Below are 112,400 nucleotides of genomic sequence, written 5' to 3'. Positions count from 1 at the left end.
TTTAGCTCTCTCCTGTCTGCACATTAGTTCTTTTCCAATCAGACTTTGTAAAAATACAATTTATTTTGTGTAACTGCTTCAGACTGATGATTCACTAAAGGAGGCCCCCTCATACAGTGTCTGCAGCCAGCCTCTCCAACTGCACCACTGTAACGTGTGTGCCAACGTTATGGGCTTACTGGGATAGCAGTGCACGTAGAACCCGAGTGCCATGCCCTCTGGATCTAAATACTACACCACGTCCTTATGCCATGGCACATAAAGTGGAATTTTTTTGCTAATCAAGTGTGAAAATTACAGGAATCGGGCATACTGCTGCGTTTCCCACAACTTAAGAAAATCTTCTCCATGATAAATGAGTTGAGAATCTCCCATATAAAGTATTTAAACAGATGGATAATCACCACAGCAACCAAAACCACGACAGAGTCACTCAGGAGCATTCCGTATCTGCAGACTCCAGTCTCAGGTTTCGTGCTGCAAGGACGCAATATTTTATGTAACAGAAGACTAGCCAATACTTCTAGGTAAATCGCAGTGGTTTCCAAGGTAGGTAAAAAGTCAGAGGACCAAACATTAGCTACAGGAACAGAATTTTTTTACACCTCATATCGCACTTAAAAGTGACCTGACAAACTCGTCGCAGATTCTCTACTGCATCTTATGTCTCTACTCCTTTGCATCTGTATTTCTGACTTCATCCACATTTTTTCCTCCCATCTTTTCCCTGTTCTACCAGCATCACAACAAGGACTGCAACCTCAATCTGCCTCTGACCCTGGAATTAATTAACTATTCGGGCAAAATAAAGTAGCCCAAGAAGGAGAAAGCAAAAGAAACAATAACCTAATGATAAAGGAGAGAACTTCCCACAGATCTGAGATAATTCTAGTTACTGCCACACATGGCAGTAGTCTCCATCTCCCACATCGCAGATGAGCAGTCTACCCACAGCACATGGCATGTGGGCACACTCGTATACATCCTCTCAATAATTTTTTCATCCACCTAAAGTACTGAGCCTTGCTGGCAAGACAGTGAGAAGAGCAGTAGGACTGTGCCAAGCCAGGCTTTGTGCCCGCCCCAAACCAAAAAGCTTGGCACCGGTGAGTTTACCAAGCAGCTGTGTAATATTTTTGCGTATGTCAGTGCTGGTTAAATAGTGATGGCACATATGTACCTTTAATAATGCCTGGGATGGGGCATAATCTCTCCCAAGGGCACATTATTGCACAACTGTCAGTGATGCGGGGTTTGTGCTCTCTGAAGCATCAGGCACTAGCAGCAAGGACAGAAGAACACGGACTCCTACTCGTATGCATACAACAGTTCTCACATTTAATTGGAGTTAATGCAGTGCTTTTAAACTAAAAAAATAACCTAGAGACGAGCTGCAGCGATAGATGGGTGGAAGAGGAAGGAGACCAGCATGACTTCTGATTTTCAACAGGCGGCCACTGGATGCAAACATTATTAAATGTGTGATAGAAAAAATGAAGTTGAATCCTGGACAACTTATAAAGGGAGACCTAAAACCTGCTTTTAGAGATTCTGAACTTTCTTTGTAATTGAGCTGGATGAACTGGAAAATCTCAGCTTGGCTAATTAATGTGCTTCTAAGTCTAGCCATTTTAAATTATGTTTTTTCTAATTTGATCATTCTGTTTATAATTAATTTGAATATCCCTGAAGTATGTTTATGTCTGCTGCTTCTCCAAAATCAGAAACACCCTACCTTTGATTAATACTCAGTAAAAACATAATAATTTTCTGAATGTATCCTGAAGGCTGATAAGTCTGTTTAAAAAACAAGAATTCCGGTTTGTTTTTAAACATAAATGTTAAACTCTGTGAGCTGATTGACACTTGTCAAGAAACAAAGCAAATAATTTACCAGCTTTCACTCCATACATTTCCAGAAATTCTGCCAAGAGTATAATTTCTATATATAATAACTGTAGTATTATGTAATTTGTGGCTGTAAGACTGAAACTGTTGATGAACTGCTAGCAACTATGAGGCCCGCAGAAGGAAGCATTTGGAAGAAGATGAGCGCTAACGCACGCATCTTGACTAAGTTACAAAATGAAGGGTTTTTTTAAAATTATTATTTAATGTCTTCCATGATTTTAAATAGACAAAATATGTTACTTCCCGTCCTGGATTGTTGTATGATGTTATTGTGAAATACTAATGGCTGCTGTGTTTATTCCACCATGGAAGTGCGTTCATTTCACCGGCGGGTAAAGTCTGGTAATGGGAAAAAGATTTTGCAATCCTGCTGACCGGGTGGCTTAATATAAATCTTAATTATTTACCTGACTTGCAACAAAAATGTTTTGCTGCATTAATAATCTTGAAAGTTCGTTCTGAGATCGAGTGATCTTAGGTGGTGATTATGCTGCTGCATTTTTTTTTATTATTATACAGGGCTTAAAAACCCAAGTCAGAAAAAAAAAAGAATGATAGGGGATACTGCATAAAATGAGTTAAAGTCCACAAATGGTTTAATTTAATAAAAACACATTAAGTAAGTAAGAGCGTGGAACAAAGGTTAGGAGCAAGAAGCAGCTGAGGGGCCGCAGGCGCCGCTGCCGCCGTGCTGCCGCCCCGTTACCGGCTTCGCTCCGCGCTCGCAGGGCGCCGCCCGCTGCTCCTCCCGCCGCAGGCCTGGCCGCCACCGGCAGCACCGCTCCGCGCCGCAGCTGCGGAGCCACGGCTGCGGCGGGCCCGCGGCCGCCTCGGGCACCGGGAAACCCCGCGGCCCCAAGGCCAGCGGCACCGCGCGGGGCCGGCGCCCTTCCGGGAAGGGCTCAGGGGCCCCGGGACGAGGTAACTCGTTCTGGGGAAAAACCCACCTCCCCGTACGGGAGGAGAGCCGGGGCGGCTGCGAAGGCCCCCGCTCCCCGCCACTGGGCCCCCCCTGCTTGGCGGCCCTCACCCCCGCCCCACGGCGCCGGGATTGCCCGGGAGGGCGGGCGGGCGGCCCGGCCCCCTGCCGCCAGCCGCCAGCCGCGGAAGGCCCCGTGCCGCCCCGCCGCAGGCAGCGGGAGGCAGCCGCGGGCCGGGCCCCGTAGGCCGCGGGAGGCGCCGGCGCCGGCCCCGCTCCGCGCCGCGCCGCGCCGGGCCGGGCCGACATGGCGGCGCGGCGGGTGGGGCCTGTGGGGCGCGGGGGCGGGTCCCCGTGACGCCTGGCGATGGCCGGCGGCGGGCGGGGGGAGGCCGCCGCCATCCCGGCAGCCACAGCGACGGCGCTGCCGGCGGTGACGGGCGCAGGCGGGGGGGGGCGGACAAAGGGGGCGCCGACAAAGGGGGCGCCGCGCGAGCCCGCACCCAGCGGCCCCGGAGGGTGAGTTCGGGGCGGGGGGCGCCGCGCGACGCCCCCGGGACGGCGCGCGGGGAGGGGCGAGACACCCCCCTCACCCCCCCGGTGCCGGGCAGCGGGGGGCCCCGACGGGCCGGGGCCGGGCCTCCCCCCCGCCCCGCTCCGTTCCGCTCCGCTCCGCTCCTCTGCGGCGCCGGCAGCCCTCGCCGTGCCGGCTCAGGCGGCAGCGCCGGCGCAGCCCGGCGCCCGCGGCCCTTTCCCTCGCGGGGCCGGGGCCGGGAGCGGGAGCGGGGCGGCGGCCGCGCTCCGAGGCCCCGGCGGCGCCGCCTGCCCGGCCCGGCCCCTCTCCTCTCGCCCGCGGGGCTCCTGGGCGGGGAGCGGGGCCGGGGCCGGGGCCGGGGGGTGAGTGAGCGAGCGCGGCCCGGCCGTCGGCGGGGACGGGGCTCGCTTGGGGCGGCTCCGGGCCGTGCCGGGGAGGGAGTGCGGGACGGTGGCGGGGCGAGGGCGCGGGCAGGGCGGGCGCGGGCTGCGGAGGGGCCGTGAGGGCGCGGGTGCCCCGGGCTCTGCCTCCGCTGCCCGCGGTTGGAGAACAAAGGGGATCCATTCCGCTCTGCGCTTCCCGCTGTGCCGCTGCCTGCCGCCGGTGCGCTCTGCGGGGCCGCCTGGAATGCCCGTCCTCCCGTAGCTCCCTGAGGAAAGAGCGTTCTCCTCAGCTCGTCTGTGGCATCTTGGCATTTGGGCTGAGTATCTGAACCCGGCCTGAGACAGGGAGAAGGGCCATGTAGCGCTCATGAGCACAATACGCGTTTAAAACCCAGCCAGTTTAGTGCATTAAACGCGACCTGAAAGTGAGAAAATAGAGACTAAACCAGATGTGCTCTTGAAAGTCTTCTATAGCATTTTTCTGAGCCATATAGTAGAACGCATCAGAAGCAATGCACAGCTGTTACCTCGTTTTGCCCTGCTTTTGCATGCCTCTTAGTTGCGTTTGAATAATTTTTTTTGTTACTGCCACCTTTTCAGCATTTGAAAAAATAAAGGAAAAAAATAATGTGGTCCTAATACATTTTGCTGTCAGTATCAGCATGATTTATGCATGTTGTAGTCATCCATGCTAATAGGTAATGCTCTGAGACTGCTTCATTTTACAGCATCCTGGAGACAGTTACTAATTACATTTCTCATCACCCTGTAAAGAGGTAAACAGTAGCATGTTTCGGCTCAGGCTTTGCAAAGTGTCAGAGTAGTTCTGCCAGTTTAAATGTGACTGTCCGCCTACTTAAATACTTTGCAGAATATGTGCCTTCATAGATTAGCAAATTGAGGTGAGGTTAACCAACTTGCTCAAGGTCATGGAGTGTCGGTGACAGAGTTAGCAATAATGGAATCCAGCCATCCTGGCTGCTGGCTCTGTGCTCTAATCATTGGATGACTCTCCCAAATAATTGCAGGTAATTTAAACATTGTTTTGCGTAAGTGCATGTTAAGGCCCTCAAAAACTTTTGGAGAAAATGGATCTGCTTCAGTCAGATCTTATGCTGTATTTGCATGTAGCGTAAAGTAATTACACTGTTTGACGTAGGGGGGAATTTTGAAGAAGACTTTGTGGCTTATTTTGTAAATGTGCACTCAAAAGGCATCAGTTTTATTGAGTATATAGTGTAGAAAGGCTTATTGTGTAGATTTAGAGGGTAGATCATGAGATATAACAAAAAAAATCACGCTGTAATTAGACAATTTTTAAAAGGAGAATGTGGAGACTATGACTGTAAAGAAGTTACCTTCTGAATGAAGTGTTTAGCAGATGACATTCTGTAGAGTTATTTGCAGTTGTTAGGAAAATGAACCACCAAAAAATGCACTCGGAAGCCATGGTGATGAGGCTGTTGGAAGTTAAAATGGGAACAAAAAACTTCCTCACTTGATTTGTTTTTTTCAGCAGATACTTGTTAAGTAAAAACAAATCACAATCGGTGGTGTTTCTGACCCTAGAGAGAAGTTACATTTCACTTTGTGCTTTTCTCTGTTGAGTTCAATTCATGAAGAAAGGGATTTCAAAGGAAATGCTGGCACATCTGTGCTATTGTGGTACCAGCAGTATATATTTAGTAATTTCGGGGGGGAAAAGATCCTTATCGTGCTAAAAAAAAAAAAGCAGTGACAATTGTTTGTCTGGACTTCAAAGAGCGTTGGAAAGCAAGCTGGCATTGTTCAGGTGTTAGACCTTGGCCCGTGTCCTGTAACGAGCATTGCATTTGACAGATTCCCGCACCCGCGGGGCGTTTCACTGGCAGCGCTAGGAGAAGCCCATCTGCGCAGGGTAGGTCACAGACTTGAGACCACAGGTCTCGGTTTTGTACGGAGTTGTTTGTGCTTACTTCTATGTTCTGCAGGTAATCGTGGTGACTATTGACTGTATAAAATGTAGCGATGGTGGTGAGAATCTGGTGCGCTGCAGTGCGCAGCGTAGAAGAGCGGCAGCCAGCTTCTTTTGAATGAACTGGCTGGGGTGCTGAAGGCAGCCGGCTGCGTAGCCTTATTCTGAGCATTTACAGGAGTGTTGCTTTGGGGTTAATCTGTGCAGAGAAGTTCTGATGATATGGACTTTGTAGAAGGCTCTACAGTTAGTTGTTGATGAGTGCTGTATGAAAGGTATGCTGTTATTAACGCTAAACCATCAAGTCTCCCCAGTGTATGTATAGTTTATAATGCAGTCTTTGGGAAAAGTATTTTTACTGATATTACTTGGTGAGCTATCTCAGCAAGATGACATCTAAGCCAGAATGTCTCAAAAAATGGTTCCTTGCTTAGAAACCCAGAAATTTATATCCTGAATGACACCGCTGTGTCAGCAAACGTGTCTACTGTAGGCCTAGGTCTGCCAGATTTACTTTTGCCAGTTTGAGCCATAGCTTCTTATCCAGCCAAGTTAAATAAGAAAAGGAAGCAATAATAGGGTATACTTTTTTAAGATTCGTGGCTTTCCACCTGCAAGTTTTGGAAACCTGGGAGGTTTGCATACTCTGTTTTCAACGGATGTGTAAGAAAAAGAAGTCTGTTAACAGTCTTAGTGATCCATTCCTCAACTGATGTTGTGATTTGTGGGGGTTTTGGGCACCTAAACACTTGCCACTGGCCGATCTGAAGAAACTGGAATTGTGGTATGATGCCAGGAATCAGAATTAAATCTGTGCAGTGCTTAACTAAAAAACCAAAGCATCAAAATACTAATTATTATAAACAATATTGTTTATAAATTTCATTAACTGTAGTCACTTAAAAATATCTAGCAGTAGTTTGCTGTTGTTTGCATGGTAGTTTAAATATTTATTAGGGGAAAAAAACCCTTTTGTTAATTTCAAAGATTGCCTATATTTGTTACGCGTAATGTATGCAGTATAGATATGTATGAGAACCAAAGTTTCTCACATATGCTTACTGCATACTTCATTGAGCTAACTTTTGCAAAAAAATTAAAAAATAAAAAAAAATTCTTAAACTTCTGCCTATGAGAAGTTTCAAAAGAAGTTATTTTGTGTTCCTGCAAGCTGGTAGTTCTTCCACATTAGCTCTTCATATAGTCTTAATGTATGGAACAATGAGCCTCACTTTGCAATAGTACATAAAGTTGTTCAAGAAATAAAGCTTACACTTGCTGCACAAAGTGATTCTAGAGTTTGTTAATTCTTCTGAAACAAAAGGGATTCACCAAAATTCTAAGAAGCACTTGGAACCCAAATTGCCACTTACACAGCTATTTCTTTTTCTAGACTCTTCTTAATAAGGTAGCAGAACATCAGCTTGGAACACTGTCATTGGGGATTTGTTTTCAGAATATTATTAGTAGCATTTCAGTGAAGTGGAAGCAAACCAGTGCTCTGAAAAGAAACTGGATCTTGGGGAAAGATATTCCAGTAAGAGCCATGAATTTAAACTTTATGGGGATGATTTGCTATTTTAAAAAAATAAATAAATTTAAAAGCCTAGTTTGTCAATAAGAATGAGAACCTGTAAATCTGAAGATATGACAGATATACTCTAGTAAACACCTAAACTTGTGTCATGTTTCAAGTATGAAACATGTATCTGGTGCTTGGAAATGTGAACGTCATGATGTTTAGAATGCAGAAATAAGCATTTGATTTTGCTTGTTCATAATGCAGAAATAAGCATTTGATTTAGATTGTTCATAACGCTAGGGCTATTTACTGCTAGAAAGTTCAGAAACTAAATTTCTTAAGGTGCAGCCAAATCAGTTTGTTAGACTGGAGAACAGCTGAAATGGATGTTGTTTTATAAAGCTTAATTGGAAGTGGAAATTACAGCTAATGAGTCCATAGGAACTTTTTTGTTTAATATTTTCTACTATAGAATAAAGTTAAGCCTCAAAGGACACCTTCAGTTTGATAATTAACCTACAGGAGCTACAGTAGAATATGATGTTCTTGGGGGAAAAATACATGTAGCTGTTTCACTTTGTTCTGTCTGTAGTGTGTAAAGTCAATGGTATGTGTGCTGAGGAGTCTGGCCTTAATTTTATTTTATGAAATACGTTTGGGATTGTTGCTTGATTGGGTCATGGGTTCTGGTTTTAGTTCTGGAATGTCACTCAAAATAAAACAAAACTGAGGGGGTGGCAGAGGGAGAATTCCAATGGTTATACTTTGGTTAGAGGCAGTAGTGGTAGAAGACCTGTCTTGTTTTTTAATCAAATAGTAAATCCAAAATCTGTTTGGTATTATTCATCCCAGTTATTTTTCAATTTGTTGCCTGTAACTACCACGTGATTTTAACAAGAGTTGAGTTTAAACAAGGCATGAAGGTGTTCCCCATTCTTTTGTTCTGAATCTCTGGGATTTGGCATACCTCAGTGCCTATGTGAGTGGATACCTAAGTTATTATACCTCATCCGAGAAGGTCACCACCGCAGAGAGATTCCTGCCTAAGTGGTGACTACTGCTGCCTGACGTCTTTGTGTTTCCTCATTTCTGCTGCTTTTTCTCAAGTGTTAGTGTTCTGAGGCAAGGATGGGATATCTTTTTGTTGTGGTGGTTTGGTTTGTGTTGCAAAGACCCAGCATAAGCAGCCCTTGTCATGGACTGGGACACCAAAATGCTGCCGTGATACACTGAAGGAGTGCTTATCCATTTATTTTATAGCAGTTTGTTAAATAGATGGAAACCCAGTGCGAATATTTTTTTCTATTTCTCTATTTTTGAAGGAACTAAAGTAAAGGTAGATTCATAAGCAAGCATCAAGTTCTATATTTTTACACCGTTGTTGACTGCCTCAGTTTAGTATAGACTTATGGAAATAATCTTCTTGCCTTTTCTCTTTTTTTCCCCTTTTTTCCTTTAGAATTGCCAAAATGCTTTGGAATTCTTAAACGATTCAAAAACTGAAGTCTCTGAGGATACAAAATCATAAGAACACAAGAAGCAGCAAGGAGGATTCAGTGCCAATGCAGCAACAAAAAAGACAGCCAGAGTTAGTGGAAGGAAATCTTCCTGTTTTTGTTTTTCCTACAGAACTTATATTTTATGCAGATGACCAGTCAACACACAAGCAGGTGTTGACTCTATATAACCCCTATGAGTTTGCCTTAAAATTCAAAGGTGGGTTTCTTAGGTTAAGTTTTATTTAAGGGTTAGTTGGTGATCTTGAACAGTCCAATTATAATTCATGTAACAAATCATATTTGTGACAAAACCAAACTCATGTCTTTACATATATCTGTTGATGAAGTTCATGAGGTATTAATTCATGATTTGTTACCACTACTGTCCTTTTCATTGCAGTTCTTTGTACAACTCCAAATAAATATGCGGTGGTTGATGCTACTGGTGCAGTGAAGCCTCAGTGCTGTGTTGATATGTAAGTAAAAGTTGGTTGTGGGGTTTTTTTTCCCTAATGTATGACACTTGGTTTACCTTAATTTCTTTTATTGTTTAAGATGTAGTAAATGACATCATGCATAGTATAAACTAAGTTGGATAAAGATACAATATTTTCCTGATCTCTTAAATTTCTGTGGCTATCTGGTCTTTGCTATTTTTTCACTCTAGGGCAGAGATATTACAATGTTGGGGATATTTTCTTCTTTAATTTTGTCTTTAGGCATAAATAAAATGCTAGTAAATGCATCCTGTAGTATAGTTTGTAAACCAGCAGTGAGAGTAACATGAGCCTCCTCTTGAGTACTTTTTTGTTATTTCTGACAAGAAAAGTAAGACCCCCAGGGTTGGGATTTCTTTGTGAGAAACATTTGTTTGCGGATGGGCAAAATTAAAATGCATGCAGTTCTACTGAGCACGCTTTCCTGGGGCATGTTTAATAAAGGTACTTTTGCCTACCTTTCACTCCAACCGCCTCTCTCGTTCTCAGATCTCTCTGTCTCCCCTTTACTTCTTTCTCCTGTCAGGTCCCAACCCAGTAACAGAGAAAAGATGAAGGGCAGTTAAGTGACCACAATAACGTATAGGGTCTGTAGGCTGCTATAATTCGAAGTAGAGTAGGTGTATAAGCTAAAATAGCCCAATCTTTTTCATCTTCCTTTTGCCGCCTTAGTTCTGTGCTGATGTACAGATGCAGCTAAAGAAAGTATGAAGTACCTAATAGAGCAGACTGAGCGTTCTGACTAGAAATTTGCAAACTGTAAAACACCTGGAATCTCTGGCTAACAAGTGGCCATATACAAAAACCCTGCTATTCAATGATCCTTCTTTTGTCAGATAAAGAATACTGTGCTTGGGGAATGGCTCTTTCCTGTAGACTGTTTTCCTTAGGTGTAATCTGGAAAATTTGGAAGTTTAAAACATAGAACTAAAATTTTCAGTGGGCAGGGGCAACAACCCTAAAATGGAACAAAACAGGTCAGAATATACCGCTGTATCAGTGAGCTATTCCAGTCTTTAGCAGACATTTACACAAGCTTGATTACATTTGGTTCATCTTAAACAAATGTCTTTTATTAAATAAAGGAAAATAAGACCATATGCATGTTTCCAAGGGAATTTTTTGTGCAGCAAAACCCCCATCCCATTCCAATGGTTGCTGTCTAAGGGCAGTGTTTATTGCTAGGATATGAGCAGTACTATGCAAGTATGGCCATTTGCCAGATAAACAGATATTCTACAGAGCTTCCAATTATGCAATGGTCTCTAAAAAGAAACAGGAGAATGTATCTGTTTATAAGGGTCTGCAGAAAACTGCTTGGCAGCAGACACATGTTCTTATAGCACAGTGTTATGTAAAGATTCTGTTTAGGTTGGTAGTACGTACCATGGTAGTAACAGTAGAAACAAAAATTTAAAAGGAAGTGTTAAAGGAAGAAATAAGAGTTGAATCTGCTGTTCTGATATGCTGAGAGTTGTATGACTTAGACTGTCGGGGGGGAGAAAGCCTTTTGTTTTAGTGAAGGCAGTTGCCCAGCCAACACTCAGCTTGCTGAAAGCCTGTCATAAGCACACTCTTTTGCCTCTAAAATGATGTAAAACTACATACATTCCTGCAGCATTCTCACTTGGGGGATGACTTAGTTTCTGTTTCCTTGTTGAATAGTCTGTTCAAACTAGATACCAGTTACAAGCACTGGCTATGTGTTAATGATTGTAGATACCTTGATGTGATATGGTTCCTTTAAATGAAGACTGAAACACAAAAATCTGTTTCTTGCAGCAGTTTATGGTATATATTATCACAAAGATAGGCTTCTTGAAGCAATTGTAAGACTTCTATCCTATATTCCTAAGGGTAGAATAATTTTTTTCCCCTCAGGAGATGGCAACTTTCTTGAAGCCAAATCACTTATATGTAGGTATTTTTTTCAGATTAGATATTGTTATCTTAGAGATTTAGAATAGCTTTTCACAAAAAAAAGTTTTCTGCTTTGGAAAAATAATTAAAATCCATATTAACCCTAAGAGCTGATATGGCTTCAAAACCTAAATGTTAGAGCTTTTTACTAGATACGTACTTTCATAATGAATCATAAATGCAGAGAGGAGGCAGCTGAGCAGAGCACTGCTGAGGTGTGTATTGCCTTTGATCAGTGTTATTTTAAAACTGTGTCTTTTCTAAGTCCCTCATACAAACTTTCCCATGAAATGCCATAAAACTAGAAGGAATGCAACAACTATCGCCCTGTCTTACTGTTGAAGCCATCTTGGTCAACGTATTCAAAACAGTAGAGCAACAGAGTGGTTGCTGGACAGTGAGAAGGCTTACCAAGAAAATAACTGACTCTCTAGCTGTAATTCAGAGAGTGTGTCTACATGGCAGTCCTGAGTTGCGACTGCAACTTGTGTAGCTACGCCCAGCCTAGCTCTTGGTAGCTAGTGAAGTATCTGCAGCATCCTGCATTTCAATGCAGGCTACGAAACATGCTCAACGTAGCCAGATTGATGAGCAAAGCTCTGACAGCACAGAGCTCTACTATTGATACCCAGATTTAGTCACTGAGAGACAGGTGAGAAGTGTTTACGTAGATACGTAGTTGTCATTTTTACTGCACTGCTACATGTTCTTAATGGTGGGCTTCTGATTTTGAAAATCCCTTTATATCTAGCCAACTCTTGAATGTAGAGGGAATGAGTTTTACTTCTGAGAAAGTATAATTGTAAAGCTCTGAGCCTGGTTTCCTCAAAAAGCTAGACTTTTGCCATCACCTGTCCAAGTGTTCAGCAGTCTTACTTCTCTTCTTTCCTTCCCTGTCCACTCCAGTCCCCCCATACCTTTTAAAATCATTGGCCAGCATTAAACAGCTTTGATAAAGGATCTTTCAGCTAATTGATGTTTCATGCAAATTGGCAGCCGGACCTCAGATTGAGGCAAAGGTGTGCTTGAGATAAATGATTAACTGTTCTTTTTGGCCAGCCAGTTGGAGCAGATATATTTGAGAACCAGAGCAAACATAGGGAGAGGAGAGAGAAGGCAAGATCAAATCTTCAAGAACATTGAGTGACGGAGGAGGGAATGGGGATCTGTACTATTGCAGTGTATCTGTGTACGGGGGAAAAGAGGGGAAACATCGGGATATAGGGCGTAATTCCACAGGAGACATGCTTCCTATTAGTTCCTTTGTTTGAAAATGTTGTTTTCCTCTGCAGTGTGATTCGTCACAGAGATGTTCGGGCTTCTTACTATGGTGTGATAGATAAGTTCCGTCTACAAGTGTCTGAGCAGAGCCAGAGAAAAGCATTAGGGAAAAAGGAGATTATTGCTACTCTACTTCCATCTGCAAAGGAACAACAACAACAAAAGGACGAGGAGGAAAACCGAATAAAAGAACACCTGGCTGAAAGTGTCTTTTTTGAGCAGACTTTGTGTCAACCAGGTAGCTGAAACCTTTTACCCTTCGTGTCTTCTGAATCAGTTATGAATAGCTCAAGTGACTAGAAAGCCTAGACTAAAATAAATTTTAAAATAATTCTTTTTACTTACCTGTAGGACTGCTGTCCTTATCACTGGGGAATGGTAGTGCCCGAGAACCCAAACTATGGCTATTCTGCTTATGCTGTCTTGATTAATCAAGACCCTTTGCTGCCCCAGGTTTGCATGTCATACCTTGGAGAGTATATCCTCTATTCCTCTGGTGCAGAAGTTCTGTTACAGCCAATGGGAATTTATCTACAAAAGGATGGTAGTTATTTTTTCCCTTGGGCTCTTTCAGAACATATGCCCCTTCTGAGTTTGTTCCAAACCCTTAATCCTCCATTTCCTGATGAGCAGTAAATATTGCCAAAACATCTTCTAAAGTGCTCCTTGTTCTGTGCCATCTCATTTATCTGTCTCACAAGAAGAGAAAAGCACAGTTGCTAGCTGAAAATCTTTGCACGTTTCACACGTGAGGAAGTGAATCAACAGTCTTGGGCAAAACGTGGACCAAACAGTTAAATTTAAGTGGTAGGGGGAGAGATAAAAAGTATCAAGTCTTACCGGAACTGAATCTAAACTGATTCTTGACTTGACAGTCTACCTCCTTGTTACTTTTACTGATTTATACTGTAATAATCTTGTGACTATTTTATTTTTCAAGACAAGAACAAAAATCAATTCCAGCAAATAGATTAACTTACTTGAGAGTGTTCCTCTTGTTAAAACCAAACTGTTTCACTATTTATACATAGTTTATTGGCTGGTGAAACACCTTTTACTAAAAAAAAAACCCTCAAGATAGGTTAAAGCAAACCTACAAGATCTCTGGGCTCACAGAACAAAATGTTGCTATGGTAGTTGTTCCAGTACAGAGGGTTTAACCATCCTGAACAATCCGATAATGGTCTTTATCCAAATGCTATTTCTCTGCTTAAAAACCTTGTTAACTACATTACTGTTTTTCTGTAAGCAAGCAATATAAACAAAGCAACTACGGTCTTTGCATATAACCTGCAACCTAGAAATTACGGATTTATGGAATTAAAGTAGGACACATTGCTAGTAGCTGAGTATAGAAAAACTTGATAAACACATTGGCTAAGTTCCAATGGGTCTTAAGAATTTGGTTAGAGGTGTTCAACTAACATGCTAACAGCTCTTTTCAGAGATTACGCAGTGTACCTTTGAGTAAGTTCCAGCTGTTAAACTACAGCGCAATAAAGAGTATGAAGGACAGTTCATCTGTAGTTTGCATTTCCTTATTCTGGTGATACTGGACTGTCAGAATGGTTCACTCTCACAGTTTTTAAAGTAAGATTCAAGTATTACTACTTTGTGGCACATGAACTGGTTCTGGCAGGTACAGCCCTTGAATTCTCTAAAGAAGGAAGGAGAATGCATCTGGCCCAAGAACCTGAGCTCTTGTGGTAGCCAAGATTTGTTCTGGAGGTGTAAGCAGAGTTATCTGCCTGTGCAGCCCCTTTAGGTGCTCTTTCCTAATTGATTACTAATCACTGAAGGAACAGAGTCAGGATGCATGATGAAACCTCAAGCATTGCTGAAACATTCAGCTGTCATGAGTGTGTATATATAGCTGCTGGGCCTGGCAGGCTCTGTTCCTCCAGAAGGGAGGGGTTTGGGAAGTCATGTGAAAACAAGTTCCAGCATCACAACAGGGAGCAGCCTTCTCCACTGCAAAATGCAGAGGTCTAGGAGGGTGCGTTGTTTTCCACCCCCTCCAAACTCCAAAGGGAAAAGAAAATCTCAGGATAGAGCAGCTTCAAGGTACCACAAACATTTTTGCAGAGTACTTAACATTTCTATTGGGTAGATAGATATTCCTTACAATTGGTACCATCTTGTTTTTCAGAGAACAGAACTGCCTCGTCGGGACCTAGTTTACTAACAGTCTTCCTAGGAATAGTGTGTATTGCAGCACTAATGCTACCTACATTGGGGGAAACGGAATCCCTGGTGCCTCTCTACCTCCACTTAAGTGTGAATCAAAAGTTAGTAGCTGCTTATGTTTTAGGTAAGTATTTTCAATTTTGTAAATGTTTTCTTGCAACTTATGTGATTTGGAAGACTTCTCCTGTGTGTGCCAGTGGCTTCAGGAAGCTTGATGGAGATAAAGCACCACATTACATTTTGGTTTGCATCTCCACTTATATTTTAACTTGCAGTCATAGTGATATCAGCGTAAATCAGTTACTGTCAGTATTTTAGATCAGATTTTAGTGGCTATTTATTATATACAGGCCCCACATGTTAATTTCACCTTCATTTGATGACTGGCCAACTGTAGTCATCTGCCAACAAAACTGAATGGAATGTGCTGTTTCTTATTCTTACACTGAAATAGAGTTACTCTATTGCAGGACCTAGGTCTCTTCTGTTATTTTATTTCTCCAACCCAGATGAGCTGGTCAGAAAGGCTCCATTCACTGCCTTGTTGATAAGCAGTTGACTGTGTAGAAGTAAGTTGTTGTAGACCCTTCCTGAGAGACCACTATCATCCACAATTATTCCCCATTTGTAACTTGCTCCTAAATTAGCAAGCATAGATAAGTTGCACATTTCATTTGTTATGACTATTTTTCTATAACTATTTCAGATTTTGAAGAACAGTCACTCTAAACTCAATTCTCCTGTCCCACTACCTGGCAGAAATGAGGATTTAAAGGAAACGAGCTAGGCAGCTTCAAACTGATAGCTAGAGGTGAGGTAGTGATGGGAACAGATGCAAGTTCTTGATGGTTAATGCGCACGCTCAGTTGACTGACTCATGCGAGTCAGTCTGCTGAAATGGTTTGAAAACTCCCTTGTTGCTAACCAGAAGCCTACATCTTTGCCTGAGCCAATGGTGATGTATTTTCAGATCAGCACCTGCAGTAATCCTTGCTTTATTTTTATCTCTGGTTTTGAAAATCACTCCAGCGTCTGCTGGTACCAGCTATAGTATTAAACCATTTGACTTCATACCATACACTTGCAACAACTTACCTGTTTCTAGATTTGCTATGGAGTTCTTACAGGCTTTGATTCCTTTGGTAGCAGCGTTTTTAGTGTTCAGGAAAAGATTCTTCTTCCATATGCAACTTTTGCTCATCTAGAGAGTTGATTGCCCTTGAGAAGATGAAACCACTTTCTTCCACAATGAAGAAATTTGGATTGTGTAGCATTTGGTTGAAAAGGGAGGTTAATACCACACCTACTGGGCTGTACGACATTTGAGAAGTGTCTGCTTTACAGCAAATACAGCAGTTAAACTCTTTATTGCCTGGAAGTCCCTATACAAGTGGTATAGGCTGTCCTGTAGCACCTTCCTGAAGCCTCTGTTACTACTCTGCGATGATTTAGATAATCCAAGCTAAGGCCTACAGCAGTTCTGGTAGTGCTGATTGTCTAAGCTAATACAGACCCTAAGAAATAGCTGAATTCCTCTTCAATAGATAAACTCCAGCATTACAACTGTGTTGTGTCATGCTTCTTTCTTCAAAATTTTTATGAAGTAAATAAGTGAAATCAGTATGTAGTGGCAGGATAGTAAAATAGTCTCAGAAATGTCTCTATCCGTGGTGAGAGCTGTAGGCTTTAGCTAAGCTCTCTGCAGTGAAAGGCTATTGTATTAACATTATCTGAGCCTGCAAGAAAGTAAGATTGCCTAAGAACTGATAAATTACTATTTTGATGTTACATAAGGTTGGAATTCAAGGAGCCCTAATGTTTTTCCATATGCCTCTTTGCCTTGTGCAATATAACTCATGGCTAAGAACTTGCCCATTTGTACCTTTTCCGGTATCTCCACATAATTAAAGTGAACTTTTCAGTGTGTCATGGGTAGGTTTATTAGCCCCACATTGCCTACTTTCATCTGGTTTTAATTGTTTTTAACCTCTATCAGAGCAGGGTTTTTTTTCCCCTCGGTCTTTAAAGGTACAACAAAGAGTCTGTGGAAAGCTCCCGATGCAGACTGACAAGGAAGCTTAACATCTTTGTCTAAAACTGGTCTTTGATCAGTTATTCTGCACAGAGCAGAAACAAAAATGGCTTAGAGCCCTCAGCTAATCCACCTTACTGATGAGTCAGCATTTGAATTACGCCGCCTGCAACTAGCCCCCATGAAAACTGGTGGCCCGTGTGCTAGTGTTGCACTTACCCAAGTGAAAATCTCAATGTTAAGATTTTCCAGTAGCAAGGAGATTGATCATTGTTTGGAGTATCTATAGCTTCCTTGAAGTTTAGTTACTAGATATACTGCACTTCAGTGTCATTTTTACACAGACTTTGACTACACTGAAACTCAGAGCAATACTTCCAATATTTAAGTGAAGTGTATATATAAATTAATTCTGCATGTATTTATGCGCTTTTACCTTATTTTCTGGCCTATGAGAGGGTAAACTGTCTTTCCCTTATTTTAAATGTTCTGTTCGGTGAAATTAAAGCGTTGAATTCTTAATTCTTGTCTTTCAGGTCTCATCACCATGGTTATTTTGAGAACATGAGCAATGAGTTAATAGGATGTCAAACACCTTACTGTATATTCACATCATGAATGTGGACTGCCTTTTACTCCCATTTGGCTCATTAAGATGCTAGCAAAACTGTTCAGTGATTCAAAGATACCTTCAGAAGTGTAATATATTTTAACTATGTATAATAAATGAAAGACTCAAAGCACTTTTCGGTGCTTCTGTAACAGACAGCTATGAAATGTTCAGTGATACCTGTGAAAATAATTTGAAAAACTTTTATATTTACGCCTACTGTAAAAAATCCTTATTAAAGCAACATTTGTTATTTTTAGTCTATGTTCACATCAGTGCGTGATCACTATAAAAGCGAACTGTCTTATGTAAAACGTTCATTTGGTTTGTGGTTGTACATGCTGAGGCTGGTGCATAACACTTCTGTATACATACCAGAAGGATGAGAATCATGACTAATCATTGAAGAAAATGAAAAAGTCCATCAGTGAAACTATGAAATAAACCGTGAATTTTAGGTGAAAAAGTAATTCTCAAATTCCTTACTTTGTTGCAAATACAGCGTTGAGTGCTCGTTTTCTTACCTGGGGAAGTAATTTCTGCAACAGCCATTTTGTATCACAATTGTAGACAATAAAAATGAGTTCTGTAATCAGATCTTTTCATTTCTTAGGGATGCATGCAATATGTGAACTAAGTGGCATTAACAGAAATTGAACTTGCACTGCACACTAATATAAAATTCTGTGTTTTTTCTATTTTAGAGACCAAACTAAGTATAGCAGCACAGGCATTCCTCTATACCTTTCCCCCCCACCCCAGCTAAGAGGGGATTTCTTTTGTATCAGAAAGTCCTGCTCAAATTCCAGTTTTATATTCTAGCTGAACATTTATCTTGTTTCATGTAGCAACTATTTCCCTTCATTTGACATTTTATTGTCGAGGTGTTAAGTTTAGAAATATTTCTACTGAAGGGCTGCTATTACTGCATTTGATTCATACACACAAATCTTTATAAGAGGTCTGTATAATATGCTCTGATCCATATAAGAAACATTTTGGAAATTAAACTTTCTTTCCCCCTGCATGTTACGGGTCACTTTTCTGTTTATGCAAGGAAGTACAAAGAAACCCATGCAGAAATGAGCGGTGTTGAAAAAAAAATAAAAGGAGGAAGGTTGAATTTAAGTTGTTAACCACTGTACGTTTTTTCTTATATATAATCCAACTAAGTAATTCTCTACAGGGCAATAAAATGTTACTTTAGTTTGATTCTCAGAAGAACTGAGATTGTGTCATCTGTCAGCGTCAGATGATAAACAGTCAAACATTACCATTTGTTAAAAAAAAAGTTACTAACTGGTTTGAGAATGCAATGTTCCAGAGCCTGTGCTGCAGACGCTGTGCTTGCCTCCAGTTACAAGCAGCGAGGTTTTGCTGGGTCGCAGTGTTTTCCTGCCACGGCACAGCTGCATTCTTGTACTTTTGCTGTTACTCTTGTACCTACACTGCTAATCCTGATTTTCATGAGGTGGTTTAACTTGCCTCTGCTTGAGGAAGGGCAAGGGAATTGAACACAGGTTAGGGAGATAAAACTGCCATGTGGAACATGAGCCTGGCCATTACCTACATTTTTATGTGGGCAAGAGTAGCAGGACTTAACGCAAAGACATCATCTTAAATGCCCAAGCTGATATTGATTAAAAAAACCAAAAAAACCAAACCAAAAACCACAAAACCAAAAAAACCCCCAAACCTCCCCCCCCCCCCAGCCATATCCTGGAGTTCCAGTCGCAGGCCAGGATCATGTTTTGCCAGGCGCTTGCAGCAGTACAGAAGAGAGAATCCCACATCCAGGAGCTGAGTCACTGTAACCAAGTCTCGACACCTTGGTCCTGCAGGATGGCGCACACAAGAGCCTTGGGAAGGGAGATCCCAGGACAACAGAGGCCCACGTTGCCAGCCTTCATTTTCAAGGAATTTGAAGAGAAACGATTGGTTTAGAAAAAAACACCTTGACCAAAGAAATCAGTAACAAAATGTTATCAGCAACTAAAAAGACTATAACATTGGGCCATTTCTTTTTCAAGGGCAAGCGAGGAGCAATGCACAGATAAAAAAAAAGATTAAATGCACAGTGTAACTCAGCAGATGCAGATAAAACTGGTGCTTGGGCAAAATAAGCATGACAAATGTGAATTTTGACTTCTTTCTACTTCAGGGAGGTTACAGCACACTGTATAGTCACAGATTTATGCCAGTGTTGGGAAAACAAGACCTGAGGACAGTTTCAGTTCAGCACTGTGAGGGGGAATGTATCAGCTCATGTTACAGCATGGTCACAGGGAGACACTAGTAAAATTTTGCCAGGCAGATACAGAAGGTTTATAAGGTTTTCTGATATATATATATACACACATATATATATGCATGCACACACCTCTAGTACTTACTTAATAGGGTTATGGAAAACACTGAATGCCTTTGGAAATAAGACCTGAGACAGTGAATATGCCTCCTCTTAAAAACACCAGGAAAACCAGTTAAGTGTTCACGTCATTTCCCATTCCTGACTCTTAACACAAACAAACCAGTCATTTCCTTGAAATGGAAAAGTATTTTGAGCAGACAGTTAGGAGGGCTTTAAGATCATCCAGCAGAAACAATCATCTTGTTTACCCAGCACTTGCTGTGGCACAGCTATCTCAAGCCATGCTGGCAGGCAGGAAACGAGAGCGCTGCTGAGGTCACTTTCGTTAGCGTCACTCCTAGGAGCTATAGGCTTGGTACGTGATCTCCTCCAGGTGTTTGCACTTGTCTGGATCAGAAAACACTGAGACATCCCTATTTTCTCTAAGGGAGCAAATGACAGAATGCTTAAAACTACAATAGACCCACTATAACTGTACTGTTCAGAGCTGCAGGGACAGACGGGGCTTTCGGATCATCACTCCGTTTCACCAGGGACCGTGGCCGATGGAGGCCCCCGAGACCGGAGAGTGGGGCGAGCAGCCTTGTACGGAAAGCACCTGGAAACAGATCCAGTCCTGCAAAGGGAAATGCTGAGCTACTGCTGACATTTCTCAAACCACGCCCCGGGAAGATAACCAAGGGTGCTGTCAGATGGTCACAGTCACTGCTCTTATTTAAACAGCTTAATGGTGGCATTTGCAGCAGCTCCAAGAGAAGCCTGTGCACAGAACGGTGCCTTCAACAACGAAGCAGAGAAATCCTTCCTGGAATCAACTAGCTAAGAATTGTCAAAGCCAATCGTACGTTATTTCATTTGATGTTCGCATGTAGCAAGTATCTGATAACCAACAAGCCTAAACTGGAAAGAGGCTGCCAGATAGGTTTGGCAATAAATCACCATGTTTTAGTCCCCATTTGTCAATGTATATTTAAGATACCTGGCTTTCCTTGTAACAGCTTGCCTTCTAAATGCCAAGTTCCATCACCCCTTTCCTTTGTCAGGAGTATGAATCTCCTACTTAAGACTTACACGGATTGGCAATGCATCCCACTGGTAGGGCAAGACTACAGAAGGGAACTTGCCTGAGCCTGTAAACCAGGTCCAGGAATACTTTGTTTACAGGAAAGAAAATTCTCAGAGGCTGAGTGATCTATGTTTCATAGGGCCTATCATGATCCAGGGCAACCTCAAAATTCAGGGACCAAGCTGTATTCGAGGGCTTTAAAAAAAAAAAAAAAAAATCATCCTCTCTGCCAGGAGGGGGTTGGAGTTCTCGGTCAGAGCAGCTCAGGTGCTTTGCCATCTGCCTTGTGTAAGACCCTCCTGGCTGAAAAAAGAAGTAAGGGAACAGACTGCAGCACAAAGCACGCAGAGCTGAGTAATCCCGGGTTTTTGATCCTCCTGCCCAGCTGCGTGCAGAGATAGGGGCTGAATGGCTGCAGAGAAACAGGTTCTCTGCTACGTCCCTGTGAAACAGGGCACTGACCTCCTCACAGGAGTGCTAGCAAAGGCACAGTCTCTCATTAGAGCCTGAGAAGAGACATCCAAAGTCAATGGTGCTGGTGACGGAGCCCATCTTCCTTGTTCACACAGCTTGCTGCTTGAGGAAATTAAATTAAGACTGAAACCATTGAAGGAGAGTGAAGTATGCTGTTGCCAGCAGCATATCACTTGCTTAGTACTGCTCCACCTAAGCTGGTGAGTGAGGACTGGGAAACCATTGTTACACAGTCTCGCAAGAGCCATTTAAAGATAATGAACGTATAAATGAAAGGAGTCTAGAGAACCTGTGTATCCTCAAAAAAGAAATACTGGAGGTATGAACACAGGCAGGCGACACTCCAGCGTAACAACTAAAGCCGAGTCAGGGGATACACTCACTTTTTGGTCTATTTTTGTATTCTGTAGAACGCAACCTTGCAGCAGCTCTCTGCTGTAAGCTAACTAGCTGTTTACTTTAGATAATGAAGTGTAGCTAATGCGTATCAGCTCTTGAAAATTTGCAAAGCTCTATAACCACACTGACAATATAAGGTGGAATTACATGCAGGCAAAGTAACGCACGCTGGTCTTTGAAACAGCAGAGACCCTGCAAAGGAATAATTTAAGCAAGAGCACAGCCACGATTACAGCAGCACAACGAAAGCAGTGGATGATCTCCTCGCTACGAGGACAAAGGCTAGTAAGGATGCCCCCCGGAGTAACAGGCGCCCTGTAATACCTCTGTGCTGGAATATAAATTCAGCCACACGTTAACTGCGGTCATCCTGATCCTAGCAGAACAAGAGATACCAAGAAGGAACAAAGATGACTGATAAAATGCATGTCAAAGACAGGGAATAAAAGAACCAAGAGTCTGTAATGGAACTTAAATCCATGTTTACAGTTAAAAAAAAAGAGAGGAATGAACAATTAAATTTACAGTAACAAAATACAATTTACAATAACAACATGAGAGCACTCTTCTCTAGGAAACTGCAGATACTCTACGTGGCTTGAGATACAAACATCAAGGCATTAGGCCAGCATATGCTTTGACAAACAAGAAACCACCATCAAGAGACTAATAAAACTCTGCAGTAAGCCTCTGGAATCCCGTGTTCCATCAACGTCACCAAACCCATTAGCGCCTTTCCCTCAGGAATCTGCCAAAATCAAAACAGACAACTAAAGTGAACGTACTTAAAATGAAAGGAGCTTGATCTATTTTTAGCAGGAAATTTCTTGCAGCAATTTCAGTGCCACACAGCCTGACTTAAGCTGGCTTGAAAGACACCACAGTACACTATTTCTGTGCCACAAAACCCAATACATGATATGAACATCATGGCTTTGATTTTTTTCCTTCATTCAAGGAGAAAAAGTAATCATGAGAACCATGCTTCCAAAGATTAATACCTGCAGCAAAATCTGGTCCCATTTGAGCAGCTCTTCCTACTTAAGTTGACATCCAGCACAATTCTAAACATTTACATGCCGTTATTAATCATGGAAGGAAGTCCCAAATAACAAGCATTTTCCAAGGCTCTTACGAAGCAAGTAAAAGAAGAAGAAACTAAACTATCAGAAGAATTTTAAATTTGATAAATGCAGGATTTGTCTGAGGAATCTTCACAGGATCGGGGAAGCCTCACCAGTCCCTTGACAGACACAGGGGAACCAGCATGAAGAGGCCATGTTTGGTTTTGGTTTAAATGCGCTCAACTCCTCCCCCTCTGAAATGTCTGTTCCCGAGCCAGCTACTTGGAGTCAAACAAGGTTATTCTCCTTCAGCTGTTTATTTTTTTTCCCTCTCCTCCCTCACGCTTCTACCACAAAACCCCAACAGGGGAAGCAATCTCTCCCTTCCAGCATGTACGCAGGGCCTGGGTCTTTCAGGGGCAGGGCAGCTGCCTGCTTGGAGACCACTGTGACAGAGGAAAGGCGTCTCCTGTCCAAGCCCTAGGCTGGCTGTCAACTGGGCTCAAGTTTATCAAACAAGGACACTCATACCAAATATACAGAATGGGAAGACTCTACCGTTACAGGTAAAATGAACTAACAGTCATCCAAGACATACCCTTAGGAAACAGACGCCGAATAAAAAACGTGAGGCGACAATTTTTGCATCCAGTTATTGAAAAGGACTCTTGCAAACCAAGCGCTCCTCTTTGAACCAGTAAGGTTTTTAATTATTGTACCGTAGCTGTAAACATTCAGTTACATTTACAAATATTCTAACTTGGTGCTTCCGGGAGAAGAGGGATCAACTTAAATTCCATCTGCCAGTTGGTGATGAGAAAGGTTGCTTAAAACAGGATACGAAGAGCTCACACGTTTTAATTACGACTCCCAAAGCTCTCTATTTTAAGTAAATGAGTTACAACTCCAACATATGCAAGAATACAACAGCATAAAGTGAACATTTCTGAAATGACTACTGCTAAGAAATGCACAAGCTGTTCTCAAGCTGGAAGCTGGCTGATGGAGCTCCAGAGGTCACTCCTGCCTTTAGTCACTTCACTAGCAAGTAATCGCACAATAGCGGGGCTGGACTCACAAATACAGCACTAATATTAGAACCAAAATACAAATTTATAAATCAGAATATCTCAGTCTCACCAATGCAAGACTTTGGAAACCTGTTTTGTTTGTAGAGGTTTACACTCAAGTTTTCTGAAGAAAGGTGAAAAGAACAAATTTAGGATTAAGTTCTTAGACAAATCTCAGGAGGACCGCGGGCATCTGTTCAGTTGAGTATTCCAATCAGCTGCCTTGCTGAAAACACACAGGAGACCCTAGCAAGTTAATCTGGCTGATGCACAGGCTCATTTTTCCTGGCATTTGTACCTCTCTTCTAGCATGAAGTATCTATTCCTCTGCTAAATGCAGTAACCACTGAAGCGCTCATTCCAAAAATACAGTCCCCCTGAGCACTGGCACGGTTATCGATGTTCCCTCAGCAACTATGTCATTCTGGAGAAGGCGGAAGGAAGAAAAACACCTATCAGTTGTCAAGGAAGACACACTGGCCCGAGATCCGATCTAACTGCCAACAAATCCTACAGGATAGTTTTCAACCAGACCAATCAGGTGCTGATCACAAGCATGACTCTGGAAGGGTGCCATTCCAGGAGTGGCAGAATCCTGGAGAGAAACAGCTGTATGCCCCGAAAGAGTGGCAAAATAAAAAAAGTTTATATAAAATAATGTATACTTATATATCATACTTTTTTATATATATGATCTTCTTGCAATATAGCCTGAGACAAGAAAGCTGTCCATTTCTTCTCAGAGGAAGACAAAGACACAGACACTTGTAATGTAAACTCGATCAGTCAAGGAACGTCATATGCAACACTCCTGTAACCATGACACTTCATCAAGCAAAGCTTCAACATTCATTGTTCATGAGTAAATGGGCAATTAGTAGAATAGAGGTAATACTAACAGCATGAGTTACTATGTGAGTACAGGGTTGATTATGCGTATTGTGTAACACCCTAATTCCCTGAATCCAGATACATATTTTGCAGGATAATTTGGTTCCAAAATTTAATCTTTCATTTCAGTGGAAAAAACCCTATAGGTGCCCGACTCCAGGGCGCAAAACTGCAGCTTCTTGATGAGATGGGAACACAAGAAATTGAGATGCCTTTTCCCACAAGTTCAAAGTCATTTCTGTGTTGCAAAAGCAGGGAAAGGAACGACTGTAGATACAACGCTATTTCTCCCTCCTCCAGCAGCACTGAGTGCCCTACTAAGGCAAACCACAGACTCCCCACTTCTTCCCAAGAGGTAAGAGCCTCAGTACTGTCCACCAGCCAGCTGTAGCTTTTATCTTCCAAACTATTTCACCACAACTTCCTCTAGGTATAAACTAGGGACATGTTTAGCTATGAAAGCCTTTTGAAAATGTTTCGTTTTATTCTTCGGTTTTCCTAGGGCTGTCACAGAACTTTAAGACAGCATTGCATTAGGAAAACAGAAAAGCCTGCTGCAGTTTTTAAGGCCAGCTTAAATGTAAACTAGACCAGGTGGAAGTGGGTTACAATAGATATTCTGATTTAAAAACATTTAATCATAGATGAAAACAAGAATATTGTTACCTCACCAACAAAGTACAGAAACAGCAAAACACATTTATTTTTCCATTTATTGGCACTTATTTGAAAAATAGCATAAATATTCCACAGAAAAGAGACAAGTTGACCCACACGCAACTATTAAACCCCTATACTGGTGCATCTTTTAAAAAAGACTGGAAGAGACACCAGAAGGTTCATTCTTAAGAAATAAGCAAGATTTTTTTTTTTTTTAAAAAAAAAAGTCTTGCCCTCACCACAAAAGAGTGAACGCACAGCAACTCTTTGGCACATACCTGAAACTGTGAAACAAAACTATGCCATATTAGACAGAGAGCAAACAGACATGAAACACAAGCTTGTCCATCTGCCGCACGGATGAAGGGCAGTCTGAATTTAAAAAAGAACTGCAATCAGGAAGTTGACTATTACAATAATTTAAGAGGAATGAAATCAGAAGGAAACCATGTCATATCTTACTTGAACCGAGTAAAACTATTAAATACATTCTATTTTCTTTCTACAGTAATGACATACGGAAACTGGTCATTGGTCCTCAGGTCACCAGGTCTTTGCACTCCATGTCATCCATTTCTAATTTTGATGGCTGCTGTCAATCAAATCTTCATCCATGCAAATCTTTCACAGCAGAGTTCAGAGCGGGCTTTTCTCCTACTTGAGGAAGTTTCCATACTTTGCTCACTTTGTTACACATTACAAAGATCTAGTGTTTAAAAATAAAACATTCTGCTTCATTGTTAACCTCTCTGGAGAGAAGGCTTGAAACCACATAGTACAGATACATACACATGTGCAAATGGGGACCCAGCTGGGGAAGTTCAGTTGCGTAACAGGAGTCAACAACCAAAATGAGGTTGCCACTGGAAAATCTGAAACAGCCGTCTATGGTGGGGTTTGCAGATTTTTCCTCCTGTTCAAGGAATTTCAGAGTTGAGATCAGGATGCCTCAACCCACTGACTTTTCAAATATAGTACAAGAATCCTGAAACATCTCAGATTACCAAATTCTAGGCTTCCAATCAGCATCTGAAGTTTTCAACAGCAGAAATAACTTGATGCCATTGTCTGAGGAAGTGACATCAGGAGATTAAACACAGATTAAACATGTTTGATCGCCTCAGCCTGTAAAAAGGCATTCAAGATTCCTCACTGTATTTGTTCAACAAAAGTCACATATGAGGACAAATACTGTCTGTTAAAATAATGCACTTCTGAAGTACTAAATACTAAAAACCTCAGGATTTAATGTTTTGTTCCAAACATTATTACTATTTTTCCCTATTAAAAGACCTTTAACAGAGCATCTACTGCTCTAATACATCATTTAAATGGGAAAGAAAAAGAAAACAATACAAAAACCCAGAAGAATGTTCCACGCCTAATTTGGATTTAGTCACAACAGCAGTCATGATCATGAAAAAAATCCAACATATAAATTTAAGTTGACAATTCACCAACTTGTTCTTTTGACAGAACACAGAACTGATTAACAGCCAATCATAACAGAACACAAGAATCAATTCCCCCACCTATTATTCCCCCTTTCATAGGAAGAACAAAAGATATAAATACCTAACGCTCTGGGAATAAAAACAAATTAGTAAACCGCTTCATTGGTTTCAGACTGAGGACAAACGTGAAAGTTATCTGTTACTACATAAGCACCACTTTATATTAGTGAGGACGCTGCCCGTTGGCTGTTGGAAAGCCGAGTCTTCCACAAGCAGAACATACATACGGTATTTGCAACTTACGCCAACAAGACGATATCCATTGTAAAATCAACAGCTTGCTTACTGATGTTAGCATCAAATATGTTTGCAATTCAAATGCTTACTGTATTTCAGTAAATGTCACACAAATCACTAGAAACATGAATTCCTCCTCAAGGAACTAATCTGGAAGTGTTCTAGAAATAATGACATTTCTGGAAGTTCCTATGAGGAACAGAATCAGTTACACACAACAGAAAGTCTTATTGATATCCAGGCTGTTTCTCGGTGTCCATCAGCAGACTTCTGCTTCTCAATTAATAGGTAACTTAGCCGTAAGATCTACTGGTAAAAACGGAGATCTGGAGTCAGAAAGTGAGACTGGAGAGTCTGTGTTGGTGCCGACTTCAGCTGGTGAATCACAGGAAGAGCCTGCACTGCTTCTGTTGTCATCAAGAGCATGTGACGACAGACTGAAAACAGAGTAACATCAGGATAGGAGAAGTGAGGTACTCTTTCTACTAAGTCTCAAATACTAGCTTCCACTCATTTTACAAAGCCATTTTAAAAACAAATGTACATCTTTGAAGGAACAGGAAGCCCTATGATTTGAAATAAATCTGCAACTATACACCTTGCAGTCACTTCCCAACAGACAGATAACATTCTGCCAGTTTCCTCCTTCAGCTCACCCAAAACTGGCATACAGATTAGAAGCATCGGGCTGAGCAATTCCTTGCAAGCTTTGCCCCATCTCCTACAAGGTCCTGGGTTAGCATAAATCCAGAGGCCTCTTTTGACAGCAAAGCAGATGATAAACTGTACATACTTCAGTTGTACTATTCACTACATATTTCACAGGACACAAAATTATAACTTTAGATGATCTATCGTCAGCGATAGCATCGAAGTATTTTTAAAAATTACTATCTCCTAAACCAAGATGCAGCAACTGAACCTGCACTGCTATGCCTACTATGAATAGGGCGCGCAAAAAAGGTGCGGTTCTAAGTACCTTTCAAACATCTATTTTATTAGTGCCACTGCAATGGGCTCAAAGCTTGTGCACAGCTATGTACATTAGCCGAGAGGCAAAAAGGACAAATGTACTGTGAATAACCCCGTCTTGATAGTTGTGTGGGCACACCCTATGTATTATTAACCTCTTGACTAAAATAGTAAATCAAAATCCCTTACTATTTCAAGTCGTTATGATTTTTTACATAGTACTTTTAATCTCCTCCTAGCAGGGAGGGTCAGGCAGACTACTTTTCCTATATGACTAAGAGCAAGGAAAAAAAAAAGAAGAAAAAAACCCCAATCCACCCACAAGCATTAGCATTGATATTTGACTGCAGCTTGAAACTAGACTCCAAAAATTGCCAGCCATGAGGTGTCTTTTCCTAAACATGCTCAACTCCCATATACGTGAAGCATGTTAACAGTCAGTCGTAGAAACTGTAAAATTGTAGTGAATATTACTGCCTGTTTACTGTCATAATTTCAGTTCTTCAAAATTATGGGATGTCTGTATTAATAAAAAAACCAACCAACCAAAAAAAACCCCCAACTTCAAGCGTGATCACTGCTAGATGAAAAAAGAGTTGTAGTGCTTCTGATGAAAATTGGCACAATAAATAGCACAGCATTTACCATCCCCCAAGGTCCGCCTGATGTGAAACTTCAGAGGAAAGCATGTTGGTGGATCCTTGGAATAATCTTTTTGGATGATCTTCTATCTCCATTACACCTTTGGTAAGAGAAAAGGAGTGATAAAAAATTACTACTCATTTAAACTAAAATCTACTTTCAGTATACTTCTACAGAGCAAAGAGAATAGAGGTTTAAACTTATAAAATAACACTCAACAGACTGTAATATGTAAAACATAGTTTAACGCTGAATTTTTAAAGACTGTTTATTTCTTGGAAACATTCTAGTCCAAACTTCAGGAACGTGTAGTGAGTTATGAACTGAGGTTTAGTATCAGATATTTATTCTTCAGTAGCGGAGAATAATTTTTTGTTCTAGTTTATTCAGCTATCAGTTCACCAACTAGCTCTGTCAAAGCAGAAAAGCTGAGAATAAGGAAAGCTTCTTTTCCTCTTGCAATCAATATAATCAAGGTCCAGGATTATCACTAAACTTATATACTGATTTTGATTTCCAAATACACTAGAAGGAAGGATAGATATATGCTTAAATAGGCTACAACAGAACTCAGATAAAAGTATTTTAAAAGCTGTCTCAGAGCCAAATGTCTTCTGTTACAAAGGTGAAGCATAAAGATTATTTAAAAACAGATGCAATAAAATAACCAGAAGTTAAAATTGAAGACAAATGTAGGAAGATAGACAAACATTTCCCAATAAAGCAGTAAGGTGTTTACCAGGTCTCTGGATCACTTTCTGGTTTTTACCGTAGTCATTTTTACTGCAGTACCTGTACGCTTCAGTTAGCCAGAACTTTCAAAATTTTCTATTTGTGAAGTTAAATATGCCAACAGTTGTACTTCTTGTTTTGTTAATCAGGATACATTAATTTCTTATCAGATCTATATGACTACAGCAATGGAGAGGCATTAGAACAGAACAGCTGTTAGTTTTACAGAATAGTAAACGCTAATTTATCAGTTGGTCTGTTTTATCCCTATGAACAGTTCCATTTATTTGGTCATCTGTAATACCCTCTATTTCTAGTCACTCTTTGAAATAATCAGTCAATTGAACAGAGTTACAAAGAAAGCTATATGGATTATTACAAAATTAACAAGTTGACTTCTTATATTAGCCAAAACCAAATACTGTACCTTTCCTTTTTATTGACCCAAGAACACTTGGTCGAATGCAGTTAATTGGACTCTGGCTTCTCCTGCTAAAAGAAGGCATATGCTATATTGACATCACCATTAATAAACTACTAAGTGGAAAACACTAAGAAAACAGGCATTAAAACAGCTTATCCAAAACAAGTCCTTATTTTTTTTTCCCCCTGAAGAAAGACCAGGAAGCACAGACCTTAACAGAAGAAGTTTAATCACATTATTTCACAGCTGGGGCAGTCTGAAAGCTCACATCTAGGCACTGACTAGATCTCAGCTGACAGGCAGTACTTTGCTGAACTGTTAGGGCCTAATAAAATTTAATTGTATGTCCACATCACTCAAAACAAGATCCAATGCAACTAAACCCAGAAATCAGTAACAAACTCTAAATCTGTTTGGTTTTTTTTCCTCCTTAGAATTCAATTCCATTACTTAGGATCCAATTAAGAGCAATACAGAGACTACACTGAGAAGACAGATGCCAAAATGCAGCCCACTTTTCATGTCATAACATTGGGAGATTTTAACAAGTATTTTAGAGCATTGTAAAATCCAAAGTTTACATGAATATATAAAGTTGTAATTGTGATCAGAAATCAATTATGTGTATAACAAATTCTAGTATTTCAAGAGACCACTGTGAACAAGCTATGCCGATTTTCTATAATTGATATGATCTGGTACTTACCTTGAAAATCGCCTGGTTGGACTTGGGCTAGGACTTGGCGGTAATCCACTGCTACTCACCAAACTTTGCAAAGATGGTGAGAAACATTGCTGAGAGTAAAACAGTTTGTGTTACTTATGTATAAACACTGTATCAGACTCATATGGTAACAACTGATCCTTATCACAGGTAAATAAGAAACCCACTATCAATTTAAGCAACCAGTCAAGATGGCTGGGTATACTGAGATACCGCTTTTTGTTACTGAGAAAAAAAATTAAGAAAAGATTGGATAGATTACATTTTCATGCAGAATACATGCAAGTTGACAAGGATTTATTTCACCATAGTCTGGTTAAACAGACTATGGTTCAAAAAATAAGAATGTATGCCCCTTCCTCTTATTCCAGAAGGAAGGCAGATAATCTGTAGTTAATAAACCTTATTCTTTAACAGTTGAACAATCCACAGAAATTCACATCCACAAGATGTGCAACTGCTAGCTTGTATTTTCTGGTTTGAGGTTTTAGGGTTTTTTTGTTTACTCTCCAGTTTCTTGTTTGCAGCTGAGGTAGAAAGGAGATTGTGGCTTAATCTTTTGCTGCTAATTTGGCTGCATTTATTTAGCACTACTCAAGATAAAATCGTTATTACCACATTTTGCTCACCTTCCCTATTCCTCTGGTAGGTGAAGGAGCTGGAGAAACTGGGACAAAGTCTACTTGCTTTGGTGATGATGATTTGTCAAAATCATTGTCGCTCTGTAAATAGTACATGTAATTAATATTATGAGGAAGTATCTTAACATGAAAAGGCCTGATTGGTGTGGAATTGAGTAAGATTCCAAAGTTATCCTCCATCACATTCATAGTTTTTAGGTAGCCATTTATGAGCTAAGCTTAACAAAAAAAAAACCCCCAACAAAACAACCAAACAACAAATAAACCAAAACAAAAAAAGCTTTAAACATTACATGGTGAGTATCAGAACATGGAAGGAAATTTAAACAGGCAGACATCCATGAAATTTTCTTTTGCCATACCAGCCTGAGGAACCCACAGGTATCCTTGGACAACTGATAATTCTATGCCTTGTTGGTGTGAAAAATTGCTGATCAAAAGCAGTGATATACTAACACCTTAATTGTAGGTCAAACTATAAAAGAACATGTTGACATGAGAGAGTCTCATAGTGTCCTGATACTGATAACAGAAACACAAATTAAAGCATGAATGCATTACCAGGCTCAAGCTCTCCTCCCATGAGTGGCTCATCTGCATTGCTACTTGCACTTCTCTATAAAGAAGAAAAGAAACGTATTGTCCCAGGCCCATAGAAGACTGCATTAAGTATTCTAGTTTGCCTTAATGCTTACCTTTCACGTACTGTTTCTCTGTTCATCAAATTCATTCCTTCTTCCTAAAAGATTTGGAGATGAAAGATGAAGACCAAAAAAAAAAAAAAAATGGGGGCAAAAAGCTTTGCTACAGCAAATCAGAAAAGCTCGTTTCATTTCACTTTGGTATGTGAAAAATTTAATTCAACTCGGTTAAGCAAAATAACTTTAAGCTCTCACTACATGAAAAGGAGTGAGGGGGAAAGGACAGGAAAGAGATGTAGCAAAGGAGACCATCGCATAAGAAGTGCTTATGGGAATTGGTTGTTTCTCAAGCAGCTTTTTTATTTTCATTACTATCCAAGAGGTAGTTACAAAACTGAACAATGATAATATGAACCAAAAATTCTGCGCATGCCAGAGTATCTTTATGCAGTCCTGCATATTATTATTTCAAAAAGCAGAAACTAGTATAGATAATCATCAAAAGCATGGCTGGATTCTTACCTTATTCTATGGATTAGTAACTAACTAGACACTTGTCAGCATTTCATTTGCAATACAGTGCATTTTACACAATTAATTTGGGATTTAGTGGTTTTTTTCCTAAAACATCCATAAAATACTATTAAAATGGATCAAAAATGTAAAATTAAACTAAACATTAAGACCAAGTTAAAGTACAAACCTGACTCAATCTCCTCTTAGACAGACACCATTCCTTAAAACTAACTGAATACTATCCAGTCTGTTGAGGGAATGAGTAGATTCCCTAATTCAGTCCAGTTAAAGAATAGAAGTTCAACTAAACATCTTCACCATCTTCATCACATGTAGGAAGAGTCTTACTAACATAGTGCAACTGTGTGATTATTTGCTAAGATTTGAAAGAGATCAGAAGTAAATCACACATGTTCCCATCTGTGCCAGTAAGTGTACAGGACATGGAATTTCAACTTGTGAATTTAACGATCAAGCACAAATTAGGAAATGTCATTGTTCGCTTTAATAAATGTACGGAACAAGTATGAATACAGAAGCATTTTCAAAAAAAATTGAATTCTCAAACTTTACTTCATGTAATATAGCAGGAGCCACAGTAGTTCATTCCCTTGCTCTCATCACATTTACATATTAATCGTAAGCTTTTTAATGTTGATAAAAACAGCTCTACAACTGACTTGAGTGCTTCAGAGCCTCTTTAAGCCAGTACATTATTTACATAATGAAAGCAAGCAGTTATTTTCTTCAGGATTACTATGCATGCACTTTAAATATCTGAGGTGGGAAGCAGAAATGCCTTCCATCACTTCAGACGCCATACCCTGAAAACGCTGTCCAAAGCATTAAATTGTTTTCTTAACTTTTCACACTGTAAAAATCAAGCCTATCAATTGAAAACTAGCAAGCTAAAAAAAAATTATTTAAGAAAAAAAAAATCAAGCCTCTTCAATTTTATAAACATTTTACTGTCAAAAAGTCGACATAAAATGGAGGAGGCACAAGAGTTTGAGCCTGTCGATTTTAAAACTTGAGTCTTCAGACTGCGGTCTGTTGTCTGGTAGCAGTGCTATTTAAGCCTACTCAGCTATTTGCCACAACCCCCTCCCCTTCCTAAGTGTTTGCTCTTGTGCCCTTCCCCCTCTGCTCATGCTGTGACAGCACAAGTACAGCGAGCTGGATAAGAAAATTATACAGATGAAAAATAGCCCAGCCAGAACAGTCCAAACTATTTTTTGGCCAGAGTGCTTCCTTATCCAGTTCATCTTCTGGCTACACAAAAGTCTTGTGCCAACACAAGTTAAGGAACACTTTGTTATTGGCCCTGAATATTTGCACTGGCACTACTGCCAAAAACTTGGTGAAACTTTACCTTAAGGGTTTACATTAAAGGTTTCCTTTCTAAAATGTCCATTTTAAGATTTCTCTTTCTGCTCAAATCTTCTTCCCTCTGTAAGATGCATTCTACTTCATGAAATTTGGAACTCTGCAGACAAGATAACAGCTTTTACTTTTGGAAACACTTTAAAGTGATAGACTGCTGCAGACTCTGTACTACAGTTCCAAAGTAAAATCTATAGCCATTTGAAGGACACTACACATTAACTGCAAAAAACCCAACCATCTATAAAAAATTTAAAATAAAAAAAAATTTAGAATCTGTGCTTACCTGTTTGATTTGATGAAGACGGCTGCTAGGAATACGGATGGGAGATGATGGCACAAACTGCAAAACAAAGCCACATACAACTGAAACACACTTACCAGCTACAGGAGAAGAGAGAGAAAAGTGCAGGAATGTTAGTAACCACTCTACAGTGGTACCCCAAACTAAAAAATATGTGTTGTTTGGGTTTTTTTTTTAAAAAAACAGCATTCATAACATTCTCAGTATACACAAACTACATGAATTACTTGCCAGCACATGATAATATGTATTTCCATATTATACTGCTTTGTATGCTCACAGATGCTAATTGGCATCAGCCTGCCTTTCACTTCATTTCCAGGCAACTATAATTCACAGCCTTCTCTACAGAACGAAGCTGCTTTTAACTAGCACACTGCCACCCTTAATATTTACGGCTGCACAAATATTTTCATTTAAGTGATCCAGAAGGTTCATTTAAAAATACAACGCCAAAACCACACACTGTGCAAAAAGGTTTCTGGATTATTGTCTGCTTATAAATGAGTACTTTGACCGGTAAAAAATAATCAGCTATCAGAAGGCTAACAAAGAGCTAAATACCTTCCTTATGGTTCCTCAAGAGCTTCACCAATTCAGGTGAAATAGGAGATGATGTCACTCAAAAAGGTCTTCTGACAATTTTGTCAGTTTTGCATCAAGACCTCACTGGAATACTATGATCTAAAACTGCATACTCAAACCCAAGTAATTAAAAGTGATAATTTTCTCAAAATACAATTTCCTTTCATGTATTTCCCATCCCTCAAATGTTTGACCCTGAGTTGACTTTGTCATAACCCATTCAGAGATCAAAAATTCAAAGCTAAAGCTTTGAACAGAGGTTTAACTTCATCTCTGTAAGCTGACAACCCCCTCCAAAAACTAAGGTGTCTTTTCAAAATGGATGTGTGTTCAGCAAGTAAGGTTTGTATACTTTATGCAATAGGAGGCTTCATCCACTCCACAAAACATCACTAGATTTCTTCATTATGCTGAAGTTGGAGAACTAACAAACATTCAGTTAACCATTTACTGCACCATCTTCTAATCAGTGCCATGGAGAAAACGAAGATTTTACTGTCTTACAGAAAAGGTTATGGTAAGTTATCGCAGACTATTAATCCTTCATAGATCCAGAATCCTCCCTCTAAAAAAACCCATCAAAACATCATGCCCTTTTTCTCACAAAAGATATTAGCCTATCAGACTCACACAGAGGATGTCTAATGTTTGTGCCAGAATTTAGTTATCATAATTTATACTGCTAAAGTCTAATGGCTATAATGTTTTGATTTGTTACTTCTTAAGTCCAGTTTAGGTCAGCTTTACTATTATACTGGGCTCCCAAAAATCCTGGGCACCTAATAAAAATTCCTCCAAGCTGTACCAGCCATTGTGGACCTTGAGCTGACCTTGATTCTCATGCAGAGAAAAGGATCTGGACAATAGTACATTCCTGCCTATTGACTCTGTCACTCCACAGTAGAAATGCATTTGTTCCACTCATTATATTCTAATTTTATGACTGTAATCCACATACTTTAAGGTTTGACATTAATAGAATATATACGAAACCAGTGGCTCGCAGTGTAAAATAAAAATTATAAAAAGACAGTCAAGTGTTCCTCTGCAGGATCTAATGCACTAACTAAATCCATTAACTCCAAGGATCCTATATCATCTCCAACAAACACGATCCTTGCTTTGTCAATGCTTAAAACTCACTTTTTCCCTGTTCATAGTCCTTTGATTTAAGTCTTGTGAAAAGAAACTATCTGAAGCCTCAGTCGCTTTTAAAGGATACTTGCTAAAGTAGACCAAACACATTTGTTAAAATTATGCTACTCAAATCCGCAATGTTTTAAGAAAGCACAAAGTTTAATAAAAAACATTACAAACAATTACACTATCACATGGAAGAGAAACACCTTCCCCTCCTCCCTTCTCCAGCACGTTAGATAATCTTTTTCACTGAAGGTAAAGTTTCAGAAGAGCCAGTTTGGCAGGCAGCACAGCCAAAGCAAGCAGTCACCTGCCCCCAGCGCCTCTGCCCTTCCATTGCCGTCCCTGCAGTGCCCCCTGCCTTCTGCCAACACAAGCATTGGGGGGGCCACACAGTGAACCCTGACAGGGAACCTACCTAGCTTAAAAAAAAAAAAAAAAAAAATTGAAAATCAGCTTTTGCTGAAATAGTACCTAAACATTTAACCACAGACAAAAGTGCTTTGCTTAAACAACAAAACCAAAACCCCAATCACACAAACAAAACAAAAAACACCAAAAAATTTACTCACTAGATGCCACTGGTATCTTCTGTAAGAAAGTAAACAGCAGATACTGAGCCTAGTTGACCCTTCCTTGACAATTACATGTAGTGTCAGAAAATTGCAGATTAAGCCCCAGCCAAAATGGCATAGCTGCCCCGGTAGTCATCATTATAAAACAGTTGGAGTCTGAGACTTGAAGAAGCTACTCAAAAAAGGAAAGATTTTAGAATTCAGCTGAGCAACTGGGTCAACCACAACAGCCCTGAAGATGGAGCTAGAGTATGACCTTCAGCTATCAGAGCATTTTAGCAACTCCCATTGTTCCCATGACAGTGAACACAACACAGATTAGACAAATACGGATCAATTTTTTTCCACAAAGTTTAACAAAACATGCAATTTTACCTGCACTTACAATACTAAATGAACAAAGTTTCAGTCACTTACTGAATCTTTTCACCCTCTTTATTAGAGCTTACATTGCAATAAAACTTGGATTAGTTTTCCTAAATACAAAAAAGTGGGGTTTGAAGTACACTTTATCACCAACTTACTGTAAAATTTAATTTACCAAAGTAGGTGCCATCTAGCTCCTTAGAATATCTCCAACATCATAAAACCACACTTCCTGCTTCCCTATAGCAAAAATACCAGGTGAGGTTGCTTAGGGTCCTTAAGGCTGAAAGTTTAATTATTTTCACAACATCATTTATCTATGGATGATCCTGGTTTAAGACCACAGAAGGATGAGGTCATGTCTAAGTTCCTTTCCAATTCCATCCTCCCTGCCATCTTCAACAGAACCAAAAACCAGACCATAATTCAAAGAAATATTTCAAACTGGACAAGGCACTGATCTAGCAGTCAGAAGACTGCAACATCTATTAGGGGCAGCCAGAAGAGCTCACTCATCAGTGAACTAGCTCCTGCTTCCCAGCAAGTTCCAGGCAATGTGCCCTAAATTAGCATCTTTTTTGCCCAACAATTGAGGATCTTCAAGAAGTAAACACAATAAACTGAGCTTCTGCCTTTGTTTTGTTTCTCCTTTTGTCTGACCACAGGCATAAACAAATTTACCCTAAGCTGCCACCCTAAAAATACCTATGAAGAGAGAGACTGTTGTTTAAAGAAATCTTTACCATAATACATTCTACTGGGTTTTATATCCTAGCAGAAGGGCTTTTCCACCAATCTTTCTAGACTTTAGGTAAGTATCCCAGTTCTGTTACAGATGCCAACCTTTGCTAAGTAGTTGTCTGTCCCGATTTTAAAACAGAGTTTTAGCTAAGGGACATCAGTTAACAAAACAGGAGAGTAGTATTTTTCAACCTCTAACACGGGGCTAACAAATTATTTCTAAAGCATCTTCAAAAGGTAACCAAGAAAAACAGGATAATTGCTGTTAGCATTACAGGGGCTCTGTTTCCCATAGTTAAAAGAAAATTGATACTACTCCCCTCCCACCCCAACATAGCTTAATTTTTCCAAAACAGTAATAATCAACTGAATGCATGTTATCCTGTGTCTACCTGTTTATTAAAGCTTTCTTAGGGGAAAAGTTACATTTCTGGTTATACATGAAAGTCTGACCAAAAATTCCTTTTGGTTAGAGGAAATAACTACCCCATGCACCCTAACACTTTAAGGGTTAGCAAATCATGCTGTCTATGTGATCCTGCGCAGGTGTTCTAAATCAGTCAAAATCACATTCTTCTACCACAATTTGTGCAACACTAAAACACAAAATATGCAATATTTTCTCTGGGTTTAGATTAATATTTTAAAAATTCAGATTTGGGGAGTTGCAATAACAGAAGCCTAACAAAAGTTGAAATCACAAACGAACGTCTCTAACAGATAAGGAATGATTCATCCTGGAAGCCTCAAGGTTCATGTTCTATCAGCCAGTTAAACCTTGTTATATCAGTTGTTGATTACAGGTCTATTCTGTCATTACTATATAAAATACTATTTAAGATCAGAACATCTGCGCTTTTTTTTATAAAATCAGAAATGATTAGCACACTAGTTACTGAACAATACATCTATGTAATTAGTTTTCCTTGTGAACTACCTTTCTTACTCTATCTTTGAACATCTGCTTGCATTTTATAAACAAAGTTATGATCACAATGAAATATAAGTACTCTCCAAGGCCAAATGGTCTATAAATAACATTTCACTATAGCTACAGTGTATTAATGTCACAGCCTAGAGCCTTGTTTCTGAAAACATGTGGTATTAGTTTCACAGACTACCATCTAATTTTCTTCTTTAATCCTGTTTGCACACTTCTGCTTTGCACCTAATGCGGTTGGTCTAATAGTTTTCTTACCAGACTATGACGATTCATAACCGTGGTACTGTTCCTGCGGGTTCGCAATACGTTAGCCTGGAACACCTGTGAATTATCACTGTGAAAAGAAACACTTGTCAAATGCAAAAGCCATTTCCTTCCTATCAAAAAGTACCTCTTAATATAAGCTCAGTTTCAAATGCTATGACAGCTATCATTTCAAGACAAAGCACTCGAGAGACAGGTATGTAAGAACTCTTTTAGCCTGTTGGCAGGGAGTGGAAACCAAATTGCTCTTCCCCCAAGTCCCAGCTACTTCAATTACTGACTTTAATCATATTGAGTCTTCAGAATAACTGAAAAAATTGTTAAGACCGAGCATTTCTCTGGGAATTTATTATGTTTGGAATGGCTGCAGCTTGCATATTGCTTCGAATGTCATTCAACAGAACAAATTTATAAATGGCATATAAACAGTAACTGAAACCAGCCTCAATGCAATAGACAGAATAAAAAATATACAGTATCTTGATAAATCTTATCACTACAAACATTTAATAAGTCCTGAACTTTTTTCCAGGAGAGGCTAAATCAAACATACAGTAAAACCCAGTTTTTAAAGCCTTAACACTTCTGACCGCAGTCACATTTCCAACCAGGAAGCAGTGCATCCATTTAAATAATGCAGCATTAGTTATTTGATATAAAATGAGCTCCTTTCTCAAGGCAACTTTAGTTCTATTGATTCCTAAAGCAAGTTTCACTGATCATCACTGGTGTTATCAACAGCCATTGATCAGCACTTAATCAATGAGGCTGCAGAAATTAAGTAAGTTTTATGGTCATTAGAATAAAAATTTTGAGCCACAATCCTACAGTCCCCATGCCTAAAAATTACAGAGGAACTGCACAGGCAAACAGATCCAAATGTAAGACTGTAATTAGATCCAAATTACAAGAAGTCATGGGTTGTATCTCTTTGTCTCAGCTGCTAACCTGGGATGAACAAATGCACTACACAAATACAATTTCTTAAAACTAATCTGATGAATAGTATTACCTTGTTCTAAAGACTGATAATCACAATGCACTTTAAAAACACATCACTAACAGAATCTTCCACTTTAAAACACACCAGTCAGACATGTAAGTTTTGGATAGCTTTTATCTAGCTGTAAATAAAAAATAAACAAATCTTATACTGTGAGATAAAAGCCAACAGGAATCGGCATAAGCACTGTGCTTTTCGCCAAGAAGAATACCTTGACTCTCTTTCTCTAAAACGTCAAGTACAAATGATCAGACATCATTTACAATTTTCAAGGAAGTTTCACTCAGTTTACACCCACAAGAGATCAAGCAGTTGCCATTTGATAGGCAGTGGAACAGGAGAAAGTTAAGGGATCCATGATGTGATGTTTAGGGATAAGATTTACTGGCTGAGGCCAACAGCTACAACTCCTTTTTAGTGTAAGTGTACTGGTTGGTATGTAAACACAATACAAACAGTACATACCAAAATCCAGGGTTTGAATGGAGAAAACAGGTTGGAATGATTCTGTAACACATTACCATAGGCTGAGTCCAATATTCAGTGCTAACTAGACTAGAAGAGAGGGAGAGGGAAAAAAACCTACAATATCCTTACCTTTAATCTCCCTTGCAAAAGCACCAGGGCTGGTCAGATCTCAGACTTATCTTTCACAGAAGATTCTTACAGTTCCCATTAAAAAATCAATTTAATTTGGCATGAAAACAAGAATCAAAAGTTCTGTGAAAGGTAACTTCTGTGATGTTCTCTGGCTCTACGGTAACTCATTCTCTGAGCTCCTGTCATGGTTTAACCTCAGCTGGAGTTAAGCCACAACACTCCTTACTAAATCTGCTAATGAAGAAGTCAAAACAGGAGGCAGAGTAGAAAGAGCAAGCTGTTCAAGAGCAAGAGCTTTTGTTTCAGTTTACCCAACAAAGCCATTCTGGGAAAAACTGAGGTTTCTTGCCAAGAGCTGCAATCTTGCAAAAACAGTTTTCTGATGGAAAATTCCTAACTAACAGACAAACCACTGCAACCACCTCAAATTAGTTCAATGGCATTTCAGTTTAATTTGTATAAACACCTAATGTATAGCATACACACAGGTTCAAGGCAAGAGCTCAGGCTTACCCTTCTACCTGCCCAGACCCTGAAATAAATAACTTGTTTACAGTGTGACTATAGGATGCTTTTTTTTTTTTTTTAAACAGTCAAGGGTCTCATAGTTTGTAAGAAACAACTTACAAAAGGCTAAGATTATAAAAACACGTTGTCTCAGTTATGTAATTAGTTTACCTGCTCAGAAATCTCCCTGAGGAACAACTGCCATTCACGGTACTTCTATGCTGCATAGAAATGTAAACTGATAGTTGTTTCATTACGGTTATGTAAAAGAATCACAATTATGTTTACTTAACATTAAATTGCGACTGAATAGGCAAGAATTAGTATTTCCTCTGCACTGTACTGTTAACCATTTTGGTACAAAATATTTACGAGACTTTCTTTGTTACTTCATAGCTAGTTTTTTACAGAAACATGAAGTTTAAGGAAAAGAACAGTAAGTACTTATCACATACTATACTCGTCTTTTACAAAGTTTATTGTCAATATGCTCTCCCAAACTGGAGACTTACTACAAGTAGCAGCACATGGACCACCCTGAAGTTAGATGGTAGCCACACCACGTAGCAGACGAGGGCATCTCCCAACTTCACGACAGCCCAGAGGAGGCAAGCGTTAGCACTCCGAGTTACAAACTTACCCAAACACGAAACCACACAAGAGACCACGCATATCCGAGAGCTTTCCTCCCAGCCCTTGCCTGGGACTGCCGCCGTCTCTGCCCTGTCAGCTGAAGGGCCAGACCCAGAACGCATGGCAAATACCCACCCCGCCTTGCAAATGCCACCTGCCACAGGCTGGTGGCAATATCCACACTAACAACATTAGCATCGGCCAGCAAAACTCCAGGACAACCGATACATTGTTTTACACTAAATGTAAAACTTCTGTATCTTTCAAGGTCCCATGAAATGCTCTTCACCGAATTCGCCTGGCTGTTCTGAAAGCATTTGCTGTTGTAATCACGCACAGTGCAGTGATTTTTTTTGTTTTTCTTATTGGTCAAACTTGAACCATTACAGCAATCAGAAATGGCTGCTTTATCTGTGATAACGGCCACAACCTTGACGCTGCGTGCTGTTTCTCAGCCACACAACACACAGCAGACCGAGATGGAAACAAACCAAGCGTTTTAATAAAGCTGTAGCACGTCTAGCCAGGCTTTCTGGCACCCCGCACGCTTGCAGGGATACCCCGCCTAACTCCCCCCCCCGCCCGGGACACCGCTCAGGAGCCCACGTTTCCCCACACGCCCAAGGCGCCCCAGAGCAGCACCGGGGCCCTGCGCCGCGGGACGGGCGGGGAGGAGCGCGCCTGCCAGGCCGGCCCGGGTAACCACGGAGCGACCCCCGGGGCCGCGGCCAGGGCGGCCACGGGCCCCGCTCCCGACACGGCGGCGGCCAAACCCCCGCGTCGCGGCCGCCTGACGCGGGGCCGGCCCCGCTGCCGCCGGGCTTCGGGCCCCGGGCCCCGCCGCGCTCACCTGAGCCCGTGGATGAGGGGGGCGCTGTTCGATCTCCTCAGGCCGCCCCCGTCGCCCGGGGCCGCGGCGCTCCCCGGCGGCAGCTCCAGGTCCAGCTCCATTTTCTCCTGAGCCATCGCGGCGGCGGCTCCGGCTCCTCCCGCTCCGCCGCGACGCCCATTCACTGCCGGCGGCCGCAGCGGCTCCTCATGCCGCCGCTCCCCCGGCACGGCACGGCGCGGCGCGGCGCGACACGGCCGCCCCTACAGGCCCCGCGGGCGGCGCCGCAGGCAGAGTCCGGGGGCGCGCCGGGCCCGGCGAGGGGGGCGGCCCCAGCAGCGCCCCATGCCGGGGGCGGCCCGGGGGGCGGCCCGTTCCCCCACCCGCTCTCGCCGACAGACGGCCTCCCCGCGCGCGCTCCCGCTGCCCGCGCCCCTGCCCCTGCCCCTGCCCCTGCCCCTGCCCCTGCCCCTGCCCCTGCCCCTGCCGCCGCCGCCGCCGCCGCCGGAGGGGAGCGAGCGCCTCGGGCCGGACACCCCCCGCGCCCGCCGCCGCACAGCGCGCATGCGCCGCGGGGAGCCCCGCACGGCGGGCCCGAGCCGGTGGGCCCGCGGCGGGAGGGCGCATGCGCGCAGCGTCCCCGGGGCCGGCGGCGGGGCCCGGGCCAGCGGCGGGGCCGCCCGGCTCCCCGGGGCTCTTTGCCGCGGGGCTCGGGGCCAGCCCGGCGTGTGGAGCGGGGCGGTCTCGGTGCTGCTGCTCCCGCCGAGCCCTCAGGCCGGGACAGCCACAAACCGCTGGGAGACGCGAGGCGGGAGGGAAAGGCGCAGCCCCCGCCGCCGAGGTGAGGTGACGGCGGGGCCGGCGGGACTGCCCTCCGGGGCCGGGGTCCCTTGTGCCCGCAGGCGTGCAGCCGCAAGCGGTGGGGAAGCTTCGGAAGGCACCTGCCCCCTCCCCGGGGTTGCCGGGCCCGCCTGCTGCTGCGGGACCCCCCCGCTAAGGTTACGCGCGTGGAGCTCGGCTCTGAGGCGCAGGCACTGGGTGCTGTAGAAGACCCCTGTGCCCTTATTTTTCTGTGCCGTAGCAGTTTCTGTCAAGCCCAGTCTAAACGTTTGTGTAGAGAGCAATGCTGCCCTCGTGCACTTAACTGCCTTCTGTGTCAATGCCAATACTTACCTGTCACCAGTGCCCATCCATCTAACTAGTTAAATCATTTTATCTAACTGTAGCTAGATATTTACAACTCAGATGTAAATATTTCAGGTGTCTAAGGTATGTTCATTAGTACTCTCTTGCTAAGTGCCACAACGCTGACCTTTAAATATGGAAAACTAAGCATCTGAGTTAATACCTAACCATTGTCACTTCTCAGAAATATGGTTGATGCCCAGACGTCTCTTCATCAGCTTATATTGCAGGTGAGATTTTCAGGCAGTCTTTAAGAACGAAAATAACCAGAGAAGAAAGGTAGATTATAGATAGCTAAACCATTTTTTTTTCACGGGTCATGTGCTTAGTAATTTATTTAAGGCTGGCGGTATTTTGTAACTTTGAGTCTGGGCTTATTTGACCCACGGGGGTATTTCCCTGATGCTGTCAGGTATCTCCCACACTGTTGCCCACGCCACACCTTCATGCCCACCAGTCCCTCAGTATCACTGTACCCACCTATCTCATTCTCACAGTCTCCATTTCCCCATTTTGAACTCCATCCTTCACCTGTATCCTCCCAAGGCTCTGTTTAACATATTCTCTCCTCTCTTAATCGCTGTTGCCAGGGTCGTTTGCACTGTTTCTCTAACTCAGCTCTTTGTCATTTCCTCATTTCCATCTCTCACCTCATTCTGTTCTGTAACACAACTCTCCCACAGCCACATCCCCTTTTCTCTGCCTCATTACCCTCCTCCTCAGGCCTTTGGGGGTCACCTCGATAGTCCTCACTTTCCCTTGTAGGGAAACCCATTAAGGTTTTCTTGGTTAGAGTAAACCCCTGGTCAGGCAGCAGGTTGATGTGTTGGTGCCTGGCACTGGAAAATTTGAGTACATGAAGCAGATGTTTTTGAGCTCTCAGCCACCTTTTGGCTAGTGTTGACTTTTTCCTTAACGGTATCCTGGTACACAGCATTTGTAGCTTTTTCCTGTCCATGGTGGCAAGGACATAATATAGTAACTCCACAATAAAAATAAAGAGCAAAATCCACATAGTTTGGTGATGTAGTCAGATTTTGCAGGTGGCTTTTGTATTAGCAGAGCCAACATACGTGTGAGTAGATTTCCGTTCAGGGCTAGGAGTTTTGCTAGATGCTGTCACTTGAATTGCCTTTTGGGCACTCTCCAGCTGTTGGGTGAAATGCTTGTGCTGAAGCGCTGGACAAGGAGAATGGTGCAGGTTCTGCGTGAAAGCGCAGAAGTGTGGTGTTGCTTTTAGCGAACGGTGGCAGTGAGAGGCGATTAGCAGCCTTTGCCTTTTGCAGCAACAGACCTTAATTTTCCAGTAACTGATCATAATGATTGGAAATCAAGCAAAAGATGGTTTTAGGTCACTTGTTTATCTTTGGAGGAGTTGGCAACTCTGTATCATCTCACAGAAGGGTGTCATTACTGGCTACAATATGTCATAGTGTAAGCACTGGCATGGGACTGTGAATGGTTTTCCTTCTGTGGTAATACAAGACAAGGAATTTTGTCTCCAGGTTTTTCAATACAAATACATACTGAAAAATCCTGAAAATATTTAAAGTGTAATCTTGTGGGGCTGTTAGCTCCTCTCAGGTACCTAATAGGCACAAAGTTCTTCGATAATAGCATCAGTATAATGCAAGAAATGTGAGCATCAACAAAACCAGTTGATGAGACGTATACACCATCTCTGAAGGTAGAAAAACTGAATACACTCGAATCAGCCTTGATTAACAAAAAATGCAAGGAGGTACCTTAAAAACCAGCAAGCTATATAAGCAATAGTTCTACTCAGTTATCTAGGAACATTTACCTTCGATCGTTTTGAAGTAAGGGAACAATTCATACAGCCATGTTCCCACTTAAGAAAGTGGAAATGATGAAAAATCCTAACTTTTGTATGTTAACTGTTTCTGTACCTAGTGCTCTGGAAAAAGAATTGCTGTTTCCCAGGAGAAAATGAAAACCTTTTTAAATTTGGTGCTGGTAAAGACCCTGAAGACCCCCTGCATGTAAGAGACAAATGTGTGTGTTGCAATTGTTATTACAGAAAAATATTAGAAAATAAAAATCAGGAAACACAAACTTAGACACTTTCATCACTTGGAATGGAATTGTAAAGGTCAGTCCCAAACCTAAATACAGCCAAGCACTAGAATCACGTGTCTCGTAAGGAACTTTACGCCAGATTTCTGAAAACGGTGCAGAGGCTCGCGCTCGCGGTCACGTCATGTCACGTCACGTCACGTCACTTTACGTCACGAACGCGCCGAGGCCTCCGGCCGCCGCCGGACTCGAACCTGCGTCCACCCGCCAGGCCCCGCCCCCGCCCGCCGCGCCGGGCGCCCATTGCACCGTTTCAAACGCATGCCCCGCCCCGCCAGCCAATCAGCGCGCGCCCCCCCTCCGGAGGCTCTCGGGAGTCCGTGCGCGGCCGGGGCCAGGACGCGGGGCCGCCGCCGGCCTGGCGGGCATGCGCAGTGGCGGGACGCGGGGGCGGGGCGCATGCGTTGTGGGCGGCGGGCGGTTCTGCCTCCGCCCCGCTTCCCGCGCATGCGCGCTGTGCGGCGGCGGGCGCGGGGGGTGTCCGGCCCGAGGCGCTCGCTCCCCTCCGGCGGCGGCGGCAGGGGCAGGGGCAGGGGCAGGGGCAGGGGCAGGGGCGCGGGCGCGGGCAGCGGGAGCGCGCGCGGGGAGGCCGTCCGTCGGCGAGAGCGGGTGGGGGAACGGGCCGCCCCCCGGGCCGCCCCCGGCATGGGGCGCTGCTGGGGCCGCCCCCCTCGCCGGGCCCGGCGCGCCCCCGGACTCTGCCTGCGGCGCCGCCCGCGGGGCCTGTAGGGGCGGCCGTGTCGCGCCGCGCCGTGCTGCGGGAGCGGCGGCATGAGGAGCCGCTGCGGCCGCCGGCAGTGAATGGGCGTCGCGGCGGAGCGGGAGGAGCCGCCGCCGCCGCTGCCGCGATGGCTCAGGAGAAAATGGAGCTGGACCTGGAGCTGCCGCCGGGGAGCGCCGCGGCCCCGGGCGACGGGGGCGGCCTGAGGAGATCGAACAGCGCCCCCCTCATCCACGGGCTCAGGTGAGCGCGGCGCGGCCCGCGGCGGGGCCCGGGGCCCGAAGCCCGGCGGCAGCGGGGCCGGAACCGGGAGCGCCCCGCCCGGCGGGGCCCGTGGCTGCTGGAGCGGCATCGGCCGCCGGCGCGGCCCGGCCGGGCCCCTTGCGCTCTCGGAGCGCGCCGAGCCCCGCTGCCGGCCGTGCCTGGTGCAGGCCCCCGGCTCTCCCTGCGCCGTGGCTGGCGCGGGTGGGGGCCCGTGGGACGTGTCCCGCTTCTCGGGACGCGGGCGTCGAGGCGGCGGGTGCTGGCGCTGCCCGCAGAGCCGCGGTGCGCGCATCTCCGCAGGCTGGCCGGAGAAAAAGTGCTTGCGGGGCTCCGTCAGCGGAAGCACCTTCAGTGCCTCTGTTGAAATAAAATGGATGTTTTCAGCGCGCTGCAGACCGCAGCGTGCATCGTCGCGCTGTGTAGCTTTAAAGCGCACCTTAGAAAGTTGTTCACAAAACTTTTTTTTTTTTTCTCTCCAGTGACAACTCACAGGTTTTTCAGCCGTACGTGTTGCGAACTCGCAGGAACAGTACAACAGTTATGAGCCGTCACAGTATGGTAAGGAATCCAAAGCACGTTTTATTTGCACCTAACAAGAAATAATTGGGCTGGAGAAATGAAGTTCAACTTGATTTGTATTTGCACTAAGCATCCTAGCCAGCTTCCAGGCTGCAGAATATGCATTTTTTTTCACCAGTAACTGCAACCTACAATGAAATAATACTGTTGTATTAACCGTATGTCCCCAAGAAGAGAACAATAGCTGAAGCTATGTGTCATTCCTAGTATTAAGTACAATCTTGTAGTTAATTTGGACCTGGCCATGGATTGGAAAACTGCTGTCACAATAAAAAGTGTTGAAAGGGTGTTTTAATTTTTTTTTAAAATGGAAGAGAGAATGACAAGTCTTCATTGACGTGTTTGTTTGACAGGGCTGCTCTTTTTTTGCAAAGGCTGAGCCCTAGACATCAGAAAATCGTCTGAAGAAGAGTAATTTATTTGCTGGGTGATATTCTGCTCTCTATTATATAAGTCTGGTAGTGTACAGTACTGCAGTTTTCAAAGATGTTGCATTTCTTTTTTTCACCCTTCCCTTGTCAACTTGCAGATCTATGTGCTCTTTTCCACTAAAATTTTTCTTTTTCATCTGAGGGTAGTGAAGATTAAGTATTGCTTTTCTCAGAATCCATAGAACTTAAAGTCCTGAAACATGTTTCTTCTCTGTCTTCTGTTCAGAAAAAGTGAGATGGTGTTACAGTAGGCAGTAGGTGTTACGGTAGACACATGGACATACTGAGTGGGAGCTGTTGGCCCATTTGTATGTGAGGGTGGCCAAAGGACCGGAGGAATTAGATGCATAACATTGTATGCAATTGAAAAATTGCAGAAGTAAAGTTTTAGGGAGTGTTGCTCAAGACTGAGCTGAAACATTGAGATTTCTCCTTTATAATAGCCAACTGGTTGAGTAAGTTAGTACAGGAGTTTGTTGTCTTATTTTAGGCAGTAGGGAATTGTATAATGTTCATAGTTTCATTTATAATACCTCACTTATGTCTAAATGGCATATATAGCTGTTTGTGTCTTTGAGATGCTAAGCAGTATCTGCTTGCAAGTCTGAGATCTGTGCCACTTGCTGAGTGACAGAATGAAAGTGGTAAAACAAGCCTTTTCTCTTGAAGGTCAGTGTTTTCTTTTTGCAACAGTATTTGAGTCATCCACATGTAGTTGTACAGCTCATTTTTAATTCACTAAGAATGTAGGTGATGGTAAATAGGATGTATGCAAGGTGTTGATGTGTGATTTAATTCATTGTGGCTGTTGCTTTTTTCCAGTTGTTGTCATCATCTCCTATTCGTATTCCTAGTAGCCGACTTCATCAGATCAGAAGGGTAAGTGTAGTTTTTCTCTGTATATCTGGTGACAGAATAAAAAGTATTATATAGTGTTGAAGTACTTACATAATGGGAGTTTCTTTCCTATTGAGTTTTTCAAGTACTAGAGGAAACGCAGTCTTTTTTAAGACTTAATTTCAACAAGGAGTCGTCCTTGCGAGGCTTATTGTTGTCATGTTTAAACTACCTTGCATTTCTGAAGTGTTGTTTCATTCAAGAGAAGCGGTGAGCTGGGCTGATAGCAGTCTCTTCTTTCTGGAGTGCTCCTGCTGTTCATATTTCAATTCTAATGGCAAATTATTGAATCATGAGTGTTATTCCAAGTACCTGCGATGAATCAAATGTTATGGGAAAACTTATGACATTTATCTCCTGCAGGAGGAAGGAGTGGATTTAATGAACAGAGAAACAGCACATGAAAGGTGAGTGTTATTGAAACAAGATGATAAAATAGCCAGAATTATCCTCTTTGTAGCTACTGATGGGATTTTTTGTATTCTAGGGAAGTGCAAACAGCAATGCAGATAAGCCAGTCATGGGAGGAAAGCTTAAGCCTGGTAATCTCTTTATAGATGTTTCCTATTTAATTCTACTTTTACACTCAACTGATGAATTTAAGGGAAAGAGAGGAATTAACTGTGAAAAACATTTAAGAAGAACTTAAGTTCATCTGCTTTAGCTATTTTGTGCATTTGGCCGAGTGACTTTCCGTTAGAAGGTTGTGCCTTGGATTCTAAGGTGATGTCCTGTGCCAATGTTAAGTTTGAAACCTTGTGTTTACAGAGTGACAATGACTTGGACAAGTCTGAGAAATCTTCCTCCCCAAAGAGAATAGACTTCATTCCAGTTTCGCCTGCACCTTCACCTACAAGAGGAATAGGAAAGGTAGGATATGTGAAATACCAAACTGAGAGAACGTTTTAGAATTTTAGACCAAGGTGAACTGTGAAGACATGTAACTTCACAAATTGTTTGACAGGGTTTTTTTTTAAAAAAAAAAACCAAAACAAAACAACCAACAGCAACAACCCCCCCCCAACCCAAACCCACATTTTATTGGTTTCTAAGAATCAGATGCTTACCATCTTTGAGCCTGCAGAGTTTAAGCAGTGGCCAGTTCTGTCACACTGAATGTTTTCAGTTGCTGCTATTTGTGTAATGCTTGGATGGGTTAGGGTTCTGGTTCTAGGGAAGCTGGAAGAGGTTGTCAGAGCAATCAGACTAGGACATGATCTTCAGCTGCATAAGTGGGGGGGTGCTGGGGAAGAAGCACTAAAATTGGAATGTATCGTTATGTGTAGAGTAAGAGTGTAGACAAAGACCAGAAGCTGCAAATCTGTGTGGTGAGGAGGATGAAGATATGTCCATCAGTTATGGAAAGGAAGGCATAAACTCACTGTGAAGAAGGGCTTGGGCTGCTGAATTTGTACTGAAGGCTGATGGCACACGCTGGAAAAAGGGAAGAGGTGGATCTTAGATAAACTGCTTTTTCCAGTGAGGACTGGAAAACTGAAATGTAGCAGCGAGAAACTGGCAACTGTGTTTAAAGATTGGCTGCTTGACCTTGTTTTCACCCTCTTTTGTGGTTCTGCTTTTGTACTGTTACTATATTATTGCGCCTCTGCCAGTCTTGATGCATGGAGCAGCCATGTGCTAGTGCTGGGTAAACGTGTTCCTGCTGTAACTGATGCTGGCAGCTGGTCCTGTACCTTTGGAATCACAACTGTAAAGCAATAGTTGACTTGACAGAAATATTTTTGTGCTTAGCTATGGGCTTTCATGGGCTAAGCTCCGATTAACTGCAGAACCACAGAGCTAAATAGTCTGTTCTACTCTGGAATATTGTGTTAAATTTTCAGGTCAGATATATTTTGAGTAAACTCAACTCGTTTGTTTAACAAGCCCCTTGAAAGAAGTAAGTCCTGAGTACTGTACTGCTGTTCCTAAATGTAACAAGAAGAACAGAAACAACTGACTTATTTAGAAAACTGTCTATTTCAATTTCAGATTTTTTGTGGGTTTGAATTTTAGATTAATCTAAGCATTACCCCGTATATTTTTGCAAGTTAAGATTGTGTTTGATCATCTCTGCCTTATTCTGTTACTAGGTTTTCTTTAATTTGGGATGTTTTGATTGGAGGGTGGGGGGGAAACACCTGAGTATTTAAAAGGAAATTCTGAAGCATCTTAATGTGACTTTTTCTGCAGCAATGTTTTTCACCATCATTGCAAATGTTTGTGAGCAGTAATGGATTACCTCCAAGTCCTATTCCCAGTCCAACAAGGCGATTCTCCAAGTAAGTAACATCTGCAAGTAACAGGTATACGTTGGCTTAAATTCCAAGGCTAGCACAAAGATTAGTTAAAGCTGATGTTAAAGCTGAAGTATGGCCACATAAAAATGCTCTGGAAATTCAGCTTTTACCAATGGTAGCTTTATGTGGGTTGCTCTTATAGGAGCCTGTATCAACTTTAAACTAGAGTTGGTAACTTGTGGGGAAATTCCTAGATACTTCAAATGAACTTTATTAACTTTGTCAGCATATCAATTTTATATAAATATTACGCACAATTTAGAAATGGATTGAAGTAAGAATGTGATGCTCTAAGGGAAGAAGACCCTAGGAAATTCACTACAACTTTGTGTGGCAGCTAATCTGCTCTAATAGGCAGCGCTTCTTTTTTATCTCTGTATTCGGACTCCCAAAGCATTTCAGTTGTGCAGGAGTAGTTTGAAAGAACATTTCCTATGATACAGTTGTGTTGATTTGATGCTAGCTATGGTGGTGTTCAAACTTGGAACCTTTACAGACCTGACTATCAGTATTCTCTCTCTAGCAGGAGGAGTCAAAGTCCAATCAACTGCATCAGGCCCAGTGTTCTTGGCCCCATTAAAAGAAAAGGTATGTGTATTTATATTATCAGATGTTTTAATATGGATGTAGCTTTGCAGCTGGATACGTTTCTCTCCCATATCTTTTCTGTTGTTTCATTAGTATAATGCACTGTTATCCACAGTGAAGTGGAGTTTGCCAGTCGTAACTTACACAATGTAAAGTATCTAGTCTAAAACACAAGAATGAAAAACTTTAAAAGCAGCTACTGCTTGAAAGAGGAAAACTTTATTCCACATCAAATTAAATGTTATGAATATTGGAGAGCCCTGACATTCCGAAGGGTACCACTGTACAGTACACACCCTTCAGATCATCTTAGGAATGTTGCTTATCATGGGTATCTTCTAAACTTAGTACTGAATGTTTGTTTTTACTCTGAAAGTTCAGAAGGTGAGTATTTAGAGAAATTAACTAGATCAGTGCTCTTTCCTCCTGAAGGGGGAAAACTGCATTCTTTCCTGGAAGTATTCTGTGTTAAGGATGTTCAAATTACATCCCAGAACAAGTGTCCATAGCAGAACTGTAAGACTGAGATATTTACTAGTGTGCCTCTAGCCATGCTTATCCTTTCTGCATTTTTTTTAACTTGGGCATTCTTAACTGCACCAAAAGCATGTCCTTTTATTTTACAAGAATTGTATTTAGCCTTTGAGAAAAGTTACTGTTTATTGGGTTTTTTTGGACTGCTTTTCATATCAGATAAAGAATGTTGTCTAATTTATATTGAATTGACCGGGGAGAAAGAATTGGCATCTGTGAGAAAACTTGTCTATCTTGGCTGTTAGTTTCTATGAATTTTAGAGGCATTAAAAACTGAAGAAAAGTTTATCAAGCTCAATGATCAATAGGAAATAGATATTCATACTGTGTTGTTTTACTTTAAATAGACTAGACAGATTGTATTAAAAACAGTGCAGGTGAAGGGCAAGCTTTCCTCACCCTATCCATGTGCTCTTGTGGAGCATCTTTTACAAGGTGGAGATACGAGTTTGCCTTTTTTACTCAAAATGTCAAGGAATTTTCAAAATGTTACTTAATTTTAAAACATCTAATCCATTTAAACGAACCTATTTTCTTTTCCTAAATATATAATCCTGTTTTCTGAACTTTAGCAGTAGTTTTATGGTTCATATTGTACAGACGTGACATGGTATCAGATTACACCATGATATGTGGAGGGAAAAAGCAATGTACTGAAGAACATTTCACTGCTATAGGGCATTAATACTGGTAGACCGTGCAATGTGTTGTAGCAGTGCAGACTTGTCTTAGTGAAATTTCAAGTGGCAAAAGAGTTACCTAAGTTGGTGGTTTGGGTTTTCTTCATTTTTGTATAAGACCAAGTATTTTATAAATGGTTTTTGCCCATTCTGCTTGATAGAAGCTGTTGTTCCTTCCCTTCAAAGAAGGGAATGTATCCCCATGGGCTAAAGGAAATAGGAAATTTGGGGGTGTTACGAGTCTTTTACAAAGTAAGTGGTAGTATAATTCTCTTGCAAAACATTAATATATACTGGTTTGCTATAATGCTTAACCTCTGTCGGCTTTTCAAACTGACACCACAGCTGCTGTGAAGTGTAGGTAAAAAGTCAGAAAATTTATTTCAATTTCATCTGTTTTTGTTGCCAAACTAAAATATACTGTAGCCGAGAGGGGTTTTTTTTTTTTCTTTAAGCTTGTTATTGGCAAGTTCATGATATTTCCAATGTGTCTATTGTACAGACGCTCTTAATGAGCTAGTGCATTCTCAGGGCAGATTATACTAAACAGATTATATGAATTCTCCCCATCACGTTTAATCTTTTAATGTCAGTAGATGATTACAGGTACAAAGATAGTCTGATCCATGATGAGTAAGTGGAAATGCATGCGCACGTCAATTTTTTTTTTCTATTCAGCTCTTCTGTAAAAGAGTACATATGCATCAGAATCTGTTGTATGCAGGAGGGTGAAACTGTGAACCAAGCTGGCGTTCCTATTTTCATAATCACTAAACAATTTTAACATCCGTATTTTGGAGTATGTCAGTTGCCTCATCTCAACTGCTTAATTTTAAGTCGCAGTAATTAGTTGCTTTAGATTATTTTGTCTGATTGTAGTCTAAGTAGCAAATGCCTGGGTTTGTGTCTTTGAGATCATTGTAGCCCCTCAGATACTGCTGAAGTGTTAGTTAAATTAAGGATGGACTGGATGGTTAAACAGCAGCTAGCATCAAATTGATGTCTTACCCAAGTGCTTGGGTGGCTGAATTAGAGGATTTACCATGTTACAGATGCAACCTTGCTCTATTGTGTGACAAACTTATCTTTTATAATATTAAAAGGTCAAATATATAATATTTTATATAATATATATAATATTTTATAGAATATAAATGGACGAATATTAAATGGATGTTCCGGAGACTCAAGTGAGTTTGATTATTTGCACTATTTTCCTTAGGTGAAATGGAAACTGAAAGTCAGCCAAAGAGACTTTTTCAAGGAACGACCAACATGCTTTCTCCAGATGTTACACATCTGACAGATCTCAGTTCATGGTAAAATATTTCATGTGCCCTGAAATGCCAAAACAGGGGATGTGCATTTATCACAAGCTGTCTTGTTTTGTTTTGTTTTGGGTTTTTTTTCCAGAAAAAAATACGTTGTGTGTAGCTTGCATATGCATATTACTGGCAACTCTTCCTGTGGTAGTGTAGTGTGACAGTGTTCCTGCTCCTTTGATCAATTCTTCCTGAGCAGGCTGTAGCCTGGGTTTTGTGTATCAATACTTTTATATTGAATATAATTGTTACAAATCCCTGGTGGTTCATTAGCAAAGTTACTCTGCCTCAAAGATGTTTCATTGTTTCAGTCTGTTGTAGGCAGTGGTTATATAGTATCTGTGGTACTTACCTGAATGCTTAGAAAATGTGTGTGTGAATAGTTGCTGCAGCTACATAGTTCATGTTAATACATTAATGATTTTTGGTATTATAGCCTGTCTTCTTTCTGTATTATGGTGATAAAAAGCTGAGTTCTTTTTTGTGTCGAGTCAGATACTAAGTATTCTGAAATACCAACTCTGTATTACTATAATTTCAGTTTACCTACAGACTTGAAACTGCCTAGAAATATTTTTTTCATGTTGCTTCTAGCTAAATTGCAAAAGCATCAATTCATGTGCCCTCTGGAATCTCGTATCAAGACTTGGAAATGCAAACACAGGAATTCCTTACTTACAAGGGAAAAATAGGTTTCAAAATCTTGCTTTGAGTTGTGCAACATTAAAGAACATACTGGCTATTAATGACATCTTTGCTGCATTGTGGATTAGATTCTTGTTATTTCTTTCCTGTAACCTTTTAAGGTTTTACTCTTGTTAGTTGTCACCTCCTTTCTATAACTGATTAAAATCAGAGTCATAATTTATTCTGCATGTTAAAAAAAAAAAGACATTCTGCTCCTCATTCCCATAAGGAGCATGAATATATATGTAACATGCTACAGAAAACAAGGAGTCTTCAGGGCTGCCAGTCTTGCAGTAAAGACTGAGTGGTAGTATAGGTCTCCTACATCTTTTCTACAAAGGCGAAAGTACGTTATCTTTGTACACAAAGTTGTCATGCCCGTGTTATTAAATAACACTTTTGTTTTTCCCCAGCCTGTCTTCAGATATCCTTGATGGGAGTAGCAGCAGTGTTGGCTCTTCCTCTGACTCACTGACTAAAGGCAGCATAACCACAGAGTCTCCAGTAACATGCTCAAACTCATGCTCTTCGTTCATTTTGATGGATGATCTCTCACCTAAGTGACTTAAGTTCTGAGTCAGTGTCTGGCTGTGCTGTTCCCTTACTGTACACTTGTACAGAGAAACGAACTCTGATCCTTGAACCATTAACCCGTGGATTATTAAAAGGAAAGAAAATACTGTAACTGTAATCCTTGGCGACTTTCCAGTGATTTTGATTTATCCATTTAATGGACATTGTAGACCATATTAATGTCTGGTTTTGCGAATTTATTTTTTAAACGAGATGTCTGCTCAGATTATACTAACTTTTTGCTTTCAGGAACTTGCATACACTTTTTGATTCCAAGAATAGGTATCTACCTATTAGTGTTGCAATTTTTAGGAAAATACTCCTATCGTTATCGTGGTCACTATGTCTAGGGAAATAATTTGGTTCAGAAGGATTTGAAAATACTGATTTATTCTCTGGCACTTCTACCATTGAGTAAAACTATTCTCCTTGCTTTTTTTCAGTCACTAGCCTCAAATTCCCTTACAGAAGGGAAGAAAAAAAATCTTTTCTTAGTGCTGCTAGTCGTTTTTTAGTACAGAAGACCACAGTGGGTCTGGAAATCTCACTCTACTACATTAAAAAAAAAACACCCCAAAACAAAACCCCACAACAAAGTAACTAACGACTGGCACTTTTGCCATCAGTGAAGAAATAACAATACTCTACAAACATGATTAAAATAGGTGCATAGTTCTCTCCCCAGGTCCTTTATCCTACAGATTGTATGAAATAAGGTCAATATTCAACAAGATTTGGCCAAGGAAAATTAATCCATGCCTCGATCTACAACATACAGTGCGGATAACTAAGTTATTTAAACTACTGTGTAGGAGAACCATGTATGGCACCATCGATGTCTCCTGTGGCATTGAGGTCATAGGTATTTTTGTGCCTTAGGGGACATTGTTACAAAATTATGGAATGTAAACCAGAGGGGTGGGTGGGAAAAGTCCTTTGTGTACAGCTTGTTTATAGAGTGCTTACCAGAATCTGTCGTCGATGCCGCTTTCCTTAGCGTTCCTTTCCGAGGTGCGTGCCCCATTGCAAGGTGCTGTGGGCAGTCCCGACTCTGCTGTGAGATGGCAGCCAAAGTAATACCCTTTGCGGCTGCCGTGGGCGGCAGTGATTCCTTTGTTGGTCATGAGCAGGGCAAGCAGCTAAGTGAACACTCGATTTCTAAGGAAAGACTTAAAAGTTTGGATTGAATACGAGCTCTGCAAATTGTTTGGCTACGGAGTTATATTTGAGCTATGAGGAGTCTTGATACAGTACCTTGGTCAGTCTGAGGTAAGACAATAGATATTTTACTTTTTAAAGACTTTAACAGGGCAAAATAAATCCGTTTGTAATCTACTGTGTTATGCTATTTATTATTTATAACTATGTAAAAAGTCTGTGGTGATGAATTATAGTATTTTTTTATGATTGAATAAGTTTTTTATGTTCAGTAATTGCTGGCTGGTTTGTATTTAATACGCAACATTGTCTGCCAGAATCATAAGCTTCCATTTTCGAATGTTTGTAACATAAATGCTTTTGTTATCTAAAAGTACAACTTCTGATCTTTTTGAAAGAAAATAGCACTGAATTTAAAGTAAGATTATGTGCTTTAAAGGTGAGCACAATCTCTGGCAATACTGTCTGGCTTAAAAAGGGGAGAGGGAGAACCATAGTTTTTTCTGTTTCCAGTTTCCAGAAGACGTGTACATACCAGATTATTTTTAAAAGTGTTTCCATTAAATTGTAAGAAGTACCATAATGGGCCAACAGTGGCACTATTATTTGTATTATCATTTTCACCTGTGGAGCATTAGTTCCCCACCTCAAATAAATGTGCATATTGTAAAATATTGTCCATTGGTGCCATTTTTAAATGAGCTCTACAGTATTGAATGTTAATTTTATTTGTATATGCACAGTGCTATTTCTTGAATTTTTGATGTCTTAAATCGCTTAATTATTTTTTTATTCATGCTTGTATCTTCTCTACCTTCTTGATGCTCAAAGAAGCTGCTTTTACATTTGCAAAATACTGATAAACAGTCTGTGATAAAATTCAACCTGTTACCTGTGCCCCAGTTTCATTATACCGTGCTTTTATTGGTACTGTGATTTAGAAATCTGAACAAGGGGTGGCAGAAAAGGGAAACCTGTTGCATGCTTTCCTAAAACTGAGAAGAGCATAGCTATTGCTTATTTTTGGCTGACTTACCTGTACAATTGATGTATTCCAGATTTGTTTGTTAGTGGAGAGTCTTATATAAGTGCTGGCCTTTGTAAACATTAGAATGTAAGCTTCATAAAGCAAACGCACAAATATTCACCTTTGTTACAGCATTTTTTTTTTTTAGTGTTCTGGCTGTTCTCCACTGCAGAAGACATTGCTCTTTTATAAAATATGTCATACACACACACACATGCTGTGTCTCTTGTTTCAGAATGGGTGTCATTGTGTAACGTGTTAGGTCCCATCTAGGACTGTATTCTGTTTCACCCACAGAGCTGTAAGACCACTTGTTTGGTTTAAAACTCAGTTGTCTAATACTCTGATAGCTGATATTTGAACATAACTGCGTGTGAGTTGCTGCCGCTTACAGAATCAGTCTTTATGGCAGTGTAAAGGCTGGTACAGCGTACTCTGACTAAACGGACTAAAAGTTGCATTTCTGGATTTAACAACTGTCTTGTCTGTAATGAATTAGATACCAGTTTGGGGAAGACCACCAGCTGGTGCTGGTAGTCAGCTTTAATATATAACTATTGACACTTGTACTTAACAATTGCGTTTTATGACTTCACCAGACTTATTTGTGCTGAATTGCCATGATGAGTGTCTGAGAATTCCTGTCTTTCTTCCCCCTTCCTTTTTTTTAATAAGGAACCATTAATGTGTATCTATTGCTGAGAATCACCAGTGATGACTTGCCTTTAATGTTGTAACTGTTGAAGAAAGTTAAAGTACCAGCAAATACTAGCGTAATTCCAGCAGCGTTTTAGACGGACTATTTTTAATATGCTAATTAGCACAGCATTACGATGTTGGTCTTTGTACAGCTCAGTGACTAGCACTGCCTTTAGATCATACCCAAAGCACACTGAATCCTCGTTTCATGGGCTTAAAATGCTGGAAGGATTTTACCAATGGTTTAGGAAAAAATGTGTGTGTCAGCTGTGGAACTCTGTATGTTTTGATAATATCAAGTGTTCTGAATCAGGAAATGGATCACAGTATGCATGTTTCATTCTCCTTCATTGAATTTCAAATCGGGGATCATGGGCCCAAAAGCCTGTATTTAAGGGGCTGTTTTTCTGACTGTATGTGATTAAATACTTTCTCCTACAATGGAAGTAATTAAACTGTCAGTGGGTGAGGATGTAAATCTGAGTCCTGCAGATTTTATTGGAAAACTCATTCTTGAAATGCACAAGGAAAGCTATACTGTATAAAACCAGTAAAGTGGGATTATTTTTTAAAGTCATGATAAAAATAGAGTACTCATTTTAACAACTCAAAATGCTAAAAACATTTGAAATGTAAGGCTTTAACTTGGCTCACTTCTCTCGACAGAGCCACGCTGGGGGCTGGATGCAGAGGTTAACTTGAGCAGGCTTAGGCGGATTTGGAACTCTCGTATTCTGGTTCACGAACAAAATAGACTAATCTTGGGAAATTATTTTTTGCAAATATTCACATTCTTATCTGTAGACCCTGCTAATATATTGTGTGACAACAAAGATGAGAAATTGTTTTTCCTGGAGGAATTTCATCTGCATATAATCTTCCCGGTAACTTCATAATAAAAAGCTTTGCATTAATATGAGTTCAAATATTTCATGAAGTCATAGGACTGTTTCATTTGCTTTTTGTGAGTAAAGGCCAAGAAATATTTCTGGAGCTATACAAACTGCTTCTTGTATTCCAAGGCTATTACATAAATGGCAGCTGTCCACAGTAAGTGAAAAGGGACTTTGCCTACCATTCAGTATTTCAGTCTCTCTTGAGATCTGTTAAATAATCCTTAGCAAATTGGGTGATCGATGTAAGATGGGTCACTGGAGGTACCGGAGGACCCAGTGAGAAGGATGTAATAACTAGCTCCTTTGGCTGTAAATTAGAGTTTTAGCCCTGAATGTAGACTTAGCTTGTCCAACTAATTTTCAAATGAAAAATGCGTTTTTCAAGCGACTGAGACTTTCGTGAGGGTCTGCGCTGTTTAAACTTGGAGAAAAAGACTCCTTGTTGGCAAGTCTAGGACTGTTTTGCTCAATCCACCCCCATAAGAGTGAGCTGTGCTTGCCAGTCAAAATTAGAGTAGCAGCTGTCTCAGTTTTAGCCGTCTTTGGAGAGGGCAAAGAGTTGGTGGTTGGGTTTCCTTAGGGGCTGGTTATCTAATTCATGGCTAGGACCTTTGTCATCAGGCTCAGATCAAAAGTAGATGTCGTTTTAGGGCAGGTCTGGTTTCTGAGGGAGTAAATAGGCTGCAGAGCTGGTTGAAGCATGATAGCCGGGGTTTGCTTCCTGCTGCGGATGAAGAGCCTTCATGTAAGGGGGTTACAGTGACCGGGCTGCTGGCTCAGTGCTGCCATTCCCATAAATGCAAATGCGCACAACTTCTACTTTTAACTTGTACGTGTACCTCAAGGCTATCCATTTTATTAGTGTACTGGGCATTTAACGGAAGTCTCTTGTTTCAATCCAAACCGTTTTGCATTAAAGCTGCTTTTTATTACTTGCTTTTAGATCTTAAAGCCTTTTGATATGGGGCCTATTGGGCCTTGGGTTTGAGTCTTGCCTCTGATTAGCATGCCAGGGCCAACATTTTCTTTTTAAACCTGGAGCAATTTGTTTTGTTCTTCTTGCATTAGAAGTTTGGAAATGCAGAGTAGGGAGGTTCTTGCTATTAACAAAGAATGCATGTTAGCTTTGGTGATCACAAAAGATTGTGGGGTTTTAAAAGAAATAAGACCTGAAAACACAGAACAAAGAAATACCTATTTTTAGTGAACCAATTAGGCTGGTTTGATACCAGGCTCTTTTTTTAAATGCAGGCAATAGTCCTTTGAACGTATCATTAGTAACACAGCAACAAAGTCCAATCTGCTTTCACCCCCAAACGCTTCTCCTTACTGTAAAGTAAGACCTTATTACTGAAAGACCACAAGTTTTGTTCATCTCTAACAAACAGAGGGCATGGCCCATCTCAGTCTTCGCACACCAGTTTGCGGTGACGATCCCGTGACTCAACAGGCCCGTCAGTGATACCAGGCTGTCTAGCAGTTCCTTTCTGTCCAAAAACATCATCTTACACTGTATCATAATTCTAACACCTTTAGTCTCCTTTAGCTTATTTCTGAGGGCTGTGAAATTTTTACCTTTTATACAAACGCAATTATTATTAGCTGTTAATTACTGTAGGTTGACTGTCTTACTAAATAGCTATGGTAAAATTCCTGGTTGACTTTGTGGGCTTTTGCATGGCTCTCATTTTGGGGTATAACAGACTGGGATTTTTGATTATTTTTCAGATAATGCAATCTTCTGGAAGAATTATCCATTGTGTTTTAATTCTGCAAGGCATTTGGATATAGTTTATGCAGAAGTAACTCCTATTTAACAACATGAGTCAAATGAATCTTGGAGACAATAACATGTGCTTGTTTTTGCAGAAGTTGGCTGCTTTAACCCTTGCATCACCTAAAGAAACCGCCTGCATTCTGCCGCAGTCCCCACCACTTTTGAACTTTGCCCAAAGTTAAGTAAATTGGCAGAAGCGCCAGGCTATTATTTGTATCGGGGTAGTTTATAATGCAGATTATGAAAACCCTGTTGTGCTAGAACAAAAAGATTTTCCTTGCCCCAAATAATTTGCAATTTAAATTTGTCATGAGAACTGTAATGGTTTATCAATGCAGCGCATGGCCAACGTTTTCAGTATGAAAAAGTTAGGATCTGTAGTAACACAGGTAGGAAGCAGGTGGTATCAAAAACTATGGGCCAAATTAAAATAAAGAATGTAACTAAAGCTAACTAGTCCAGAATCTCAATCTAAATGTTGGATCTGGCCTCTGGCAAAGCAAACCTTTTGCTCTACAAGCCCCTGAAATTTTGGAAAAATTCAGCTACTGCCATGAACTTATCAGCTCACTCTCAACCCTAGTTAAGTGTCAACACTTCTGTACTTATGATCAGAACCTCCAAGAATTTGGAAGAAAAATAAATATGTGAAAGGGGGAGCTAGAATAAAAATGCTTCTGTGCCTATGATGTATGAGTATTGGTTTGAAAAATGATACAGGGAACAAAGTGCAGTGAGTGGGGACAAATGTGCTTTAAATAAGAGTTGAGGATGTGCTACGTATAGTACGTGTAACATCTTGTTCGTGTGCAAGAACAGACTGTGAAAGAAACAGCTTTGTGTGGGAGAAGCGACATCAAAGAGCCTAAAAGAACTAGCACTGTAATAGGAAACATTTGCCTTTTGAGGACTGTTATTGCTGCTGGTCACTTTTTTTTTTCTTTTTTTCCTGATTTCTTTTCCCTCCAGTATTAAAACCTAGCAGTGCAAGCAATGCGAGGCAGCATGGGTAGGGTGAGCCAGATGGGCAACAAGGAGGGGTACAGAGGGCTAGCTGGATTTGTGTGTACTTTCACAGCTTCCCTACGCTGAGTTTGCATCAGCCTTGAAGGTTGTGGTTGTATTTGGCCAACCAAAGCAAGGCTGGATGCTCAACTTCTTGTCTAACAGCATAGTTACTGAAGGGGATTGCCAGCTTCTGTCAAACATCAGGGTATGTCCTAGACATCAGTAGGCAAAACTTCACAGGGGGAGAGGGGAGATGAGAGGGGCCTTGAAGGTGTAGGAGTGAGACAGAGATGCCCAAAGAGCTGTGGGCCCGGTAGGAGACACATGGGGGGCCTGGGGGGACAAGCGGCTGTAGAGAGCGCACCACGGCGGGGCGGGAGGAGGGATGTCACCCAGCAGGAAGGAGATGGCATGGCCGGTGGGAGGCTGGTGCACCTGCGTGGTATGGAGAAAGCGATGGCTTTCCTGTGACGTGTCATGGTTATCCTTGTCGCCAGCAGAAGGCTGATGCTGAGGAAGAGGGGTTGCGCTATAGCTGCATGCAGACAGCAAGTCAGCCGCGCCACGGCTGCACCTTACAGTTTGCACTTGCAGGGGTTTATCAGGGGTTTTTTGGAGAGTATCTGAAGTTTTTCACCCTCACTCTCCATTAGCAAGAAGGAACATAGTGCATGTAGTACTTACGATAAGCATAAGTGCCGGCCCACAGAACACATCTGCTTTGGGTGCTCTGGACCAGATGCGAGAAGTTACTGGTGGCCGGATGACCACAGGATGGCGTGCGGTGGCTTGCAAAGCACGGGACGGTGTTCAACGAGTGGTGCTAACCGAAGTGTGTCTGAACTGCCTTCATCCTGCGACAGCTGTTGCTAGAAATTTCTAATGTTTCCTTTCTTTTCACTCGTGATGTGACCTCTTCCTTTCAGAGTAAAAGCTAACTTTCCAGAGTGAGGTTTGGACTTCATTGTATTAATAACATTAAAACTGATTTTAAAAAGGCAGATGCTCTTTGGTTCTAAGAATAATGCAATCCCATGCTAGAGGAAACTTTGATCAAATTTACTGACAACCTGAAGTGAATGAAAAGGCCCTCCTCACAGCCAGAGAGCTTTTCTAGGAGTATATTGCATATTGGCTGTTTTCCCAGCCCCGTGAAGTCTTCTAGAAGCATGCTGTGGCATAGTTCAGTTGGTTTTAGTGAATTGCAGTGCACAAGCTGGGTTATTTTCCCGAAGTGCTGATGCTGCAGTGTTCGCATCGGACGGCACGCAAGAAGCATCTTTCTGTTATTGCTCTGTGTGGGCACACACAGACCCGGATCTTGGAGAATTTACAGCGGCTTCAGCTCTGTAACCTGCAGCACAAGGGGAACGTCTGCCTGTGCGGAGTGAGCGTCCGACCGCGTAGCTGTGATCCGGTGTCCAGAAGGTGAGTGCTTGGTAAGGCTGGCTAGAATGTGTCATGGTGTCTGCTGCTGCTTTTGACGTAGATTGCATTATTTGCTGCAAACCAAGATGCAAAAATAAGCAAGCGCCAACCTTGGGCTGTGTGCTGGAGAGCTGCCTGCAGGGTTACAGCATGGGTCTGGGAAGGTCCGACCGCTGCCCTTCCAGCTCTGCGGTCTAACCCAGCGTACCGAGGAGGTGGGGGAAGATGGATGAGCCTGATCTTCTTCACAAAGTGCTTTGAGATCTCTCCATGGCAAGTGCTGTGCAAGGGCTGAGTACTGTCAGCACTGCTGTTGCTGGGAATTCTGGTTTGGCCCGTGGATCAGCAACTGGTCCTGTTGTGCCCATGCCGCACGTAGTTTTGACTTGAGTTGGGAGCGGTTTCTCTGCTCTTTCATAGTTTGCCTTCTCCTTCGCACGTCTCCAACAGGAAGTGCAGATTCAGCAGGCATTGTATGCTTCAGCAGCCTGCCAGCTGCCTTGCTGAAGCTAATTCACAATTCAAGTCACTCCTGATAAGTTTGCAAACAATGTGCAGTGATTTCTGAGCTAGATAGCAGCTGAGCTGAACTTCTTGGTTTCCAGCCTGTCAGTTGAATGAAGCTGTGTATTTACATTGTAAAGCTCATGGGTCAAACCTGGTCTTCACGATTTGTGCTGCTGTGGTGTCTCCTAAATTTCATATTTGTTTAGGAAAAACTTCTGAGTGCCATCATTGTTATTAAAACTCTCAAGCGAGTGCCCCCCAAAAGAGGGCATATGGTTAGTGTTGGTTTAATATGAGCTAGGAATTGAACCCAGGACTTCTGACTTGCAGTTTAGTTCTTTGATCACTGGATAATTCTGTTACCCCCTCTATAACACTCTGAAATAGCCTGGGAATAACTCCAGTGAAAACAAGAGCAACATTTTTTCTTAGGCTAACTTCACATGGCAGCCACTGAAAGCATGCGCTGCGGAACTGGCCCAGAGGAAGCGACTCTGCACTCGTGGCTCATCAGCCCCAGCAGGAAACAGCAGGTCAAAGTTAGAAGGAACTTACTTAAAAGCTAATGAGTGAGTGGTGCTGCAAACATCAAGAGAAAGCATGGTTCAACAGCCAGCAGAGGAGCTTGGGGTTCTCTATCTTGGTCCTTATTCCACTTGCTCTCTGTTGGTTCACATCTGTTTAACCAGAGAGATGCCAAGGAGATGACCTATCAGATGAGGATTTGTAGGTGAGACGGTACCCTCTCCTGATCCATGCACAGCTCTCCTTGGAAAATGGGGTCAGTGCAGAACACACACTACTTAATATTACTCAGTGTGTTTTTATGAAATGAAATCCTCATTACTTGATATCTCATCTTGGCAGACACTAGTTTTTTCAGATGTGTGTAAGTTCAGTAGGCACAAGTGTAGCAGCCTAGAACTGCAGGATGGGTTTGACCATTCTGTGCAAAAATTGTTATGATACAGTGGCAGAAGTAGGAATATATATTGCTCCTGCCAGGCGACAGCAGGGTTTTGCTTATGGGGAAGCTTGAGGAAGCTCACCTTGGTGCACTTTCTGAAGGGCATGAGGTCACAGCATAGGCAGACTTATGTTTTGAAATGTATTTGTCACGGTACCATATGTCGGGTTTCTTTTTTTTTTTCACTCCTCCTTTAGTATTGGAATTGGAAATTCAAGTTGGAGAAATGTGAAAGCAATTGGGCCTAATCCATTCCTGTTGTTACTCCTTTTGTTTTCACTGGAGTTACTCCAAGGCTGAATTCAGCATATGATGAACAACTTGTTCTCCAAAGTTGGAACTTAGGGGAGAAGGTTTTAAGGATGATCACGCAACTCTAAGGCTCCTTCTCAAACAACTGAAGCTCCTACAAGAAGGACAGTATATGGTGAGTTCGTGTTATTGAATATAGTACAACAAATTTAGGAGCAGCTGAGGGAACTGGGGTTGTTTAGCCTGGAGAAAAGGAGGCTGAGGGGAGACCTTATCGCTCTCTACAGCTACCTGAAAGGAGGTTGTAGCAAGGTGGGTGTTGGTCTCTTCTCCCAAGCAACAAGCAATAGGATGAGAGGAAATGGCCTCAGGTTGCACCAGGGGAGGTTTAGAATGGATATTAGGAAAATTTTTTTCACCAAAAAGGTTGTCAAGTATGGGAACAGGCTGCCCAGGGAAGTGGTTGAGTCACCTGAAGCCCTGAAGGTATTTAAAAGACATGTAGATGCAGCGCTTAGGGACATAACTAGGCAGCGCTAGGTTAATGGTTGGACTCAATGACCTTAAAGGTCTTTTCCAACCTAAACGATTGTATGATTCTAGTAATAAGCCCTCTAGTCATAATAACACATTATTATCCATTAGAACAATTACTTGAATGAAAGCCAACTGCTAGCTCACTTAGATTGGATGGAAAATCCTAGCTGTTGATCTCAGTTGCCAGTTAGCTAAACAGATACTAACCAGGAGGAAACAACAAATGGTTCTGAGCCTGGTAATCCTCTTCCCACTTCCCTTTCCTCCTACCTTCTCTGGAACCAGCTCCTCCAGGGCTGCCACTCATGAAATGTTGCCTGCTTTTCATGAATTGACCATCTCAGCTTCAGCCCAGGACAGTCTCCAAAGAGGTTACAAGCCCTAGGTCTGTTTTGGTTAGATGGAAAAAGGGGAGTGCTATAAGCTGTGAGGCTGCACGTTACCAACTGAGGACTAGGTGGTGTTTGTTTGGGTTTGGGTTTTTGCAGGAGGGGGGATATTTCTGTTAAGAACTAAGATGAAACTCTTCACAGATCTGCAAGAATGAACCAGTCCTCACTGCTGGTTAATTCCTCCTGTGTGCCTGTGAGCTGTTGGAGGGCTCATAGCAGACACAAGATCTCCATGGTAAAATTAAGCTTTTCTTTCTTGCAGAAATAACCATTACTGTCTCTCTGGCTCACTCAATTTCATTTACTTTCTAAACAACTTAGATCACAAAGGGCTCTAGGAGGGGTGCAGTGTCTTGCAAAGAAAAGGCCTGGATGATTTTCTTCATTTAAGAGAGTCTTGTGAAAGTTGTGCTTCCTGTTCTTGCCCAGAGAAAACAATTTATAACAGATTCTCCTGCAGTGTCCACTGTGTGTGATTTGGAGGCTGGAGGATTCACCAAGCTTGCCGTGCTTGGGAGGCCAGAGTAGCTTTCTGCTGAACAACATGAGTCCTGTTCAACTAATGGAAAATCTCTCTGCCCCAGAGCCCAGCTGATGCTGGAACAGGAGATCCCCTTCTTGTATCAGCTCTGCCATGCTGGGGCATGTCTCCTCGGCAGCTCTGCTCAGGCAGTTTTCAGTGCCACAACCATGGTACTTCCTTGGTCTTGCTGAGGTTGAGCACTTCTGTTACCCTTTGGATGTCATCCTCCTTCTTCCCCTCTGCTTTGCTTCTGACCCAGGGTGTGGATGCTGGCTGCTCTGCCTACTGCTTCTCCTTCCAGACCCTCTCTATTTGCAAGGATCCAAGCTGCAGTTAGTACCACCACAGCTGACTGCCCTGACTACCAAGGATGGCACAGAACATGCTAAGAGTAGAAACAGCATTACAGGAAGGGACATCTAAAGTGTTTATTATAGCTAACTGGAAATGGAGGAAACTCTTCCCTAACACCTTAGCTGATGCACAGGGTAAAATATTTTCCTCAGCAGTTATATACTTAGTAAGTGGGGAGGAAGAACCCTTCGCTTTTAAAACCAAAATAAAGCAGCTTCCGATCTTATGTGTCTTGACTTATTCCTCTCCACAACAGAAAATGCACCACTAATAAGCTGGCCAGTGAAATGGTCAATGAGATGCTGCTTTGCTTAGATCTGAGGAGGTTTTAAGGAGAAGGCAGAAAATTTGATGTATTCCATACAGTTACTGACCTCAGGGCTCAGTGGAGCAAACACCAGATAGCCAAGGAAAACAGTAGGAATAGTTAAAATCTTACAAACCACAGCACGGAGGGATTATCACATCAAACTTTGGTTAAAGTTCACATAGCAAAGAGGATCTCTGTCTTTCTAGGAACTGCAGCTCCTACTGTTTCTCAGACATGCTGGTCCAAGACATAATCACTTCCCCAACTTTACTTGGTCATCAAGAGCATTGTAATTTGGACAAAGACTTTTGGAAGACTTCAACGCTAAACCAAGCATGTTGCTGCCTAGCTTAAGCACAGGGAAGGAGCAGGTATATTTTCCCTTCTGTGTCTGTATTTATGCAAGGTGCCCAAATATGATATAAATGTCTGAATTTATACAACATGGGTTTGACAGAGTTCAAAGGTGGGAACCACTCAGCCTCCTGGTCTGCAAACCTTGCCTTCTCTGAGAGCCCAGCACCAGGTAAGACTGTAGGCTTGTGCCTCCAGCCCTGCTGCCCTCTTATTTTGTCTCCTATTGGGGTTTTTGCTTCATTTCCCTTCAAGCATTTGGCTCTAGTTGGGGCATCTCATCTTTCAATTTGAAACTCTCTGTTCCTTCTAGCTATTGAGCCACCTAGGAATTGCAGATCCTAAGAGTTTGGAAACTAGAAGATTTAAAAAAAAAAACAAACCAAACCAAAGCCGTCAAAAACTGTATTGTCTTAATTCCTGGAGGAGGCAGATTGCAACTCATGTTCATGAATGCTGTGGTTAGGTGTTCAGCCCATTTCTCCTGTAAGCTAATTTTTTTTTTAATTTGTTTTGCCCTATGAAGTATTTGCCTAAGGACTTTCTTCTATTCACAGGTTAGTAGTAGCGCCTGTGGAGAAAGACTAACTCCTGCTTAAAAAACTGAATCAAACCTGGGTGGAGGACACAGATAAGCAGCCTGGCATGGGGAGTTGGTGGGGGTGTTTTGGATGACTTATTCCTCCTCAAGTGACACAAACCCACACTGTACTCATTCGATTCAGACATGAACTTTCCCAAAACAGGGAAGTTTGGGTTCCAGGTTCAACTGTGAGAGCTGAATATCACTTCCCAGATGGGCGTCTGTGCCCCTCCTTTAACAAAACCACAGTTCAGTCTTGGCCACGGAGGCACCAGATTTCTTCCTTGAGCCCCATGGACACTACCTGTCCCTGAGGGGCTGTGACCAGCCGGTTTGGGAGCCGTATGTCAGACCTGTCTGCGGAGGCCGCTGGAAGAGAAAGCGTCAAGAGGTGCACCGCTGGGCCAGCCCCTCCCCTGGCAAGTGTTGTGGATGCTTTGGTATTTTTTCCCCTTGAACTTTGCTGAAATGCACAGCCATACTCCAGGACCTTCAAGGGCTGCTTCTCTAATCTCCCCAGAAGGATTACTGCTGCTGGAAATCATGAGGGCTTGGACTAGCTATCAACTTTATCAGGAAAGCTTCTTTCCGGCCAAGCTAGTAAGAACTTTGCTAAGCGGGAATCTTGGGTTGAAGCTGCTCTTCTCATATTTCACAGATGGCCTCAATGAATGATTTACTAGGAGAGTAAAAGATTAGCCAGATTCCTCCAACTGCATCTTGAGTCATATAAAGCACTGGATTTTATTGGGGCCTAGGCAATTTCTAATTCTTTAGCCTCGTTAGACTGTTTTACAGTGACTAATTGCCCTGCGCTCCCTTCCCCGGGAATCACGTGGCTCCTGGTGAGGAACCCATGGTCCTCACATGAGCCTCACCTGAGGCTTTGAAACAGCCATGCCAGTGAAGGCTTCTCCATACGGTCAGGTACCCAAAGACGACAGGACGTTATGTCTCCAGTTGTATTTTATTGGAGAGGTTAAAATGCTTCTGGGAGGGAGATGGTAAAGGGAATACTTAAAATATGCAATGAGGTGTTTCCATAAAATTATCAAAAGCTTTGCAGAATCTTCCTATGGAGAAGAACCATCTCTGGAGAGTTCACAGGAATAGTGGTTTGGGTAGGGCGAAACCTCTTGCTTTAATGTTTTAGCTAGTCTCCAGGGCTTGGATGAGCTCTTCTGGGGGAAGGGAGATTACCCCATGTTTGCCTGTTATGGAGTTTCTCACATTTTTCTCTTTTACACTTGGCAGCCAGAACTGTGTGTCTGACTCTCTATGGCAATTCCTACAGAGTTTGGCTGTTTTAAAGGACTGCGGTACTGACTTAGACGTCCAAATTGGAAAAGCAGGGTTTAAAGTGGACCTACTTTTTCCTTAGAGTGAGACTTGTTAAAGACCTTTGTTAAATTATTTACCAGTGGTCTCACAAGATCAACAGATCTTTGCATTTAATCATTTGCATGACTTCCATCGTGCTTTTCTCCCCTGTCCTCTAAATAAAAAAAACCATCATAAGATCACTAAAGGGATTGCAGGGGTGGGTTGCCCATCGCTGTCGATATATGAAGTGCACAAACCGTAAAGTGTAAAGCAATATTGGCATGTGCTGATCTCATGTAAACAGTCTTTGGTTTATAGCAGTCAGAGATGAGAGCTCTGAGACTCACTGGGGGAATCAACCCCTAGCAGAAATGTTTAAAATATTTGGGTTTTAGCCAAGAGGCTAAGAAAAGAGGTTTTGCATCTTCTTTTCTCTCTGCTGTGATCTCCTCACCTACAACACTAAAACCTACATAAGAAATAGGGATGAGGAGAAACAGCCCTGACAGACTTGTCCCCAAGGCATCGAAAGAGGTCAAAGATGTCTGCCCCAGAAGTACAGGGATAGTAAAATTTGCTACTTTTCTGATTTTTGCTTCACCATTTATCTGTATAAATTGGGGTTGAACCTATGGCATAAAGGAGACAAAAGCAGCCCCTGGAGTCCCCTTGGTAAAAGCTCTCCCACCACAGTTCTTCAAGGCTAAAGTTTTGCCACTAGCTATAGCTAGGGTGAGGGAAGAGTTATTAAAAGTACAGGAATGCAAAATTCTGTCCTCTTCTCAGTGAAGGTAGAAATAAAACATGTATGCATGCTTCCAGGATAGAACATAATCTACCATCACTTGTGTTTAATATGCACGAACTGTGCATTGGCATCTGTTGTATGTACAGTTTTTCAAGCGTATCAGTTAGCAGAACAGATCCTGCATCATTTTGAAATGACTGTGTCCTCCCCACAATGCAACTGACCTGTAGGAATGGAATATTATGACTAAACATCACTTTAAAAACAAATGTGATCCTTTGATGTTTAAAAAAAAAAAAAAAAAGTATTTGTCAAGCCTGTGTTTATGAGAGCAACACCAAAACTCAGAGGATTACTCACCATGGCAATTTTTGAGGATATTAAGGCACTCGCTCAGATTTTACCCATAGACAGCCAGAACAGGGGGATTTCTGGGGTTGCCTGAGTGAGATATCCCATCAGTGACCATCTAAGGTCTTGGAGCCCTGCAAGACTTCATCAAAGACTGTGCCTCCACTTCTCATTGCCAAGCAGATGTGACCATTGATAAGGGTTTGAAAAGGCACAGTCAAAAGATGGAGCAATTAACAGGAAGAATTCAGAGTCATGAGAAGAGATATAAAGTGAATTTCCTTGATTTTTGAATATCATTCTCATTATTTTTAGATACGTGATCTTTTTGCCAGATGCACCAAATGGACGCCTGGGATCCTGACATCTTACTCTGAAAAGGCATCGGCCCGTGACTCCAGCCTTTCACTGTGCATCCCACCATGGCTGCGTGTTTGGAAGCCTGTGTTGGCAATGGTGGGACAGCTGCGCAGTATGCTGCTATAAAACATTCTTCTTGCAATGTTGTCTTGCTTTGTTCTATTCTTCTGGAAACTCTTCTCGCCAATGCAATGGCAGATCTGCTCCTACAGAAAGGGCATTTCTCTGCGTGTCTGCCCTCATCCATGCACAGAGACTGAAGATACGCCTTTCCAAAACCAAACAGTAATGAGCTAAAAAGGAAATTAAATTGCTAATTAATTTATGAGATTTCTTAAATGCTTATTTCTCACCAGTTTTTATTGCACATTGTCAAGATCCCACCTGAGTGTGGCTGGGACCGCAGCAGCCCCGGCTCGCTCGCCGGTGTGAGGGTGATTGCTCAGCGGCAGAGACAGGCAAGGGTAAGAAAGGAAACAGCTGTGATTCCTTTTTGGAGCGTTTGCTCCTATTCATCCCCTTCGATGTATCCCAATGTAAATAACCTTTCATATCACTTTACAAAGTGATTGCTAAGTGGGACGGAGGAGAAGGTATTCTGTAATGGAATAATTTCTGTCTTTTCTCTTTATTTTCCTGCTTGGTCATAGAAAGGAAATCTGGCTGGTTGTTAATTTGAAAGCATTTGTAGTGGTGATGGCATAATAGATATGAAAGTTCACCGGACTCTAGCAACTACTAATGTATTGAGACTTTCAGATGAAAAAATGAAAGCTGCCTGTAAAGGATTCTCATCTGTCATGAAAACCTCATAATACCATGGGACAGCTGTTTGCCTGGGATCTGTATCTCAGATGTAAGGAACCAGAACAGACATGTGCTCTGTTGTACAAAGACCATAACCCCAGAGACAGGTAAATCATTCTTTATAAGGAAAAAACATCATACAGAATTAACGTTTTCTATAAAAGATACTTTTCAGGTTTTGCTCACTATTCAGCATAACCAAAACCATGGCTTAAAATGCATAAATTATGGTCTTTTATATTCTAGTGCTCTAGTAACTTCCTCTGGAGATGGATTTGGCACTGCTGCAAGCGTGGCTGGAGGGCCGGCGTGTCTATTCTGGCAAGGAGCTCTCCTGTTGTCGTATAAGAGCACGAAAGTGCAGCAGGTGGCAAAAGTTTCCTGGGAGACGTTGGGTCCAGAGTCTTTCTTTACTCCCCTCAAGCCACTCTCTGTTTTGCCTTGTTGCCTATATAAAATAATTTAGTGAGTTTTCATTTGAAAATCAGAATGGGAAAAAAAAAAAAAAAAAGTCCAGGGCTGAAGCTTCACCAAGGAGCTGGAAATTAGGAAAAGCCAGGCTGTGATGCCAAGGTAACATAAGCTTCACATGGGTGAGCTCCTGGAAAATCTCCTGTTGGTTGTCTTGATGTGCTTTTATTTTTCATGTGGTATCTTTGCCATGGCTTCAGACACAGCATTGGGCTTAAGTGTGACCAGGTTACTTGGGAGGCCATCACGTGAAGGTCTTTTAACAAAACATGAAGTTCAGAGAGGAGAAATAATCCCCTCCGAGCTCCCTGTGAGCCTCTCTGTTGGTATATTTTTAGCAATGATTCTTTTTAGTTCATTCCGTGTCAGGAAATTCTGCACTGAGCTTCCTGCTGTGCCACACTGTGCGGTACGTTACAAGGGAGAAGAGCAGGCTGTGGGGAGACCTTAGTGTGGCCTTTCAGCACTTCAAGGGGGCCTATAGGAAGGATGGGGACAATCTTTTTGGCAAGGCCTGTTGTGACAGGACAAGGAGTAATGGATTTAAACTAAAGAAGATGAGATTTAGACTGGTTATAAGGAAGGAATTTTTTACAATGAGGGTGGTGAAGCACTGGAATGGGTTGCTCGGAGAGGTAGTGGAGGCCCCATCCCTGGAAACATTCAAGGTCAGGTAGGATGGGGCTCTGAGCAACCTGATCCAATTAAAGATGTCCCTGCTCACTGCAAAAGGATTGGGCTAGATGATGCCTAAAGGTTCCTTCCAACCCAAAGCATTCTATGATTCTATGAAGGGCAAAGCACATCTGTGTGGAAGAGTTTACCTAGTATGAATTTCCCTAACTTTGGCAGATCCAAAGATTTCCTCCCATCCTTCCTTCATCTCTCCACTTTTTGGTTATTGCTTCAAATGAATAAGACAGCAAATCTTGTAAATAAGGGATGACAAAAATATGCAAATAAAATGGCAAGACTAACCCAACTGTGGGCTCAGTGTGTGCAGGCAATGGAAGGTGAAAGAATACTGAACAAAGCTTTTCAAAAGTTTGTTTCTTTGCCAGAGCTCAATCTCCAGACACTAATTTAGCTGTACTAGTAATGTATTTAAGTGTGTTCCTCTGTTAAGCAGTATATTCCCTACAGAGCTGCTCTGGAGCGGCTGTTAGCTACAGGCTTTCTCCAGGCTGAGGTCTCCGGGTCAGGAATGCTCTATCTTCCACCAGCACATCTCCCTCAACTGCTCCTCACGTTGGTGATCTGTCTTCAGGCAAGGTGAGTTCCAGGTTTCAAAGTGCCGTAGCTCAGTTTGCAACACAGAGGCTGAGGTCAACTCAACCGCTTGCTGCTCCTGCCAGAGAGAGCCATCGTGTCTGGAGACTCAGCGCTGTCCCTTGTCACATCTCGGCTGAAAATAATGCCAGCTTTGCTGCAAGGAGCTATGCTTGGCTGCTGCATGCTCACTCCAAGTTGCATAAGCCACTGCTCCCATGCATTAAACACAGACACCTTATTTTCTTTAAAGTGGTGCAAAGTCTTCCTTTTCCAACATCTTCAGGCATGAATTCATGTAAGTGCAGCCCATGGCTTGCAGAGCACCTATGGCAGGCTGAGACACCAGGGATGAAGGAGGAAAATCTTGACTTTGTTGCTGCTAAAGACAGAGATTATTTTTAACATAAAAGTTATTGTCTCGGGCAGCCTTCATCTCACCAGTGCACAATTTCAGAATGCTTTAAATTAAGTCTGGAGGCTAAAAGTGTGTTAGTCATTGCCCATACATCTTGGGCGAAGCAGGGCTCTCTAAAGTTATTGTTAGCATCAGGCATCTGGTTTATGTTTGGAATGATTTATTCAATGAGGGAAGACAGGTAAGGAACCATCATGGAAGACAAACTAGAAAAGATTGGGGTTTTCAAAGGTCTGAAGCCATTGTTAAATCAAAGTTGTCTGACTTCAAAAGGAATATATAACTTGATTAGGTTCTTTAAACAACGTACAATGCTCACAAAGTTGGCATGTATTATTAGAGGCAGAGTTGGTAGCACAGCCTGCTCTGGAGGTTGGTTGTCCCTTCTAAGTGCAAGATCCTGTTCTTATGTCATGACTCTGTCTTTTTCCTTTTTTTTTTTTGAGAAAATTTCAGCCAAGTACTTCAACTGCCTGCGAGAGCCAGGGCAGAGAAGAATACGTTGTTTTTTCAGTGTTAGAATAATTCAGGAAATCCTTTCTTTGGAAAGATCTAATGCTTCCATACTTTGAAACAGGGACTTGAAATCCAATGGGGGAAGACAGGCTTTGTGCTAAAGATGGGCGCGTTGCCATTGCTATAAGGATCTGACCACGGTTGTTTCAGTTTTATGAGCTTCTGAAAAAGTCTAGTTTGTGTATGTGCAGTAGGGCTTTGCAAGAGCTTAGCTAAGATTAGAGAAGAGTCTCTGCTCGTGTCTCCTGGTGCCTGGCCCTCACCGGCCTGTGCAAGTGGTGAAATCGGTCTTTCCTGGTAAGGAGTAGCTCTGTCTAAGAGCGGGACTTTGGGAGGAAGAAGAGAAAGCCCATCCGCTGCGGCTCCCAGCATGCTGGAGTGGAGATGGGGACTGTGCCTGGAAGCAGGAGCTGGTGGGATGGGGCAGGTTGGGAAGGGTAGGCTGAGGGGGGATGGATCCATGTGCGCTCGATCCCCTCTCCCCAGCCTGACGGGGTATTGCCTTCCTCTCCTGGCAGAAAACATCGGTGACACTCACAAGCAATTATCCTTGTTTCCTCCAGGCGTGGATGCCAGCAGAAGGTAACACCCCACTGCTGCAGCCACCCCAGATTTTGGTGTACCCCAAGGGGGAGGAGGGCAGCCCCAGACACTCAGTGGGACGTAGGCAAAAGCTGTATCTGGAGATCCTCAACTCCTCCTCCAGCCAAACATATGTTTGTTCATCTCAGCCACTTTTTTGGATAAAAGACGCTGTCTTGGGTTGCAACTGATGCACTCAGCAGGTTCAATTCTCCACAGTGCTGATCCCAAGCTATTGGGCAGGGGCTTCTCAATTTTTTCTTCTGTAGCACAGAGGAGATAAATCACTGTTTTTGCTCTGTCCTCTGCCTTGTTTCAGAGCAACCTGCCTTCCCGCTGCAGAGACACGGTGAAGGGCTGCATGGGGCTGGACAGCCAGAAGTGCCAGCTGCCAGAGCGGGCTGGAGATTTCCAGTGCCCGCACTTTTCCTGCAGGATGAACAAAGGGTCTACACAACTGTAACCACACACAGCCATATATTTACTTCTTTGGGTTTTTTTCCTTTTTCCAAAGCACGCCTTGACCCAAGGGATGACCCAGCTGGGGTTTACCAGCCTGCTAAGGAAGGAGTTAAATGAAACGTTCTGGATTTGGGGGTAAAACACTGCTTGTGGAGAACTTTCCAGGGCTCTGCTATAAACTCAGCATGCCTGTACTGCCAGGTTCAGCCAGCCCTGGGTAGTGTCACCTCCTGCCATGCTGCTGAGGAGGCAGCAGCAATGTGCCCTCCCCATGGGGACAGGTTGTTGGGGGTGACCAACATCTGTCAGACCTGCAGCCACCCCAAAATGGAAATAAATAACCCACATTTTGCATGGGTGCCGTTCACCTGGGGTGAACCCGACATGCACCGACCGGTGCTCTTTGCTCTGGCCAAAGCACTATCTGACAAACGTCACCGGCTTGGGGAAGAGCACGGGGCCAGGCATGGCACAGCCCGAGCGGCTCCGAGTGATGTGCACGTGGTGTCACACGTACGGTGAGGGAACCAAACTGACACTCAGCGTGGGAAGTTTGTGGAGCTGCTGGAAAGAAGCCACAGCCCGCGTCTGCTCGAGTTAGAAAAACGTCCCAGTGCCGGATCCACCCAACTCAGCTAGAGCAGGGCTGCTTGGCCAGACGACAGGCCTGGCTCTCTCTGCAAAGTGGACGAGCGCCAAAGGGGATTTTTAATTTCCAGATGCTTTTAAAATAAAAATAAAGACTCTGCTGTAAACTGGCTTTGAATGGGCGCCTCTCCTTCAGCCAAATAGTTGACTGATATGGGCTACATGACTGGGCAATAAAACCTTTCACTGCAATCTGGTGCATCGTGAGTGCTGGCGAGCCCCGCGCCAAGGCAGGCAGCCCGGCCGTGGCTCCCTGCGCAGCCTGCCCTCCCTGCCGCGAGGCGGGCGGCCGCGCTCCAAGGGCCCTCTCTCTCCAGATAAAAATCTTCATGCACTTTTTGATTTCTTTTTTGTTCTTTTGGAAGGAGGGGGAAATGCTTTGGAGGAAGACGGTGATAGTGGATTGGGAATTAAAAGGTTTGGGGGGAATATCGCCCTGCACATGCCGCAAAGTGCTGCTGGGAGCCGGGCAGCGCTGGTGACAGGGTGACATTGCAGGACCCCTCACTGTGCACTTGCTTTGGGGCTGGCCACAGACACATTTCTAAGCTGGCCCTGGGTGAATCCCTCTGCAAGCAACTTAAACCTGGCAGCTGCCAATCAGCATAATGAGACCAGTGAATTAATTTCCAGTGTCTGTAGGGGTGTAGCTCCTGGGGCAGCCACCCAGCTCTGCTCCGGGGCCGTGGGAGCTGGGGCGATTCCTCTGCAGCCCCCCCGTAACCCACATTTTACCTGCATGGCAGGCACTGGGGCATCCCCAGCCTGCAGAGATGGCTGTTTGACATAATCTCATCCCTACAGGGCAGCTGGAGGGTGCTTTGCAAATGCAGCCTGAGACATAGGCTATGGCTACAGGAACATAAGGGATACAGCTCTCATCCCCGTGCTGATGCCGGTCAGGAAGGGCCGTGGCGGGGAGGGGGATGCCCACGGCTGGCTCTGCAGGCAGAGGACCCAGCAGCCCCCTGCCCGCTCGCTCCCCTCCCGCTGCCAGTCATTGCCTCCCCAAAGCGAAGCTCGCCGCCTCCCCGGCGGCACTGCCACTTGCTTTATCAGCACAGATCTTGATTAATTCCTTACTGCTGCAGGCGTGATTGCCTTCTCTGGTTGGCTGGGTTTCTCTGCGCCATGTTTTATCCCGTTCCCGGCACCGAGCCGGCACATGCAGGAGCCAAGTGAGACTGGGGCAGTGGAGCCAGAGATGCCAGTATGGAGGGAGCACGGGGTGATGCATGGTGACGCAGGGTGACATGGGGACAACCGGAGGCATGCAAGCCCAGGAGCTGCTCCCCAGCAGGTGCTCTTGGGAAAAAAAAAAAGCTGGTTTTGGCTGTTTCCACATTCTGTGTCTGGCAGCAGCGGGCGGAGAGCGAGGATGGGCCCATTGCAGGTAACACCAGGGCTGTTTCGGCAGTGCTGGGGCTGGCTGGGCTTGCTGGTGGCCATAAGAAAACAGAGCAAGCATGACCCTGCTCCACTGTCCCGGGGCTCACCGTCACCAGCAGAAGTGCCTGCGATGGACATGTGATGGACAGCTTCACTTGCCCGTCTCACTGACCCAGAGGAGGAAACACGGCTATTGCTGATAGCCTTCAGGGGACAGAGCCAGCCCGGTGACCCAGCAAGACCACCAAGGACCAGTCCCTCCTTCTGTCCCTCTTGTAGCTGTTTTTTTTCTTGTTCGACTATTTGCATAGAGGCAGTTTTTGCAACTCGTTCTCTTTTAGTCTGCATTTTCTATGGTGATTTCGATCCAGAGCCAAGGCAAGCTGCCCTGCTTGGTGCCTGTGCACACAAGGAAGGGGTCCGTCTGCACCTGGATGGGGCCACGGCAGAGGAGCACACCATCCTGCCTCTCACCACCACAATCCACGGGGCAGCCTGGGGTGACACTGCAGCCCCGGGCAGGGACCAACCACATTTTTCCTCCTGGAGAGCAGGGAGACATAAGGAGTCATTGCAGATACTTCTTCAGCACCAGCATTTTTGGCATGTCTGGTATCTCTGTTCGGCATTACCTTTCTGTGGGCCAAGGTGTTTGCATGGTCCTGGTGTGACCCAGGACACGTGCTCACAGCTGTGCAGCCCCACGTGGAGCAGGCACCAAGCCAGGAGCCATCCCTGAACATCCTCTCACCGGGAAAAAGGGGCTTTTGCCTCTCTTCCATGGACTGGGGCTACTGACCAAGCAAATCTGTGTAGCTTTGCCAGGAAGCCTCATGTTTCAGAGACATCTTTTCACTTGTGGGGGAAGGCAGGGGTTTAAGGCAGCACACCTGGGGTGCAACACGCCCTGCGCTCCCCTCTCGCAGAGAAGATGGTGCTGGGGTGTGCATCGCCTCTGCCTCGCAGCATCCTCCGCAGCTCCTCCGCCCGGACATTGTGCGGCTGACACGGGGGGTTTCTAATCCTCGCTCCTGTTTCGAATGTCATTCAATTCCTCGTGGCATCTCACAAAAGACTGAATGGGCAGCAAGCATAAAGGCAAAATAATCCTTATGCCGGGAATGCCTTTGAACAGCCTTGACCTGACTCTGCAGGCATCTGCTGGTGCGGGGGATGCCATGCAGCTCTCGTGTGTCTGAAGTTTTTGAAGATGGGAGACAGGATCTTGCCTAAAATATTTGCATCCAGATTAGACTCCCAAATGCCAGAACATGCATCTGTGTTCATCCATGTTACTCATCTCTTCTTGACTTGACATGCTTGGTCACTGGGTAAAAACCACAACAAATTTGCTTTTTTTTCCCCTCTTGTTTAGCTTATTAATTACATCTCCTGTTACACTACACTCTGGCCTCAACAGATTCATTTGGAATTCTCCTGAGATATGCATACTGTAGCAGCAGATAGTAGCATATAATCATTTAACATATGAACGCTGTCAAACAGTTTAATCAAATCTGAAATTGCCCTCCTTTGTGCCCTGCGCTAACTCGTTGTGACTGCAGAAAGTGAGTCCGGCTCCCCTAGACAAAGAGCAATTGCAGCCCGGCTCTTTGTCTACTCTCTGTGCATAATTTCCTGAACCCTGCCCTGTTCCACCTGCTCACTAACGTTAAGCTTATTTATGGATAATTTATATGCAGCCCACTCCGCAAATGCACCCTGGCAAGGATTTTTTTGGAGGAGCTATGGGAACAAGCCTCTCGCCATGCACGTTCCCCTCCAGTTTGTAAGACCCAAAGTCCGAATGCTTCGTCAGCACTTCCTGAGCCTTCCCTGAAACACCAACGTGCAAAAGCACAAGTGCTCTGGTCCTCGCACTGGCACCCCCACAGGCTGCTGGAAATTAAAATGCTCTTCTGGGGGGATGGGGGATAAGTCACAAATCTTTTTTGTTGTTGTTTTTTTAATGAAGATGCCTGCAGGACAGCTCGGTGGGATGCTCACTGTTCCAGCTCGCCGGCTACGTCAAGTGCAGGGTTTTTCTGCAGCGCTCGTAACCCCGACCTTGGGGCTCTCGGAGGAAGCGCGCGGTTCCTGGAAAGCATTGTTCCCGCGTTTGTTTGTTCTGCGTCCTCCCAGCAGCCGCTGAGAAGAAGGAGAATAAAGGGCAGCGTACGGGAGCCAGCTCCTACGGAGGAGACCCAGGCGGGCAAACAGGACTGCACACCCTGACTGAGCCCCCGCGAACCGTCCTGGGCACAGCCCGCATGAGCACCCGTGCCCACGCGGCAGAGCCAGCCCATCTTAATGCTGGTCCACATACAAGCCGATCCCGGCAGGCCAAATCACCCACTGGAGAGGCCTGTCCCAGTCCTTCAAATGGTCCAAACCATCGCCACGGCACAGGGCTGGTAACAGCGGCGCCAGGGCTGCGAAGCTGCGGTGCTCGCAGCCAGTGGCACAGTGGCTGCCAGGAGGGTGGGCAGGACATGTCCCTGCTCGGTACCTTTGCCAGGGAAGGACACAACCAGGGTTTCAGCTATCAGCCAGGCAAGTGGTGTCCAACAGCCCGGAGGAGCAGACGCCTGGGTGTATGGCGGTGTCCGCTGGCCCCAAAGGCTCGCGGGCAGGGAGGATGGGCAGAGCTTCACTGCCGGAGCATCTCAGTATGAACCCAGTGCAGCTGCAAAGCTGAAGCAATGCTGCTGCATTCGGAGGAGCACTAACATTTCTCTCCCAAACTGCCTCTCCAGGTGTGCCTGGTTTGGTCCATCAGGCTTTGAAACACAAATGCAACCTTAGGGCCAGCCGGGCTGATGCTGGTTGTGTTGCAGGAAAGCCTCTGCCCCTGCTCTCCCTTTGTGCTAATTCCTCGAGGTGCCCATCGCCCTCCTGGGATGCCGCAGAGGCAGCTCCCAGCGCTGCGTATTTGGCCTGTGCCCGGGCGCTGCGGGGGCAGCCGCTGCCCTTTCGCCTGGAGCAGAGCGAGCCCTCGCAGCCACCCTGCGGGGAGCAGCTATTTCAGGCCAGCAGTAATCAGAAGCAGGACTGCCGAGCTGGAGGAGAAGGGGTGTCTGCCAGCTCCCTGCCCCGCTCAAGGATGGCTAGAAATAACTTGTGCGGCTTCTGCCAGGGCCCGAGCCGCCTGCGCCGGGGCTGCCGGTGAGCCCCGGGTCACCCGGCCACGCTCCAGCCCGTGGGAGCTCCCAGAAGGAGCTGGCCACCCTCAGAGGAGCCCTGCCAGCGCTGGTCAGCCCCGAGGTGGCGGCTGCAGCCAGAGGTGCTCGTTAGCCACTGTGTCTGCAATTAGCTCACCGGTTCGGTCAGCATCGCTGGGAGCAAGCCTTGCCCTGGGATGGCCGCAGCGGAGGCGGAGGGCGGCCCAGAGCGGCATGCTCAGCCAGCAGCCGCCGTGGGACACTGCCTGCCAGGGCTGACGCTGGGGTGCTGCAAAGCTCTTTTCCACATCAAAATCTCCGACCTTGACTCAAACAAACAGCTACACCAGGTGTGGACGGTGCTGCCAGGTGGAGCATTTCGGATGCAGCAGGGTTTCCTACAGGGCAGAGCCCGACAGACCCCCCTCCACCCACTGAGCAGTATTTCCCACCAGTTCCCTGTGTTTGCTACTGAAGAACTTTTGGTGTTTTTCAGTGGTCTCTTCTGCCACCCCATCAAAAGCTGGCTTGGTAACATGCCCCGTACCTTGAATGCCAATTACTTTTGCTCACAAGGCTTTACAGCCCAGCGAGGAGCCCTGCAAGCAGCAGCACTGGTACCTGCCAGGGGCTGGGCACCCCCCTGTGCCCCCCAGCCCTCCAGGCACCCCTCTTTGCCCGGGGGCTGCAGGGCGAGAGCGAGCAGTGGGGGCATGACCCCAGCATGGCTGTGCTGGTGCCTGCCCCAGCCGGGGAGTATCAGCACATCTTGGCACGCGGGGCGACGCATTGTACCAAAAATAGGGCTCCCCCATTGTATTGTTACGCAAACATGTTCTGCGAGTAAATCAAACTCCCTGGGATTTTCCAAGCCGACTGCCTGGGATTTCTTGGGGTCATTTCACCCGAGCTGCCGGGCACACCGAGACCTCAAAGCACAAAGCAGCTCTGGGAAAGGGAGGCCCAGAGGGGATCTCCCTGCTTGCTTCCTGCCCCGGCGGCCAGAGGTGATGCCATGGGTCCCACCGACCCTCCACCAAGGAAATTCAAGTTTCTCTTTCTGCCACCAGCATAAGCAGCGCTGCCAGCTGCCCCCAGCAGGCGTATCTCCTCCCGGTCCCCAGGGCATCCCCGCGACCACCCCCAGGGTTTCAACACAGTCCCACGCAGGCTCTGCCAATGCTGCACCTCCTGGGATGCTTGCTTCAGGCAGGCAGAGCCAAAAGAAAAAAAACCAGCCTGTCTGCTGAGCAAAAGGTCCAGGAGGAGGAAAAATAAACACAGGAAAAGCCACAACATTCAAGAACATTGCTGGATACTTAAACGATGCCAATGTCCTTAAAAGCTGCTTGTGCTTGCAGAAATGCTTCAGAAATGGCATAAATTTTTCATGAAATAAAATATTACCAAGCAAGATAGTGTCACAGATAGTATGTGCCTCTGGCACTCATAACAGCACTGCTGATGTGGTGACCTCCAGCCACAAAGCTCCCAGGTTCTCAAACAGCACAGTCGTACCCACTGAGAGATGGGGAAACCGAGGCACAAGCGTGTGCCGCAGCTTTTCCCACCAAGGCAGCAGGAGGGAACTGCCCCTGGCTGCTGGCCTGGCACTCCGTCCTGCCCCCTCCTACCCCATCCCCATCCCAACCCACTCCATCCCATCCCAACTCAACCCATCCCATCCCACACCATCCCACCTTGTCTCATCTCAACCCATCCCAACCCATCCTATGGCTCTCCATCTCCTGGCCACATTGGACAACAACCCACCATGCTGGAGACCCTCAGGGACATCCTGCTCCCACTCCAGACGTTGCACCAGCGCCAAGGGAGGGACCCACAGCAGCTTTTGTGTGCTGCGGAGTTTTGCAGGGAAAGCCTGGCCTCAGCCCAACACGGCACAGCTTCTGTTGGGTGTGCAACCAAAACTTCTGTTTTCCAGTGCAGAAAAGAGCTTCTTCATAGTCTTCTTTTGTTTAGGGCATGAATGAGAGTATGGAAGAACTGGGAAGGACTCTTGTTCCCAGTAATTGCTGGCCTGACATGGACAAACAACTCCTTAAAATATTGCAAAGACTATTAAAAGTATTACTGATAAAAGGCAAGAAGCTGGGAAAACGGACTAGACCAGACTATTTTTAGAAGCAGTGGCATCTGGACAGCATGAGAATTGCTTTATACAAATTTAGTACAGCTGATGTTTCAACAAAAAGTTTGCTGGCTAAGCTGAAATCACCCAGCACAGCCACCTAGAGAAACAGCGACCGGCACAAACCAGCGACTCAAACACAGGCAAGAAAAACCCACGGCCAAGTGTTGCTCAGGGCCACCTAAACCAGCAACATGAGGCTCCTACCTGGCAGCCAGTGCTCAGGAAGGCTCTGGCTGAGGTTTTGCCGCGATGCTGCTCACAGTGGCAGGTGGGGATGGCTCCCGTGTCCCTTGGCAGACATGCCACGCCGCGGTGCCACCGCAGCAGCGCCCGTGCCAGCGGCCGGCTGCTCTGCTTCAGGTGGATTGGGCGGGGGAGGCTGTGCAAAGCTTGTGGCCTAACAAACAAACATTGTCAGCATGTAAAATAGCCAGACTATTTAAAAACCAAGCGCTGGTGCCTCCTGACCCCGGACATTTTTGCGTGCCTGCATTTCTGCAGCAGCCAGGCTTGGAAGAGGGAGAAGCCCTGCAAGTGCAGTCCCGTGCTCCCTGGTAAGGGGATGTATTCGTCTCACATTGAGGAAGTCATTTAAATTGCTGAAGGAAACCAGATGTTGCCTGGGACGTATTTTCTCTCCACCCATGCAAGGAATGAATGAATCTCTCTCATGTCGTCGCCGATACATCCCTCTCACTTTTACCTAGCAACGATTTGGATTTTAAATCAGCCTCTGAGTGACTCCAGGTGTGACTGAGGGGACGTTGGCCTGAACCAGCGATGTTTGAAGAACAAGTGACACATGTCCCCCGTGCAGACTTGTCCCTGGGCAAAGCCCAGGGCACAGGGTGAAGAACAAGGGGAGACCCAGCTAGGCACGGCTGGTGGATGGGCAGGTCCAGGGGCTGCAACCCCCCGGGTTTGCAGGACAGCAGGCAGCAGGATGGCCGATGCAGTTACCCCCTGCAGCGTGTGCAAGCGGGCACTGTGAGTGCTGCGTGAGGTCTGGGACCCCTTAGCTGCCCACCCTAAACCCAGACACCAGCCTGGACACCTGCGTGCCCTGAGAACTGGGGTGGTCCCTGCATGATCCGACAGCAAAGTCCTTCAACAGACCTGCGTAGTGAGGGCTGATGCTGGGGGCCTGGGGAACGGCAGATTTGCTACCGTGATCGGCTCACAGGTGCTGGACCCTGGATCAATGCATCCCCGTCCCCACCAGCTCCATCACCTCCCTGCGTCGCTCCCTGCCTGCCCCATCTGCTTCCCCCTCCCTGCGGGACGTGGCTGTCGGGCAGGGCTCTTACCCTGCAGATCGGACCCCCTGTCCTTCCTTCCTCTCTGAACACAGCAGCCCCTGCACCGCCACTCCCAGTACAGATGCATATACAGAGACCGGTCCCAGTCCCAGCAGGGAAGGCACGGGGGCTGCCCGCAGTCCCTGGCCAGGCACTGCACGCCACTGAGCCAGGGTGAGAGGGAGCCCAGCCCTCCGGTCACAGCGAAGGCAGCAGAGACACTCCCGAGGGCTGTGTCATGATAGCGCTAATGAAAAAACGCTCGAGTTAAACCCCTGCCATCTGTCTTTGTTTTGCTAACCCACTTCTCTGGTTGGAGCTGGCAGCTCAGGACTCTGCTGGCTATGAACCCTTTCCGAAGGTTGTTGAAGGCAGCATGAGCCGTCTTGCCACGGCCGAGGGCTCCCAAGGCTATTTCTTAATGGAAAAAGCTCTAGCTGATTCCTAGACACAGCGCTCGGACGACAGGGCGGTTGTGTGCGGCTGGGAGCCCCTCGGATCCAGTGCACCCAGGTTTGCAGCTCGCCAGCAGCAGAAGGGGCAGGCGCGGGGAGAGGGGACCGGGAACCAGGCAGGGGTCTGGGCACAAAACATCCTTAGCGTGGCCCGGACACGCCATGGCCACCGCACCCCCGAGAGACCTGACGAGTCCCTGTCTCCTTGCTTGGTGACAGAAAGGGGAGACAGAGCAAAGCCGGCACTCCCCTTCCCCGCATCGCATTTACTGTGGTTCCTGTTGCTCATTGTTTGTATTTGGACAACCGCTGGGTTCTGGTGAAAACGCTCGGAGCCCAGACTCACAGAGTCTCATATATTTCAACACCAATGATTATTCATCCAAAAAACTCAGACCGGAGTGTGGTATTCATTATTTGCTACTCTTCAGTCTCCTGTTATAAAATGTTCCCAGTCCAGGCGCAGGAACAACCGCCCTGTGCCCAGACAGTCAGGTCCACAAACACCGGCGACAGAGCTCACCAGCTCTGCCCCGGCAGAAAGCACTGTCCAGACCTCTCGGTGAGCACCCGGTGTGCAAAGGCAACCCAGCTCTACTCAGAAACCCTTCTCTTCCCCCAAGGAGGCTCCATTTGCTACGGTTATTACCTCTGCCTCCACTGACAATTATTATAATAGAGTATCTATTCTCTATCTTCTTCTGTTTACCTTGGAGGACATGATTGTGTCCTAGGGTCAGCAGTCCAATAATTCCTGTCCCTGCACACTAGGACCAGCAGGAGCGATGCTGTCCCAAGAAGATGGCTCCAGCCGACGGGGAAGGTCCCTGCGGAGGGGCTGGCTCCTGCAGCCAGGGCGAGGGACACCAGGCTGGCTGGGAGGCGAACACGGAGCTGGTTTTGGGGTCGGTGCTGCTCCATTGAGCAGGAGGTCAAAGCGTTTTCCTCTACTTCCTTGCCTGCACGTGGGGGAAAAGCATGAAAAGAGTTGATGCAGAGCGATGGTGCGTCGCTTTTTAGACCCCTGTTTTTTCCTATTTGCAATGGCAGCGCTGCCACAATGCAGGTGCGACATGAGCTGACAGCAGGAGGAGATGCAACCGAGAGCAACCACGGCTCAGCTCCGTGTCGTTCACGGGCCTCCAGCATCCCTGCACACATGGCACAAAACCGCAGGAGCTCGCTCCCCACGCCTGTCCAGCCCTGCAGGTCCAGTACAAGGGACTTGCAGCTCGGGAGCTGCAGCAGCGCTGGTAGCTCGACGGAACCTGAACGCAGAAAGAAGGGCAGCGGATGCCCATCCCGGTCCTATAACTGAGTTATCAGCCCAGACCCCACCAGAGGATGCCCTGAAGAGCCCTGTGCAGGTAAGGCTGTCAGATCTGCCGCCTGCCCTGATTTCGCATCCTTATGAATGCCCGGCGTGCAGGGAAGAGCCGTGCCACCCGCCTGCCTCGGGCCACTCGTGACAGCAACGCTCAGTCAGTTCCCAAGAGCACATTTGGGCTCCGAGTGGAGGGAACAGCAACCCAGCTGAAATGTTACGCCAAAAATAGCCCAGTGTCTGGGTGGAAGCACGCTGTGGTTTCGCATCCCTGAGAAAGCCTGCGCTGAGCAGGGTCCCTTTGCTGCTGTTATTGTCCACTTTCCCCCTCTCCCTCTAGAGAGACTCTGGGGATTAACCAGCAAATAAATGGCTTAACACGGGACAACAATGGCTTCTGTGATCAATCTTCATGAAATGCGGTTTGGTAGCTCTGCAAGAATCAAGCCAGCTGCCAATATGGCCCAGAATAAGTGAGAGGCTGCAACGGAGCTGCAGGGGCTGAGAGGCGAAACGCCGGGGCCAAGGAGCACAGCCCAGGCCACCTCGGGGGCAGGAACGGGGCTGCCCAGGAGACATCCAGGGCTGGGCGGCTCTGGGGAGCTGCAGCGTTGCTCAGCTCTGACGATGCTGCAGAGAGAGGAAAAAATCAAGAAAAGACAAGTTTAGGAAAGTTGCTAGCGTGCAGGCAACAAGAAAAGAAGCTCAGCTCAGGGCGCTTAATTTTAGCAAAGAGTCAGGCTACCACGTTTGTGGGTGCTTGTTCCGAAGCATCTATAACTTGCCCTGCTTTGACTTGGCCGGTTTGAGTTTTCATGAAACTCCTTCCCGAGCTGCAAATGCTGAAGTCCAGGTTAACCAGAGTTTGCTGCTGCAGTTGCTTATGCCAAGTTACAGCACTTGAGCTTACGGCTGAAGTCTGCACCGGACCTCACCCATGTGGCTTCTCCATACAGAAACCCCTGGCTTTTCACTGTCCAAGGGAAAATAAAGATCAAGGTGGATGCAAGGTAACATAGACTGTGTGCCTAATTTCCCATCCAGACAGGCTCGGTCTCTGCCGGTACCTGTTAGCCTCCACCTGAGACCCCTCGTGCCCCACCGGTGCCTGGTGTTGGACCGGCCCCATCGCTCTGTCTCTCCCAACACCCTGAGCAGCATCCCTGGAGCTGCCTGCAAAGCCCTCATTACCGACTCTCACGCAATGAAACATGAAGGAGGTGGATTAAGCTTTCACAAGCAGCAATTCAGGTGTTTCCTACCTTTCCGGCACCTGTCTTTGAAATCTTACCCGGTGCAAAAGAGTGGTTTCTGCACGCCGCCGAAGGTCAGGCACTCGCCCAGCAGCGTGCCTGCAGTTTCTGCATCCGTTGGATCAGAGACTACTGTTTCCTAGGGATGGTGCCTCGCTGACACAAAATATTATTGCTGGTGGAAAAAGAAATTTGTTGCTCGCTCAAGAAAAATAAATCCTTGACCCTTTACGAGACCTGTGCAGTAGTGGCGCCATTGACTCCTTGTGAAAGTGTGTGGGTGGGAAAATAGTCTACGCTGACTTTTCTGCTAGCTATGTGAGCTGTGCGAGACATACAGCCTTTCAGTGATGGCTGATAACGCTCAGCTACTCCTCGACTCGCAGCCTGCAAGCCCCTAAAGAAACACCAACTGCAAACACGAAATTAGAGTCTCCCACTCATTATTTGAGAAGGACGTGCCTTTCACAGCCAAGTGGCCTCTACTTGCTTGGGGGGGAAACATGTGCTTATCTCTTATTTATGTGATTTATTTCTTGAGATTAATGCATCAAATTGGCTTGCTCCCAAGCTCTCAGTAAAGTCTCGGTTTTCATGGGACTGTCCCGAACCACGCAAAGTTTAGCTGCTTGTTTTCTGAAACCGAGAGGAGGATTTTTATCTCAATCGTAAAGCAGAATTTGGGGGTTTTGCAGATGTAAGGCAGCCAGCATTGTGCTGATCTGCAAGCAAACGATAGCCTTCTCTGAGTTCAAGGAGGGCTATTAAATCAGCCCTGTGGAGATAGAGCAAACAAAAACAGACAGAGCAAAAGAGTCGAGGGGGAATGTTTCTATTCATGTAAGAAGGCACGAAAGCAAAGCAGGGGAGGCGAGTTAATGATCAACTCATCTGGGGTGTTTACTTTTACATGCCACTGGGGTAAATAGAGCCATGTCATCCCTCCAGCCTGCTCTTGTTTATAAATATACAATAACATTTTCAGCTGAGCCGGCTGGACTCCCCTGGGTCCAGGCTGGAGAAGCCGGATGGGTCTCGTCTCCCACCCCCGCGTGGGACAAGCCCTTCTCCTAGGGCTCTGCTGCTGCAAATCCACCTCCCAGCTCCACGTTTGCATTTGCCTGTGCCAGGAAGGCACAAGCCCATCTTCCAGCACAGCCCCTGGAGATGGCCCATTGGAGATACTCCACTGGTGAAGCTCTAGCAACGTCTTTCCCACCCAATTTATGTGGATACTTGGAGCCATCCCTTTGCGTGGCTGGGTCCGGAGCAGCAGCAGGTCCCAGAGCCCTGTTGCTGCCTTACAACAGCCTGAGCACGTTCAGAGCGCGTACAACAGGCTCATCTTCCTGTCAGCCAACCTACCGCAACGACAGTCAGAGCAAGGATTTGAAGCCACTGGTGTTACTGAACGCAGTTCATAGTTAACCTTCAAAGAAATCATGTTTCACCTAAAAAATAAAGTTCCTACAAACGCTATAAAGTTCCTGTGAATGCTACTATTCAGTGAGACCCAACGGAGGAAGGAGAACAGCAAACAAACACTGGGTGATTCATTCACTGCAGCTGACGACTTAGTGCAACTTTTTTGTCCCGGCTTCATTGATCACCACGGACAAATCTTAATTACCTCCCATTTTTTCAAGGTTCTGCCCTAGCTCTTGGTGCTGACCTGGTTTGCAGTCAGCACAAAAGGTACAGCGAGCTGTGAGTCTGAAATGTGACCCTCCACAAGGACATGCCACAAGGGTTTGTCTGCACGCAAATTTGCATTGGCTTAAAGACACTGATGCAACTTCCTGTACAGACATGATCGTGGTGGTTTAAAGCAGACTTTTTTTGTGGCTTACTTAAAACCCACTCCCAAACAATTTAAATTAGACATATTCTAGCTTAGAGTAAGGCATACTGGTGCTTACATAGTCTTTTTTCCCACCTTTAGTGTTGCATCTGTATTTTAATCAGTGCAAGCGCCTGTGTGTCCTTAGGTCCACATCGCGTGCAAAAAGATGCGTTGAGTCTAAATTACATTACTATGAATACTCACTGATTTTTATTATTTTGTTAAATAAATCTGTTGACACATTTTTGCCAGAAATTGCATAGAGCGCAAGAAGTTCTGGTTCAGTAAATGGTCAGTGTAAATACCAAGGACTCTTCATCCTCATTTTCATTACTAAAACCATAATCCCATAATAATGGAAAGGAACACTGTGGGAATAAATTGGTTTACATTGGAATACATGTTTGCAGAAAGTTTTTGTTCACACCATGCACAGGCCTGACAAACACATCTCCCTCTTTGCATCTGTCCCCCAAGGGGGACCTGCACAGCCCTTAATAAAATTAAAAATAGCCAAATGGGCATCAGTGAGTTCCATGTTTCTGAGAGAAAAGCAGTTCTGGGTTGCGTGATGTTCCTGGCCTATAGAAAGCAAATAATGCCCCGGTTAGCATGGATGCTGGTTCTTGTCATCGCACTGCTGGCATTTCAGGCTCATATCAAGATTAGCACAGGATAAATACTGGAAAAATGTAATCACTAATTATTATGCAATGAAAACGAAAATGCCAAACTTTGCACAGAACCTCATTCACAACAAATTATACAACCAGCTGTAATCAAGGTCATTTCAATCTGAAAGCATTTTCTATTGAAATCCACAACAATATTCAGGCCCCGTTCGTTGCCCAACAGCGAGAAAGCCACAATTGCTCTTGTGTGTCTGGATGCCCCGGGGTGGCGGGGCTGGCCCCGCGAGGATGCACCCACCAGAGCCCTCTCGCCCGCCGAGGAGCCGCCAAGGAAACCAGCACAGCCTGCACATCTCAGCCTTTTTATCTTGAATGTCAGACCCAAGCATGACTCACACATTTCCAAAACTGCCATTCCCTCCCGCCGGCGTTAGCTCAGCGCCTTTCCTCCGTAGCAGGTTCGGGTGGATGCGTGCTTTGGTCTGCAGCATGTGTTTTAAGCCAAGGACGTGCTTGGGACCAAGAAGGTCCTCAGGTCACTCTTACTTCATGGACCTCATGCATGGTGTCACCTGCACCCACACCCCCGGGACCAGCCCCCCGGGGTTTGGAGCTGGGCATTGGTGCTGGGGCAAGCCGGACCCTGCCTGGCTCTGTGCTGCCAAAGCTCAGCTGGTCTCTGTGAAATTTAGCTGGGGCTCAAGCTTTTGCAGCAGAAGTTTATCCATGCCGTTACCTAAGCTGGAGAGAGCAGCAGGGTTTCTGGAGGGACACCCCACAGCAAGCGCGGGAAAGCTGGCAGCGAAGGGTCACAGGCAGGGAGGGGGATGCTCTGAAACCCATCACTCGGCACATGGAGGACTGCAAGAGATGGTTTTGTAGTTAAGGCTCGGGCCGAGGCCCCCAGAGGCTCGAGCTCAGCCGCCGCAAGCCTCCAAGCCGAGCTCTGTGTCTCCGTGCTCACATTTCCCACCGCACAACGGGACAATAACCCTCCCTCGGCGCCCGGCCGCCGGTGGGACAGTCCCCCACGGCAGCTGTGACACGGACCCACTGCCCCGCTACGAAAGTCAGCCAAAAATGTAAAAAATGCTGGCTATGCTTTCCTAAATAAATGCTGAAGCTTTGTTAGACAAGACCTTGCAGTTCTCCCCGTGGCAGCGCCAGAAGTAACTGTGCAAACTCCCGGCACAATTTAATTCCTTTTCTGGAGTGACTAACACCTCTATTATTCCCATCTGACCTCTGCAGACATCCTGCCACGCAATTGTGTTAAAGTCTGTGGCGAGAAAGATAACCGGGCCTAAAATTAAACCATCCAGCACGTTTTTAATATTAGCACAGGCGAGGAGTGAATTCCTCCCGGGTGGAATTCACCTCTTCTTGAACAAGCAAGCAAAACCAACCCTCGGTACCGTACCACCAGCAGTGACGTGCTGGAAATTATTTGGTTTTTTTACTTTGTGAGCCCCTGTGATAGCCTGTTTTGCTCGCCTGGCCCGGGGAGAGCCTGTTCAGTGCAGGGACCTGCCCTGCTGCCGCTGCCGGGCGCAGGGTGCTGAAGGAGGTCCCAGCACGGGCATCGCATTGCAAATGCAGCCGGAAACTTATTCGATAAAGACAGGCAGGCTGCGGACACTAAATGCGAGAGCAGATACCCCCCATGTGAATAACCTGGTGTAAACCGGAGCCTCGTGGTATCTTTGGCTCTGGGAGAAAAAGCGTTGCAGCAAGGAAGGCAGCGCCAAGCCGCAGCAGGGCCATCACCCGCTCCTTTGGCTACAGCCGGATGGCTGCTCTGTTTTTATTCAAATATAGTTTTCCATCAAAAATACCCCCCCCGGACTTTGCCACGGTGTCTTTTCCAGAGTGAAATCCAAAAGCAAGTCGGGCTCGGAGGTGCTGAGAGCTCCTCGGCGCGGCCCGGCGGGCAGCCTGGCGCTTTGGGGTGCAGCGCGTCCCCCCGCCTCGCCCCCCGGCCCCAGCGGCAGGCGGCTTGGGGCAGGAGGGCTTTGCTCGCTCCGGCAGCAGCAGGACCCAACTTTTGGGAGACAGAAAAGCCGACCCGAAGCGCCCCGCCTGAGCCCGCAGCAGCGCCGCAGCGCTCCGGCCGCGCCGTGCCCCGCGCAGCGCTGGCGCAGCCGGGCCCGGGGCTCTGGGCCCCGCCGCCTCCCCCGCGATCGCGGGGCTCGGGGGGGGCTGCCGATGGGGAGCCCGGGCGATGGGGGCTGCCCGTGCCCCTCCGGGTTTCCCTGCGGGCCCCGCCGCCGCCCGCTGGCCCCCCGAGCCCCGCGGCTCCGGGATTTGGGGCGGGCGTCCCGCACACAGGGCAGAGCAGCCGCGGGGCCGCGCCGGACCGGCGCACACCGGCGCACACCGGCGCACACCAGCGCACACCGGCGCACACCGGCGCACACCGGTGCAGCCCGAGCCCTCGGCCCCAGCTCCCAGGTGGGATTTTTGCACTCTTGTGCTCCCTCTGCTGGTCCTCGGCCCGGCACGGCCGGCACCGCTCCCGCACCGCTCCCGCACCGCTCCCGCACCGCCAAGCCCTCGGGCCACCCCCGCTCTCCAGGGCCGGCAACACCCCACAGCAGGTCTCCGAGCCAGCCTGCGGCGAAAGGAGAGGTCCCCGGTGCCAGCCGGGCAGGGGGGTGCTGCTGGGGTTGCTCCCAGCAGGGCCTGGTAGGATCCAGACAGGATCCACGCACCCTGGGAAACGGCACAAAACCCTTCCCTAAAATAAAAGCCTTAAAAAACACTATTGGGAGTGATACCACAACACACGGCTGTGATGAGCATTAGACAAACCGAACCAGTACTACAGGGATCACTTTATGAAATTAAGCAACACGCGGGCACAGACAGGACACCGTGGGTTTCTTTTTTTTACAAATGCACTGCGCAGCTTATTGTACCAACGCCTCCAGAGCTTGCACTGTTTGTGTAACCTGTGCAACACGCCACCACCGTCAGAGGCGACCTGCCTCGCTCTTACGTGGCATGGGTATGGCTGGCCACCAACGTGCCACCAGCGGAGCAGGAGGACGCCAGCACGGAGCGAAGGCTGTGGCTCAGCTCAGTGACCGCCAGCCACTGTCCTGCCGAAGGGGACAGGGAAGCACCGAATCAGGCTAGGACATTGCGGTGCAAGGTCTGGTTTGCAGGCTGTGCTCCGTGATTGCATGCAGTTCTCCTGCGTTTTCTGTCTTGGCAATACTTGCCAGCTTTATTAGAAAGCTGGTTGTTGTTTCAAGGCTGCTTTCTAGCGGTTATTGCCAACTAGGGACAGAGGTGGGGGAGCTGCACTCTGCACGGCGTAAATGACAGCTGCCAAGACACCTTCTCCAAGGCCCCATAAAAGCCCGGTTATGGCTCAGGCTGCCTCGTCTCAGCCAGACATCTTGGAGGGTGACCGGTGCAGGAGGCTGCCATGCAGCCAGCCCTCCCAGCAAAAAGCCCCATGTCCCCGTCCCCATCCCTGTCCACGCAGCGATGTCCAGCTGCCCCACTTGCTGCCATGGTTCGGTCGCATTCCTGATGTTCCTGGGACTTGGAGAGGCGCCGCTCCTTAGCAAAAGAGGTGAAATACCTGCCCCAAGCGAGCTTAAACCCTCGCTGTGCCCCAGGAGCAGCCTTCAAGGCAAGGGAGAAGGAAGAGGATGTAAATTGAACAACAACAAAAAAAAGAGAATGTTGTTATCCTTTCCACACAGCCTCCTCCTCCTCCCCAGCACTGCCACCGCACCTCAGGAAGCCACAGTGACCCACTGTGCATCGCCAACCATGGAGCTATGCCAGGCATGCGCTGCACCCTGGCCTCTACCACCACCGCCCCAAAATCTGGGCAGCTCCACACAGGGTCCAAGTCCAGCCTTCGCGGGGGGGCAACAAGCAGCCTGGCAGCTCCCGACGGTGCACGCTGGTGTTCGGGGTGTGCAGACTCGGCGTTTCAGAGCTGGTTTCCAGAGCCAACAATAAATCTTTAAAACAAGTGTGGGGTCCTCCGAAAGTCACTGAATTCAATGGCTGAGCCCTGCAACAAAGCCTCTTCCTGAGCGCGGTGGCTCCCTGCCCGCTGCCCTCCCCAGGGGGACGGCAGAGGCGGCAGAGAGGAGGTGAGCTCTGGCTCAAGTTTGTAAACTGCAACTACTGGGGAAAACAAAACCTGTCCAGAAGTTTCGGTAGGCGCTGATGCCTTCCAACCAACACGGCCGGTCCCCAGAGTGACCGGCACCATGAGCTGTTGCTTTTCCCCAGCCCCAAGGCACCCACCTCGCTACGGGGCACCCTGTTGAAGCCCCCTCAAGGGGAGCTGCCGGTGATTCTGCCAACACCAGCTGCAAGTGCTGGGTGATGCCCCACAGGCATTGCTTCTCGTGCAGAGCTCACAGTTGGTTTCTGCGTACCATGGGGCTATTCCCGTCCAACCACCAGCCCACTCCCCATGTCCCTCTTGGGTGTCCTGCTCTGCCTTGGCAGCACTGGCAGGGGACAGCCACCCATCAGTGCGGGCACCCACCCGTGATCCCCGAGCAGTGCCGCTGAAAGGAACCAGCTGCTTTGCATTTTGCAGATTGGTCCTTGCCTGCGAGGAGGTAAGACTCCACATCCGACTGACCGCTGCAGAGCCATAGCAGGCTGGACGGGCGCAGCCGGTGACCCACACCACGGGGCATTCTCCACGTGAAGCCTCATCATCAACCCTTTCGCTTTGCACAACTCCTTAGGCAAAATATTTTCCTCAACTTTCAAAAGTGATCCCTCTGCTTTCTGGAAGCATTTTTGTGGATGCAGATAAATGGTTAAACACATGTAGTTGTCTTCCGTGTTAACTTTCCTTGGTATCATCGACAGCTGATATCCTTTCAGTGCACGAAACCACAAAGTTGAAGTAAGCGAAAGTGTAGAAGAACGAGGGCTCGGATGGTGAAACCTTCCCAACCAGAGGCTGATAAAATGAAACAATAAAAGTTTTTCCGTAGTTGAGAATATCCCCGTTATCTCTCAGGGACGCAGCAAACCTTCCTCTCCGAGGAGTGGGTGAGTCGGTAGCGCCTGGCCAGGCAGCCCCGGCATGCATGCGCTCAAGAAGAAACGCTACATTATATTGCCATATACCGAGAGACACAAATAAACTCCACTACCGTTGTTAATTCTGCAGCAAAAGTATTTTTCCAAATCTTCCCCAAACCAGATGTGGAAATATTCAGCTACCTCTGCACTCCTCCAGCCCTGAGCCTGAACAAAGTGTTTCGAAGCAGATGAGAGGTAGGGGGAGGTGGAAACCGTGACTGGTTTCAGCGAAACTCATGGATTTCCCAATTCATGGTATCATTTACTGACATCATGAAACTAATTTGGGCTTTTTCTTCTGTCTCTTTACAGTTAGGTATTTTCCCCAGGAGGCTGAACTTTCTCTTTCTTTCAAACAAAATTGGATTTCTTTCCTGTAAAGGAGTACAGAAATGTAGATCCCATTCCCAGAAGCAAGACTCAGAAAACATTTTTTTTTAAATTAAAATATTTTATTAGATGTAGTCAGTGCAAAAGACTAAACTAAAAGGCAGCAGCTCCAACAGACCACCTCATCACCACCTCTCCCAAACCACATATCAGACTGGAAAACAAAAAGGAGGTCGCCTTGCTTCCCTCGCCCTGTGGGTTACCCAGCCCTGCTTCTCAGGGGGTTTCCATGTCTCCCGCCTCCTCAGCGCGCTCCCGTGAAGCCGGGATGCTCAGGACCGTGTGATACATGTGTCTGCCCAGGTGACGGGCTTGCCGGGAAGGGCTGAGCAGGGCTGAGCCAACCCTGGCTGAGGAGCCAGCCACCCTAGGGATGCGCGATTTGCAGAGGGTACGAGGACACCTGGGAAAGCAAACAGCCAGGCTGGCCGTGCGAGGTGGTCACAGGCTGGGTGACGTGATGGCAGGTGAAATTCCATGCAGGCGAGAGGGAGCCACGCTCGCAGGAGGTGCAGCCCCAGGGTGTTCACCCCTGCCCGGGGCCAGGCGCTCGCGCTGCCGGAGGGGGCGAGGAGCACTCGCCTCCGCGGCAAAGGGCATGTTGTGGGCTGCTCCATGCACCCCCGCCGGCAGGGTCTGGCCGGGGCAGGGTGCCAAGCTGCACCCTTCCCAACCGTGCAGGTGGTGAAGGCACGTCAGCAGCCGCCTCCCTGGAAGCCAATGCCTGCCATGCAGCCATGGCTCTCCCACCGCCCTCCCAGGCTGCAACCAGGGTGCAGCGGCGGTAGCCGACCCACGAGACACCCACCGTAGCTCCTTGCCCACCACCTGCCCGGCCGACAAACCAACCTCTAAGCACAGAGATCACCCTTCTGCAAACCATCGCGGCAGCAATCCCACAGCCGATGGGAGCATGGCCTCGTTTTTGAAAAGCTTGATTGTCCTTCTCCAAGCAGAGATCTCCCTGCCTGCCCCATTAAAAGACACTATTTATTTCTCACATTTTTCAGCATCCACTGAAATAAATAATGTTGGGCGACCTCAGACACTGTAGGCTCTTTTTAATTGTGCAGCTCACGTGGTGGATGGGGACTGCAGTACGCAGCGGCTTAGACATACATGTGCATTTCGGCCGGCAGCTCTGCTCCATCCCGTCGCACCTGGTTGTGTCCCCCCCACCGGCACCATTCGAAACCAGCCCCATTCCCGGCAGGACCAGCTCTGGGGCTGGCATGGGGCCCGATCCTGCACCCCATCCTGAGGGCAGCCCGGAGTTACTGCCCGCGCCCTCCCCTCGCTGCCTGCACGCCCTTCTCCCACTCCCCACGAGAGCAACATGTTATCACACCCGTTTGACTTGACATTTCATGAAGTCGCAGATGAGCACTGAGAGCAGAAAGAAGCACTAATTTAGGAAAAGTACTAATTAAACATAGTCTGGGTGGTCTCATTTTGGTGTTTTGCCCTTGGGTTAGACTGGTTTTGCTGCCACTTCCCTCTCTCCCACGTTTTTTCCTCTCTCGCCTTTCCCAGTGCATTTGCACCTACTGCTGTCCCCTCAGGGGATTTTCGCGGCGGCTGGCCCTGGTGCCTGGGGGTCGCAAAGCCCCGCTGGCTGCCCCCTGCTCCGGCACGGGGCAGAGGTTTACCTTCATTTCCCCAGGCTGTGTTGCATCCTTCCCCTGCCTGCAGAGCTCCGGCCGCCTTGCAGCACGAGCCAGGGCAGGTCACAGGTACAGAGACACAGAGGCATCGTGAGCCCCAGGAATGACTGCAGCTTTCAAGAGGCAGACATCCAGCGATGATGTTAAGCAACTATTTCCTTATACTACTTCTTTCTCTACAAATAATGCTACAGTTTGCAGTTTCGGTGGAAAGCATAAAGCTATTATTAGATTTCACTGGAATTGGGCCAGATGTGGCAGGTAAGTGTCTGGTCCTCCGTCCCAAAGGGCACTATTCGTGCACAAAGTGCGTTTGCAAAGCGATGGGTAGTGCAGTCACACTCCATGCTGCACGCAGGTTTTGGCCTCCCACACACGATACCTAATGCAACATCTCCTCTTTGCACCTAGGACAACATGAGAAGTACAATCTGAAGCCTGTTTTGCCATTGCTTCTGTACTGTGCATTGCTGAATTAATTTCCTTTTTTTTCTTTCCTTTTTTGCACAGAAAGTCAGATCCTGTGTGCCTTTAAATTCCAGATTCATCCCTGAAGCCTTGTTGCGAAGGGGAAGCACCGTGAGACAGAAAGCTTGGAAGAAGGGAAGATGTGACCAAAGAGCCTTCCCATGAGCTCTGCCAGCACTGACGTTATGGTACAAGCAATGCTTCTTCATCCTCCTTCGCAAAGTGGAAAACATTCTGTAGTACAGTCGATGTAACTCACTGTACCAAGTAATTCAGGGTAAAAAGAATGTTTAAAGGTATATTGTGCCCTGGTCATCTAGAAACCTAATTAATGTTTATCCCCAGGAGCAATGCTCATCTTCCTGTTAAAACTCTGCTAACAGGACAAGGGGTGCACGGGCAACCTGCGCACTCGGTGCTGCCATTTCCTCACCCTCCCTGGAACACAGCGCAAGCAGCTGGGCTCGGGTGCCTTGGCATGCAGTGGCTCAAAGCTGCCTTACTATGAAGCAACGCTTCTCTTCAGGAAAATGAGTGTCACCAACGAAAACCAGGATTGGGATTTTCAAAAGCAGTGAAGACCACTACGGGAGCTGGGTCCCCCGAAAGCCCCATGAGTTAAGCTTCCCCCAGGTGGGGGTCCAAGAGCGACCAAAGCAAGTGGTCATGGGCTGGAGGGCCACAGATCTGCTGCGTGAGCCTTCCTGAAGCCTTTCCGCTCCTTCCCAGGGTGGGAAACCAGGGAGACACCAGCAGTCAGAGTGCTCGGGACCAACCCACCAGGCTCGCTCCAGCATTTGGACCCTCACTCCTGTCCTCCACAAGCCCAGCCTTAATTTTGAAAGCAAACCTCTGCCAGGGACCTGCTGGAAGGGCAGCGATCACAGTCCAACAGCCAGCATGGGAACGAGCTGCCTACAGACAGCAAAGGGCAAGGTGCTCCCAAGGAAAATCACAGCGAGAGGCTTAAAACTCAGCCGTGAGAGCACGGTGCCAGCATGCTGCCGGGGCTGCTCGGGAGCCTCCGCAGCTCCTTCTTGGTGCTCCTGGGCTGGCCATGGACCTGCTCGCTTTGGAAATGGAGCTGGATCTCCTGGGAGCACCTGCCCAGGAGCAGTCCACGGGGTGACCAGAGGCTCAGAGAAACATGTTTTCCTACTAGCTTGTTGGATGTCAGCTCGCAGAGACGCATGGCTTCACTGTTTGGGGTTTTTTTTCACCATTTCTAGGAGCTGGCATTTTGGAATTAATACATCTTCCAGGTAAAAAGCCAGGAGACTGTCTTTCCTAGGAGAAGGGCCAAGGCATCTGAAGACAACCTCTAACCTACCATTTCACAGACTCTTCACATGTCTAAGGGATGCCTCCTGGGGATATTGCCTCAAATTGTACAAAATAACTCCTGGACAGTATAATTTAATACTATGTCTCATATGGCAGAGGTCCATGGGATGGTCAAGGAGCATGATACAAAAAATATTCAGCTGGAAATATCAGTTTTCCTACTGTATCAGCATAACAAGGACTTTTGCTAACGTCTGATGTCAGGATCGGTTTGTATTGCAAATGTCCCCATCTAATCTACGGCTCTGTATTAAATAACACATTATCCTATCATGACATTTTGCTTTGCCAGGAGAGCACAATATTTATACATATACGCCCACAGAACTGCACTTCTGACAGAATACCATATTAATGACAAATTGCAAGTTTGGTAACACAAGTCAGAAAAAGTTTTAAACCTGCTGGCTTTGGGGAAGTAGGACGAGCTTGTTTAGACATAGAAAAATTGCAACAGCAGATAAAGTCATCGCATGCTGTTTGAATAAATATTGATCTTCAAAACTGTTAACAGCTTTGCACGCAGACGCCTGAGAGCTGCTATAATAGATAATTTCTCAGTGCTATTTCAAATACGTGAGAGTGGCTTTGCTTTCAAATGCGAGCTGCTCTTTGCTCCCGGGTCAGCCCACCTTCCGCCAATGGCACTTGCTTAAGGATGAAGCCAGAGGACATCTCCACGGCCAACACGCTAGTGGTTACCCTAGGGAGAGCCACACTTCTGCTTCTCGAAGCAAGAGGAAACAAAGTGGAAAGTGCTCCAGCCCTTTTCAGAGTGTCCTTGACGTGCAAACTCCCCTCTTGCCTCTCCAAGCTCTGCTTTTTGTATCCTTCCTCCGTCCCTTCTCACGCTGCATCAAAACCTCCGCAGCAGTTTCAGGTCGTGTCTCGCACAGCAGCATCTCCTCCTCTGCCCTCCTTTCCGTGGCTGCTGTATTTGATGCATCCATGGGGAGAGCTCACACTCCAGCCAAGTTCTCGAACCCAAAAGGGCTGGAAATACCCAGGGAAATGGGTCTGAGCTGACCCGGGGCTCTGCGCAGGCCGAGGTCGCAGCAGCAATGCTAAGGGTTTGCCTAGGACAGGCTGGAGTATCTCACTCTTCCCCGCCCTGAATTTAGTTAGAATATTTTATAGGCAATTTTCTATCGAGATGTCGGCTGCACTATCAACCCGCCCCCTCCCCTGCACATAATCAAAATATTTTGATAACCGAAAAATGTCAGGCAATACAGCAAATTTTGCAGTAAATAAATAGAGCAAATAACTGCAAAGACAAGGAGGGGAGGAGTGGGGAGCCAGTGCCTCTGCAGAAGGTTTCCATCCCTGAACAACAACAAAGTCCTTTAAAATTACTGTTTTGACAAAAATGGTCATTTTCTACAAAAATACCCCCCATCTAGTGGAAAAAGGAGGCTGATGGTAGGGAATCTCATGCTGCTGGTTCACACCTCTCGGCTTTGGAGGACCGGCACTCCTTCCGAGAGCCCGGCACAGCCCCACAGCACAACCGCGTGTTGGCCCAGCAAAGGCCAAGCCGCTCTTCGCAGCAGACAAGTAGCGATTAGATGAAATCGCCTGGCAAACGAGCCCTCAGCGAGCTACTAAACACATACCAAATATGTGTGACAAATCGCAATGACAAGGTTGCGTTGGCAGGCTGGATGGCGGGTAATGAAATCCCTGTCCAGACAGTGCTACGCTCCGGGCACTCTTTGAGCCAAGAGAAGGCAAGAGATGCTGCCAAAAACCCATCGGCACGACCACCACACCCATTTTCCACACTGCAGCGAGTGGCTGAGGCCGCTACAAATACTGACGGTGCTTGGAAAGCCGAGGCTGGGACTGCCACGCCATGCACAAAGCTGGGGGGAATTGCAAAATGCCAGGGCTGGTGCACAAGGTCAGACAAAGGAGACCCCCAAAGAAACCAAGCGCAAACCCAACCCTTGGGTCTGGTTGCAAGGGACCGAAATGCCGGAGGAAGGGTTAGCGCAGAAGCCAGAGCTTGCAGTTTCCTGTGCCATGTGGGGTAGCGCAATAAAATAAAGGCATGGCTCCCCACTCTGCACGTGGGGAACCACGAGGTGCTGTGGCCGTGCACACCCGCGCCTGCTCCCCACCACCGCCCCGGGCACCCCGGGCCGCCCACCCGCGCTCCCTGTGCCCCACACAGCCCCTGCAGACACAGGGACCCCCTTTTCCATGCCAAACCCCAGTGCCAGGATGCGGTTTGGGGCTGGCCAGACACTCGCCCAGAAGCAGCCGCAGTTTATTAGCCCAGTAGCTGTGGAAAGTTTCCAGGCTGGGCAGGATGCTCCGGCAGCGAGCCGGAGAGGGGGGAGCGGGGTCCGCACGAGGCTCTCGCTACAACAGGAAAGCAAGGGCAGCACAGCTCTCAAACCCCAGGGGCTATGTTTGAGGGGACGTCTCTCTTGGGCCATTTGTCCCCTCCAGTGTCCCCCAGCCCACCAACAGCGCTCCTCAAAGGGCACGGAACCTCCAAGGTTTTTCCTTTATTCTCCTTCCACTTGTGGACAGCGAAGGCGAGCCTGGCATTTGGGCTGGCGCCGGACAAACAGAATCGGGTCTCTTCAAAGAAAGTTTCCCACCTTTGCCACGGACAGAAGGGGTGGCTGCAGCTCGTCGCCGCTGCGAGGAGCAGAAGCATTTCAGTGGGCCATGTTTAATACGTGCAGAGCAGGGATGTTTATTTTTTTAACCAGTTCCACGGCTGCCACCTCTGCAAAGGCATCACATTTTGACTATTTGACAAGCCCCAACCCGGCCGGGCGCCGTATCCCGCGGGCGAGGGAAAGCCAGCGGGCCTTGGCGCCGCTCGCCGCTTTCTCTGGAGCGAAACGGCGATGCCGCGAGAGCCGGCGGGCTGCCGGGGAGGCAGCGCCCAGGCAGGGGCCCCGGCAGGTGTGCCCGTGGGAGGGCAGCACGGGGGAACGCAGCAAACAGCTTCGCTGGGGTATTTTGGGCTTTCTGCTTTCAGCCCCAGCGATCTGCAGGGCGCATCTCGGCTCGAAGGCGGCGGCCGCAAAGCATCCATCTGCAAAAATACCCCAGCAAACACAATCCCTCGCCCTCCCCCCCCCGGTTTCTGCGAGCAGCATTCATTCCTTGCTCTCGCTGTAGATCCGGCATGCCGAGTCCTTTCTCCCCAAGAGTATTCTCCCTTTACAAAGCAAGATCATAAAGCAGTGACATAATCCAAGCTTGGCAAACACTTTTGCTGATGTTAAGCCAGTGCCTTTCGTGGTTCTCGCTGCTGCTTTTGAGTCCACGATATAGATGGCGCAACCGGCTGATTAAATGTGCAGGAGCCTCCCAAGATACCATTTCATTTGAAACGCTGACATTTATATTTGACATTCCAATAAGTGTGGGGCTTTTTTGCCTTTTTTTTTTTTTTTTTAATTAGTTCTCTCAAGGGTGCGGGTCAGACACAGCTACACAATGAAGTTCTCCATAAAATAGGTATGATTCAAACAGATGACTCCCGGCCAGACTTCCTAACCCATCTACCTTGCAGCAGAGCCTCGAAGCCAAATTAATTAGAGGCCACCCACAAGTAGATGCGAGAGGTGTAGGTGAATCTCTTCGCCCATTCATTCCCCACCACATCTGCTGAAATCTCGATGTACACGCCAAGGGTGAGTGGGAAGGCTTTGGAGCTAAATAAATGACTCGATTCCTTTCGTTTTGACACCAAAACGCAGTCAGCCAGCGAGGCCGAGTAGTAAACAATAGTAGTAATGTGGGGAAAAAAAAAGAAAAAAAAAAAAAAGACGCGTATATGATGCCTCAATGAAGAGGTGTGATTGTTGGCAAAACGTGTCCTGTTTGAGTTTATGGGATGTACAGAGTCTTTTTATTAGGGATACTTTTTGCTATTAGTGTAATAAAAAAGGACCGATTGTTTCTGCCATCTGAGAAAACTCTTGGTGGAACAGGCAGAAATCCAGGAATAATTAAGAAAATAATAGTGCACACCCAACAAGAAAAACATTATTTGTTTAAAGATGAAGTCCCTCCAGAATACTTGGTAGTGATTGCGTTTCTTTCAAAAGGGGGGAAAAAAACCCTTCAAAATGAAAAGCAGCAGCCACTAGCTAGTTTCTAAGATCTCGAGTGGAAAAAAGCGCAGGGCTGTAGTACCCTTCAGTGGTAAGGCTTCTTCCGTTTTCACCGCTCTTATCAGGCTTTGCAAGTTGCAAAATAATAGTGTTTTGCCCTTACATGTTTCCATCAGAGGATCAGAAGCGCTTCACAAAGCATAATTAATTGAGCTTCACTGCTCACCTGTGAGAACAGAGCAATTATTTAGCAACAGGGCTTGGGGTGGTTTCTTTTGCTGTTTGGGGTGGGGGTAGAAGTGAAAACTGCAACAGGAAGATTACGAACCCACCAAGTCAACAAGAGACTTCACAGCTTCGCCTGTTCCCAGCGACGGATGCGACAAACCTGGAAGCGTCTGACTTCCAGACCCGGGTTCTCCCTTCGGAGGGGACCGCTTTGCCCCAGCGTCCCTTTTCTCCAGGCCTCAGCCTGCCAGGCTTCCTACCGGCACAACCCACCGTCCTCCCAACCTCCGACTCCTTCGATTCACCAACCTTCAAAACCCACACCTCCAAAACACCCGTTCCCCCTGCAAGCGTGTCGCAGCCCCAGCCCATGCCGGGGACGCGCGACGCGGGCCCCAAAATCCTGCTCCCATCGCTGCTGCACAACGCGGGCCCAAAATCCTGCTCCCATCGCTGCTGCGCGACGCGGGCCCCAAAATCCTGCTCCCATCGCTGCTGTGCGACGCGGGCCCCAAAATCCTGCTCCCACCCCTGCTGCACAACGCGGGCCCAAAATCCTGCTCCCATCGCTGCTGTGCGACGCGGGCCCCAAAATCCTGCTCCCACCGCTGCTGTGCGATGCGGGCCCCAAAATCCTGCTCCCACCGCTGCTGTGCGGCCCGGGGCAGGCCACAGAGCCGTGCCAGCCGCGCCACGGGAGCGCGGCGGGGAAGGCGTCCCGGGCCTGCGGGCGGGGAACGGAGAGCTGCGCACCGGGGTTTGTGGAGAACCCGAGCGTAGCAGGAATCGGGGCGGGAAAAGCCTGTAAACCCCAGTGTGGTACCGCGCGGCGTGCGGCCAGCGGCGCAGGCAGGCAAGGAGCCACCGGCTTTCACCCAGCCGGGCCGGGGACAGCGTCCCCCGCCCGCCCGCCCGCCGCTTTACGCGAGGCCGCAGCCCGCGGGGGGAACAGGCCCCGCGGGGGGAACAGGCCCCGCGGGAACAGGCCCACCGGCACGCTCCTCGCCCGCCCCTGCCGGCCCGCCCCACCGAGCCCGCTCCCTGGAGGCTCCCGCCCGGCTCCCGGCGGGACCAGCGCCCGCCCGGCCCGGCCCGCCCCGCCCGGAGCCCGGCTGCGGCCGCCCCGCCCCGCCCCGCGGCCCTCCCCGGCCCTCCCCGGCCCCGGCCCCGGCCCGCCCCGGCGGGCGGTGCTGCCGCCGCCCCCGCTCCCAGCAGCCCTTGCAGCCGCCTACAATGAAATTTGCGAAGTTTTTTCGGTTTCGGCGCCATTTTCGAGTGGACTCGGAGGTGAGGAGGGAGGGCGGGCAGGGCGGCGGGGCCGGGGCGCCGCGGGGGGCCGACCGCCGCCCCCCCTCCCTTCCTCCCTCCCCCGCGGGCGGGACGGCCCGGCTCGGCTCGGCCCGGCCCGGCCCGGCTCGGCTCGGCCCGGGGGGGGCGGCCCGGGGGGGCGGCGGGACGGGGCGCGCTGCCCGCCGAGGCGGGGGGGCACGGCGCGGCCCCCTCCCGCCGCCCCCCCCCCGCGCCGCCGTGGGCGGGGTCGCGCCGCTCCCCGGGGGGGGGGAGCGGGGGGGACACGGGCCCGGGAGAAACTTGGGGCGGGGGGGGGGGGGGGAAGGGAAAAAAACTGTAAAAGAAACTTTTTTTGGCGGGGGGGTGGGGAGAGCGGCGGCACCGCGCAGCGCCCCCCCCCCGCCCGCGCGGCGCCGCCCCGCGCCGCACAAAGGCGGCCCCGGGGGGGCGAGGGGGGTCGGCGGCCCCGGGGGGCGGCGGCCGTGACGCGGCGGGCACTGACAGCGGCCGGGCCGGGCGGGGGGGGGGCGGGGCGGGGCCGGGCCCCCCCGCTGCCGCCGCCGCCGGACCGTTAGGGCGGGAGCGGCGCGCGGCGCCTTCCCCCCGCGCGGGGGCACGGGGCCCACGTGGGTGCGGGGCGCCCCGCCGACCCCCGGGCCCGCTGCCTCGTGGGGATTTTTCACGGTTTGTTAATAATTTTTTAAATGTTTTTTTTTTTCTTCGCGTCGCCGGGAGCCGTGCCCGCCCCCCCGCAGGTGTGGCTCGGGATTGGCTTTTTTTGTCGGTTTTTTTTTTTTTTTTCCTTCCCCCCCCCCGTTTCCCTCTTTTTTTTTTTTTGATTTATTTTTTTATTTTTTAAAAAACGCGGGGGGCCCGGGGCTGCCGCCCCCCGCTTCGTTCCGCCGTCGGGCCTGCGCGCCCCACGGCCACCCGCGCTCGCCCCCGCCGCCAAAGCGGGCGCAAGTGAGAAAATAGTTTTACGCATAAACAATAATTCGTTGAAATAACTTCAGATATTTTTTAAAAAAAATTGGCGCCCAGCTTTTGCTATTTTTATTTTCTTTCTCCCCCCCCTCCCTTGCTGGTTACTCGCTTTGCACAGGAAATTTGAATATCCTGGCAAAGGCCGGCGTCCAGGCGCAGCGTTGCGCGCCGGGCGAGCTGCGGTGATGGGAGCAGGCTTTTCCCTTTCTAATTGATCCTAAGCGCGGTATTTTTCCCACGCGCACATCAGGTACATAAAGACAATTTTTGTGCGTTGAGAGAGTGAGTTTTCCAAGGTTAAAACGTGAATTGCTCCCCGCACACACACACCAAAAAAAAAAAAAAGAAATAAATTGTGCTTGTGTGTTGTATGCGTGTGTACGTGTGTAGGTGAGGGACCACCGGCCAGGTTTCATCATCATCTGCTCTGAAGAAACCCAAAGAACTCCGTTGCTCGCCATCAGCTGTGAAAGTCTGTATTTAGTTAATCCACTTTGGTGGGAAATACAGTAAAACTGAACTGCTAACGCAGTAAACATTTATGAAATATAAGAGGGAAGCTTTAAGTAAGGCTTCAGGCGAACTGACCCAAATATATAAAAAAAAAAAAATAAAATTACTGTGCGCTTGTTATGTTTTGAATTAATGTTCATCGGACCAAAAAAAGAAAAATTTTTTTTTTTTTCTGTTCTTAACAAATAAACTTTGTAGGAGTCGGGCTTCCAGATCTGTCCCTTGTTGTTTAAAACTGGATGAGATGACAATGCAAAAAAATGGAAGTAACAAGAAGCATCATACTTTTCTTCTCCTCAGCAGTGTTGAGAAAAAACTGTGGATCCTGGAATTTTACTGTGGATTTTACTGGGTTTCTGGAGTACTGTAAGTTGAATTCTTACCCGGCAGGCCTTTGTGAGCACCAGTAGCTCTCCCTCGTGTTAACAGCCCCGTCTTGATAAATACAGTTGGTCCCACGAGTAACGACATCGGGGGCGAGTTTCAAATCGAGTAAAGTCAACGAATTAATTTTTTGCATTATTTGAATTTGGCCTTTGTAGCTGCGGTTTGGTTTCGGGTGTTCTGCCCCACCTAAGAGCATGTTAACTTTGTGCGGTTTAACGCGCAAAAAGTACGCCGTGCTAAAATTAAAATGTAGCTCTGAGATGCTGTTATTTAGAAGAAATACGTGCTGCTTCTCTGACCTTTTTCTGGGTAAATTAGCAAGAAAAAACCTGTTTTTCATAAAGCGTATGAGAAATTACCTGCTCTCGTAGCTTTGACATAAGAACAGGGAGAAAATAACATTTTACGCGTTCATTTTGTGCCACCCAGGAGGAAGTCTTAGCTGGCTGAAACGCGTGTAACGGTGATTTTCGCGTGACGTGCGCGCGGCGAGGAGATGCGCCGTAGGTGCCCGTGCAAATGAAAGTAACTGTGCTGCGCGCGGTTCCCACGTCTGGCTGCTCGTGCTCCTCCGTGGCCGCTTCTCCTCACGCAGCCCTCGCTCGACTGCAGCAGCCTTGCGAGGCGAGTCGTATCGGAAACGTAATAGCTGGAACCATTTGGTGGTTGTCGATCAAGCATCGGGTCTGATTCCAGCTATTAGCCACATCTGTAAATATTAGTACGTGACTTTTGTTTAAATTTCATTGTTCAAAGGGAGGCAGGAATGAAAGTGGTGTGACTTCTCAGAGCCGGGCAGATATGAAGTGTTTCGGTGGTGCTACTCGCCCCCTTATTTTCGTTTTGTTATCGTAATTGTGTCTCGCTAATTAACGTCTGGGACCTTCAGCTGTAACGAGATGATTTATTTTAGTCTTTTTGTAAAATAGTAAATGCCTTTTTTCTTTTTTCTTTTTTTTTTTTTTTAAATCCTTCTTTCAAAAGAGAACAATGACTTCAGGATTTGTTTGTGCATGTCTCCTGAAAAACTGTTCGATAGCAGAGTTGGCTTTTTTTTTTTTTTTTCCCCCCTGTGCTTTATATATATAGGAAATGCTTAATATTTACTTGTCTTTGAGCTTACCTAGCCCTGAAGTGTGTGAGTCAGTGAAGGCTCTGTATGCAAATCTGTCCTGTCATGGGCTCCTATATTTATTTCCTTTCCTTTCCCATGGTGCTCTTTCTCACTTCCCCCCCCCTCTTTTTTTGTCTGGTTACAGTGTCAGTGAGGAGGTACATGGTTGTGTTTTAAGGGAACCCTGTATTTCAGGGTAAATTTCTTTTGGTTTTGTGCCTGTGTTTGGGCTTGGGGCAGGGGGGGTGTTTTTTACTTAATTGCCCAATATACTTTGGCAAGCAGAAGTTGCATTGTTTTGTGAACTGCATTAATGGATTTCTGCATCTTCAAATTCCCCAGTTATTTGGGGGATTTAATTAAACCTCTGTAGGTGGCTGGCTTACATAGATGACAGGTAGAAGTCTCGATTTCTAGAAATAGCTGGCGTACGCACGCAGGCGTGGAGCTTGTGGCAGCAGGAGAGCTGTTGCGATGCCTTTGCATCGAGGTGGAGCTTTTGGGGCAGTTCTCCTGATATTTGGGGCTGCCAGCGCAGCGGGGGCTCCCGGTTCCCAGCTGTGGTGGGGTGCTGCTCGAGGCTGGGGGTGCTCCTGGGGTGCTGCCTGCCCCGGCAGCAAGGGGCTGAGCGCCTGACCGTGCCACCAAAAAAAACTCAACCCCCAAATAGCCTGCCTGCCTCTTACCTGCTAGTCCTGACAGGGGGGTTATCACCTAAATCAGCATAAATGAGATGTTTCCTTTGCTTCTGGTCTGCCAAGATCAATCGGCTGCTCTTGCTGCTGCCATTTTAACCCCTTCAGGGAGGGGAGGTGGGCTTGCTGCCGGCCGTGGTTGCGTGCCGTGGCTTTCCTGCTTGACCTCGGAGCTGCCGCTGGTGTCCGCTGGCAGGAGCCGTGTCGTCCCTCCTCGCTGTGCAGCGCCTGGGCCACGATTCGGGGTTACCCGTGCACCTTGGGTGCCGCTGCCCAGAGTCAGGCTCCTGGCGGCAGTGGTGCCGGTAGCCCAGGAATGGGGAGAGGAGGGATGTGATCATCGCTCTTTAAGTGCTGCTTCATAGTCTGCCCTATCTGGAGGTGAAAACTTGGATTTTTTTAAAAAAAAATATTTTAAAATATTAAATATATTTAAAATATTTTAAAAATATTTGCGCCCATCCGAGCCTTTGTGGTCTGGGCGTGCCTGGGGAGGGGACGGCTCTGGGGCTGCCCAACAGCCCCGGTCCCCGCTCCCGAAGCACGGCGGTGCCTCTGCGAGCGCCTCGTAAACCCTTCTGTGTGTTGCTTCCTAGTTCCCATTGAAACAGCGGTTGCCTCGTGTCCGGGGAGAGTCAACGCAGAAGGAGCCGATGCGCCCGCGTCCAAAGGTGAGTTGGGAAGGTAAGCTCGCATGTCCGACCTGCTCCGAAATACCTGCAGCGTCCACGTCTCTCTGGATAAACGCAGGTTCCTAGGAAATGTGTGTCCCTTCTTGGGCGCTGCAGGTAACGCCTCGGAGCGGTCGAGGTAAACTCAAGTCATCCTGTTCAGCTGCCATCTTTCTGACTGAACACTGAGAATCCAGAGCACAAACTAAGTTTGAAAGGAGCTAAAGTGTGAGATGGGGCGATTCAAACACAGAGCTTTCTATTGCTTAAAATAATTGTGCTGTCATGTCATAAACACACATATTTTCTCAGATACGTATTTCGCTGCCTATCCCAAATTTCCACTTGCCCAATACTCAGGGTGAATGTTGATTTTTCTCTCTGTGCTGAAGAATAGGCTGGTTGGGGTGTAATGAGCCCTCACTTTGGAAAGGCCTTGCTGAAGAGAGCTCTTGCCCCCCTTGTTGAACTAGGCTAAAGACTGGTTTTATATATATAAAAACATTAATTAAAACATGAACCTCAAACACAGTCAAAATGGATTCTAGAGCTGAGGTTGTTTGCTGTTGCTTTTGGTTTTTTTTTTGAGTCACTTGAAGAGATGAAAGAAATAAGACTACACAGGTACAGTCAAGTAAAACATTGTTACAGAAATAATTAATGGTAAAATTACGTGGTGGGTTGTTTTGTTTTAGCTTGTACAGGTTTAACTTTCTTTGGGTACTTGCTGGCTTTGCAGTAAGTAGCAGTTGCTCGTTAGAGAGTTGTACCTGGTGCTACCAGTATTGAGGACACTGAAGCAGTGAAAAAAATACTGCTTTTTTTGTTGGCAAATATTTGATTTAAAATTTGCAATAATTTGGCACGGGCCACAAGAGCTTTTGAAATTCCTATTTTTAAGTTTGCTAAACAGGCAGGGACTAGGAGGAGGACAAACTGGAACTCGGCTAAGTGGCGTGTTTAGCACGAGGGGACGGCACAAGCATTTGAACTAATGGCGTCATTTCTGACATTGTTCAGGCTTTTTTTGTGATGCTGCTTTTTAAGAAAATGAATTGAAGGAAGTTGTCACATAACTGGAGGGGAAAAAAAAGTCGAAGGGAAACACACAAAATGTCAGGCTATCTGCAGGGCTCCTGTACAGCCCTCGCAGGCGGGCACACAAGTGCCTCTGGCAGCTGCGTGCTTCAGAGCTACGGCCCCCTTCCTGCTCCGCGCTGGTGTTTTCTGCTCTGGTACAGGCAGGGGAGGTGACGAAGTTCCAGGGTATGTTCAATTTCTGGTAGCGTAAGGTTTGTCCATTCAAATAGTAAATGAGCATAATCTAGTCTTTTAAAAAAATAAGGTTGTTTTTTTTTTTTAGATTTCTCAAAAGTCAAAATGAGCTGAATAAAAATACTTTAAGGAAAACTTAACAGGTTTGAACTGTTGGAATCTGGATTTATTTATCTGAAATATTAACATTGTGACTCCTGGAACATCCTTGACGTTCAGCAGCCCCTAAGAGGAAAGTACAAGGTAACATTTCAGACCATTTAGAAGGGCCAGGAAGGTCTGCAGGCTCTTTACAGTAGCAAAAGCAGCAAAGTGTAGATTTGCCAAGACCCAAATACTGAGTCTGTTTTGGGGGTGGGGGGAACGGTTCATTTCTGATTTTGTTTCTGAAACTGGTTTGTTTGCACTGTGTAACTGCTTGTTCTTTTATAGTTACAGACTTTCTGATAGCACCCGTGAAGAAAAAAAAAAGTGTCCCGTGGTGGTAATGCATGCACGTTAAATGTCTTCATTGTAGAGTGTTCTTCAGTACCTTATATCATGGTTTAAAAAAATATATATATATTCAAAATACCATTTGGAATGTCAACATTCAGTGGGCTTTGAGGAGATGTAGCAGCACATCATGGTTTGTAGGGACAAGGAGATACAGACCATTCTGGGCTGCCTCATTACCTCAAGGATAAGACAAGAAAGTGAGCTTCTGGTTATCATAGATGTGGAAGCTAACGCATTCCCATGTATCTCTTTAGTTCAGTTGAACAGGTACGTGTAGATAAGTTCTCTTGGTGCTTGTATCCGTGCACATCCTTTGCAGCTACAAATATATTCCCTATGAGTCTGTGTGTGCGTGTGGCTCAGCGGGGCTGGCCCTGCAGGCAGGAAGGACTTGTAGCTGCTTTTTGTTCTCCAACACGGGCATGGCCCATGTTGGCTTGAGCACCATGCCTTCAGCCGGTGCCCTACCCCTCACCGGTTGCTCTGCGGTCCTTTCCCCGGCTAAGGATCGGCCAAGGTACTCTTGCCCCGTGTTTGGGAGGGAGAGGGGGGGTCTGGAGGCCGTGGAGAGGCACTAGGATGGAGAGCTGTCAGCAGTGCTCTAGCAGCACGTAAATACTGGAGTTTGGGATTGCCTGTTGCTCTCCAGTATTGCATTGCTGCTTTAGTGAGGCTGGAAATCGGTCCCTGCTGCAGGAGCCAGGGCTCTGGCTCTCGGGGTGCCTCCTCGGCACCCCCCCGGTGCCTTCCACGCTGCTGCTGGGGGGCTCTCGTCTCCCACACCAATAAACCACTGCGGAGGCAGCAACGAACGAGGGCTTGGTGTCGTTAATGGGGAGGGGGCAGGAGGAGGGGGCTGCACCCCCACGCCGCTGTGCTGGGGGGTACCCCATGGCCCAGACAGAGGGCACTGCGACGGCACAGGGGCCGTGGCTGGGGGACGGTGCCCCAGCACCCCCGTGGGGAGGGAGGGCCAGGGGGTGCGTGGTGGTGGTGTCCCCCGGGACACGGGGTGCTGCTGGCCCCTGGGTGCTTGCCCCTGGCTGCTGGGGAGGGGCGTGGGGGGACATTGTGGGGTGCGAGGGCTGGCTGTGACTGGCACCCCACCTGGGTGGGAAGGAGGGGCCCCGTAGCTGTGCCCGGGGTGCTCCTGGGGCAGCCCTGCCGTGGGAGGGGTCAGCTTTCCCCAGCCCCATGCAGCTCCCCTGGCCGCTGTCAGGGTGCCCAGGTCAGGCACAGCGGGGGGGGGGGAGCTGCCAGTGCCCAGCACCCCTGCAGCGCTTGGGCCATGGTGGGAGGAGTTCGGTGGGTCTGGAAGGGCCTGGAGCAACTGAGGGCTTGTCCCCAGACCCACCACTGCCGCAGCGAGCTCCTCCAGAGCAAGCCTACCCCCAGGGTGAAAGGGTTTCCCTTCCTCTGCCCTCAGCATCGCACAACTCCCAGCTTCCCAGCCTTGGCGGGAGCAGGGGATAAACACAGGGACCACCGCAGGGCCAGGGATGCTCCTGGGAAGGGCTGGGATGGTGCTTTCCTGGTGGAGCATCCATCTTCCGCGGTGGGAGCGGCATTGCCTGTCCTGCTGGTGACAGTGCATCGTTAACAGCCCCGATCCTACAGTCTCCCGTTGAGCGCTGGTGGCTGGGAATCCCAGAACGTTTAGTTTTTTCCAACTATTTTTAAGCATTAATAAATCACGGTCAATGGTTGCGGGGCAGGGGGGTGGCGGGGGAATATCCTCTTGCTGATTTACAGCTTAATCGCGGCTCCTGGGCTGCGCGGGGAGCATCGGTACCACCAGGAGATGGGCACAAGGGACCCCCGGCAGAGAAATGTCGTTTCTAGCACAGGGGAGGTGCAAAGGTGTGTGCGTGGGTAGGAGCAGCTTTTAAAAGCCTCTATCCGCAAACAGGTCGAACGCGTGATACTTGGACACGCAACCAACCCATTTCAAATCAGAGATCGGTATTTCACGTGTGTCTGTGAAACGGTTTATTCCTGCTTTCTACAAGTCAAGCCCTTAAATGTCATATAAAATACTGCTTTCCCTCAGGAAAACAACTTACTGAATAACTTGGTTTACAGGGAAGTCTGTCAGTAAAGTGATTAATTCTGTACTTCTATATTTTTATTAATTTTACATCGGGGTTTTTTTTAGAAAAGTGTTCTGTTGGCATTTATAGGTGGAGTGTAAGAGTTAAAAAAATCAGGTTTATCCTTCTTTTTAGACCTTTCTGTTGTCATAGTTTTGATTTTACTCAGCTAGAAAAAGAGATTTCCACCTCATTCACAAACAGAAGACTCCTGCTAAAACTCTGCTTTCGGGCTGTGGGCTCCTGCCCAGGGTCAAAATGACTTGACAGTAACAGGAGAGTAAAAGCACCGCAGAGTTTTCGGCGTGGCGGGCAAGAATAAAATTTAGAGGCTAAATCAAGCCAATAGGAAAAATGACCTCAGGGGAGAGA

The 112,400-nt window shown here is 46.2% G+C and overlaps 3 protein-coding genes, 1 long non-coding RNA gene and 1 other non-coding gene across 12 annotated transcripts; 4 read left to right on the top strand and 1 right to left on the bottom strand.

Annotated features, from left to right (window-relative positions):
- The first annotated feature begins 3,315 nt into the window (after positions 1–3,315).
- MOSPD1 (motile sperm domain containing 1) lies at positions 3,316–18,256 on the top strand. 2 transcript variants are annotated; one of them, XM_075720589.1, is made up of 6 exons: positions 3,316–3,349; positions 8,684–8,940; positions 9,124–9,199; positions 12,433–12,659; positions 14,571–14,732; positions 17,177–18,256. In XM_075720589.1, exons 2-6 carry the CDS (start codon positions 8,787–8,789, stop codon positions 17,206–17,208), a joined length of 651 nt encoding a protein of 216 aa, XP_075576704.1. In that variant the 5' UTR covers positions 3,316–3,349; positions 8,684–8,786; the 3' UTR covers positions 17,209–18,256. The 2 variants fall into 2 exon arrangements, with proteins under 2 accessions (XP_075576704.1, XP_075576705.1); XM_075720590.1 differs by lacking the exon at positions 17,177–18,256 and adding an exon at positions 15,315–15,385.
- A 9,017-nt stretch (positions 18,257–27,273) lies between these two features.
- On the bottom strand, positions 27,274–42,325 carry LOC104024875 (P2R1A-PPP2R2A-interacting phosphatase regulator 1). Its single transcript, XM_075720570.1, has 10 exons — positions 42,183–42,325; positions 38,581–38,659; positions 33,958–34,014; positions 31,827–31,870; positions 31,693–31,747; positions 31,120–31,212; positions 30,473–30,561; positions 29,770–29,834; positions 28,614–28,710; positions 27,274–27,433 (listed from the first exon to the last, which is right to left on the bottom strand). Exons 1-10 carry the CDS (start codon positions 42,296–42,298, stop codon positions 27,274–27,276), a joined length of 855 nt encoding a protein of 284 aa, XP_075576685.1. The 5' UTR covers positions 42,299–42,325.
- A 3,966-nt stretch (positions 42,326–46,291) lies between these two features.
- PABIR2 (PABIR family member 2) lies at positions 46,292–57,638 on the top strand. Of its 7 annotated transcripts, none has more exons than XM_075720367.1 (10): positions 46,292–46,407; positions 46,908–46,986; positions 48,261–48,317; positions 48,699–48,742; positions 48,823–48,877; positions 49,104–49,205; positions 50,529–50,617; positions 51,162–51,223; positions 53,660–53,756; positions 54,860–57,638. In XM_075720367.1, exons 1-10 carry the CDS (start codon positions 46,292–46,294, stop codon positions 55,008–55,010), a joined length of 852 nt encoding a protein of 283 aa, XP_075576482.1. In that variant the 3' UTR covers positions 55,011–57,638. The 7 variants fall into 7 exon arrangements, with proteins under 7 accessions (XP_075576482.1, XP_075576481.1, XP_075576485.1 ...); XM_075720366.1 differs by having other exon boundaries at positions 51,159–51,223; XM_075720370.1 differs by having other exon boundaries at positions 51,159–51,229.
- LOC142594865 (small nucleolar RNA U109) lies at positions 54,630–54,775 on the top strand. Its single transcript, XR_012831618.1, has one exon. It is a non-coding gene; the product is annotated as a small nucleolar RNA U109 (small nucleolar RNA).
- A 46,096-nt stretch (positions 57,639–103,734) lies between the features above and the next one.
- Positions 103,735–108,198, top strand: LOC142594824 (uncharacterized). The gene is made up of 3 exons (XR_012831604.1): positions 103,735–103,798; positions 105,497–105,664; positions 108,091–108,198. It is a non-coding gene; the product is annotated as an uncharacterized LOC142594824 (long non-coding RNA).
- Positions 108,199–112,400: the final 4,202 nt, after the last annotated feature.

The sequence above is a fragment of the Pelecanus crispus genome, chromosome 13 (genome assembly GCF_030463565.1).
Source record: "Pelecanus crispus isolate bPelCri1 chromosome 13, bPelCri1.pri, whole genome shotgun sequence".
Lineage (NCBI taxonomy): Eukaryota > Metazoa > Chordata > Aves > Pelecaniformes > Pelecanidae > Pelecanus > Pelecanus crispus.
This window is presented reverse-complemented; position numbering and strand designations above follow the sequence as displayed.

Bases quoted from the DNA above. Each gene is read 5' to 3' on its own strand.
- LOC104024875 (XM_075720570.1), bottom strand. From the start codon at position 42,298: ATGGCTCAGGAGAAAATGGAGCTGGACCTGGAGCTGCCGCCGGGGAGC. The intron at 31,213-31,692 runs GTAATGCATTCA...TACTATTTACAG, and splicing joins GGGAGGAGAGCTTGAGCCTG to AGCGACAATGATTTTGACAA. The intron at 30,562-31,119 runs GTGAGCAAAATG...TTTTACTCTCAG, and splicing joins CTACCAGAGGAATAGGGAAG to CAATGTTTCTCACCATCTTT.
- PABIR2 (XM_075720368.1), top strand. From the start codon at position 46,292: ATGGCTCAGGAGAAAATGGAGCTGGACCTGGAGCTGCCGCCGGGGAGC. The intron at 48,743-48,822 runs GTGAGTGTTATT...TTTGTATTCTAG, and splicing joins AGAGAAACAGCACATGAAAG to GGAAGTGCAAACAGCAATGC. The intron at 53,757-54,859 runs GTAAAATATTTC...GTTTTTCCCCAG, and splicing joins CTGACAGATCTCAGTTCATG to CCTGTCTTCAGATATCCTTG.
- MOSPD1 (XM_075720589.1), top strand. From the start codon at position 8,787: ATGCAGCAACAAAAAAGACAGCCAGAGTTAGTGGAAGGAAATCTTCCT. The intron at 8,941-9,123 runs GTGGGTTTCTTA...TTTTCATTGCAG, and splicing joins GTTTGCCTTAAAATTCAAAG to TTCTTTGTACAACTCCAAAT. The intron at 12,660-14,570 runs GTAGCTGAAACC...CTTGTTTTTCAG, and splicing joins GCAGACTTTGTGTCAACCAG to AGAACAGAACTGCCTCGTCG.